Source organism: Gossypium arboreum, chromosome 11 (assembly GCF_025698485.1).
Source record: "Gossypium arboreum isolate Shixiya-1 chromosome 11, ASM2569848v2, whole genome shotgun sequence".
Taxonomy (NCBI): domain Eukaryota; kingdom Viridiplantae; phylum Streptophyta; class Magnoliopsida; order Malvales; family Malvaceae; genus Gossypium; species Gossypium arboreum.
This window is the reverse complement of record NC_069080.1, coordinates 117,131,860-117,276,038: the sequence shown is the minus strand read 5'-3', so window position 1 is coordinate 117,276,038 and position 144,179 is coordinate 117,131,860. Positions and strand designations below refer to the sequence as shown.

The window sequence follows — 144,179 nt, the reverse complement described above, 5'->3', positions numbered from 1 at the left end:
GCTTTTCAAAGATGTTAAGGTTAATAGAAATGGCCACAAGTATCCCACCTCTTATTCGTTGATGATTGCATTTTATTTAGGGAGGCAACAAGCAGGGGAGCAAATCTATTCAATAACATCTTACGCGAATACAGATCTTGTTTGGGTCAATGTGTAAATTTTGATAAATCAACAGTATTTTTTAACAAAAACACAACAGAGGCAGACAAAAGGTTAGTTGTCAACTTACTGGGGATCTGTAGCTCAAATGAGCTAGAACGCTACCTAGGTTTGCCGAATATGGTGGGTTAGAGAAAAAAAGAATCGTTTTAAAATCTAAAGGACCAACTCAAAAAACGTATTGATAATTGGAGTAATAGGTTTTTATCTCAGGGCGGAAAAGAAATATTTATAAAGGCCTTTCTTTAGGCTAGACCAACTTACACGATGGCTTGTTTTTTATTACCTAAAGTTCTATGTGATAAACTCGAAAGTATCGTTGCGAAGTTCTGGTGCCAGAAGGGACATGGAAAAAAGGGAATTCATTAGTGCACTTGGAAAAATATTTGTTTTTTAAAAGAAAATGGTGGATTAGTTTTTCGAAATTTTGGCCAATTTAATATTGCGTTATTAGCCAAGCAAGGTTGGCGTCTTATTAATTATCCAGATTCTTTATTGGCCAGATTTTAGAAAGCAAAATACTATCCGCGTTCAAATTTTCTAAATGCAGAGCTGGGGAATTTACCTTCACTCACATGGAAGAGTATTTGGGCAGCAAAGGGACTTCTCAAAAAAGGGTAGTGCTGAAGAGTGGGCAGAGGGGATAATATTTTAATCTGGGACGATAGTTGGATTCAGGGGATCGACAAAGTTGAAGGGCACAACAGACCAAACAATAAGGAGTTAAAGTTAGTTTCCAATCTCATTGATATTCCAAACAAAAAATGGAGGATGAACTTGATTGAAAATACCTTTCAAGCGAAAACTGGGTAAAAAATTATACAGATCCCTCTTGTAGAGACTGGTCATGAGGATATTCAAGTTTAGAAAGGAGAGCCGTCCGGAGAATTTTCAGTACAATGTGCCTATAAACTATTAGAAGAGGCTTAATTCGGATCTTAGTAATTATTTAATACAAGTCAAAATTAAAGAATTTTACAGGAAACTATAGGGCCTACAGCTACCTTCAAAAATTACAATAACTATTTGGCGAATTCCTTGGGATTTCATTCCTAATCTAGCTAATCTCAGATACAGAAAAGTCATTACAAACGATAGATGCCCCCGCTATTGTTCCTGGGTAGAAGACAGTCCTCACATCTTACGTCAATGTCATAATAACAGAAGTTTGGTAGTTTTTACATCTATCTTGGGTCATAAATAATATGAATCAAAATATATGGGAGTGGCTAACCTGGGTTTTCAAGGGAGGAATTGATGAACATTGTTGTATTTTCTGTTGTGCCTTATAGCTAATCTGTTTTTCCAAAAACTAGTTCATACATGAGAGGAAAGATATGACAGGAAGAGACCTTGCTCTAAGAAAACAAACGTATATGGCAGAATATGAAAGAGGGAGAGCAACGCAGATCCTTTTAACATGAATAAAAATCACAGAAATCAGGAGGTCATACTAAGAATGACGATTCAGTTCGACGCGGCGTTCGACAATAGCAACTTCAAATCAGCGACAGGTCTGGTGGTTTGGGGTCTGATGGGGGAACTCTTGGTCTTAAAGTCGACCCTCCACAATAATGTCTCTTCCCCGTTTGCAACAGAAGCATATGCATGTTTGGAAGGCATAAAATTAGGGATATCAATGGGTATACAATCGGTTAAAATTATAGAGGATTCCAGGATAATAATAAAAAAAACGTCAAACGTCTTCAACAGATAAATCAGTGATCGGAGCAATTATCAGAGATATTCAGAATAAGAAGCCTTGCTTTCAAGAGATTATCTTTCAGCATATTTATAGATTAGGGAACTCACAAGCTCATAGAATTGCAAAGAACACTCTAGATAGAGGAGAGATCTCTTACCTGATGGGAGAATAGTTGAATCGCCATTCTTTCGGCTCGGAGGGAAGATGGGCAAGAAGTCCAGATTGAAGGAGAAGTTGAGGGAATCTGATTTCAAAACAAGATAACAAGTAAAGTTTTTTCATTGGAAATAGCTATCGTCGACAAATCGAGAAAGGTAATGGAGTCCAGCCATTTGAGTTGATTGGGGTAGATATTTAGGTTCCTGTTTTTCAGATTCATTTATTGCTTACCGTTTCATTTTAAGTTATGTTTTTAATGTCTGTTAGGAGGTTTTCACTATTAAACAATATAGTGAGGCTAGATCTGTGCTTAGAATTGGTGTAATAGGCCTGGGCCCATTGGTCTTTGTTGGGCTTCATTTGTTTTTTCTTTTTTCTTGTTTTCTAATAATATACCTAGTCAGTTTATTTCAATATATATATATATATATATTAAACCCTTGTTTGGCAATCAAGATTTGGATAAAAAATTTTGGAATTTGAATTCCAAATCCAAATCTTTTGTTTGGATATCCAATAAAAACTGGATTTAGGTTTGAGCTAATCCAAGTTTTATTGGCTAATCCGTCCGTTTAGAACTTAAAAATTAATTATAAATTTGGAATTTTCAAAATCAAAATTTGATAATAGAGCAAGACAAATTTCTTTCCAAGTACTATAGTAATAAGTGTATTATTTGTGGGAGATAAAAATAAATTTATGAGAAACTAACAAAGGTTTTAAGACGTGTATCATTGCCATTTTCTCTAAGATTTTATTTGTTTCCTCTTATATTATGATGTGAAAAAGGGTTACTTGCAAATAAACTTCGAAGATACAACGAAGCATGATGACTGTTTACGTTTTGCAATAGCGAATACTGATTTATTGAATATTAAGCGAAACATAACAATGATATTAATTTCTACAAGAAAAAATTCAATAATTATTTATAGAACAATCTAATAATATAAAAGATGGTGAAAAATAAAAGGAAACTTTGTGTATATATATATATAGTGTGTGTGTGTCATACAGATAAAAGTTCATTCATAAGAGGTCTCATGTCTTTTCATAGGGACATAATCATAAAAATAGATAGTTATATTTTTAATAATAAACATAATTATTCAATAGATTTATCATTGAATAATCATGATTCATTATTAATAATAAAGTGATAATTTTTAAATTTAAGAAATATAACTTATTGTTATAAATAGCAACAAATTGTTCTAAAAATAGCATCTTAATCATTGCTCTTAACAAACATATTTATAGTAAACTGACTTGCTTCTTTATTTGATTTTATTTTTGGTAATGATGAACTGACTTCGGGTTTCAATGAACCCTCTATTTATACTTCTAATCCTTCAATAGCTTCAGTGGCTGGAGAGTCCATGGGCTATAAGCATCATAATATTCTGCTGCAGGTTGCGCAATCATTGTTACTTTTAACTTTCAAATCTTCTTCTCCTTTGTGGGTGTATTAGCGAATTTCCATGTTAGGTGACTCAATCTATCTGGTGTCCTGGACCCAGCTATCTCATTTAAAGGAATCACGGCAGTAATCTCTTTTAAGTCTTCTTCTGTGAGCTTCAGTCGTAGAGCATCGATGTTGCTTTCGAGATTTGTGATCTTGGTTGTTCCTACAAGAAGGGTCAAAAATCATATTTCTAAAGCAACATCAAAGAAAACAAGGGTCATACAGGATGTGTATTTATACAATATTTGCAGGCAAATCATTCTACTGTGATGTACTTGAAAGATCTGTATTATCTGATATCAAAGAAGCAAATTGGATGTTGAAAATAGGGAAAGTGACTCACCGGGAATGGGTGCTACATCATCCCCTTGATGAAGAACCCAAGCAAGTGCAAGTTGTGAAGGAGTACATCCATGCTTTTGAGCCAACTTCTCTATTTGCAAATACAATTTCTTGTTCCTCTCCAAGTTTTCTCCTTGAAACCTGGGGTGAAATGTCTTGAAGAGGTCGGAAACAAGTGCAAAAAAAAAAGCTACCAATTAGAAGAATTGTTTGTATGCAAATCGAGTATAAATTAAAGAAATAAACAATTGAGTTACGATACCAGATAACTATTTGCAGGAACACTTTCCGCAACAATCCTGCCACCGAAGAAACCACGACCGAGAGGGCTATATGGAACTATCCCAATCCCAAGTTCCCTACATATGGGGACACATTAAACTACTTAAGCATTCCTTTTTGCTTGAATTTGAGAAGTAAAAAGGAAATAAAATTCTAAACAACAGGTAACAGAGGATATAGTTCACCTTCAATACAATAAGAAATAGGATGGACAGAACATCAAAAACCAAAGTTCAAATTCCAGGCAACTTATACTTTTAATGATTCAGTATACTACTTTTCAACGAAACCAGTATGGGGTTTTTGAGGAAACCTGCACAGGGGGATTATTTCGTTCTCGATATCACGACTCCAAAGGGACCACTCCATTTGTAGGGCAGTGACGGGATGAACAACATGTGCCCTCCTTATGGTTTCAGGGCTAGCTTCTGATAAACCTATGTACTTTATCTTCCCCTCTTCTACCAACTTCTTCAGTTCTCCCATCTAAGATTGAATAAAGAAAAGCAGCTTAACACCATATTTCCTCCATATATTGACCATTTAAACCACGAAAAATAACGGATGTGTTAAATTACAGCACTTACAGTATCCTCTATTGGTGTTTTAGTGTCGACCCTGTGCTGGTAGTAGAGATCAATGTAATCGACATCAAGGCGCTTCAGGCTAGCCTGGATCGAGGCGCGGACATATTCAGGGGTACCATTTATTACAATACCAGCTGCAGGATCCATCTTGACAACACCAAATTTTGTGGCCAATTGTACCTTCTCTCGTGGTAGTTGCTTCAATGCCTGAAAAGAGATTGGTTTTTTCTCATGGAATCATTATAAAATATGTTGTTGCAACTTGCAATTAAACTCAAAAGCTACACACTAAACTATATTGGAATTTTGGTAAATATGCTACCTTTCCAACCAATATTTCATTAGTTTGGGGTCCATAGATATCTGATGTATCAAAGAATGTGATTCCTCTGGCGAATGCATGCTTGATGATGGAGATGCCAACCTCATCAGGGACTGGATCATTGTAATTTCCGCTAAGCCCCATACAGCCAAACCCCAACTTGGAAACCTACGAAATAATAGATTTTACAGCAGAAATGAAATGAGACAGGAAGATATTTTTTGAACAAGAAATTGGCTTGAGTTCAGATGGAGTTAATAAGGAGTTCAAGCATGGTTTGAAGTGAACAAGAAGTCGAAAAGAACAGAAGGACAAACATCATACCTCAAGTCCTTGAGATCCAAGTTTCACTCTAGGAATCTCAACACCCTGATGCTGCTCAGCCATCTTTTCGCTTTTATTGTTGGATCAATGCTTTCTCTCGGCATAGAGCTGAGAAAACAAGTAGATGTATGTGTAGTATTTATAGTAGTCCAGAATCTTGGATAGAATTGATATATATGTTGTATTTCTATCAGTCCAGAATCTTAGATGGAGTTTGACTGTCAACATTGTGACTTCACTATGTATGTCAGCTCAGATGCATGCATCACCCCTTATGCAATTATAAGTATATGGAACGAAATTATGGGTGTAATTTCTTGAGAAAAGTCCCATATAACGTCAAGGACGGAACTATTTTCAAAATTGCAAATAATGAATGCCTTTGATAACTTTAAATTTTAACTATTCAAAATATTGAAACTCTTATTTGAAACTAAACGTTTTTCAATTTTTATTATTGCTGCCTTTAAAAAACAAAAATATATGTTTTAGATTAGGCTTGAAATCGTTGCTTTGTTTCTCATTTTTTATTTTAAATATTATTTTAATTAAAACTTGGATTTTAAAAATTTTAATACTATTTAATTTGAATTTGGTGTTTTATCTAAATTATTTTTCCAAATATTAAATATTAAAAATTACTTTTTTATCAAATCCTAAAGGGTTTATCTAATTTTCATTATAATTCTATTCAAAATCTAAAAATAAAAAATAAAATCGACTTTCATTATAATTTTGAAGGAAAAAACTTACAAATCAAGGTTTGATTCCTATGCCCATTATTTATTTTCATTATCGGTAGTTTGAATTTCAATTTGTTGAATCGAATCACATCCATAATTTTGGAGAAAAAATGTCGACAAATAAAGATCCAATTCCTATATATATAATTGACTCAATTGTCGAGTCCAAGTTACAGGATGTCATATTTATTATCAAAGCAATTACGATAAAAAAATATTCAATTTATACTATTATACATTTAAATATGAGCAATGCATGCATATGATATGATATACAATCATTTCTGAATCTTACACGAGCTTGAAAAAGCTCTATTACTAACCCAAGATCAAATTAAGACCAAGTCGTAAAGATTTTAAAATCTCGAGTTGACATTGCAACTTCGAGATTCCTCATTGCAACAACAAGAGTTCGATGTGGCGACGTGAACGTCTATTTTTAAATGATCTAAATTAGTACCTATTCCATTCATTCAATCAAGCCAAAATATCATAATTCCATATTCTTTCCTAAGCAATTAACACCACCATTTCATTCAAATACATAACTAAATATTATGTTGTAATCCATTTAACCCTTTGTGACATACTTACATATACAAATGATCACAATTTTGCATCATCTCATGCATTTCAACTATACCAAACTCATATATTCAACTATTCATTTTGCCCTTACCAAATTACCAATTCTAGCATCTAAAGTTAACAAATTCATACAAATACAAAAACTGACTCAACCTAGGTACATGTCATATAATGAATAAAAAGAGACTATACAAACATTCCTGAGTCGAGGATCACTAGCTAGAAGCTAGATTGGGCCTTGAATTTCGAAATTTACCTATCCCTGCGCACGGAGGAAAAAAATCATACTTTGAGTGATAAAGCTCAGTGATACTTTTATGAATCAAGTCACAAAATGAATGTGACAGCCCAAAATTGACCCTAGTCGGAATGTGGTTTCGGGACCACAAAACCGAGGCATAAAAATAATTTAAAATTTATTTTAATGCCTATAATATGTGTATGCTCATGTGTGACATTTTTTGATGATTGATTTAGTGTTATAAAGGTGAATTTCACTAGAAGGGACTTAGTAGTGAACTTTGAAAGTACGATAGGGAAATGTGTGATGACTAATTAAAGCATGCATGCAAAACAATGGACTTGCATGTCAAATTCCCTTTTATAGCTAGTGGCGGCCATGACAAGGAATTATGGGCAAAAATCATGTCATGAAACATGTTTGGTAAGTGGGTTATGTTTGAATGAATAGAATAAGGAGTATGGAATAAAAAAAAAGTGTGTGTGAAGGCTCCTTTCCCCCATTGCCGTGTAACTAAGAAAGAAAAACAAAAAAAATTGTTCATCTTTTCCTCCTTCTTTTGGCGAAAATTCTAAGAGGAAGAAGAGATTTTTGCTTCATTTTCTTTGTTTAGAAGAGATCTAGAAGGAGATTTGGCTAAATTTGCATCAAGATTAAGGTATGTATGAGGTTGTGTTACGAGTTTCATGCATGTTTTAGTTGCTAACTTGATGTTCATGTTAGCCATGGTTCAAATCCTTGTTATGCCATGGAAATGGTATTTGGCCAAAGTTGTTATTGTGTTAAAGCCATTGCATGCTAAATGTGAAGCTTGCTAATGATGCATGCAATGATGGATTGTCTACTCTTGAAATTTCTTTGTAGCAATCTTGAGTAAGACATTGAGTTTTCTTTTTGTTTAACCATGACCGAAGTTGAAAGGGGCATGATTGTGATGTATTCGGCCATGAAGCATTCATGAGCATGGTTTATGCTTCTTGCATGTTAGTTAAAATTTGTGTTTTGGATGGTTATGGATACCTTAAAATTCGGCCTTACACCTATATGTGTATATATGTTTGCACATGATGTTTTGGTTATGAAGAAAGTGATAAATATGTTTCTTTAAAGGAGAAATTTGTTGAAGAATGGTTGTGAAATTTGCATGTACATTCGGCCTAGTGCATGTATAGTATGAAAAACCTTGAAATTATTGTTGATTTGGTGCAAGTATGGCTAAGTATAATCAGCCATATGAGTGCTTGATGCTATGCTATAATTAATGAGCTCAAGTGTGTGAATATAATTGTGTGCGGCCTTATAAGGGCTAAGTACCTTGGATTCCCCTTTGATATTCAAACGACTAAATCAATTTACTTGTTAACATAAAGCTCGAGAGCTTAGAGGGCCACAATTGGATAAGGGGAAGGAAAAAGTGATCGAATAGCCGTTGAAGCCGTTCGACAACATCCGAGGTAAGTCCTCAAGAAATGACCCTACTCGAATTATGTGAAATGAAATATGGATGTGTAATGATTATTGATTTATGTGTGTATGAGTATTTGAATGATACCCGGGCTAAGTCCCGAAGGTGATTATGCTAGTGATATGTTTGTGTTTGAGCCTTAGTAACGAAAATGAAATATGGATGTGTAATGATTATTGATGTATATGTGTGCATGAGCAATTGAATGATATCCGGCTAAGTCCCAAGACATTTATGCTAGTAATTATATCCGGTTAAGACCGAAGGCAATTGTGCTAGTGACTACATCCAGGCTAAGACCCGAAGGCATTCGTGCAAGTTGTTAAATCCGGGCTAATACCCGAAGGCATTTGTGCAAGTCGTTCTATCCGGGCTAAGACCCGAAGGCATTCGTGCAAGTTGTTAAATCCGGGCTAATACCCGAAGGCATTTGTGCAAGTCATTCTATCCGGGCTAAGACCCGAAGGCATTCGAGCATGTGGTCATATCCGGTTGTATTCCGAAGAAGCTTGGGCTGAAGGTGAGCGTTGGTTGCTGTAATAAATTTAATTAGTACGCTCGAAAAGCCCAAAGGATAAGGTATGTTTATATGTGCATTGGAAAAGTCGATATGTTTGAGTAACATTCGTTCAATCGACTAACGAATTTTCAGCTATTGAATTGGTTGATATCTTGTGAAAGTATACAATGATGAAGTGTGAAGTAAGTATGATTATGTGAATGTGTATTAATGAAATGATTCATTTGGCTATGTGAATGTAATGCTTTAGTTAAAGCTGATTTTATTGCTTGAGACTTACTAAGCATAAAAATGCTTACCCGTTGCTTTGGCTCTCTGTTTTATAGATTTTGTTAGTTAGCGATCGGATACGGGATCATTGAAGTCAAAGTCATCCACACTATCAAAGCCTCCATTTTGGTATAATTTTGGTTGAACTTTGAAATGGCATGTATAGGACTACCCCTTGTTGGTTCAAATGTGTTGTGATGTACATGTGTACGGCCATGCGAAAATGGCTCGTAAAAGTAAAGTACGAACTTAGACCATTTGTGATTTGTATATATATATATGGTTTCATGATGTGATTATGGATTGGAAATGGGAGTGTTGGTCACATGATCAGCCATTGGAATGGCTAAAAATGGTCATAGGTGAACCTATGTATGGCAAGACTAGTTGGTTCATGGAGACTACAAAATAGGTAAGACCTACCTTAAAAACAGGTGCTGCCAGCTGCAGTGACAGGAATGTGAAAAATCACAAAAAATTGTAGGGATGGTATTAAATAGTGAAGGAATTATGTAAATGAACCTTGATGAGTCTACTTTCATATGGAAGAAACGAAACGGTCATAGGAGTTATGTGTTAAGAGATATTAAAGTTATCGTGAGACAGGGCCAGAACGGTTTCTGTGTCCCCTGTCGCGACTTTGAAAATTTACCATAAATTATCCAGAATTAATTAGAAGTCATACCTAATATGTGCAGATTCCTTTTTTAGTCTAGTTTCATTAGAAAGAAACGGCATCAGTATTGAAACCCTGTACAGAGAGATATTCAAGTTGTAATGCGCGAAGGTCAGTGTAGTCGACCCTTGTAACATGGGTGAATTTAACTAATAAACTGTACCAATTGGCCCGACCAAAAATTCTAGAAATAAATCCATGGATGGATATATGAGTATAAATTCAGGGAAAATTTACGGAATCAGTTTCCGAGTTGTGAAACTCGAGATATGCTTTTAAGGCGACAACAACGCAGTTTTCCAGCTTGCCGGAATGTCAAATTGGTCGGTGCCATAAGTGGTTTTGGCTTGTTAACCTCGTGTCCGACAACGCAACGGTCTCGGGTTCGGGTGTTACAATTTATTGGTATCGAGCTACGGTTTAGTCGATTCTAGGACTACCGTGATATGTTTGGGGTCTAGCTATACATGCCATTAAATGATGAATCGATAGTGTGGTGATTTCGACAATTTGACTTTGTGTTTATTTATAGCAATGGATCCCGATCCCAACCGAACAATAGGCGATGATGTGGAGAGTGTGGCGCTGCTCCGCGCAAGGGACAGCGCGGCGGACTCTCAACCTATGGCCAACAATCCGAATGATGAGGCTAGGCAAGCCTTTTATAGTGTGATGAATGATTGGTTTAACCAATACATTCGAACTAACACTACTGTTCCACAACATCCATTCCCGACAAATGCAACCCCGCACCTACAATACCTCCGTGAATCGACCAAATAAGGTCAAGTAAGCCCCGATCGATGAGGATTCGAAAACATGGGGCCACTGAATTTAAAGCTACGGATGATGACGATGCCGAGCAAGCTGAATTTTGGTTGGACAACACTATCCGGTGCTCGATGAGCTATCTTGTACACCGATGAGTGCTTAAAGTGTACCATCTCCTTGCTACGCGATTCCGCCTACTATTGGTGGAGTACTCGACTTACGTGGTGCCTAGAGAGCAAGTGACTTGGGAGTTCTTTCAAACCGAGTTCAAAGAAGTATATCGATCGAGATTCATGGACCAAAAGCGAAGGAATTTCTTGACCTTAAGCAAGGCTCTATGTCGATTACGACTCTGACGAAAATTTGTGAGGCTTAGCATGACGCTCGAGAATGCATTTCGTCCGAATCTATTATGTAAGCAACGAGGATGGGCTGAATGATGATATAAGGATGTTCGTTGGCATTCTCGAAATACGAGAGTTCGTAGTACTTGTTGAGCGAGCTTGTAAAGTCGAAGAGCTTAGAAAGGAGAAACAAAAGTTGATGTTGGGCTGGAGAATTTGAAAAGGTCCTCGGAAAGTCTCTTCAATAGGCATCGAAGAGATTTCGAGATGATGTGAGCCGGTCTAGAGGCGCCGGGCTTTCTAGAGCGAGATCGCGGTCGACCCCTGTGACCACACGAGTCACTTGATCGCCGATGGTGGAAATGATCGCCGAGAGAGAGCGGAGTGTCTGCATTGTGGTAAATGGCATTCGGGGAGCTGTAGGTTCTGTGATCACTCCTGCTATAAGTGTGGATCGGCCGACCACATTGTCAAGGACTGCCCGAGGTTGTTTGAACAAAATGTAAGTCAAAGTGGAAACCCGAGTGCTACCACTGCTCGAGGTAGGCCATCCAGAAATGCGGGCAATGCTAGTGACGGTCAGAGAGGGTCGAGAGATGCTACAACAAGACCCGAGGCTCGTGCTCCTGCTAGGACTTATGCCATCTGCGACGCGAGGATCTTGCCTCACCGGATGTTATTACCGGTACTTTCACTCTTTTCGATACTAATGTGATTGCTTTGATTGACCTGGTTCTACTCATTCTTATATATGTGAAACCTTAGCATCCGATAAAACTTTGCCTATTGAGTTTCTTGAGTTTGTAATTCGGTGTCAAACCCTTGGGTCATTACGTGCTTGTCAACAAAGTGTGCAAGAAAAGTCCCTAGTATTCCGAGGTTCTTGTTTTCCGCGGACTTGATGCTTTTGCCATTCGATGAATTCGACGTTATTCTTGGTTTGGATTGGTTGACCATGCGATGCGGTTGTAAATTGCAAAAGCAAGACCATCGATTTGAGGTCTTGCGAATAACGAGATAATTCGGGTTGAGTCTACGGACTTAAAGGGTTGCCCGGTGTAATATCGCAATGTTGGCCCGAAATATGTAAGAAAAGGGTGCGGCGTACCTTGCATATGTGCTCGATGACAAGGAGTCGGAAAAGAAACCCGAATCTGTACGGTGGTTTGTGAATACCGGATGTTTTCCCTAAAGAATTGCGGGTTTACCACCTATTCGGAAATAGAATTTGGCATCGAATTGGTACTGGTACCACTCCAATTTCGATAGCTCCGTATCGTATGGCACCAATGAAATTAAAGGAGTTGAAAGCTCGGTTGCAAGAATTGATGGATAGAGGTTTTGCTCGCTTGAGTTTTTCGCCTTTGGGTGCGCCGGTGTTGTTTGTGAAAAAGAAGGATGGAACCATGAGGCTGTGCATCGACTATAGTCAGCTTAATAAAGCAACGATAAAGAACAAATATCCGTTACCACGTATCGATGACTTGTTCGATCAACTGAAGGGAGCCTCAGTGTTCTCGAAAATAGATTTGAGATCGGGCTATTATCAATTGCGAATTCGAGATTCGGACGTACCCAAGACTGCCTTCAAAACAAGATATGGTCACTATGAGTTCCTAGTGATGCCGTTTGGGCTTACTAATGCCCATGCGGTATTTATGGATTTAATGAATCGGATCTTCAGACCATATTTGGATCGGTTCGTAGTCGTGTTCATTGATGACATCTTGGTCTATTCAAGAAATGAGACCGAACATCTTTGAACACCGAGGTTAGTCTTTGCAAATTTTACGGGATAAGCAATTATATGCTAAGTTCAGCAAGTGTGAGTTACGGTTAGAGAGGTTAGCTTCTTGGGGCATGTGATATCTGCATCGGGTATTCGAGTCGACCGAACAAAATTTCAGCCATACTTAATTGGAAGCCTCAGAAATATTACCGAGGTTCGGAGCTTTTTGGGGCTTGCGGTTATTACAAACGATTTGTAAAGGTTTCTCAACGATAGCCACGCCAATGACGGCTACTCCAAAAGGATGTTAAGTTCGAATGGACGGAGAAATGTCGAAAAGTTTCGATCAACTGAAAACTTATTTGGTGAAGCCCCAATTCTAGTGCAACCGAATCGGCAAAGAGTTTGTCATCTATAGTGGCGCCTCCTACTTGGGTTAGGTTGTGTATTGATGCAAGAAGGTCGAGTTGTGGCCTATCGTCGAGGCAATTAAAGCCACATGAGAAAAATTATCCGACCCATGATCTCGAATTGGTCGCCATCGTATTCGCCTTAAAGATTTGGCGACATTACTTATTTGGTGAGAGGTGCCATGTGTACTCGGATCACAAAAGTCTCAAATATTTGATGACCCAAAGAGACTTAAATCTGCGACAAAGACGTTGGCTCGAGTATTAAAGGATTATGAGTGGTCATTGACTATCACCGGGAAAGGCGAATGTGGTTGCGGATGCCTTGAGTCGTAAATCATTATTCGCTTTCGAGTGATGAATGTGCACTTGTCCGTTTGATCCGACAACGTGTTAGTAGCTGAATTGAAAGCCAAACCATTATTGATACATCAAATTTGTGAAGCTCGGAAGGTCGACGATGAGTTGGTTGCAAAACGGGCGAGTGTGTTCGAACAAGGAATCGGAGTTTGGATCGATGATGACGATTGTTTGAGGTTGAAGTCGTCTGTGTGTTCCAAGGAATTGAACTTATTTCGATAATTCGAACGAAGCCCATTGTAGCCGAATGGCAATCCACCCGGGAGTCTGAAGATGTACAACGATTTGAAACGTCTGTTTTGGTGGCATGGTATGAAGCGAGACATCTCCGACTTTGTTTGAGATGTTTAATATGTCAACAAGTGAAAGCGGAACATCAAGTGCCTTGAGATTACTTCACCGATCACGATACCGAGTGGAAATGGGATCGAGTCACAATGGACTTTGTATCCGGACCGCCATTGTCGACAAGTAAGAAGGATGCGATTTGGGTCGTGGTAGATAGACCGACTAAGTCACTCACTTTGTCCCCGTCACGTCACGGATTTTCAATGGACAAATTAGCCGAATTGTACGTTTCTCAGTTGTGAGATTACGGGGTGCCTAATTCTATCGTGTCGGATAGAGATCCGAGATTTACCTCGCGATTTTGGAAGAAGTTGCAAGAAGCTTTGGGTACCAAGTTGCACTTCAAGACCGCCTTTCACCCCCAAACCGATGGTCAATCCGAGTGGATAATTCGAGATACTTGAGGATATGTTGAGATGTTGCATCCTCGAGTTCGGTGGTTCATGGGAGCGGTATTTGCCTTTGATTGAATTCGCTTATAACAATAGTTTTCAATCAAGTATTAGGATGGCACCTTACGAGGCTTTGTACGGTCGTAAATGCCGTACACCATTGTTTTGGGTGAGCTCGGTGAAAGCAAAATTTTCGGGTGGATTTGATTAGAGATCTTTGCGCGAAAGTGAAAGTAATCCGTGAAAGTCGAAGATAGCCTCCGATCGTCGAAGTCGTGACGCGGATCTGAGCGTAAGGACATCGAGTATCGGTGGGAGATAAAGTGTTCTCAAAGTTTCGCCTTGGAAAAAGATACTCAGATTCGGTAGTAAGGGCAAGTTGAGCCCGAGGTTCATTGGGCCATATGAGATATCCGAGCGAGTCGATCCGGTGGCATATCGTTTGATTTTGCCCCGAACTTGAAAAGATTCACGATGTCTTTCATGTTTCGATGCTTGACGCTATAGATCTGATCCATCACACGTGATTAGTCCATCAGAAGTTGAAATTCAAGCCAATATGAGTTATGAGGAAGAACCGATTCGTATCCTGGCACGTGAAGTGAAAGAGTTGCGAAACAAGCGGGCTCCACTAGTGAAAGTGTTATGGCTCAAACACGGGATAGAAGAAGCTACTTGGGAAGCGAGAACTCTATGAAAGAGCGATACCCAACCCTATTTACGGTAAGATTTTGGGACGAAAATTTCTTAAGTGGGGAGAGTTGTGACACCCAAAATTGACCCTAGTCGGAATGTGGTTTGGGACCACAAAACCGAGGCATAAAAATAATTTAAAATTTATTTTGATGCCTATAATATGTGTATGCTCATGTGTGACATTTTTGATGATTGATTTAGTGTTATAAAGGTGAATTTCACTAGAAGGGACTTAGTAGTGAACTTTGAAAGTACGATAGGAAATGTGTGATGACTAATTAAAGTATGCATGCAAAACAATGGACTTGCATGTCAAATTCCCTTTTATAGCTAGTGGCGGCCATGACAAGGAATTATGGGCAAAAATCATGTCATGAAACATGTTTGGTAAGTGGGTTATGTTTGAATGAATAGAATAAGGAGTATGGAATAAAAAAAAAAGTGTGTGTGAAGGCTCCTTTCCCCCATTGCCGTGTAACTAAGAAAGAAAAACAAAAAAATTGTTCATTTTCCCTCCTTCTTTTGGCGAAAATTCTAAGAGGAAGAAGAGATTTTTGCTTCATTTTCTTTGTTTAGAAGAGATCTAGAAGGAGATTTGGCTAAATTTGCATCAAGATTAAGGTATGTATGAGGTTGTGTTATGAGTTTCATGCATGTTTTAGTTGCTAACTTGATGTTCATGTTAGCCATGGTTCAAATCCTTGTTATGCCATGGAAATGGTATTTGGCCAAAGTTGTTATTGTGTTAAAGCCATTGCATGCTAAATGTGAAGCTTGCTAATGATGCATGCAATGATGGATTGTCTACTCTTGAAATTTCTTTGTAGCAATCTTGAGTAAGACATTGAGTTTTCTTTTTGTTTAACCATGACCGAAGTTGAAAGGGGCATGATTGTGATGTATTCGACCATGAAGCATTCATGAGCATGGTTTATGCTTCTTGCATGTTAGTTAAAATTTGTGTTTTGGATGGTTATGGATACCTTAAAATTGACCTTACACCTATATGTGTATATATGTTTGCACATGATGTTTTGGTTATGAAGAAAGTGATAAATATGTTTCTTTAAAGGAGAAATTTGTTGAAGAATGGTTGTGAAATTTGCATGTACATTCGGCCTAGTGCATGTATAGTATGAAAAACCTTGAAATTATTGTTGATTTGGTGCAAGTATGACTAAGTATAATCAGCCATATGAGTGCTTGATGCTATGCTATAATTAATGAGCTCAAGTGTGTGAATATAATTGTGTGCTGACCTTATAAGGGCTAAGTACCTTGGATTCCCTTTGATATTCAAACGACTAAATCAATTTACTTGTTAACATAAAGCTCGAGAGCTTAGAGGGCTACAATTGGATAAGGGGAAGGAAAAAGTGATCGAATAGCCGTTGAAGCCGTTCGACAACATCCGAGGTAAGTCCTCAAGAAATGACCCTACTCGAATTATGTGAAATGAAATATGGATGTGTAATGATTATTGATTTATGTGTGTATGAGTATTTGAATGATACCCAGGCTAAGTCCCGAAGGCGATTATGCTAGTGATATGTTTGTGTTTGAGCCTTAGTAACGAAAATGAAATATGGATGTGTAATGATTATTGATGTATATGTGTGCATGAGCAATTGAATGATATCCGGGCTAAGTCCCGAAGACATTTATGCTAGTAATTATATCCGGGTTAAGACCCGAAGGCAATTGTGCTAGTGACTACATCCGGGCTAAGACCCGAAGGCATTCGTGCATGTTGTTAAATCCGGGCTAATACCCGAAGGCATTTGTGCAAGTCGTTCTATCCGGGCTAAGACCCGAAGGCATTCATGCAAGTTGTTAAAACCGGGCTAATACCCGAAGGCATTTGTGCAAGTCATTCTATCCGGGCTAAGACTCGAAGGCATTCGAACATGTGGTCATATCCGGTTGTATTCCGAAGAAGCTTGGGCTGAAGGTGAGCGTTGGTTGCTGTAATAAATTTAATTAGTACGCTCGAAAAGCCCAAAGGATAAGGTATGTTTATATGTGCATTGGAAAAGTCGATATGTTTGAGTAACATTCGTTCAATCGACTAACGAATTTTCAGCTATTGAATTGGTTGATATCTTGTGAAAGTATACAATGATGAAGTGTGAAGTAAGTATGATTATGTGAATGTGTATTAATGAAATGATTCATTTGGCTATGTGAATGTAATGCTTTAGTTAAAGCTGATTTTATTACTTGAGACTTACTAAGCATAAAAATGCTTACCCGTTGCTTTGGCTCTCTGTTTTATAGATTTTGTTAGTTAGCGATCGGATACGGGATCATTGAAGTCGAAGTCATCCACACTATCAAAGCCTCCATTTTGGTATAATTTTGGTTGAACTTTGAAATGGCATGTATAGGACTACCCTTGTTGGTTCAAATGTGTTGTGATGTACATGTGTACGGCCATGCGAAAATGGCTCGTAGAAGTAAAGTACTGAACTTAGACCATTTGTGATTTGTATATATATATATGGTTTCATGATGTGATTATGGATTGGAAATGGGAGTGTTGGTCACATGATCAGCCATTGGAATGGCTAAAATGGTCATAGGTGAACCTATGTATGGCAAGACTAGTTGGTTCATGGAGACTACAAAATAGGTAAGACCTACCTTAAAACAGGTGCTGCCAGCTGCAGTGACAGGAATGTGAAAATCACAAAAATTGTAGGGATGGTATTAAATAGTGAAAGAATTATGTAAATGAACCTTGATGAGTCTACTTTCATATGGAAGAAACGAAACGGTCATAGGAGTTACGTGTTAAGAGATATTAAAGTTATCGTGAGACAGGGCCAGAACGGTTTCTGGGTCCCCTGTCACGACTTTGAAAATTTACCATAAATTATCCAGAATGAATTAGAAGTCATGCCTAATATGTGCAGATTTATTTTTGAGTCTAGTTTCATTAGAAACAAACGGCATCAGTATTGAAACCCTGTACAGAGAGATATTCAAGTTGTAACGCGCAAAGGTCAGTGTAGTCGACCCCTGTAACATGGGTGACTTTAACTAATAAACTGTACCAATTGGCCCGACCAAAAATTCTAGAAATAAAGCCATGGATGGATATATGAGTCTAAATTCAGGAAAAATTTACGGAATCAGTTTCCGAGTTGTGAAACTCGAGATATGCTTTTTAAGGCGACAGCAACGCAGTTTTCCAGCTTGCCTGGAATGTCAAATTGGTCGGTGCCATAAGTGGTTTTGGCTTGTTAACCCCTCGTGTCTGACACCGGCAACGGTCTCGGGTTCGGGGTGTTACAATGAATCTATTCAATATAAGAATTCAACCCAAAATATGCTACAATTCAACTAAATCAATTTGCAAAATCAATACTCAATTGTCATTCTTATACACCATTCCAATTAATAATCAAACTAAACATGTGATATCATGCATTCTATAACAAAATGCCACCATATCCATTTTTCTTTACATATACTCATATAAGCATTAATATGACATTCAATCTCAATTTTCATCTCATGTTATTTAGTCATTCATTTTACAATTCAATTATCTTTCTTGAGTCTATTGACTCGTTCAATTTAAATTCAGCCACCAAGGCTCGTATAAACTGATTCGCACAATCTTTCATGTTGTATATCACATTTCATATGAATTCGAATATACCAAATCCAATCACAATTCATATGAATTACGATATAGCCAATACGTTTTCTTTAATAACACCAAGTTGTATTATCAATTCAATTTCAATATCATTCTTCAAATTCATACTTTATATTCCCTATTAATTGGACTCAGATTTAAGACAGATACATGGATTGACTAACCAACACACCAACCTAGCACCACAATGCATCATCAGATAAACCAAAGGAAATATAGTGGCACACATAGTGCATCATTGGACAAGTCGAAGCAATTATATTGGCACACATAGTGCATCATCAAACAAGCCGAAACAATTATACTGGCACACATAGTGCATCATCAAATGAACTAAAGCAATTATATTGGCACACGTAGTGCATCATCGAATAAACCGAAGCAAATATACTTGCACATAAGTGCATCATCGCCTATAAAGAAATATAAACTCATACACAATCTAATTCTATGGCATGTCAACTATATCCAAATCTACCTGAATAGTTAATAGGGTAACCATTTTCTAATTTCATCACATAATTCAATTCACATTCCATCATTCTCAATTCACCATTCCAACACATCATAAAAAATGTTTCAACTCAATTTCATACCAAATATTATATATCTATTAAATTAAGTTATTTTCTATTTTATTCAATTTAGTCCTCTATCTCGATATACCATATCAATCACCACAATTTAATTCATACAACCATTATATACTTGCCTCATTACTAAATCATGAAATTTAACATGAATAAGCAATAATTAGATTGATCTCGAATCATAGAAATACAGATTGAAATCTCGCATCACTCGTCGTAGCTCTCACTTTTCTTTTCCTTCTCAACTATCAGATGTTGTCTTTTGGTAATTTATGGTAAAATGAAAAAGTTGAAAACTTTGGTTTTTCTTCTTCAATGGTTACGGTTGACTTTAGGAAGATGATGACAATATGTTATCTTAGGCTTGTATTTGTGCGGATGTCAACCGCTTTACTATTGAGTTGATTATTTTTATTAAATTAATTATAGATAGACATATACTTATATTAAGGGTAAACTATCAAAATAGTCAATTTTATTTTTCTCAGGTTATATTTTAGTCACTTATGTTTGAAATGTTATGTTTTAGTCACTTATGTTAACATGTTGCAGCATTTTAGTCATTGAGCCTTTAATTGTCGTTAACGATGTAACAGTAAGCTGACATGGCACGTTAAATAATCATTTCAAACAAAAATTTTAGATTAAATTATATAATTGGTCCCCATACTTTTTCGTTTTGAGTAGTTTAGTTTTTCTTTTATATTCTTTTAACTTTCCTTTCTTTTATTTATTTTCCATTCTCTTTTGCTTCTCCCTCTATTTTCCTCCCTTCTCCATCTCTTTTAACGTAAAAGAAAAAAAATTAAATTGCTCAAAATGAAAAATATATAGAGACTAATTGTATAATTTAACCTAAAATTTTCATTTAAAACGATGATTTAACATGCCACATAAGCTTACCGTTACACCGTTAACGATAGCGCTTAGTGACTAAAATATTACAACACAATAACGTAAGTGACTAAAATGTAACATTTCAAACATAAGTGACTAAAATGTAACTTGAGGCAAACAAAAGTGGCTATTTTTGTAGTTTACCCTTATATTAATGTATAAATAAATTGTAATATAATGAAACAAAATAAATTTATAAGTTTTTTAATAAAATTTTGTTATAAATCACTAATGATTATTCCTTAATATAATAATAATTAATATTAATTTAATATATTAGAGAAATATAATATCAATTATTTAATTTAAAATTAAGTATTTATCTAGAACTAAACGTTTGAGTAAATTGAACTCGAATAAAAAAATGATTTTAAGCATTTTAATAAAAGATTATGATTAAAATAAAAGAATATGTCATTACCATACTTAACAAATTTTGATATATTTTATATATGTATATGGTGTGTCATTGAAACCACAAAAATTAACCTATCCCTAAGAAATAACGAAAAGAATAGTATAAGGGAAGTAGGGCCAAATCCTTAGGGACTAGATCGTTACAGCTTCTTGTTTCTCGAAATCTTGGGTGTAATCGTGCCCAAGAAAAACAGCTGACCTAGGAAAAAAATAAAACATAATTAAAAATGTGGATGAGTCAAAATTAAATAAATTGAAATCGTAATTGTGAAAAGAAACATAACTGAGAAAAAAGGGTTTTCTGATTAAGGGATTCTAGCCTTTAGTTATCTCAATCCTCATTTGATTCAATCATTGACTTTTAGGTGATCCTTCTCATGATCGAATAAGCTAGTTATAGTGGAAGAGGACGCCTATGACCACCAGTTCCACTTAGGTTATAACCTTACGATCTAAAAGAACTTGACTCTAGCCAACTGTCACTTCTGTGGGACGTCTTGCACTAGATCATCGTTTTTCAATGGCAAATGTCATTCCATTTCATCTCTTGGGCTTACAACCTCTGATGCAGTAAGCTAACGAACCGACTGTACAATTTTCCCAAAACATACAAAGCAATTGTTCCTTGCACAAGATGAAAAGATTGCTTTTGGAAGGACATAGACGGAAGCATCAGTCTCGTAATGCGGAGAAATGATGAATACTCGTTGAAAAGGCTAAATACGGATTCTAAGCCTCACAAACTCTTTTGGAGGAGTCTTGATAACCTTTGGCTAGATGAGTTTAGTGGCTCATACTTTTCAGGAAAAAAACACAAGTGTAATGGAATGAAATTTTATTGAAAAAGAAACAAAAAGGCTAGAGCCTTAGGGGGAAGGATTTTTTCATAGAGGTGATGAGTTAATATTCATGTCACTCCATCCCTATTTATAGTATATAAAAAACCTAGTTTATTCCTATTTAGACTCTAGCTGATAATGTTTAAAGGATATAATTTAAAATTAAATCTAAATAATATCATAATAATCCTAAAAATAAAATTCAAATTTAAATAAATTTTTATGTTCATAAATCTCTTCTTTGAAAATTTTCCCTAAGTCTTCTACACTTTGTATTTTCAGTACGATTTCTTCCCTATTTTACATGTTGACTCATTTTGTCTTTAAATTCACACTTTTTGCAACCAAATTTCCTTTTGCCGTCAATTTAGTCCCTACAAGATAAAAAATCATAAACAACCCAAATTAGTAAGATCATACTCAAAATATATATTTAATTAACACATAAAAGTATGTCATTTTAGAGTATTATCATATTCCCCCTATTTAGCCCATGCTTGCCCTCAAGTATGATTCATATCCCACTGTATAATTTAGATTTTATCATGAAAGAAGTATCACTCCAAAGTTTTATAAAAAATTGGGCATAATGCATATAAAAATAAAGAGAACATTTAGTTTGCTTTAAGTAAAATCGAAAAGTACTCCAACTTAAACACACAAAAATTAAATTGACTTAGATTATTTCATGAAAGTTAGGTAATTTACTAAACTTACTAAGACATCCTATTTGATCCACCCTTAGTCCCAAAATGTAATGCTCTTTTTTCCTTTGTTTTATTTTTTTATTTTTTAATGCTTAAAAATGTATTGGACCTTTTAACGCGAAGTGGAATGACAACCAAGCACCCCACCTCAATTACTCAGCCCAATATACTCCTAGTTTATTATATTATATATATTTTTGGTTTAAGAATGTTTTGGCTCTTTTGACACGAAGTGGAATAACAACCACCCTACCCCAGTTACTTAGCCCAACATACTCTTAATTTTTTTGTTTAATTCTGGTTAGTAGAGTTTTACCTAACACGTCACACAAATTTTTTACGCGAAGTGGGATGACAACCCAAGCACCCTACGCCGGTTACTTAGTCAGTCACGTTGTAAGCTTGTGCTCATAACCACAGAATCATCATATTTTTTTTGTTTAGAAATGAAAATTTAATTTTGGAGGACTATAAAAAACAATCAAGTGTCAAAAATAAGTTTTGGCAACTACCTAACAGTTATGAAAATAAATTTAGCATACATTCGTATTAAGTGTCCTCTTTGCATTTAGAATTAATTGATTTTACTATAAGCAAGATAGGATTAATTTCATTAATCATAATTATTTTAGCCTAATAGAAATAAAAAAGTGGAGATGAAATCAAGATAGCAAAATCATAACTAACTCAGTAGACAAGAATCATGCTCGGAGGTCAAATAGTGAGTAATTCTTAGTCAAAATCTTGGGCATGAAAAGGAACAAGAAATACTAAAAAATAAATGTGGGCAAAAACAAGCACAAGGCAACAGCAACAGTAACACAACTGCAAAAACGACAGATAAAACAATAGAATTAATGAAGAATGCCTCCTCTCTACTTAAATCACATTGCCCTAAATATGAAAAATAATATTAACAACTATGATGAAAAAAAGGGTTTAGAATACTCCCCATTTCATTTTCATTATTATTTTCGACACCCGTTTCCAATTTTAAATTTTCGTTTCCTCAATTCTCTTGGATATAAGAAGAGAGAATATAATTTATTAACATGAAAGAAAATAAATAAAATAAATAAGAAAATAAGTATAAATATAAATAAAATTGGGTTGCCTCCCAACAAGCGCTTGTTTAACGCCGTTAGCTTGATGACCCAACTAGTATTGGGGCTGTTCTAGCTGAATTTTTTTCGATTCTATGGGCTTGGAAATTCTCATTTTTTACCACATCCAACATATTTGGGTTTAATCGTCTTTGCGCCTCTTGCTTTGGTTTCTTATTTTCCTCCAAGAAAATCTTATGTGTGCATGTCAATGGGCTTATCCCTTTTGAGTTGGCAATAGTCCAGCCAATTGCCTCCTTACGGTCCTTTTGTATCAAATTTTCTTTTTCGAACTTGGAAATTTTATTTGAAACTATAATCGGCAAGGTCTCATCATTCTCCAAAAATGCGCACTTGAGATGCTCAGAAAGGGGTTTTAAATCCAAATCTGTTGTATGAAGTGACTCAAAAGTTTCTTTTACTAAGGAGTAAATTATGTTAACACTGTTTACGTTCAAGATTTTTGTAACAACCCTTACCCGTATTCAATGCCGGAATAAGATATGAGGCATTACTGGACTTATACACAAGCAATCATACAAAATCGAGACGTAAATTTCCATTCAAATTTAAAACTTTTCATATGCATTCATATCGTCCCTAAAACGAGCCTACGAGGCCCAAAATATGCTTTGGAGATAGTTCGGGACTAAACCGAGAACTCAGGAAAATTTTACGAAACTTAGAAAATTTTATCATGAAAAAGGACCACACACACCCATGTGGGTTAAGGGACACGCCTGTGTGGCATATCACACGCCTGTACTTCAGGTCGTGTCCATCTAAGGGTGCTTACTGACTTTCACACACGGCCAGGGCACACGCTCGTATCCAAGGCCGTGTCCTCCACACAGTTGAGACACATGCCCGTGTCTTTGCCCGTGTATTGGATACTGGACATTCTATTTTGCAATTATTTAGGGTGCAGGGGACACACGGCCGAAACACATGCCCGTGGGGCAGACCGTGTGTCACACACGACCTAGACACACGTCCGCGTGTCTACCTGTGTAAACAAAATAAAGGCTATTTACCAAGCCTTTTGCCACCCTCATTGGCACCTACACTTACACCAATTCAAAGGCACAAAACATAATATATTTGGGCAACCAAACATCCACAATTATGACCACCACATGCCAATACAATATCAACATCTATCATACTCACAACATTTATTTAAGCAACAATTGCCTACTTTCAAGATACCTAATTTATCATTTCATCAATAGACCACATTGCCAAACATTTCACATTCATGCCATAATTCACATTCCCATCATTCATCATGCATACGATGAGAATATCACCAAAGACATTAATACATGAATGAATATACAAAGGCTTACAACCATGTAGCCTAAAAATAAGCCAAGTTACATGGCCAAAGGTCATATCAAATCCTTGACAATTATAAGCCAATACATATGGCCAAATTAATCATGACACATATAGCAAATTGAGTTAGTCCCTATATATGCCATAGACTCAAAATGCTTGAATTCATTTATACCTAAATGATAGTTTGATAGTGTGATAGGATCTCTGACAATCTCCAACCCGAGTTAGCTTAATAACCCTACAAGACATGGGAAAGGAAGGAGGGTAAGCTATATAGCTTAGTAAGTTCATATGCAAATAATAAGCAACCTCAACCATACATATATCATACAATTAACATAATGTAAATCTACACGAATTCATTTAAGTCACATAAATATAACTTAATTATAGCTTACCAATTGTTTGTCATGTTCAATAATATGGACACAAGTTATTATAATCCACCATAGTCTCATGGTTACAATTTTATTCAGTCACAAAGTTGGCTCTATCAACTTATAAGCATAATTTAACATTTATTAGCATTAGCCAAACATTCATTAACAAATTACAACAAATAAAAAATCATTTCAAACCTCATAGTAAACATGCACATTAATTATGAGTATTTACATTTCGAGAATATACTTTGACATCTTTCAATTGTTCAAAGCTCATATCATCCCATAATCATTTTAATAGGCAATTATGGCAATCTTTCCTCTTTCACATATCCGTTGAATCACAATTAGCATGGATATAACATGATATATCTTAACTCACTTTAGCCCAAAAGCCAATCACATAATCAACAATAGCATTTATCATGTATTTCATACATCCTAAGTATAGGCCAGTAATCACAAGGTTTTCACAAAATCATTCTCGTGGAAATCGTGAAATCATAATTTCATGAAGTCAATGCTTATAAACTTTACGTACATTCCTGTACCAATTTGCAACTTACCATAATCTTTCATAACATATCATAGTCTTTCCAAACTTTAACATGGTCGTTAAGTTTCCCGTTGAACCACTCGGAATACTAAAGGATACTCGAGAAATCTCGTACACATAGTACCATACCAATACCATACCTAGATATTTTCTTGCATGAGATCTCATATCGATGCCAATTGTAACACTCCTTACCCGAGACTATTGCCAGAATCGAGCACGAGGCATTACTAAACTTATTCTATCCCTTAAATAGGTTTAAATTGTTTATTTAAGCATTTCGGAATGTGCTGCCATTCTGCGTCGTAGTCGCCTAAAAATTCATATCTTGAGTTCCGAAACTCGAAATTAAGATCCGTAAATTTTTCCTGAAACTAGACTCATATATCTATCTACTAATTTTTTTCATAGATTTTTGACTTGGCCAATTAGTACAGTTTATTAGTTAAAGTTTCCCCTGTTTCAAAACTCGACTGCACTAACCTCTTGTTACTACAAACCATGTTTCTTCCTGTACAAAATTCATATCACTAAGACGTTTGTTTCTCTTAAAACTAGACTAAACAAGGATTGTAACCATATAAAGTATACCTTCTAATTAGTTTTTTACTATTTATGGTGAATTTCCAAAGTTGAAACAGGGGTTCCAGAAATTGCTCTGACCCTGTTTCACTAAAACTCAGATATATCATGAAATATAATACCTTTACCTATTTTTCTTATTCCATAAGAAAATAGACATAATAAGCTTTAATTTCATATATTATTCATCTTCAAACTATGTTTATACAATTTTTAATGATTTTTCAAAGTTACATCATTGCTGTTACTTGAATCTGTTTTTAGGTTACTTTCACATTTTTCATAATTTTCATGTGATAATCACCATTCAATCATACATATTAATAAACATGCATATCATCGCCATTTTTATTAGCTTATCACTAGCAAGTATTTACACATCATTCATTGCTCATATTATACCAAAAGTGGCTAAGTTTCTATACATGCCATACACAAAACAAAACGTCTAATTATACCGAGTTATTTCTTTGATAGTGTGATCGGCCTCCGACGTTTCCTTCGATCCCCGAGTGGCTAGATAAGTACTATAAGAAGAAGAAAATAAAGAGATTAAGCACTAGGCTTAGTAAGCTTACAAGCAAATAAATCACAACATTCAACATAATGGATAATTATGCATAATATCATCTAACATCATAAATTTCTTTACTTCTTAATTTCTATCTTCTTCTTTATTCCTTACCTTCTTTCTTACGACCTTTCCTTTTCATAAGTATAATCTACTTTTCCTTTGCTGTTAATTCACTGTAATTTAACTCGTATCCTGACCCGTTGAACCACTCGGAATACTAAGGATACTAGGGTCGTTCTGTCTATCAATATCTCGCCAATGCCATGTCTTTGACATGGACTTACATGAATTATTCTGTCTCCAATGCCATATATAATATGGACTTACATGGCTCAATCCTGTCTCCAAAGCCATATTTCTAATATGGACTTACATGGTTCATTTACATTACATCTCTGTCAACCCTAATATCCTAACATTCCTAGGGTTCAACCGGCTTTCTAACACTTTTCCTCTGTCACTTCACCTTAAATTCGACTTTAAATATTTTCATAACATAAATATATAAATGCTGAAATTGACAATAATAATGTAAAATAAAAGAATATTGCATTTATTTCATCGTAAACTTACCTCGATACAAAATGTGACTAAACTTTACAATTTAGTCCTTTACTTTTTCTTTTCCCGATCTACTCTCGAATTTCACTCTTCTTGATCTATAATAGCAAATTTAGCTTATTTAATATCAACATTTATCAAAACAACCCTTTACTCAAACTTTGGAAAAATTACATTTTGCCCTAAACTTTCACATATTTGCACTTTTCCCCAAGGCTCAGTAAATTAAACTTCATCCTATTTTCTTATGTTTTATGACATGCTGATCATCTTTCCTTCTATGGCAACATCAAATTCACACACTAACATGTACTTATGACTATTAGGTATTTTTACCGATTAAGCCTTTTACTCGTTTTCACTTAAAACCAAGTAGCACAAGTTGTCTAACATAATTTAAAACCTCATATTCCATCATAAAACATCAAAATACACAAATTTCACCTATGGGTATTTTTCCAAATTTGATTCCTAACTTAAATTATTGCTAGCATAAGCTTTATCGAGCTAGGGACTTCAAAACGTAAAGATCATTAAAAAGCGGGCTTGGAATCACTTACTATGAAGCTTGAAAGTTGAAGAAACCCCAGCTATGGAGAGAGGTAAGGTTCTACTGGTAACTTGAAGAAGATGATACAATTTTATCATCTTTTCACCTTTTATTAATGTTAATAACCAAATGACCAAAATGCCCTCCTTACTAAACTTTCAAAAATTCCTTCCATGTCCTAATTTTGTCCATGAACTTAAAATTGGTCAAATTACCATTTAAGATCTCCTAATTAATATTCCAAAATAATTTCATACTAAAAACTTCTAGAATGCAAGTTTTGCAAATTATTCGATTTAGTCCCTAACCTCAATTTAAGCACTTTATGCATAGAATTTTATCACGAAATTTTCACACAATCATGTAATCATACCATGAGCCTCAAAATAATAATAATATATATATATATATTTTTTACCCTGAATTTGTGGTTTCGCAACCACTGTTCAGTTTAGGCCCTATTTCTGAATGTTACATTTCTCCCCCTTTAGGGATTTTCGTCCAAAATCTTACCGTGAAGAGATATGGGTACTGTTTTCGCATAGCCTCTTGGGTTCCCATGTAGCCTCGTCTACCCCATGTCTATTCCATAGTACTTTCACAAGTACAATACTTTTGTTCCTTAATTGCTTTACCTCTCGAGCTAGAATCTTTACCGGTTCTTCACCGTAAGTCATGTCTGGCTGAATCTCAACCTCTGTTTGAGAAATCACATGTGACGGATCTGAACGATAACGACGTAGTATAGACACATGAAATACATATGAATCTTCTCTAACTCAATCGGTAAAGCTAACCGATATGCTAATGGTCCGACTCTCTCAATCACTTCAAACGGTCCAATAAAACGTGGACTTAGTTTGCCTTTCTTGCCAAATCTGAGAACTTTCTTCCACGGGGATACTTTCAAAAAAACTTTGTCACCAACTTGATATTCGATCTCTTTTCTTTTAAATCGCATACGACTTACGCTGTCTCAAGTCGCTTTTAAACAATTTCGATAACTTTCACTTTTCTTCCGTTTCTTTAACTAGATCAACCCAGTAAATCGGCTTTCTTTAATCTCATCCAATATAAAGGTGTGCGGCATTTACGTCCATACAAAGCTTCATAAGGTGCCATCTTCAAACTTGATGATAACTATTATTGTCGGCAAACTCTACCAATGGTAAGTATTTTCCCAACTACCTTGAAATTCTAATACACAACATCTAAGCATATCTTCAAGTACCTGAATAACTCTCTCTGACTGACCATCGGTCGAGGGTGAAAAGCCGTACTAAAACTCAACTTCGTACCTAAAGCCTCTTGTAACTTCTTCCAGAACCGTGAAGTAAATCTTGGATCTCTGTTTGAAATGATCGATAATGGCACTCCATGTAGTCTAACTATCTCTGAAATGTATAACTCGACCAACTTGTCAAGTGAATAATCCATACAGATTGGGATAAAATGAGCCGACTTAGTTAGCTTATCAATCACAACCCATATTGCATCTTTCTTTTTCAGTGTTAACGGCAATCCTGTCACAAAATCCATAGTAACTCTGTCCCATTTCCATTTCGGAACTAGCACAGGTTGCAATAATCCTGAGGGTACCGATGTTCGGCCTTTACCGTTGACAAATCAAGCATCTAGAAACAAACTCGAAATATCTCTTTTCATTCCTACCCACCAATACAATTTCTTCAAATCATTATACATTTTGTACCTGCTGGATGAATAGATAAAGAAGCGCTATGTGCTTCCTGTAAAATCTTTCGAATAAGCTCATCATTCTTTGGTACACAAATTCTGTCTCTAAACATCAAACAACCATCAGAACCAATCCAGAAATCTGATTCTATGCCTGACTCACATTGAACTCTTTTAGCTTGTAACTCATTATCATCTTTCTGAGCTTCACAAATCTCTTTAAGAAATACCGGTTTAGCTCTAAATTCAGCTAAAATAGAACCATCATCTGACATGGCTAAATTGGTATTCAAAGCTCGCAATGTAAATAAAAGTTTCCTGCTTAAAGTGTCAGCAACTACATTTGCCTTACCTGGGTGATAATCAATCACTAACTCATAATCTTTAAGCAATTCCAACCATCTTCTTTGCCTCAAATTCAAATCTTTTTGAGTCATCAAGTATTTCAAGCTTTTATGATCGGTAAATATCCAAGCACCTTTCACCATACAAATAATGTCTCCAAATCTTCAATGCAAATACAATAGCAGCTAGCTCTAAATCATGTGTCGGATAATTTTTCTCATGTGGCTTCAATTGTCTAGAGGCATAAGCAATTACCTTTCCTTCCGCATGAGTACACAACCGAGCCCATTCAAGGATGCATCATCAGTAAATCACAAATTCTTTACCGGTTAAAATTTGTACTAAGATAGGAGCTTCCGTCAACAATGCCTTTAACTTGTCAAAACTTTGTTGGCACTTCTCATCCATTCAAACTTAACATCCTTCCGTAGTAGTCTAAATCAATCGGGTAGCTATCATGGAAAATCCCTCCACAAATCGTCTATAATATCCGCAAGACCAAGAAAACTTCTAACCGATACATTTCTAGGAGGCTTCCAATCAACAATGGTTGAAATCTTACTCGTATCAACCTCAATACCTTCACACGAGACAATATGTCCAAGAAAACCAACTTCGTAACTGAACTCACTTTTCTTTGAACTTGGCATACAACCGATTATCTCTCGAATTTGTAAACTGTTCTCAAATGCTCGCATGCTCAAGTGTCATCATGAGAATAAATCAAAATATCATCAATGAACACAACTACAAACTTATCTAAGTATGGTCTAAAATTTCGGTTCATTAAGTCCATAAAAATGGCAGGAGCATTAGTCAAGCCAAATGGCATCACAAGGAACTCATAATGACCATACCTAGTCCGGAAAGCGATCTTGGGACATCGACTCTTTAACTCATAGAATCGATAGTATCCGGATCTCAAATCTATCTTGGAAAACACAGTAGCTCCCTTCAATTGATCAAACAAATCATCAATTCTAGGCAATGGATACTTGTTCTTTACTGTTACCTTGTTAAGTTGCCGATAATCTATGCACAATCTCATCGATCCGTCTTTTTTTTCACAAATAGCACTGGTGCACCCCATGGTGAACTACTGGGTCTTACAAAGCCTTTATCTGTTAATTCCTGCAACTGAGCTTTCAATTCTTTCAATTCCAATAGAGCCATTCTATAAGGAGCAATAGAAATGGGCGTGGTACCGGAATCAACTCAATACCAAACTCAACTTCTCTAATAGGAGGCAAACCCGTAGTTCTTAGGAAACACATCGGAAACTCACATACCACGAGCAATCGATTCAATTTTCAATTCGGATCTTTAGTGTTCAACACAAAAGCAAGATAAGCTTCATACCCTTTTCTCAAGTATTTACGAGCAGACATAACAGAAATTATAGGAAATGAACTATCTGACTCTTCTGAATTAACCCGAAGAATTTCACCATTTTCACACTTCAACTCAATAAATTTCTTTCCACAATTCACTATCACATCATGTGTAGTCAACCAATCCATACCAAGAATCACATCAAACTCATCAAATGGCAATAGCATGAGATCGGTAGGAAAACAAGAGCCTCTAATCATTAAAGGACAATTTCTACATACCTTATCTACTAATACATGCTTGCCTAATGGATTCGATACTTTAATCACAAATTCTGTAGATTCTATAGGCATACTTATACTAGGCATCAATTTCATACAAACATAAGAATGAGTTGAACCCGGATCAATCGAGCAATGACATTAATATCATGTAGAGAAAATGTACCCGTAATCACATCGGGGAGGATGCCTCTTGGCGTACCGAATAGCATAAGTCCTGCAGGGCTCTAACATCTGGTCTCACAGTAGAATCTCTAGAGGTACCTCACATTTGCTCCTACTCCGGTTGCCTCGGTGATCCGCCTCTAGTAGGAGCATTTCGGATCTAGCACTCTGTGTTACCTCTCGGCTAGCCACTTCGGACATTCTCGTACAAAATGATCTGGAGCACCACATTTATAGCAAACATTTTCGCCTGTCCGACAAGGACCATAATGAAGTCTACCACACCGTGAACACCCTGATCTACCCTGTCTGACATTACCTACACTCGTAGTCGAGGTAGTCTGAGCCTTCAGATCCTTAAATCTGCTACCTCTATTATGACTAGATTGCCCTGCCGAAAAGCTAGATCTGGTAGAAAACTCTCTGGGCCTCTTGGATGTAGCCTGAAATGATCTGCTCATCTGTCTCTTCTTTGTATCTTGTGTCTCTGTCTCAACTTTGCCTTTTCTTTTTAATAGCTCCTCGCCTTTACGTGCTCTCTCAACTAAAATAACGAACTCTTTTATTTCTAGGACACCCACCGACAATGGATATCATCATTTAACCCATCCTCAAACCTTTTACAGGATAGCCTCTGTGGACACACATTCTTGAGCATATTTATCGAGCACGACAAATTCACGCTCATAATCGGTCACCATCATATTGCCTTGTTTCAATTCCAGGAATTCCTTTCTCTTCTGGTCAATAAACCTCTGATGATGTACTTTTTACGAAATTCTTCTGAAAGAAATCCCAAGTGACCCTCTCTTTGGTACAACTGATACAAGTGTCTTCCACCAGTAGTAGGTGAGTCTCTAAGAAGTGATACTACACATTTCATACATTCCTCGGTGTACAAGATAATTCGTCAAAGACTCGATAGTATTTTCTAACCAAAATTCGCTCTTCTCGCATCATCATCTTTTGTTGCTCGGAACTCTTCGCCCTTGTTTCCTAATTCTATTAACTGGTGGTTTTCTCTTACCACTGTATTCGTGGATCGGGGAAGCTTGAGCTACATGGGTAGCCCGAGAATCATGAAGGGTGGAGGTCTAAGCCGGATTTGTACGAACGAACTCGGCAAACAAATCATTCAAAGCTCGGAAGAGAGCTTCGAGTCACTCCTCCCCGATCAACTATTCTGGCCTATTCTCAGATGGCGCGCCCTTACGTGGAAGCAGCATTACTTTCTACATCATCATCACCGGCTGCCCGGATCCATTACTATAAAACAAAATATTTAAAAAAATCGCTTGAGTCGTCACACTATCAAAATACAAGTATGGTATGTATAGCTAGACTTTTCTCACACTAACTATTCGAGAACCTGACTAAACCTGCTCGATACCAATAAATGTAACAATCCTTACCCGACATTGTTGCGAGAATCGAGCACGAGGCATTACTAAACTTATTCTATCCCTTAAATAGGTTTAAATTGTTTATTTAAGCATTTCGGAATGTGCTGCCATTCTGCGTCGTAGTCGCCTAAAATTCATATCTTGAGTTCAAACTCGAAATTAAGATCCGTAAATTTTCCTGAAACTAGACTCATATGTCTATCTACTAATTTTTTCATAGATTTTGACTTGGCCAATTAGTACAGTTTATTAGTTAAAGTTTCCCTGTTTCAAAACTCGACTGCACTAACCTCTTGTTACTACGAACCATGTTTCTTCCTGTAAAAATTCATATCACTAAGAAGTTTGTTTCTATTAAAACTAGACTCAACAAGGATTATAACCATATAAAGTATACCTTCTAATTAGTTTTGTACAATTTATGGTGAATTTCCAAAGTTGAAACAGGGTTCCAGAAATCGCTCTGACCCTGTTTCACTAAAACTCAGATATATCATGAAATATAATACCTTTACCTATTTTTCTTATTCCATAAGAAAATAGACATAATAAGATTTAATTTCATATATTATTCATCTTCAAACTATGTTTATAAAATTTTTAGTGATTTTTCAAAGTTACATCATTGCTGTTACTTGAATCTGTTTTAGGTTACTTTCACATTTTCATAATTTTCATGTGATAATCACCATTCAATCATACATATTAATAAACATGCATATCATCGGCCATTTTATTAGCTTATCACTAGCAAGTATTTACACATCATTCATTGTTCATATTATACCAAAAGTGGCTAAGTTTCTATACATGCCATACACAAAACAAAACGTCTAATTATACCGAGTTATTTCTTTGATAGTGTGATCGGCCTCCGACGCTTCCTTCGATCCCGAGTGGCTAGATAAGTACTATAAGAAGAAGAAAATAAAGAGATTAAGCACTAGGCTTAGTAAGATTACAAGCAAATAAATCACAACATTCAACATAATGGATAATTATGCATAATATCATCTAACATCATAAATTTCTTTACTTCTTAATTTCTATCTTCTTCTTTATTCCCTTACCTTCTTTCTTACCTGACCTTTCCTTTTTCATAAGTATAATCTACTTTTCCTTTGCTGTTAATTCACTATAATTTAACTCGTATCCTGACCCGTTGAACCACTCGGAATACTAAGGATACTAGGTCGTTCTGTCTCATCAATATCTCGCCAATGCCATGTCTTTGACATGGACTTACATGAATTATTCCTGTCTCCAATGCCATATATAATATGGACTTACATGGCTCAATCCTGTCTCCAAAGCCATATTTCTAATATGGACTTACATGGCTCATTTCTGTTCTGTCCTGTCAACCCTAATATCCTAACATTCCTAGGGTTCAACCGGGGCTTTCTAACACTTTTCCTCTGTCACTTCACCTTAAATTCGACTTTAAATATTTTCATAACATAAATATATAAATGCTGGAAATTGACAATAATAATGTAAAATAAAAGAATATTGCATTTATTTACTGTAAACTTACCTCGATACAAAATGTGACTAAACTTTACAATTTAGTCCTTTACTTTTTCTTTTCCCCGATCTACTCTCGAATTTCGCTCTTCTTGATCTATAATAGCAAATTTAGCTTATTTAATATCAACATTTATCAAAACAACCCTTTACTCAAACTTTGGAAAAATTACATTTTGCCCTAAACTTTCACATATTTGCACTTTTTCCCAAGGCTCGTAAATTAAACTTCATCCTATTTTCTTATGTTTTATGACATGCTGATCATTTTCCTTCTATGGCAACATCAAATTCACACACTAACATGTACTTATGACTATTAGGTATTTTACCGATTAAGCCTTTTTACTCGTTTTCACTTAAAACCAAGTAGCACAAGTTGTCTAACATAATTTAAAACCTCATATTCCATCATAAAACATCAAAATACACAAATTTCACCTATGGGTATTTTTCCAAATTTGATTCCTAACTTAAATTATTGCTAGCATAAGCTTTATCGAGCTACCGGACTTCAAAACGTAAAGATCATTAAAAGCGGGCTTGGAATCACTTACTATGAAGCTTGAAAGTTGAAGAAACCCCAACTATGGAGAGAGGTAAGGTTCTGCTGGTAACTTGAAGAAGATGATACAATTTTATCATCTTTTTCACCTTTTATTAATGTTAATAACCAAATGACCAAAATGCCCTCCTTACTAAACTTTCAAAATTCCTTCCATGTCCTAATTTTGTCCATGAACTTAAAATTGGTCAAATTACCATTTAAGATCTCCTAATTAATATTCCAAAATAATTTCATACTAAAAACTTCTAGAATGCAAGTTTTGCAAATTATTCGATTTAGTCCCTAACCTCAATTTAAGCACTTTATGCATAGAATTTTATCACGAAATTTTCACACAATCATGTAATCATACCATGAACCTCAAAATAATAATAAAATATATATATATTTTTTTACCTTGAATTTGTGGTTTCGCAACCACTGTTCCGTTTAGGCCCTATTTCGGAATGTTACACCAATAGCCCAGCTATGGTCTTACACGAAATCTCATATCGATGCCATATCCCAGATATGGTCTTACATGAAATCTCATATCGATGCCATATCCCAGATATGGTCTTATATGAAATCTCATATTGATACCACATCCTAGATATGGTCTTACACGAAATCTTATATCTATGTCATATCTCAGATATGGTCTTACACGTATCTCAACTAACCCTAATGTCATGACATTTGTATCCTAACTATTCCTAAGGTTCAACCGGAATTTTCTCGCTTGTCGAACTTTGTCGAATTCATTCAAAGAGTAATCACAATTCATACAATAATAAAACAATTAAAGCATAAATAATAATGCATTATTTACATACGAACTTACCTTGGCATAGAAACAGTAAAAAGGGACTAAATCGTCAAATACTCATTTTTCCCTCATTCTAGGTCTGAACCTCATTTTTCTTGATCTATAATATCACACTTAACTAATTTAATCATTATAATATTCAAATCCGCTCAAAATCACATTTTTGCAAAAATTACATTTTTGCCCCTAAAATTTCACATTTTTACATTTTAGTCCCTAGGCTCGTAAAATGAAATGTACTCAATTTCTTCAATACCCATGCCTAGCTGAATCTTATACATTCTTATAGCAGCTTTAATCACATTTTTACTACTCATTTTATAACTTTTTCAAATTAGTCCTTTTTGACATTTTCACCAAAAATCACTTAGCAAAAGTCATTTAACAAACAACTAACATGCATTTTCTACCATCAAACATCAAAATACACAAATATTCAACATGATTAAAAATTTAAACTTTCACATCTCTTCAAATTAGTGGTAGAAATAGGTAGATCATGTTACAAGGATTTCAAAAACGTAAAAATCATTAAAAACGGGGCTAGAACAGACTTACAATCGAGCTCGGAAGCTTGAAAAACTCTAGCCATGGTTTCTTCATGTAAATTTCGGCAATGGAGGAAGATGGAGAAATTTTGGCTTTAATTTTAGCTTTTTAATTTTAGCTTTTACTAAATGACCAAAATGCCCCTAACTTAGAAACATTCCATTTCTCCTAATTCATGTCCATTTTTGTCCAAAAAATTATACAATGGTCCAATTACCGTATAAGGACCTCTAATTTAAAAAAGTCATAGCAATTAGACACCTTTAGCTTTTAGAACTCAAGTTTTGCACTTTTTATAATTTAGTCCTTTTGACTAAATTGAGTGCCCAAACGTCAAAATTTTCAAACGAAATTTTTATGGAATCATTCCGTAAAAATGTAGGTCATAAAAAATATAATAAAAATAAAATTTTTCGTGTCAAATTTGTGGTCCCAAAACCACTGATTCGACTAGACCCAAAATCGGGCTGTTACAATTTCACTCGAATAACTAATAGTGTCGTAAACATTAAACTTCATGACCTCCCCGTCAAAATTTATTGTGAGGGTTCTGCTACGCATGTTAATCTTAGTACTTATGGTACTAAGGAAAGGTCGCCCCAACAAGATGTCTAAAAACCCAAGAGCGTTATCCTCTTCTATTTTTACACATAAAGTCCGTAGGAAATATAAGTCCGTTGACTTTTACCAATACGTCTTCAAGGACTCCTTCAGAATGCACAATAGACTTGTCCACTAATTGAATGATAACACATGTTCTTCAAAAAACCTACGTTAAGTGATTCATAAAAAAAAAAAAAAGAATCACACATAGCTTTTTTAATTTCTAAGTGGCCTATTTTGCATGGTATTGTAAACATGCCACTATCTTTACATTTTACTAGCATCCTCCATTGCAACACCACAGATACATTTTCACCAACATTTACTCTTTCATTTCTAGTCAATTTTCTCTTGTTGGTGCAAAGTTCTTTAAAGAACTTGGTATATCGTCGAATTTTTTTGATGGCATCCAATAATGGTATGTTGATTTTAATGTTTCTGAATGTTTCGATGATCTCTTTTTCCTCCTTACCTTTCTAATGTTGGTTCAACCGTCCTAGAAATAGAGGTTGAATTATGGGCAATGGAGGTTTCACTCGGACCTGTTTATCGTTCTCCTACTTTTTCTGGGCGGAATCTTGATCAAGATTCCTGCTAGGATTTGGTTCAGTACTTTTCCACTTTGCAACATCACTGCATTTGCGTGTTGTCTTGGGTTAGGTTCCGTTTGTGACAACAACTTTCTCTGTGAGTTTATTTTCTTAATTGACATGGTCAATTCTTTTAAAATGCCTCTATTTACTGTTGAAAATCCACTGTTCTCTTTTGAAAATCCTCTGTTTTCTTTTAAAAATAACAGTTTGTCGTTGTATTTGCTGTTGGAATTCAAGTACATTAGCTGCTAATTTATTTACCATGGTTTCTAGGGAGATATCTGAATCTTGCGTTTGTTGTGGAAACAAGTTTTGGTATGGTTGGTTATACCGTGGGTTAACCTCATAACTCAAGTTAGGATGGTCTTTCCATCTTGGGTTATATGTATTAGTATAAGGGTCATACCGCATTTGGAGAAGTTCTCTAAAACATCCAAATAGGCCATAGTATCATCACACAAACTAAGGCATACATTAGTTGTATGTTCAAGTGCTGTACAAATTCCGCACAGTCGAGTTGGTCATGTTTTTACTGCAAAAAGAGAATTCATGATATTAGTAAGTTTTTCGACTTTATCTTCTAAAGTTGAAATACTTAGTTGGTGAACCCTTCTAGTGGGTTCAAGATTGGCTCAAAATTGCTAAGTATTTGCAACCATCATAGATATCAAGTCCCTTGCCTGTTATTGGGTCATGTTGACCAATGCCGTTCTATTGTCGGCATCTATCATATTCATTTCCATGTGCTTCAAGCCCTCATAGAAGTATTGAAGAAGAGACTATTCTGTTATCCCATGTTGTGGGCAACTTGCACACAACTTCTTTAAATCACTTCCAATAGTTGTAAACAGACTCCACATCCTTTTGCCTTATCCTAACAATTTCCCTCCTTAGCTTGGCTGTGTACGATGTTGGGAAAACTCTGCTGGAAAATAAACGGGAAAGATCAGTCCAGGTTGTGATAGATTCAGGAGGTAGATAAAATAATCATTCCCTAGTAGAGTCTGCTAGGGAAAAAAGGAAAGCACGTAATTTATTTGATCCTTAGTTATGCCATGAGGTTTCATACTAAGACAAACCATACTAAATTCTTTTAGATGTTTGTGTGGATTTTCATTTTGTAATCCATGAAAAGTCGACAGTAACTAGATTAATCCTAACTTAAGTTCAAAATTAGTATCCATAGTAGGACACGTAATGCATAACGGCATTGTTTTGCAGGAGCTTTAGCTATTTTCCAAATTGTTTGAGCCATAGGTTGTTGTGTTGGATTTGGGTTTACGTTAACCTTAACGTTAGACACTTCTTTCGGGGGATTGACTCTTATTCTTTTGTTTTCCAATGTTTGAGGTAGGGTTTTTCTTAACCCTAGACACAACTTCATCGCCTGCTTCTATTTCTGGCAGCGGGTTCCTATGAGTTCCTACCACCTTTGACTGCTTTTTTTGTAGATTTGTTTGCTTGTGATTAGCTCTCGCAATCTTTTCTATTTCTGAATCAAAAGTAATAATTCTTGGAGCAGATCTTGTTATAAGAAAAAGAAACAAGATTAGTATGTTGCCAATCCCTAACAAAGGCACAAAAATTTGGTGTGCCGTTGAAAGCACCAAAAATAACCTATCTCTAAGAAATAACGAAAAGAATAGTATAAGGAATGTAGGGTCAAATCCTCAGGGACTGAATCAATATAGCTTCTTGTTTCTCGAAATACTGCGCCCAAGAAAAATAGCTAACCTGGGGAAAAAAATAAAATAAAACAGAATTAAAAATATGGATGAGTCGAAACTAAATAAATTGAAATCGTAATTGTGAAAAGAAATAAAATTGAGAAAAAGGGGTTTTCAGATTGAGAGATTCTATCCTCTGGTTATCTCAATCCTACTTTAGTTCAATTATCAGCTTTTAGGTGATCCTTCTCATGATCGAATAAGCTAGTTATAGTGGAAGAGGATGACTATAACCACCAGCTCCTTTTAGGTTATAACCTTACGATCTAGAGGAACCTGACTCTAGCCAATTGTCACTTTTGTAGGACCTTCTTACACTAGATCATCGTTTCTCAATGGTGAGTGCCACGCCATTTCGTCTCTTGGGCTAGACAACCTTTGACGCAGAAAGTTAACGAACTGACTGTGCAATTTTACCAAAACATACAAAGCGGCTGTTCCTTGCACAGGATGAAAATATTGCTTTTGGAAGGACATGGATGGAACCGTCAGTCCTGTAATGCGAATAAATGATGAATACTCGTTGAAAAGGCTAAGTGCAGATCCTAAGCTTCATGAACCCTTTTGGAGGAGTCTTGAAAACCTTTGGCTAGATGAGTTTAGTGGCTCATGCTTTTCGAGAAAAAAAAATAAGTGTAATGGAATGAAATTTTATTGAAAAATAAACAAAAAGGCTATAGCCTTAAGGGGAAGAACTTTTTTATAGTACATAAAAAAACGGGTTTATTTTTATTTAAACTCTAGATGATAATGTTTAAAAGATATAATTTGGAATTAAATCTAAACAATATCATAATAATCCTAACAATAATCCTAAAAATAAAATTTAAATTTAAATAAAGTTTTATGTTCATAAATCTCTTCTTTGAAAATTTTTCCCAAGTCTACACTTTGTATTTTTAGCAAGATTTCTTCCCTATTTTGCATGCTGACCCATTTTGTCTTTAAATTCACGCTTTTTGCAATCAAATTCCCTTTTGCCGTCAATTTAGCCCCTACAAGATAAAAAACCATAAACAACTCAAATTAGTATGATCGTACTCAAAATATATATGTAAACATATAAAAATATGTCATTTTAGAATATTATCAGTATCTTTCAATAATTAGAATTTATTATTAACAATAAATGCTATAACTTTTAATTTCAGAGACATAACTCATCACTATAAATAAGAACAACTTTTGGTTAATAATTAAGTGACATAATTTTTGTTATATAACTTTTCATTTGAAAATATTGGAACATTATATATTTTGAAAATATTCCAATATACTGAATATCAGTGTATTTTGATGTACTGTTTCAGGTTTATGAAATGACCTGATATGTGTAGATACAATAACTATATAGTTTCAATAAGTTGTTCTTAAAATAGCATCTTAATCATTGCTCTTAGCAAACATATTCTTAAAAGAACCATACAGTTGCAACCATTCAACGGTAACTAGCTTGCTTATTTGATTTTATTTTTGGTAATGCTGAACTGACTTCGGGTTCAATGAACCCTCTACTTATACTTCTAATCCTTCAATAGCTTCAGTGGCTGGAGAGCCCATGGGCTATGAGCATCATAATATTCTGCTGCGGATTTCGCAATCAGTGGTACTTTTAACTTCCAGTCTTCTTCTCCTTTGTGAGTGTATTAGCAAATTTCCATGTTAGGTGACTCAATCTATCTAGTGTCCTGGACCCAGCTATCTCATTTAAAGGAACGACGGCAGTAATCTCTTTTAAATCTTCTTCTGTGAGCTTCAGTCGTAGAGCATTGATGTTGCTATCGAGATTTTTTATCTTGGTTGTTCCCACAAGAAGGGTCAAAAATCATATTTCTAATGCAACATCAGAAAAACAAGGCTCATACAAGATGTGTATTTATACAATATTATAGGCAAATCATTCTGCTGTGATGTACTTGAAAGATCTGTATTATCTGATATCAAAGAAGCAAATTGGATGTTGAAAATAGGGAAAGTGACTCACCGGGAATGGGTGCTACATCATCCCCTTGATGAAGAACCCAAGCAAGTGCTAGTTGTGAAGGAGTACATCAATGCTTTTGAGCCAACTTCTCTATTTGCAAATACAATTTCTTGTTCCTCTCCAAGTTTTCTCCTTGAAACCTTGGGTGAAATGTCTTGAAGAGGTTGGAAACAAGTACAAAAAGAAAAAAAAAAAAAAGCTACCAATTAGAAGGATTGTTTCTATGCAAATCAAGTATAGATTAAAGCAATAAACAATTGAGTTTCCATACCAGATAACTATTTGCAGGCACACTTTCCGCAACGATCCTGCCACCGAAGAAACCACGACCGAGAGGGCTATATGGAACTATTCCAATCCCAAGTTCCCTACATATGGGGACACATTAAACTACTTAAGCATTCCCTTTTGCTTTAATTTGAGAAGTAAAAGAAAGAAAACAATTCTAAACAACAGGTAACATAGGATATAGTCACCTTCACTACAATAAGAAATAGGATGGACAGAACATCAAAAACCAAAGTTCAAATTCCAGGCAACTTATACTTTTAATGATTCAGTATACTACTTTTCAACGAAACCAGTATGGGGTTTTTGAGGAAACCTGCACAGGGGGATTATTTCGTTCTCGATATCACGACTCCAAAGCGACCATTCCATTTGTAGGGCACTGACGGGATGAACAACATGTGCCCTCCTTATAGTTTCAGGGCTAGCTTCTGACAAACCTATGTACTTTATCTTCCCCTCTTCTACCAACTTCTTCAGTTCTCCCATCTACGATTGAATTAAGAAAAGCTGCTTAACATCATATTTCCTACATATATTGAGCATTTAAACCATAAAAAAATAAAGGATGCTTGTGTTGAATTACAGCACTTACAGTATCCTCTATTGGTGTTTTAGTGTCGACCCTGTGCTGGTAGTAGAGATCAATGTAATCGACATCAAGGCGCTTCAGGCTAGCCTCGACCGAGGGGCGGACATATCCAGCGGTACCATTTATTACAGCACCAGCTGCAGGATCCGTCTTGACAATACCAAATTTTGTGGCCAATTGTACCTTCTCTCGTGGTAGTTGCTTCAATGCCTGAAAAGAGATTGGTTTTTACTCATGGGATCATTATAAAATATGTTGTTGCAACTTGCAATTAAACTAAAAAGCTACAGAATAAACTATATTGGAATTTTTGCAAATGTGCTACCTTTCCAACCAATATTTCATTAGTTTGGGGTCCATAGATATCTGATGTATCAAAGAATGTGATTCCTCTGGCGAATGCATGCTTGATGATGGAGATGCCAACCTCATCAGGCACTGGATCATTGTAAAATGCGCTAAGCCCCAGACAGCCAAACCCCAAACTTGGAAACCTACGAAATAATAGATTTTACAGCAGAAATGAAATGAGACAGCAAAATACTTTTTGAACAAGAAATTGATCTTGAGTTCGGATGGAGTTAATAAGGAGTTCAAGCATGGTTTGAAGTGAACAAGAAGTTGAAAAGAACATAAGCTAGTCTGAGAGAAGGAAAAACATCATACCTCAAGTCCTCGAGTTCCAAGTTTCACTCTAGGAATCTCAACACCCTGATGCTGCTCAGCCATCTTTCCTCTAAAAAGAAATGCTTCCTCTTGCTGTAGACATGAAAAAGCAGTAATAAATAGCTATAGGGAACAGATTTAAGTCCAATATGTCATATTTATATTATATAGCAAATTCAATATCCAGACACTTATATTAGAGTTGACCGTCAACTTGATGTCTCCATCATATCCAATTATAATTATCTTGAAAGAACCTATTGGCTGGAATTCCTTGTGAGAATCTATCATATTTATCTATCTATTTATTATATATAAAAGTACCTATTTTAAAATTACAAATATGCCTCTTATAAAATTTTAAATTTAACTATTTTGAAATATTAAAACTCTTATTTAATTAAACACTAGATAAATTATTTGAAACTAAACGTTTTCAATTTTATTATTGCTGCGTTTAAAAACAAAATATATGTTTTAGATTTGGCTTGAAATCGTTGCTCTCTTTTTTCATCTTTTATTTTAAATATTATTTTTGTTAAAACTTGTATTTTTAAAAGTTTTAATATTATTTAGTTTGAAATTGGTGTTTTGTCTAAATAATTTTTAAAAATGTTAAATATTAGAAATTATTTTTTATCAGATTCTAAATGGGTTTATCTAATTTTCACTATAATTCTACTCAAAATCTAAAAAAATTACTTTCATTATTCATTTAATTTATACACGGACACAAGTATGATAATCGTCATACATGTTTTACATTTTATATACTCATTATTTATTTTTATTATCTATAGTTTAAGTTTCAATTTATTCAACCAGAATCACTTCTATAAATTTTTGTAAAATATGTTGACAAATCAGATTCCTATTCATATATTATTTATTTAATACATAATATATACTCATTATTTATTTTCGTTGTTTGTAGTTTAAGTTTATTTTTTTTTAGATAAAATCAAAATGCGTTTAAAGAGGAGATGTGGTACACTTATAAAAAATATATACTCAACTGCTGTCCTAATAACTGTCATGAAAGTACTGGTAAAATCCTAAGCAAGCAAAATCTAAAAGAAAAACTGAAGAAATAAAAAACCTATCGTCTATCAAAAATCACATTTCCTCTTCTTTGCATCTTTACACATTTTAATGGAGTATATATACTGACTATTCCTTTCCATCACTGTAAATAATCCTATTGAAGCGCCATACCAGATTTCTCCTAAATCTGAGTTCATCAGGGGCAGTAAGGACGGTCATTTTTGTAGTGCATCCCTGGACTCAGACAGAAATGACCCTTTTCTACCGGTTCAAAAATCTACTTTGGTCATTGACCATGGTGGGTTCAACCTCCGGTACCTCTTTGATCCAATAACTTTAAATAATTGTCATGTGTTTCCTTAAATATTTATTTTTTTAATATTTTATTGTATTATATTTGTCAACTTTCTAATTCTATTTCAAGTCTAAAAACTCCACTAGCAGTATATTAAATATTATTCTTAATTTTTATTAAAACTTAGAATTTTTAAAATTTTAATATTATTTAACTTTGAAATCAATGTTTTGTCTAAACGTTTTTTTATTTAAATATTAAAAAATATTTTTATATCAAATTCTAGAAAAACTTATCTATTTGTCTCTATAATTCTACTCAAAATCTAAATACCAATTTAATTTATACGAAGTGGAAAACACCACAAAAATTATAATTGTCACGGTTGGTCGTAGAGCTCATTGGAGGAGGTCAGACAGTGGCCTAGCAGCGGCGTATAAATGCAGGGCAGCTAGGATAGGAAAAAGAAAAAAAGAAAAAGAGGGAAAATAAAAAAGAAAAGGATCTTCAAAAGCAGTCCATGTGGCATCACATGAGTGGCCAGTACTGCCAAATAGGATGCCACATGGTAGTGTGTGATTGGTCAGTACTGCCACGTCAGCAAAAAATTAACGTCGTTAATCTCAGTTACCAAATTAGTAGATGAAAAAAGTTCGAGTACTAAATTGGGACAAAAAAAAATTATAAATACCAAGAAGAAGTGAACAAATTCAGATATTAATTTTATATTTAATCCTATTTTTAACTAACGAGATAAGTTAAGAAGATGAAGAAAGTTCGACCCTTTATTTAATATTATTTGTATTTATGATTTTATTTATTTATTTAAAATTTAGGATTAATACATTCTCCACTTCATTAAAAATTTAAGAGCATTTTGATTAAAATGGTTATAATTTTACAAAGAAAATCCTCCTAAAATTAATGACAGTGGGTGAGAAATAATTCTAGTTTTTGGGTTCATTCGGGAGAAACCTAATTGTAAAGTTTTGTCTGGAAAGTACATCTTTAGAGTTTAGACAAACAACCAAATGATTGGGGTGGTGTTTTATTTTTTATTTTATTTTATTTTTTATGGGCCAACCGTGAATTGGATCAACTATATGTGAGATTCCATGCCTTGTCTTGCCCCCAATCTTGTCTTACATCTTAAACAAGATAAAAGCAACTTAATAAATCTTGTCCTTTGCTTTCTTTTTCAAATCCAACTACCTTTTACCATATTGGGATTAGGGGTGAAATTAGTTCGGTCTTTTAATTGAATCAGAATATTCAGTTTTTTTATTTTTCAAATTGAAATTAAATTGGTGGACATAGAAATCGGTTATAATCAATTTGTACTTTGAGCTTTTGGACTTTATTTAGACAAAACTATCTTTAGATTTAGATTTTTCAACTTTAATTAGATAAAATTATCTTTGTTTTATGTTTCTTAAACAGTATTTGACAATTTAAAAAAATTAATTATACATAAAATCTCAATTAATATATTTATCTAAAAATAATTTGTAAAATCTAAAATTATAAATGTTTATTAAAATCTAATTAAACACTCTAAATCTTCACTAAACATAATCAAATGTTAAATTACTTGTATTTTATAACTCTTTTAAATAATCATCAATCAAATTATTAATTTAGTGATAAAAGATTTTCGTTAGTTTGAAATCTTGATTGGCGATTAAATTTACAATTCAAATATCAACTACTCAATTCTTCCACTCTTTTTAAGAAGGAAAGTGTTACTAAATTATTAATAACTTTATAGTTATTCAATTTTAAAAGTTACAAAATAGTTATCAAACTACTTAAAAGTTTTTATATAAGTCACCAAGTTATTAAAATCATTGCTATATGACCTTCTTTATTTGCACCGCTTGCACAAATCGAAAGTTCTCATTCCCATTATCTTTTATAGTTCAGTTTTTTTTTATAAAATATCATTAAATATTACAAATCTACGAACTAAAATCTAAACATTTTTCTTCTCTAATCTCCTACACTAATTTTCAGATCAACTAAAATTTAAGAAATGTTCTTCTACTTATTGATAAGTATTTATTTATCATACAAATCATCGAATCGTCGTTTAGAACTTACTAATCAATTTTAAAAAGAAAATTTTAACATTTCAACTAATTAAATAAAAATTTTAAATAATTAAATAACTATTTTAACCTTTTAAAATTGATTAACCAAAATATAATTTTTCTAATAATTTAATCATCTTATATGTAGTTTATCCGATAAAACCATTAAGCACCTCACATGCTAATGAAAAAATGAACTGAGGCGGCTAATCTCTTTGGCCTTTCTTCATTAGCATTTATTTGTAGCCGCCGCCCACACATGCCTTGACAAAACACTCCCCCAACAATCACCATTCCATGATGTTATCTTAATATATATATATATATATATTTAAAATATGACGTCTGCTAATCTGAGTTCTAAGGTCATTTTGGTAATAATAACACGAACATAACTTAGTATAAAACCCTGACAAAATTATAAGCAGAGTATACTAAATCCACCCCTTCAAAAAAAGAAGAAAAGAAATGGATAAAGTAAAGTTTGTGATGCTGTTTGTATTTTTGGTTAGCTTACTAGGAGCAACAATGGGCGAGCAATGCGGTCGGCAAGCTGGTGGGGCCTTATGCCCCAACAACTTATGTTGCAGTCAGTATGGATGGTGTGGGAACACCGATGATTACTGTTCACCGGAAAAAAATTGCCAGAGCAATTGCAGAAGTGGCCCCCCTCCCCCTACAGGAGAAGGAGCGACTGTGAGATCTACTTACCATTTCTATAATCCAGAGCAAAATGGATGGGATTTGATGGCAGTGAGTGCCTATTGCTCTACATGGGATGCTAACAAGCCATATTCATGGAGGAGTAAGTATGGTTGGACTGCCTTTTGTGGCCCCGTTGGTCCTTCTTTCCCGGCTGTTTGTGGGAGGTGCCTGAGGGTAAGAAACACAAGGACTGGAGCTCAAGAAATAGTGAGGATTGTAGACAGATGCAGCAATGGAGGGTTAGATTTGGATGTGGGAGTTTTCAACCGATTGGACACTGATGGAGTAGGTCATGCTCAAGGCCACCTTACTATTAGATATGATTTTGTTGACTGCGGCAATGGCTTCAATCCCTTACTTGCTTCAGTTATTGATAGTTAGCACTAAAACAGTTCTTGCTGTTGAATTATGTGCTACAAATGCCGAATAATGTGAGAGCAAATGCTGCTGTTAATTTTGATGGCTGTCTTAATAAAATTTCTGGTGTTTGTTTGTTCTTAACGTATAAGTAATTAAATTTCTGGTTTCTGTAATGTTGAAAAACAAAATATTTTGCATATAAAAGAAATTAATATCTAAGTTTGAATCATACTCATCCTTTGAATTTTCGCGAGGTAGGTGAGATTAATGAAAATCTCGCAAACTGGCAGCCATGATTTTTATTGATCTCAACTACCTTACGAAAATTCTAAGGATGTGTATAAACGAAACTTAGCTTTTTCACATTAATAAAGTTTTGAACATACGCTATCATTAAAATTGTATATTTTCCGATGCATCAAACATAAATCTTTTATAATAAATAAATAAAAGAATAAGTGGATTCAAGAGAGGCGGAAATTCTTTTTCACTTTTAGGCTCCGTTTATTTACCAGTAAAATATTTTCTGAAAAATAATTTTTGGAAAATGATTTGCTTTTCTGAAAATGATTTACTTTTCTGGTGTAAAATATTTTCTGTTGTTTGACAGATTTCTTGAAAATAATTTCTAGAAAAACTGTTTTAAATTAAAAAAATATGTATTTAAGAATTTATTATTTTTCATTGTTTAATTGAGTTTATTATATATATTAATAAATTTATATTTAATATCAAGAATGTACAAGTTGCCAAATTCTTATATTACTCTAAAAAAGTTAGACAAAAATTTTAAACCATTATATAGGAACCATTGCCATGTTTTGAGATTTAACTTGGACAAAACAAAAATTCAAGCCTTAAAACAAAAATAATTGCGTAGTTCAAGCTCGAATGTAAGAACAATTGTTTAACTTAGTGGATCAATAATAAATTCAAGCCCCAATGTAGTATCAGTTACCAAATTCAAGTCCCAAAAAATGATACACCATCAAATTTATTAGAAAACTTGTGAAATAAAACTAGCAATTTCTTTTACTAAAACGTCCAAGTTGCCTTTGAGAAACAAAAACCCTAGACAATAAAGTTCAAACATTGCAAACCAGCTACTTGGTTTTGGACAATAAATTTCTTTCACCTTATTTGCATAATTAAAAATTAAACTTCATTCTACTTGGTTTTGTTTGATAAAGCCAGCCCAACATGAAGGTCGTTAAAGTGTTTTGGAGAATTATGCAAAAACTAATAATGCATTGTTAGTAGTTCTACAGGCAAAATAGCTGCCAAAGAGTCTTGCTAACTATCTTCCAACTCAGCTACAAGTACAGTACCTAGTCAACAAGCTAAGAAGATATTTTAATCTAAAAACGGCACAAATATTTGATTGATCAGTACACAGAGAAAGGTAGCCACAACGTTAAAAGTTGCACCATGTCGACAAGAAAGTAAAATCAAGGTCTTACTGATGGTATGGTTACTATAATTGTGGAATTGGAATCCCGGAAAAGGTCTCGCACTTTTGGTCATCCTCTCCCTCAGTTGCTGTAGTTTGTCAGGCTACATACTCCAAAAGATAAAGGTTAGGACTTAAATGCATACCAAAACCGTCCAAGGAGACATTTGTGCTTACCACATCCTACTGTTCTGCTGCTTTCCCAAGAACAGATTTGAAGGCTGAAGCTGCTGAAGCTTTCTGCTTGAACTGAGTTTCACAAAATAGATCAGAAGCTGATTATATCTACTAGGTTTCGAGCAAAGTGAACAGATAAGTTGATCTGATCGGTGGGATCCATACAGTAATGACTCGAGAGTAACAGTACTGAAGCTTCCAATTCAAGCATAAGTGTCATTTTATTATACCTTCATAATAAAATCGATGCTCCCGAAAGCAAGGACTTTCCCCCTTCCACTGCACACGAGAACAAGAGAAAACATGTGAGGTTGATTCTCAATATTAATGATTTACGTGTCTTTTCTCTGGTGAAAAAACATCAACACATAAATTCAATAAAAAGTATCTTCTTTTGGCCATTGATTAAGAACTTTTCAGACCTGATTCAGGCTTAAATCTTCATAAATGTTCTTAGAAAAGACCAAGCGAGCCATAATTTGCTTCAAGCAATCATATGAAAAGAAACTTCAAAAACTAATTAAATCAGCCAGCTATTGTCTTTTGATCTGTTTCTTTCTGAAAGTCATTACTTATCACCCAATCTAGAACTTTAGCGACTTTAGGAAATCTCTTCATCGAACCATTTGAAACTGCTTGGCTAAGGATCCCTAGAGTTACCTCATCAGGTTGAAAGCCTTGCACTACCATTTGAACCATTTGAAAATATAAAGCTTCATGTCTTCATACCTCATATGATACAAGATCCTTTGGATTATTGCAGAGTTTCCTAGCCTGCATGCAGTAGAAAAAATTGAATTGAAAGTGACCGCATCAGACCCATTCACATCCCACTCAAAATAGTACAAAAGCTCCACGGCTTCATTAATATTTTTTTCTTTACAAAAACCACTCAAGATAGTATTATACGACACATTGTTTGGCTTAAAGCCAACTTTCATCTTGCGCTTCAACTGAGACAATGCTTCTCTTGATTTATTCTCTTGACATAAACATTGGAAGTAAATATTATAGACAGCAACATCCGCAGTTCTATTGGAAAATATATCAAGCAATAGTTCAAATGCATCCCCTACTTTTCCTATTTTGAGCAGGCCTCCACACAAAGCAGCATATGAATATGAATCCGGAGAAAGACCTCTTTGATCCATCACCTGAATTAACTCAGAAATGTCATCTAGTCTATCTCTATGGCAAAGCTCACGAAGAATGACATTATAAGTAAGAGGATCAGGGTTACAATGATATTATAAGTAAGTAGATCAGGGTTACAACCCTCCCTTTCCATCTTACTGACGAAGTCCATAGCCTCCTCAAACTTCCCATTATCAAAAAGAAACTTAACAATTATGGTGTACGTAATCACATTAGGCTTACAACCATTACTTGGCACGAAATCCAGCCATTGAAAAACATTATCTTACAGGCCTTCTCTACAGAACCCATAAATCAAAGCAGTATAGGAACACACATTATGAACAAACCCTTTCTTCTTCCTCAAATAAAATAATTGCAAAGCAGTATAACTTCGACCAGTCTTGAATAAAGCCCATAGAATAGGATTGTAACAACATACACTATAAACATAACTCTTTCTCAAAAGAACAGAGAACAGAAAACATGCATCAGAAACCATCCCAGCATCACAAAGCATTAAAATAAATTTATTCAAAGTTGGTTTTGTTGGTTGATAATCGTACCTCAACATGAGCTCAGAAACAAGAAGACCATCAAGTAAATTCCCTACTTTGACAGCCATTTTCAAAGTTTTTGATAAAGAAGTAAAGGATGGCACAAAATGATTTCTATACATCTCTTCAACAATAAAAATTGCATGTTTCAGATCACCAAGAAGTAACATTCCATTAAGAAGGGTATTAAAAGTGGATGCAACTGGTGGAGGACCAAATCTCTTCATCCCGGTATACATTTCTACCAACTCTTGCCAACACGCGTTCTTAGACTTCAAGTAAAAGTACATCAAAGCATTACAATCATACACAGTTGGTTTCCCATCAATGTTTTTCATCAAATTTAGAGTAGAGAAAGCATTGCTAAAGTCACCTGAGATAGCATAACTCTGCATCCTCCGTCGTAATTCAGGATAGTTGGAAACATGGGTATCGATTTCTTTGAAGTAATCTACTGTATTTAGAGCACATGAAGTAGAAAAACGAGCTAGAACACGAAACTTTCTGCAAACTCTACATGGATAAGTAACTACAGAAGATAAACAAAAAGGCATGGAAGTTTGAATAAAAAATTTGAACTTGGGAGATACAATTGCATTTAATAAATATTTGAAGGTACCCTTTCGCAGCGGAAACAAAGAAGAAAGAAGAAAGGGGAATAGAAGAGAAGAGAAGAAATGGTCATTTTTAATGGTGGAACTGAAACAAAAGAAAATCTGTGCTCTTCTAATTTTCCTGAAACGGTAAGACATTTTTCAAAATTAAGGGTTCTTTTTCCCGTCTTTTGTAATTGATTTTCCTTTGGGAAAATATTTTCAATCAAACAAACAACGAAAAAACCTGAAAACCTTTTCCAGAAAATATTTTCCTTCCAAACAAATAGACCCTTATTTTTCTTTAGTTAAACTACACGCATGCATTATGCATTATTTAGAAGAAAAATATTTATCTCAAGTGAAGAAATAAAAGAAATTTAAATTTATTATACGATTTGTATTTGAGGCATTCAGAATTTATAATTCAATATAAATTAATGAATTTTAGAAACACGTCATAAATTAATGAACAACTTTTAAAATAATTAAAAATATAATTATTATTATAATTTTAAGAGGTGAGGAATGGTGCTCTAAAAAACCATTGAACTATTTTTAGCGACATATTATTCCATAAAAAAATATTCTTTTATCATGTAATTTGGTAGGCTAATTTTCTTTTTTCGCATTAAGAATATTTGTGACAAGAAATGTTTGTCGAGAAAATCACAAAGAAAAAATATCATAACTCTAAATCTCTCATATAAAATTTAATAAATTAAGATCTATCACATTAGATCATCAAGAATAAATTAAGAAAAAAAACTAAATGTAGAAGCGTGCTTGAACCCATTGTTGAAGATTGCCTAAAAGATTTTGATCTTTTAAGAAAATAGTTTTTTTATAACTCTCTGATGAGGATAGAAAAGAAATACGAGATATATCTATTTCTTTAGGACCACTACCTCTTTTAAAAATAACTATCATTAAATTAATTTTGGGCATTTTTAATTTGGCCTCTCATCAAATTATAAATACTACTTATGATATCTACACATTCTTTCCATGATAATTTAATACCTATGATAGTTATAACATAATTAGTCACTTAATTTTGTGTCACAATTTTGTAACACTTAATTTTGTATCACAATTTTGTAACACATTTTTAATGTGCCAATAATTCAGGATTTTAATCCAACAATCTCCCACTTGGGTAATATATGTTTCCTGATAAATGTACAACCTTATGAGCTCAAAATTTGATATTATGGAATAAGTATTCTATAACAATCTCGTCCATCAACTATATCCATATAGGACCGAAGCAATTTTTGTCATATTAATTATGACTAAACTCATTAATGGTCACATACAAAAATATAGTCAAATGAAATAGATCAACCATGGATGCGTAGCATGAAAATTACATGAAATGTGAACCAAACATGCCTATTTCCAACTGGTTCTCCTTAACTTAAGTGATGGTAGTATCAAAATAAAAAAAAAGAGTGAATAAATTGAATTCTTTATTTCTGATAAAAAATAATTAAATACATAAATGTCTAAAATCAAACATAAAGCAAATAAAATACAAACTCCCACTAAACCATGATGTCATCAAATAATATAACACCTACTTAGCAGTGTGCTCATGAAAGACCTTGGGTCGTAAACCTTTTATGAGCGGATCCGTTATCATGGAGCTTGTCCCAATATGCTCTATGGATGTTTTTTCACTTTGCACTCTCTCTTTCACAACTAGGAACTTTATGTCTATATGCTTTGACTTAGATGAGCTCCTGTTGTTGTTGGAATACATTACCGCTGAGTTATTGTCACAAAATAATTTGAGTGATCTTTCTACATTCTCCAAAATGCGTAACCTAGTGATAAAGCTCCGCAACCATATTCAATTGTTTGATGCCTTTTAGTATGCTACAAACTCTACTTCCATAGTGGAAGAAGCTATAAGTGTCTGTTTGACACTTTTCTAGGATATAGCTCCTCCAGCCAATAGATAAATATAGTCTGATGTAGATTTCCTACTATCTTGGCACCCAACGAAATCAGAATTAGAATACCCTACAACTTCCAAATAATTTGATCTCTTATAAGTGAGCATGTAATCTTTTTTTCTCTAAAGATACCTCATAAACCTCTTGACTACTATCCAATGGTCCATACTAGGGTGCTTAAACATTTGCTTAACATCTCAACAATGTACGCAAATCTAGACGCATACATACTTGAGCATGCATTAGACTCCCAATAGTTGATGCAGAGGGAATCTTTTGCATTTCCTGAATTTCAAGGTTACTTTTAGGTTATTGAGTTAGATTAAATTTATCTCCTTTAGCAAAAAGGGGTGTCACCTGGTCTACAACCTTGTATGTCAAACATTTTAAGTACTTTATCGATATAGCTCTTTTATGACAATCCAAGAATACCCTAAGATCGGTCTCAATGTATCTAAATTCCTAAAATAAGAAGAGGCGTCCCCAAGATCTTTCATCTCAAAATGCTTAAACAAAAACCCCTTGGTTTCATGCAATAAGCCTATACCATTAGTGGCAAGCAAAATGTCATCGACATAGAGAACCGAGAATATATACTTACTCCCACTGAATTAGTGATACACACAATCATCAACAATATTCATCTCAAAATCGAACGAGATAATTACTTGATGAAACTTGTGGTACTATTGACTAGAAGCTTGTTTGAGTCTATAGATGCATTTTGTTAATTTGCACACCATATTCTTTGGGTCTCTTGACTCAAAGTTTACAGGTTGCACTATATAAATTGTTTCTTCCATGTCACCATTCAGAAACACAGTCTTAACAACCATCTGATGTAACTTAAGATCAAGATGAGCAATAAGCTCTATGATTGCTCTAAAAGAGTCTTTTAATGAAACTAGAGAGAAAATCTTTGTAAAATTAATTTTTTTTAGTGTATCTTCTTGCTACAAGACACACCTTATACCTCTCTACATTACCATTTGTATATCTCTTGATTTTAAATATCCATGTATAACCAATTGGTTTTGCATTTTCAGGTAATGGGACAAGTTCCCAAACTTCATTGTCTTGTATAAACTATTAATCTTCTTGCATGACATTAATCCATTTTTGAGAATTAGAACTTTTCACAGCATGAAGAAAGTTGGTTAGATCATCTTCCATCATTCCATTTTCATCCTCATGTTCTTGGAGAAATATAACATAATCACTTAAAATAACATTCTCCTCTCTCTCGTGGACCTCCTTAATGGCATTTGTTCTTGAGATTGTTGAGTTTGTTCTTTGGGAAAAATTACCTCATCTTGAATAGGGAGTTATTCAACATTATCTTGTTGAGGTTCTAAATTAATTTCTTGATCAATGATAGGTATGAGAACCTGAACATAGTCAAAAGTGATAGCAGAAACTGAGTTAGAATCTAATACCTCCTCAAAAGCAATGTCTCTAACCTTATTTCTCCCTCCAAACTCAACATCCTCAAAAAATGTTGCAGTTTTCATCTCAAAAATATTCCTTATTGTGGGATCATAAAACCTATAGCCCCTCAATTGCTCAAAATAACCAATAAAGTAGTTTCTCACTATTTTGGAGTCCAATTTCTTTTCATATAGCCTATAAAGCCTTATCTTAATTGGACATCCCCAAATGTGAAAGCGTTTTAGACTAGACTTTCGATCTATCCAATGCTCATAAGGTGTTTTTGCAGCTACTTTAGTGGGTACTCTATTCAGAATGTAAGCCACTATCTTTAATGCTTCTTTCTAGAGAGACTAAGGTAAGGTAGAATAAGCAATTATGCTCTTTACCATATCCTTAAAAGTCCTATTTCGTCTTTCAACTACATCATTCATACTAGGTGATCTTGACATGGTGTACTATGGGACAATATTGCATTCCTCTAAGAATTTTGTAAATGGTCTTGGACATTGTTCACCTGAGCCATCATATCTACCATAGTAATCACCAACACGATCAAATCGGATATTCTTAATCCTTTTGTTGAGTTTATTCTCAATTTCAGCTTTATAAGCTTTGAACATGTCCAGTGATTGAGATTTTCATGAATGAGATATAGGTACCCATAACGTGAGTAGTCGTCTATGAATGTTAAGAAATATTGTTGAACATTTCAGGATGTCATAGAGAATGACCCACAAACATTAGTATGAATTAATTCTAAGACATATAAAGATCTGTTGGCACCCAATTTATTGGTTTTGGTCTATTTTCCCTTAATGCAGCCGACACAAACATCAAAGCCTGTGAAGTCAAAAGACTCTAAAACACCATCAGGCACAAAGTGTTCAACTTTACCTTTTTAGATATGACTTAAGTGTTTATGCCATAATGATGCTGAATTTTCCTTATTTAATTTGTGTTTAATACCACAGTATTTCGCATACAATGTTTCATTATAGGATGCAACTGTTTTTAGCAAATAAATCTTGTCGTAAGCATTTAAATTACTAGTTCCAATAACTTTAGAACTTAAAGAAAAACTAAATTGATTATTTCTAAATGAACAACAATATTTAAATTTGTCCAACAAAGAAGCAAAAAACTAAATTCTTTCTAAAAGATGGTACTACAAGAGTGTCCTTTAAATCCAAATAAAAACCAATTCCTAATAACAACCTAAAATGCCCAATTGCTTCCACTTCCATCAATTTTCTGTTACAATGGAAATGTGTCTTTCACCATCATATGGCTTTTGATAGTTTAGACAATGCTACATAGATACCCTTATTTAAGTAGTAGCATCAGAATCAATCCACCAAGTGTTTCTAGGTACTAAAGTTAAATTAACCTCATAATAAACCAAATTAAGAATTATAACTTTCTTTTTACGCTAGGCGTGATACTTGGTACGTTATTTCTTCATGTGTCTAGACTTGTTACAAAAGAAACAACCCTCTATAACTTACTATTGTTTCTTTTGAGCTGGACACTTAGCAACTTCATTATGATATTTTCTTTTCTTACCCTTTTCTTTAGAGGCATTAGGGCCAAATGAGCACTTTAAGACTTATCATGCTTCAACATTTCTTCCTCTTGTAATGAGAAATGAGCTCATTTAGAGTCTATTTCCCCTTTTGACAGTTGTAACTAATTTTGAATTGATTAAACTATGTAAGAAACGATACCAAAACCATAAGAATAAGCGATTCCTCAAAAAGCTCAATCTTAAGTACCTTAAGTCTTGAAGCAACATGAAACATCTCAATAATGTACTCCCTCAAATTTCCTTGATCCTTCTACTTCATAGACATTAAAGAAGTGGTAATGTTATCTCAACTATTTTTGGAAAAATGTTTCTCAATTTCGTTAAGGAAACCCTTGGCTTGAGTAATCTTTTCAAACTTTATGCTCTTAAAGGCTTTTAAAATGTTATGCTTCTTGTTATTAGACTCATGTGATTTGAATGATCTCACCTCTCAAAATCCCTTATAGCATCATAAGTGCTTACCGAAGCGAGAGGTGCAAGTTGTTCTTCCCTTAGTGCATGTTCAATAGAAATCATAAAAGAAATTCAACCAAATTGGTATATAAAGGCACTATGAACATGTTTTAATTAACCTATTTTTAACTCAACAAGATCCAAAGTTGTATAATCAATATCAATTTGTAGCGCCCCAATTTTCGGGAATTCTGTGAATTTTGACATAGGTTTAATTATGTTAGTGGGCCTCTAGAAGGCCCAAGCTTAAGATAGAACCCGGCAATTTTAGTTAATTTTTGTTCCATAAGAAAAAGGGGGTGAATTTATGAAATAGAACCTATGTGAAAATGTTTGAAAATGCTATAGGCTAAATTGAAGTGGCCAAATAAATAGGAGTGCAAAACAGGAGGATTTCATGACAAACCTCCCATTTTACATGAAGTGGCCAGCCATCATGTTGTTGTAGACAAAATGTACACTTGATATCCATAATTTATGGTACAAATTGATACAAATTGATAATAGGTTAGGTAAATGTTCAATGATAATAGGTTAGGTAAATGTTCCATGATAATTGGGTTAGGTAAATGTTTCATGATAATGGGTTAGGTAAATGTTTCATGATAAGAATTTCATGTCTTTTGTATTAAAGAATTAAATGGATGAAATATGAAGTTTTATTAAAAGAAAAGGGTGAAAAGAACAAAGTTTTTCCATCTTTGTTCATCATAGCTGAAAGTTAGAGAAGAGAAAGGAGAGGAGAAAGCTCTTGAGTATTTGGTCATTAGGAGGAGGAAAATTGAAGGTAAGTTCTTGGTACCTTGCTTCTATTTTGAGGTTCATGAGTTCTTCTTGATTCTACCTTAACTCTTGAAGTATATTTTGATTTTTAGTTGTGTTGTGAGCATTTAGTCATGAATTAAAATGAAGGAAATGGTTGTTGTTTCATGTTCTTTTGATGAAAAATAGAAGATAGGTGAAGTTGAGCCAAACAAATGAGCATGCATGTGCCTTAGATGTTAAAGGAAAAATCAGCTAACATGTTGTGCTTTAAAATGATGAAATGGAGATTATACTTAAGTAAAATCATAGATATGTGATGATTGATTGGTGATATACATGTTTAAATAACAAGCATGCAAGTTAGGTGTGAAAGAGTGATTTGGTAATAAATCTGCTTGGGACAGCAGCAGTAACGTGACTTTGGAAAATCACCATAAATTGTGGGAGATGAGTTAGAAGCTGCATAAATTATGTAATTAAAGATTAACGAGTCTAGTTTCAAATGGAATAAACTAGAACATATTTTGAATTCTGTAAAATGAGAAATTTGATTCGTAATGAAGAGTGGTCAGATTAGTCAAACAGTGAAACATGGGAAAATTTAAGAAAAATCTGGTATTGATTGGCCATACCAAAAATTCTGAAAATTTTATGGATAGAAGATATATGAGTTTATTTTCAGGGAAAATTAACGGTACTTGATTTGGAGTTTCGTACCTCCAGTTATAAATGATTTAGTGACTGTTGTTCAGGAAGACAGCTTGCAGTGAAATTATGATTATGTGGTAAACATTGACAAAAATTTGTTAATGAGTTGCTTATTGATTTCTTATAAGCTTACTATGATCTGTAGGTGTGGTTGGCCGAATATTGTAAGGGGTTAATACGTAGCTTGTATTTGAATAGTTAGATTAACGTGTTAGTAATCCAATTGTAGGCGGTTAGGTATGCGGATCTCGTCAAGATATCGTCGCAAAGTGTGTGTAACTAACACCCTCTTTCTTAGTCTAGATCGGCAAAAGTCGAAAAGTCGAAATGCCGAAAATCGGTATTTTGTAGATTTGCGAGTGTGCGAATGCTCGTGAGATAAATCGATTAATGTTTTTGGTAAGTTGCAATGTTTGGACTGCAAAGTGCATGATTTCTGCCCTCGATATTTTTGGGCCTAATGGGCCAAAATTGGAATGATGGGCCAACGGGCCCAATTCGGTAAGAACCCTCGGTATGTCATTCTATAGTACGTGAAAGGTAGGAATATGCATGAAAAACCCTAAAATAGATAAATTACTGAAATACCTTTAAAAGTGAAAAATTTACGATTTTACCCTAGGAGATAAGTTATCAAATACCCTAGGGTTAAATTGACTTAAATGCATGTTTGATTGTTGTTATTTATCGCATGCCATGTTGTTATTATCGATGCATGGATTTGGGATATTGACGGAGGAAGTACTGAAAGTTGCTTGTCCACGTCTTGGAGGCTTTGCCTCAATTTATCGATAATCGAAAGCAATCTTTGCAATCTGTGGAGTGTTAAATTTGGGTGGGTTGAGCTATCCCACATGGAGTGTATGGCTGGTACGGGTGGAGTGTAGTGGTTGGTGGGTTGAGTAGTCTCCCAAATGGGCTTGCATATGTTATTGATGTTGCATGTATTTTGAAATGGGCCTATGGGCCGCATCATCATCTGAATAAGGGCTAAGGCCCGGTTTATTGTAATCTGAAAGGGCTCGCTCAAGACCATCATTACTGAATGGGCTTAGGCCCAATAGGCTTGAGTGACTTGGGCTTTGAATGGGTTTTCCTAACACACTGAGTTTCCCCAAACTCACCCTTTTATTTTCATCCACGCAGAAATCCCCAACCATAGTGGGCTTGGAGTCATGAGGGAATTCGGAGTGGCCACCCGCTCGAAAGTTTGATTTTCTTCCGTGAACTGGACATCCTTTTATTTACGTTTGAAGTTTTGGGCTTTTAAATGTAATAAGGCCACTTAATTATTTTTTATGGTTTTAATATGTGTTACTAAGATAGGTAATACTTATTTTAACTGTTAAAATTGGATAGCTTTAGGGCGCGATTTCAAAAACAACAGTTGATTTCAAAATAACACGACAACAAGCAAAGCTTCCGTAATGAAAGTATTTTCTAAAATTAATCACTTTTCCTAAAATGACTTAATCAAATCGGTTTCTAGAAATATCCATGACGTTAAGGTGTGGCAATGGCGATATGCATGTCTAGGATTGGATCCGAAGGAGCTTGGTACTTAAGTCGTCCGATGGACTCACCACCTCTTTCCGGTTTCCTACCGGTGCATGACTTCCATTCACCTTAACCCTTAATGAATTAATCTTTTGAACATCAAGTACGATTTTCTGGACTTAGAATGAATTTTTTTTTTACTTTTTTGATGTGGCATGCCGGATCCGGCCATAACTTCTGGGTCAGGTTTAGGGTGTTACATTTAGTGGTATCAGAGCCTAGGTTGAACAACTCGGCTGTGGAATGGGTTTACAAAAATAAAGATTTTTGAAAATGAAAATTTTATAAAGAATGCAAAAAACTTGATTTTCAAAATTTAGATCTTTAGAAGGTGGCATTCCGAATCTCCGGCTCAAGTCTGTAAGTATTACTCTGAACTCTTCTGAATATTTTCTTGAATTATCTGTCCGTACTAAAATCCTGCTATGATACTCTAGATAGGATGATACTGAAACTATAGAAAAATCTGATGAGAGACTGAAACTGTAGCTAGACTTCGATTCTGCGAAAACAAACTTTGAATTACTATCTGATTCATAAAATATCTGTGATAAACACTGGAATATTAATTGATTTATAATCAAGATAATACGATATGAGTACAAGAGGCCGTGGACGGAGCCAAAGAAGTGCTCGAGCGAGATCTTCATCTTCGAGACATATGCCGGCGGTGGATGCACCGGTACCACTGACAACAGAGGTAGAGTCTCATGACCGTGGTACTGGGGATGATGCCTTGTCACAGGCAATGCTTCGTGTTCTGAAAAGGGTTACCGGGGTAAGTGCGGACAATGGAGTTCGGGGATCTATTTCTGAACGACTTCGGGCTAATGGAGCGGAGATCTTTAGGGGCCTATCTGGTATAGCCCCGAATGTGGCAGAATATTGGTTGGAGGCCACAGAACGGATTATGGACGACTTGGACTGCTCTGAGGAGATTGTGAGTGGGGTATCTATACTAAGTCCCTTGGGTCACTCGGTTAGGGTAGACAAACTGTATAGAAATGTACCCTTAGAAACTCAAGGCAAGGTTTTTCCTGGAGATCTGATGGAGTTACCGTTCGGAGAGTTTGACCTCATTCTGGGAATTGATTAGCTTGTTAAGCATAAGGCGACTCTAGATTGTGCTGCTAAACGAATGGTGTTAAGGACCACAAAGGATGAGGAGGTTATGGTGATAGGTGAGCCAAGGGATTATTTGTCCAATGTGGTGTCGGCTTTAAGAGCCGAAAAGTGGAGTCAGAAAGGTTGTGAGGCCTATTTGGCATTTTTAAGTCAGTCAGAAGAGGAGGGATTGACAGTGGATAAGGTTAGGACCGTAAAGGAGTTCCAAAATGTTTTTCCGGAGGAGCTTCCAGGATTGCCTCCTAACCGAGAAGTTGAGTTTGGAATAGATTTGTTGCCTGGAACGGCGCTCGTGTCTATCGCACCGTATAGGATGACACCGAAGGAGTTAGTGGAGTTAAAGGCTCAAATTCAAGAGTTGTTGGATAGGGGCTTCATTAGGCCAAGCGTGTCTCAATGGGGAGTACCGGTGCTATTCGTGAAAAAGAAGGATAGTACGATGCGGATGTGCATTGATTATTGCCAGTTGAACAAATTGACGATTAAAAATAAGTATCCACTACCGAGGATTGACGATCTGTTTGACCAACTTAGAGGAGCTTTTGTATTTTCCAAGATCAACCTTCGATCTGGATATCATCAGTTAAGGGTCAATGAGGCAGATATCCATAAAACAGCATTCAAGACTCGGTATGGTCATTACGAGTTTCTGGTTATGCCATTTGGACTGACGAACGCTCCTGCAGCATTTATGGATTTGATGAATCGTGTGTTCCAACCATTTTTTTGATCAGTTCGTAGTCGTCTTTATTGACGATATCCTGGTATATTCTGAAACTGAAGCGAAACATGATGAGCATCTTTGTATAGTGTTGCGAGTGTTAAGGGAGAAGGAACTCTTTGCGAAGTTCAGCAAGTGTGAATTTTGGTTGAGGGAGGTAACCTTCTTAGGACATGTAGTCTCTGCCGAAGGGATTAAGGTGGACCCTCGGAAAATTGAAGTGATTTTGGAGTGGAAGCCGCCTAGGTCAGTGTCGAAAATACGGACTTTCCTAGGACTGGCAGGATACTACAGAAGGTTTGTAGAAGGTTTTTCTGTGATGGCAGCACCTCTGACAAAACTCATAAGGAAAGGAGTACCGTTTGTATGGACTAAGAAGCAGCAAGAAGCTTTTGAGAAGTTGAAGAAAGTTCTGACTGAAGCACTTGTGTTAATTTAGCCGGAGTCTAGGAATGATTTTACTGTGTACAGTGACGCATCACACGTGGGTTTGGGCTGCGTGTTAATGCAAGAGGGTAAGGTGGTTGCATATGCATCACGATAGCTTAAGCCTCATAAGGGAAACTATTTGACTCATGATTTAGAGTTGGCGCAGATGATATTTGCACTTAAGATTTGGAGACATTACTTGTACGGAGAAAGGTGTATTATATACACCGACCATAAGAGTCTTAAGTATTTGTTGACTCGAAGGAGCTGAACCTTAGGCAAAGGAGATGGATTGAGTTGCTTAAGGATTATGACTGGTCGATCGAGTATCACCCAAGCAAGGCTAATGTGGTAGCCGATACTCTAAGTCGTAGAGTCAGATTCGATCCGAGAGCAATGTTTGCTCGCCTAAGTCTCATATGATGATGGAAGTCTGTTGGTGAGTTGCAAGTGAGGCCAACTGGATGGATCAGATTAAGGAAAAACAGTTGAACGATGAGTCTTTGGCGCTCGTTTTCAACAAGTTAAGAAAGGGAAACTTCGAGTTTGGGAGCGAAGAGACGATGCAACAAAGAATACCCTCATCTGTTTGATTAGGTAAATTTCGAGGACGAAATTTCTTTAAGGAGGGTAGAGTTGTAACGCCTCAATTTTAGGGAATTCTGTGAATGTTGACATAGGTTTAATTATGTTAGTGGGCCTCTAGAAGGCCCAAGCTTAAGATAGAACCCGGCAATTTTAGTTAATTTTTGTTCCATAAGAAAAAGGGGCTGAATTTATGAAATAGAACCTATGTGAAAATGTTTGAAAATGCTATAGGCTAAATTGAAGTGGCCAAATAAATAGGAGTGCAAAATAGGAGGATTTCATGACAAACCTCCCATTTTACATGAAGTGGCCAGCCATCATGTTGTTGTAGACAAAATGTACACTTGATATCCATAATTTATGGTACAAATTGATACAAATTGATAATAGGTTAGGTAAATGTTCAATGATAATAGGTTAGGTAAATGTTCCATGATAATGGGTTAGGTAAATGTTTCATGATAATGGGTTAGGTAAATGTTTCATGATAAGAATTTCATGTTTTTTGCATTAAAGAATTAAATGGAAGAAATATGAAGTTTTATTAAAAGAAAAAGGGGTGAAAAGAACAAAGTTTTTTCCATCTTTGTTCATCATAGCTGAAAGTTAGAGAAGAGAAAGGAGAGGAGAAAGCTCTTGAGTATTTGGTCACTAGGAGGAGGAAAATTGAAGGTAAGTTCTTGGTACCTTGCTTCTATTTTGAGGTTCATGAGTTCTTCTTGATTCTACCTTAACTCTTGAAGTATATTTTGATTTTTAGTTGTGTTGTGAGCATTTAGTCATGAATTAAAATGAAGGAAATGGTTGTTGTTTCATGTTCTTTTGATGAAAAATAGAAGATAGGTGAAGTTGAGCCAAACAAATGAGCATGCATGTGCCTTAGATGTTAAAGGAAAAATCAGCTAACATGTTGTGCTTTAAAATGATGAAATGGAGATTATACTTAAGTAAAATCATAGATATGTGATGATTGATTGGTGATATACATGTTTAAATAACAAGCATGCAAGTTAGGTGTGAAAGAGTGATTTGGTAATAAATCTGCTTGGGACAGCAGCAGTAACGTGACTTTGGAAAATCACCATAAATTGTGGGAGATGAGTTAGAAGCTGCATAAATTATGTAATTAAAGATTAACGAGTCTAGTTTCAAATGGAATAAACTAGAACATATTTTGAATTCTGTACAATGAGAAATTTGATTCGTAATGAAGAGTGGTCAGATTAGTCAAACAGTGAAACATGGGAAACTTTAAGAAAAATCTGGTATTGATTGGCCATACCAAAAATTCTGAAAATTTTATGGATAGAAGATATATGAGTCTATTTTCAGGGAAAATTAACAGTAATTGATTTGGAGTTTTGTACCTCCAGTTATAAATGATTTAGTGACTGTTGTTCAGGAAGACAGCTTGCAGTGAAATTATGATTATGTGGTAAACATTGACAAAAATTTGTTAATGAGTTGCTTATTGATTTCTTATAAGCTTACTATGATCTGTAGGTGTGGTTGGCCGAATATTGTAAGGGGTTAATACGTAGCTTGTATTTGAATAGTTAGATTAACGTGTTAGTAATCCAATTGTAGGCGGTTCGTGTGTGGATCTCGTCAGCATATCGTCGCAAACAGGTGTGTAACTAACACCCTCTTTCTTAGTCTAGATCGGCAAAAGTCGAAAAGTCGAAATGCCGAAAACCGGTATTTTGTAAATTTGCGAGTGTGCGAATGCTCGTGAGATAAATCGATTAATTTTTTTGGTAAGTTACAATGTTTGGACTGCAAAGTGCATGATTTCTGTGCCCTCGATATTTTTGGGCCTAATGGGCCAAAATTGGAATGATGGGCCAACGGGCCCAATTCGGTAAGAACCCTCGGTACGTCATTCTATAGTACGTGAAAGGTAGGAATATGCATGAAAAACCCTAAAATAGATAAATTACTGAAATACCTTTAAAAGTGAAAAATTTACAGTTTTACCCCTAGGAGATAAGTTACCGAAATACCCTAGGGTTAAATTGACTTAAATGCATGTTTGACTGTTGTTATTTACTGCATGTCATGTTGTTATTATCTGATGCATGGGACTGGGATATTGACGGAGGAAGTACTGAAAGTGGCTTGTCCACGTACTGGAGGCTTTGCCTCAATTTATTGTTAACTGAGCAACAATGCTGCAACTGTGGAGTGTTGGGCTGGGTGGGTTGAGCTATCCCCACATGGAGTGTATGGGTGGTACGGGTGGAGTGTAGTGGTTGGTGGGTTAAGTAGTCTCCCCAAATGGGCTTGCATATGTTATTGATGTTGCATGTATTTTGAAATGGGCCTATGGGCCGATCATTCATCTGAATAAGGGCTAAGGCCCGCTTTATTGTAATCTGAAAAGGGCTCGCCCAGCACCACTGCATTACTGAATGGGCTTAGGCTCAATAGGCTTGAGCTGACTTGGGCTTTGAATGGGTTTTCCTTACACACTGAGTTTCCTCAAACTCACCTTTTATTTTCATCCACACAGAAATCCCCAACCATAGTGGGCTTGGAGTCGTGAGGGAATTGGAGTGGCCACCGCTCGAAAGTTTGATTTTCTTCCGTGAACTGGACATCCTTTTATTTACGTTTGAAGTTTTTGGACTTTTAAATGTAATAAGGCCACTTAATTATTTTTGATGGTTTTAATATGTGTTACTAAGATAGGTAATACTTATTTTAACTGTTGAAATTGAATAGCTTTAGGGCGCGATTTCAAAAACAACAGTTGATTTCAAAATAACACGACAACAAGCAAAGCTTCCATAATGAAAGTATTTTCTAAAATTAATCACTTTTCCTAAAATGACTTAATCAAATCGGTTTCCTAGAAATATCCATGACGTTAAGGTGTGGCAATGGCGGTATGCATGTCTAGGATTGGATTGAAGGAGCTTGGTACTTAAGCAATCCGATGGACTCACCACCTCTTTTCCGATTTCCTACCGGTGCATGACTTCCATTCACCTTAACCCTTAATGAATTAATCTTTTGAACATCAAGTACGATTTTCTGGACTTAGAATGAATTTTTTTTTTTACGTTTTTGATGTGGCATGCCGGATCCGGCCATAACTTCTGGGTCAGGTTTGGGGTGTTACACAATTCGTAAGTTTCAATCGATATTTATAAACCCAAAATTTTAATAAAAATAACCAAACCTAAAAAATTCAATATGAATTTCAAACACCAATAAATATAACCGAAATATCAAATCAAAATATCAAACCCATGAAATTTCATGGACCAATCATTCCAAAAGAATAGAAACTTAATCATTCCCAATTACTGGACATAACGAGGCTCGAATACCATTTGTTAGAACAGTAAAAATCTGATATAAAACTTAATAAACCAAGATCTGTCATGTTAGATCATCAAGAAAAAAAAACTAAATACCGAAGCATATCTAAATCCATTGTTGGAGATTGCCTAGAAGGTTTTGATCTTCCAAGAAAATGCTTTTTCTCCTAAGAAAAAAATATGAGATATGTGTATTTTTTGGGGACCACTACCTCTTTTAAAAATAACTGATTATTAAATCAGTTTTGGGTATTTTAATTTGGCCCGTCATCAAATTATAAATATTACTTATGGTATCTATACATCATTTCCATGATACTTTAATACCTATGACACTTGTAACATAATTGGTTACTTAATTTTGTATCACACTTTATAATAGCATTATACATTATATATATGTGCCCATAATTGAGGATTTTAATCCAACAAAAAATTACATATGACTAAATATATAATTTTAAGAACAATAAAGTTAAGTGTAATTTGTATAAAAAAAATAAAGTTGAGAGTAATCCTACAAAGTTGTGAGGAAACTTTGCTATAAATATGAGGATCCTATTAAGAGTTTTGTTGATATAAAATGTGCTATTAAAGGTTAGAATTGGTTTACCTAGAACTCTAATAGTCATTAGTAAACGTTTGTGAGTATTTTAAAGATATTTGAAAGTGTTTTGATTAAGAGAGTTGAGTGTTTGAAGTCAATCATGAAGATAAAAGGAGTTAATATAAGATAGCTTAGAGTATGTTCGTCTAGACAGGTTTCTTATGTTGTAAGGTTAGTGGTAAGATCATTGAATGCTAATAGTAGGATCATGAAGTGTACTACTAGAACGTAATCTAATTACACATGTAAAGTTAACACAGATGTTAGAGTTGTGTAACCCAAATTCTAAGAGATTGCTTGCAAGTTAAGTTAAACAAAATATATTTTCTTTTTAGAATATTTAGTAGTATAATATATTTAGCATTTATTAGCATAATATATTTTACATTAATTAGAATTAGGCTTTTTTAGCCTATAAATAGATGTATTTAAAACTTCTCTTGTATCATTAGAATTTGACATTAGTGAATTTTCTTCTCCCCTATCCGTGGTTTTTCCCGAAAGGGTTTCTACATAAAATCTGTGTGTTCTATTTTTTTTCTTTGCGATCTTTTTACATTGTCATTATCGATGTTTAGTTTTTAACAAATTGGTATTAGAGCTTTTTCAAGTTGCTTGTTTCGATCACAATAATGACGATAATGAAGTATGATATTCCGTTGTTGGATTGTAACACGAGATTCTTATTATGTCAGATAAAGATGTAGGCATTTCTTGCGTAAATGGATTTGGAGGATGCCATGCTAGGGTTAGATAAGATACTTTCGACATTGACAGAGGAAGAGAAGAAATATAAAGATCGAAAGGCTTTAACACAATTATTTATGCATCTGTCAAATGAAATTCTACAAGACGTGGTGAAGGGGAAGATTGTCGCTGCATTATGGGCAAAGCTGCAACAGCTATGTATGTCAAAAACCCTAACTAGCAAGTTGCATATGAAGTAGCACCTTTATGCTCATTGTTTGGAGGAAGGTTCGTCTATGCATGAACACTTAACTATGTTTAAAAAAATTCTCTTAGACCTAGAGGCCATGGAGGTTTAATACGATAAAGAAGCTTTAGGGTTAATTTCACTTTGTTTATTGCCCTCATCTTATTCAACCTTTAGAGATACGATTTTGTATAGCCGTGAATCTCTCACAGTTGATGAAGTCTATACTTATTTAACATCGTATCACAAGATGAATCATCTTGTGTCTAGATTCGACTCTCAGGAAGAGAGTCTCATTGTTTGTAGGAGATAAGATTTAAGGGTAGATCAAGATCTTCAAACACTGTAACTTCTGCAACAAGAAAGGGCACACTAAATCTAAGTCCTATAAGTTGCAAAATAAGATCAAAAGAGATGCGATGAATCAAAAGGGTAAACAACCAGAATAATTCGATGAAGCTAATGTTGTAGAAGAATACAGCGATGGTGAACTCTTAGTTGCTTCTGCCAACAACTCTAAAATGAGCGATAAGTGGATCCTTGATTTTGGATGCACTTTTCATATGAGTCCCAATCGGGATTGGTTTACAACTTATGAAACAATGTTTGAAGATGTTATTTTGATGGAAAATAATGCTTCATGTAAAATCATAGGTGTTGGAATGATTAAAGTTAATATGTTTGACAGACTTGTCAGAACACTTAATAATGTTCTACATGTCCCAGATTTGAAGGGAATTTTGATTTCGTTGAGTACTCTACTCTTGATTTAAAAGGGTACAAATAAATAGTTGAAAGTGGGGTTCTGAATATTTTCAAAGGTTCCTTTATTGTGATGAAAAGGTAGAGAAAAACTGCCAAGTTATATATTTTACAAGGTTCTACTGTTACTGGTGATGTAGTTATTGCTTCCTCTTCCATGTCAAATAATGATGTTACTAGACTTTGGCATATGCATCTAGGGTATATGAGTGAGAACAACATGGTAAAATTGAGCAAAAGAGGATTTCTTAATGGGCAAGGCAATAGTAAACTGACATTCTATGAGCACTACGTTTTTTGGAAGCAAAAGAGAGTTCGATTCACCAGAGGAATCCATAACATGAAAGGAATGCTGGATTATATTCATTCTCTGATCTTTGGGGACTATCCAAAATGCCTTTAAGGGGTGGCGCTAACTATATGCTGACATTTATTGATGACTTTTCCAAAAAAGTTTTGGTGTTCTTCCTAAAGCAGAAAAGTGATGTATTTTCTGCATTTAAGGTTTGAAAAACTATGATAAAAAAGCAGATAGGAAAATAGATAAAACACCTTCACACAGATAATGGCTTAGAGTTTTGTTCTGATAAGTTTAATAACTTGTGCAAATTAGAAGGGATCGTAAGACACTTGACAGTTCGTCATACTCCACACCAAAACTGTATTGCAGAACGGATCAATAGAACTATCATAGAAGAGGTTCGATGTATGTTATCGATTGCTAGTTTGAAGAAGTCATTTTGGACTGAAGCAGCCTCTACTAAAATTTTTTATTAACCGGCTTCTGTCAATTGCCTTTGAGAAAAAAAACTCTACAAGAGGTATGGTCTGGTAATCCTGCTGATTATTCTAATTTGAATATTTTTGGGTGTCCTACATATGTTAATGTTGATAATGAAAAATTGAAACCTAAATCCATTAAATGTCTTTTTTTTTGGTTATAAGGCTGGTGTTAAAGGATATAAGTTATGGTGTCCTTAAAATAGAAAAGTTGTGATTAGTAAAGATGTTATTTTTTATGAAACTGTTATGATGCCTAACTTATCTCTTAAAGACTCTTCCAATAAAGACTAGCAAAGTCCAGGCACACATATGAAGCAGGTGGAGCTATAGATTGATCCAGAATCTACAACAAATTTGACTCCTCATGTTAATACAAAAACTCATGATAGAGTTGCTTCTTCACCACAATATTCTATTGTCAAGAACAAACCTAGAAATGAAATTAAATCTCCAAAGAGGTACGCCGAGGCTAATCTAGTTGCTTATTCTTTAAATGTGTTGAAGAAATAGATGCAAATCAAGAGTCAACTACTTATTCTTAGGCAATTAGCTGTGAAGATTCAGGAAAGTGGATGTTTGTTATGCAATAAGAGATGAAACCGTTCCATAAGAATAGAACATGGGATCTAGTGAAGCTTCCTAAGGGTATAAAGGCTGTTTGTTGTAAATGGATGTTCAAAAAGAAAGAAGGGACCCTAGGAATTGAAAAACCCAGATATAAAACAAGGTTAGTTGCAAAAAGGTTACAGTCAAATTCTAAGTGAAGACTTGACAGATGTATTTTCTCTAATTAGGAAGCATAGTTCGATTCGATCCTTTCTTGGTGTCGTGGCCATGTATGATTTAGAGTTTGAGCAATTAGATGTAAAAATAACATTTTTACATAGAGAACTTGAGGAAGATATTTACATGCAACAACCAGAGGGTTTTATAGTCTTAGAAAAGGAGGACTATGTTTGCTTGTTGAAAAAGTCCCTTTTTATGGCTTGAAACGGTCGCCAAGACAGTGGTACAAGAGGTTTAATTCTTTTATGACTACTTATGATTTCAAAACAAGTAGCTTTAATAGTTGTTTTTATTTTAAGAAAAACAGTGATGGTTCTTTTGTGTTTCTAGTCCTATATGTTAATGATATGTTGATAGCAACCAAAGATGAATGAGAGATAAGAAAGGTCAAAGCCCAGTTTAGTAAAGAATTTGACATGAAGGATTTAGTAGCAACAAAGTAGATATTTGGGATGGAGATCTTTAGAGATAGAAAAGCATGTAAATTGTACCTAATTCAGAAAGGGTACATTGAGAAAGTTCTTTACAGGTTCAATATGTAGAATGCCAAGCCTGTTAGTACTCCATTAGCAGCCCACTTCAAACTGTCATCGACCTTGTCTCCACAATTAGATGAAGAGATTGACTACATGTCACATGCTTCATATTCCAATGCAGTGAGATCTCTCATGTATGTTATGGTTTGCTCACGTCCATATTTATCATAAGCAGTTAGTGCAGTTAGTTGATACATGGCGAATCCCAGTAAAGAACACTGGAAAACAGTTCAATAGATTTTCAGATACTTACGAGGTATTGCTGATGTTTGCTTACAGTTTGGAAGAACTAGAGATGGAGTCATTGGGTATGTTGATTATGATTTTGCTGAAGACCTTGATAAAAGAAGATCTCTCACCGAGTATGTCTTTATTATAGGAGGTTGCGCAATCAGTTGGAAAGCCACTTTACAAACTACAGTTGCTTTGTCTACTACTGAAGCTGAGTACATGGCAATTACAAAGGCTTGTAAAGAAGCTATTTGGTTAAAGGGACTCTTTGGTGAACTTTATAAAGACCTTCAGGTCAGTACAATGTTTTGTGATAGTTAGAGTGCCATCTTCCTTATAGAGGATCAAATGTTTAATGAGAGAATAAAGCACATTGACGTTCGGTATCATTTTGTGTGTGATATTATTATGGCCAAAGTTAGTACTCATGATAATCCTGCAGATATGATGAATAAGTCACTTCCTATAACCAAGTTCGAGCATTGCTTGGACTTGGTTGGTGTTCATTGTTGAAGATAAATCCTTAAGGGTTTAATGGAAGAGGTGGAGAACTTGTTCGTTGAAAATTCGTGACAAGGTGGAGATTTTAGAGTTTTGTGACCCAAATTATAAGAAATTGCTTGCAAGCCAAGTTAAATAAAATATATTTTCTTTCTAGAAAATTTAGTAGTATAATATATTTAGCATTTATTAGCATAATATATTTTACATTGATTAGAATTAGGTTTTTTTCAACCTATAAATAAATGTAGTCGAAACTCCTCTTGATTCATTCGAATTCGACATTAGTGAATTTTCTTCTCTACTGAACGTGGTTTTTCTCATAAGGGTTTTCACATAAAATCTGTGTTCCATTTTTTTTCTTTGCAATCTTTCTATATTACCATTATCGATATTCAGATTTTAACAATAGACTTATGAAATAATTTATTAAATGTGATAAGAGAAATCCATGTGTAGACCTTGATGTGATTTAATGACAGCCCATGTGGTAAGCATATAAGACTTTATTTTTTTCATAATTGGTTTCTGCCGATGCGTAGGTAGTAAATATGCTGACAGTAGCTTTTATAAAATTATTTGAAGTCCTTGATAGTGATAAAAACTAATGGTGTTTTTTATATTATAAGTTTAGCTTAAGTATTTTCTTTTTTTGGTTTTTCCTTAAAAAAAAGTCTCCAAGTAAAAGAAAAAGCGAGAAGGAAGAAAAAAAATTAAAAATTTTAAAGTATTTAGGTTTGATGCGCTGGAAATATATAATTTTAAACATTATTAGTGAATTAAAAATAACACATTATTAATAAAAGTTTTACATCACTATTAAACAATTAGATTAAAATAAATAAATGGCTGAGATCAAAGAATTTTCTTCTTACAATAAAACCTTACTTTTCTTTCACAATTTCCACGACAAACATTAGAAAAATCCCCCTTTCCTTTTCCAGTTTCAACTCCATAGCAAAATAATAATTTTTTCTACAATAAAACTTTCATCCTCTCTTTCAGTTTATCAAATTCTGATTTCATTACCCATTGCCTTTGACTAATCAAATTTCTTTTTACTTTTATTTTCTCTTTTGCGTTGACTAATCAATAAAATTTACTGCCAAAAAAAATCATGCATGACACATTTGGACTACTGCTAAAATTGAGGTTAGTTCATGACGACTAATCGCATAATTTGTTCTGATATGACCAAAGTTTATTATCAATTGCTATGCCTTTGTTTTGTTTGAAGGTCGATAGTTTGTCGTTCCCCCTTTGTATTATCAAATAAAGGCTGCAAGTCACTTACCAAAAGGATATTAGGCACAAAAATTAGATTAAGAAAGAAAACTGTCAAAAAAGATATTCAGCAAAACACAAATAAATTGAAGAGCCAAAGCTAAGAAATAACAAGTTTACACTGAAACAATAAAACCTAGGTCCACCACACATTGAACCGAAAAATTTAGAACATTTTTATATCTATTTATATTTATATTAATTGTTTTACTAATTTAGTGTCATATTGTATCAACCATGCACCATACAATTATAAAATTATTAAAACATTCTTTCTTATACAAATTTTTATGAGGATTTTTTTCTTTTTCTATATAATAAATCAATAAAATTTGACTATAATAAAATTTGGACTCAAAACACCATGTACAATAAAATTTTAATTTTATCATTATAATTAAACCATCACTCAAAGGGAAAAATTAGAATGTTTAAAACTATGGTCTTCTAATAGCACATTTTTAGTTTGCTTCTAATAACATGTTTTTAGTCTACTTCTAATAGCACATTTTTTTAGTAAAAGTCGGTTTCTTTGGTTATGGTTTTCCTCCTCAAAGTGAGGTGTGAATGACACGATCTACGGCGACAGAAGCGATATGAAGGGTGAGATGACGGCTTTGTCTATTGATGTTGGGAAGGATAGGGCTTGGCAGGTTGATTTGGATGAGGAAGCGAATGAAAGGGGAATCTATGTGTTGTGGGTAGTTTCCTAACTGCAAGTGTAATTCAGTTCCAAGCTATGCGCACTACCCTAGCCAATCTATGGCATCCTCTTAGTGGAGTGATGACTAAAGATCTAGGGAAAAAGTGGTTTCTCTTCATGTTTTAATATGAGATTGACATGGACAGATTCTTGAAGGGGAGTCTTTGGACTTTTAGTAATCATTTGTTGATCTTCCATAGATTAAAGGTAGGGGGAGATCCGTTGCTGGTACCATTGTTTTGGGCGAATTTTTGGATCCAAGTTAATGATCTTGTAGCGAGTTTGATGTTTGAAAGGATGGCAAAGCAGGTTGGGCAATTTTTAGATTATGATGCTAAACCTATTAGTTTGGGTTATTGTAGCTATATGAGATTCAGAGTACGGATTCATGTGAGGAGCCTACTAAACAGAAGGAAGAAGATTGTTTTGGTTAACAAAACTGGTGTATATGCTCGGTTCCAATATGAAAGACTATCAGTATTTTGTTTTTTGTGTGGTCAATTGGGACATTTGAGAGATTTTTCCTAACCAAAATTAATTGGCATTTGAATGGGATCTCTCAGTTAAAACAGTTCCAAGATGAACAATAATGGCGTCAAGTTGTTGGTTATGTGAAGATTGGGAGGGTCTGTGGCTTGGTGATATAGAAAATCGATCAGTGGTGATAAGGAGGATGGGCAAAAAAACATACAAGGTGTTGAGTATGCCATGTATTTCAGTTAAATTTGAAAGATAATCTCCCAGTTAAATTTTTTTTGTTTCAGTCGAACTCTGATTAGTCTAGATTATTTTATTATTTGACCTACGAATTTAGCCTATAAATAAGCTTTTTACAACCTTAGAAAATACATTCCTTAAAAGACTATAACTCATAACACTTTCGGAGAATTTTGTGTTTATGTTTTCAGGGTTATTTTTATTCGAGTTTTGTGGTTTAGTTTTTATCTCCATGTTTTGTAAAATCATCTTTGGCTGTGATTTTCTATCCTCTTTAGAGGGGTTTTTCCACTTTAAATTTGTTTGCTCAATTTCTCAATTTATTCCTCTATTTTTTACTTATTTGTTACTTAATCAGGTCGATCCCCAACAAGTTGTATCAGAACTAGTTCAATTTTCATAGATCAGCCCATTCAGAGATGGTAGCAATAAGGTTTGACATTGAGAAGTTCAATGAGGTCACAAATTTCAATCTGTGGCAAGTTCAAATCATGGCAATCCTAGTCCAGACCAGCCTGAAAAAGGTCATTACCGGGAAAAATCCTAAGAATTTAGATCAGAAAGAATGGGAAGAGCTTGATGAAAAGACTCTGTCTACAATCTAGTTGTACCTTGCGAATAGTGTAATATCCTATTTTTCAGTGGTATCGAAAATAGTAGTTTTTGGACCACAATTTTGATATGAGAGGTCGTGTTTATTAATTAAGTAATGGTTATATAGTACATTAGGATTGTATTAAAATTTGGTTAAGAAATTTTAACGTTTAGATAGCTAATTAGTAAAAAGGATTAAATTGTAAGCATTAAGAAAGTTAGTTGCTATTAGTAAATTGGGTTAAATAGCTTTAGAAATTTAATTTGGTGGCCTTCAATGGTAATTAGACCATCACTATCTATGATGGACGGTAATGGGTATTAATTTAGCTTAAATGAATGTTTTATTAAAGGACAAAAGGTAAATTAATAAATAAAACTTAAGAAAAATGATAAAAAATGCTATCATCTTCCTTAGTGCAATGTTTCACTGAAAATTAAAGGAGGAACCACCATTTTTATCAAGCTTGGGGTTCATTTATAATCATAGCTTGCATGTAAGTAATTTCCAACCATTTTTTTTGTGATTTTTATGTTTTTGGAATCGTTGCAACTAGGTCCAACTAACCCATAGCTTCGTTTTTGAAACTGCCAAAGAATTTTTATGTTACCATTGATGAGTTCTTGATGTTCATGATGTTAAATAATAGATTTGAACTGTTAGTTGTTAATTATGAGTAATTTATAAAGTGTTTTTGTTAGCTTTTGAGTAAAGGATTAAATTGATTAAATACTTAAAATTTCATGAAAATTACGTAATTGGTGAATAATGGTGGATTGCTCTAGTTTAGAATGAAATTTTTTTGCCTTGGGAAGTTGTAAAATTGGTTAATTTGGAAATTTTGAGTATAGGGACTAAATTGTGATAAATGTAAAAGTTTGAGAAAAATGTGTAATTAATGAAAAGTTAGAGGTCATATGAATTAAATTGAGTGCGAAATATATGTGAATTTAATAGATTGTATTTAATTATTATTTTAGATCAAGATTTGAATAAAAAAGACAATAATCATGGAAAAGGAAAATTTGCGGAGTAGTCCCTGGTGAAATCAGAAGTGGATCGTAGGTAAGTTCATAGTATAAAAGAATTATATTATATAAAATTTAGTATTTTTTTGTGTTAATTTATTTTGAAGATGAAATTGAAATGGTTATTGATGAGTATGTTTAAGTATTACATTGGTTGAGAAAATGGATGAATTTACAAATGATGAAACCTTAAGGTGAACATATTTAAGTTATTGGTTATGTATAGTTATTATGGAAATGCATATAAAGTGAAAGTGATAAGTTCAATAAATTGCTCGGTTGGATGTAGCAATCGCTAGGATACAGTTGGTATGCCAATACGGTTAGTTTGCGCGCTTGTACGGGTTTGCACTTCGGTGCCTCTGTTTGCACTTCAATGTCTCTGATCGCACTACGGTGCCTCTACTTGCACATTCGTGCCTCTTTTCGCGCTTCGGTGCCTCTATTATGCATATTTGATGCTTCTAGTGTGGTGTAGTTACCCGTGTATCTGAGTCAAGTTACTAATTCATCGGGCCATGTGACAATTGAATTATAATCTATCTATGTGTTAATATGTATTACATATTCATAGAATTTTTATGCAAGAAATAATGCTATGAAATGCTTGGTTACATGTGTGAATTGTTAATTGGAATAAATGTGGTTTATGGAATGTACAAGTCCTTTGAGGTGGAAGTCATTTGATATGTATGAATATATGAAAGTTACTAATATGATTGGTGAACTTGGATTTGGTGATTAGGATACTAATTTGTCTCTTAAATTGTTTATTTTATATTAATGTAAGTTAATTTGATGTCAATGCTATGAACTTACTAAGCTTCTTTAGCTTACTTGTTCTTTGTATGTTATTTGTAGTTGTCAAATTGCAAACTGACTGAACAGATCGATTTGGGAGCTCACACTACCTAGCTGACGTGGTAGCTTTTGTATTTATTTTTAGGTTGTGGCATGTATATAGGCTCTTTATTGTTCATATGTCAAATTTTGTGTTGTGATGTTATATCTAGTTCAATTGTTAATCTTGAATGTGAATATAAGTTAGCTTTTGGTTAGATGAATCTTTAAGGTTAATGTTTTGTAATGGTGTTTTGTTTTTGGTAAGCTTTTATGCATGTTTTTATTATGGCCAAAATGTTTGATGAATGAAAAATGAATAGATGGTTAATGCTATGAGAAATTTGGATTAGATTATTTGAATGAGTGAACTTGGTTTAAGGTGCCTTTGACCGGCATATTAGTTAGTTTTAGGATGGATAAAGCTTTTGGCATGAATTGAATTTGCTAAGACGAGATTTTTTTACCATTATTAAGATAAGTATCAATACTTTGGCATTTGGTATCGATACTTGACCAAATGAACAATATTCAAATAAAAATAATGCCAAAATGGTATTGATTTTCAGCTGAGTATCGATACTTTTTAATAAAATATTGATACCATCAACTAATTATCGATACCGCGGTTTTACAAAGAAAACATAATTGAATTTTGGTATCGATTTTCCTTAAAGGTGTCGATTGGGTATCATACCAACTGCGAAATTTTCTTTCTAAATTTTAAATCTTAATGATTTTGAGACTTAATCCTATTATATGCTGAGGTTCACAAATAGGTCCTCTTAGAGTTCTAGAATTAAATTATATATATTAGTTTACACGTGATTGATGTTTTAAATACTAGAATTTTGTGTATAATAAAGTGATTATCAATTATCTAGCTTTGTCGTAACATTGTTTACTCGAGCCCGGTAGACGGGTCAGGTAAGGGGTGTTACAGATAGGGTATTGTAGGAGGTATTGATGGACTCATCTGCCTTGTGGAAAAGGTCACAAACTCTTTATGTGACTAAGTCTCTGGCTAACTGTTTAGTGTTGAAACAACGTCTATTTACGTTCCGCATGAATGAAGGTGAGCTTCTTAGAGATCACATTAGTCAATTTATTACTCTTTTAATTGATTTAGAAAATGCTAAGGTTAAGATTGACGATGAAGATCAGGCTATGCTATTATTGTGCTCTTTACCCTCTTCATACAAGTCTTTTAGGGAGACCCTGATTTATGGTAGAGACAAACTCTCATGCGAGGATGTGAAGGGACATTCGTTAAGTAAAAACAAACTTGACAATAAGTTTGCTTTTAAATAGCAAGGCAGATAGGCAAGTTCTGTTTTGGTAGCATCAAAGAATCGAGAAAGAGATGTTGCTATTGTAAGAAGGTAGGTCACGTCAAAGTATATTGTTATAAACTATGAAATTAAAGGGCTGTTGAGAGTAACAAGGAAGATGTAGCTGGGGCTAATTTGGCCGATAAAAGCAGTGATGAATTCTTGTTAGTGTCAACGAGCAGTAACTCCAAGCCTATTTCTGAGTGGATTCAAGATTCGGGATGTTCTTTCCATATGTGTCCCAACAGAGAATGGTTCTCCACATACAGTTTGGTTGAAGGTGGAGCTGTGCGCATGGGAAATGATTCATCTAGTAAGGTAATCAATATTGGTACTGTTAAAATTAGGTTGCATGATGGGAAGATTAGAACACTTTCAGATGTCAAGTATGTACCTGATTTACGAGAGAATCCTATGTACCTGATTTACGAGAGAGTCCTATCTCCTTGAGTATTTTAGACTCGAAAAGTTGTAGAATCAACATCGAGTAAAGCGATATTAAGGTGTCTCGTGGGGCTCTCATTTTGTTAAAATGTAAGTAGACCGATAGTCTTTATATTCTGGAAGTTTTTACGGTGACTGGTGAAACCAAACATCCCTTGTTTGCTATGGAGTCAAAGTCAACTTGTTTAGAGCGGAGGCAACTTAGTCATAGGAGGGGAAAAGGTATGACCGTTTTGTTGAAAAGAGGTTCTCTATTGGATACAGGTTTTGAAAAGTTAAGGCACTGTGTTTGTGAAAATCAAACCCGGGTTAGCTTTGATTTGGCAGTGTACAAGTCAAAGGCTAGAAGTCTTCTAGCTTTTAAGCACATATTCAACTTAGTTAATTCCCTACATAGTTCAAGATAGGTCCGTGCGAAGGCTTTGGCAAAGATGGCATTGTGGAAATACAAGTCAATGTGGAGATTTGTTGAGTATGCCATGTATTTCAGTCAAATTTGAAAAATGATGTAACACCCCTAACCTATATCCGTCGTCGGAATAGGGTTACGAAGTATTATCGGTGTTTACAATTCAAACAAACATAATTTCCAATACTCTTCAAGTTATATCAATAATCATTTTAAAACCAATCCAAATCATACATATTGTTCCTTATACGGGCTCTCGAGGCCTTAAAAACACATTGGAAACAAGTTGGGACTAAATCAGAAACTCAGAGAATTTTTCAAGAAACTAGAAAAATTTTCAAAATTGCAGGGGTCACACGATCGTGTGGCCAAGCCGTGTGGGCATTTGAAATAGGGACACACAGCCGTGTCACAGCCCACGTCTATGCTTTTGTAACTCACTGACTTGGGTCACATGGCCAAGCCACACACCTGTGTGCCAGGTCATGTACCCTTTGAAATAACCCCACACGCCCATGCACCAGGCTGTGTGCTAGGTCGTGTAACAGCTTGACTTGCAACCCTTTAAAAGCTATAGGGGATAGACGGCCGTGTCACCTGACCATGTGTCACACACGTCCGTGTCTCTACCCATGTGGGCGAAAATAGGTTATTTTATAAGCCATTTTTCTCACCCATTTTGGCATGCACCTACAACCAAAATTTCACATATATACAAGCTATAATAAGGCATTAAAATCATGCATATTCTAACTAATCAATCATGGTATAAGAGCATAAAACCAATATGCCCTTAGGCACCTCAAATGACAACATGTAATATGCATAATCATGTACTAAATTTGGACAAAATATTCAACTAACTTCTAAACATTTTTGCATTATACATATCATTGAGTTTACTTACCAACATATACCAAATGGTGCAAAAATATGTCATTCGTATACTAGCTTTAACAATTATATATGTCATTCTCAACAAAGTACCATTTCACCATATTTCCAAACATACCAAACACTTAACAAAAATTAAGCATCATAACAACTTATAACTAAGCTAATTCACATAGCATTCTTGAAGTATTCAATCATCATCATTTGATACCACAAGATTTATACAACTTCTACTTATATATATGTTCCAAAAGGTTTACCTAACTAAGCACACAAGTTTAACTATTTTTACTAGAAACAAGCATAATAAGTTACAATATTTACATCCATACAAAATATTCAAGTACTATAGACCCTTTCCTAATACGTGCCACTCAAACCAACTAGTAAGAACCAAAATGACTACCGAGATGTTGATGATAGTGTGGGAGCTTCCGAGTTGATCCAATCAAAGCAACGATTCCAAAGGTCCTACAAGAATAAATCAAACTATTAAGCATTAAAAAGCTTAGTAAGTTCAATATTAATTTAATTTATAATTAACGGGAAACTACTAAATTAATGCAAATTTTCAATACACCGACACATAGCCTACTAAGCACATAGCCCAAATAATCATCGGGATAAAGCCTGCTAGGCACATAGCCCGAATAATCACCGGCACAAAGCCTGCTAGGCACATAGCCCCAAATAATCACCGGCACACAACCTACTAGGCACATAGCTCGTATAATCACCGGCACACAGCCTGCTAGGCACATAGCCTGAATAATCATAGGCACACAACCTGCTAGGTACATAGCCCGAATAATCACCGGTACACAGCCTGCTAGGCACATAGCCCGAATAATCACCGGCAAACAACCCGCTAGGCACATAGCCCAAATAATCACCGTATTTCTATTTTGGTAAGCATAACTCAATAAAATCCATAATTAAACCAATAATGAATAGTATATAATATTCAATAAAATTAATAGTAACCATGTAACGAACTTATTTGGACTGAATCGTAGAAATTACAAGAGTTCAGGGACTACTCCATTAATTTTCTTTTTCCCCGAATATTTACGGATTCTTGATCTATAATGTAAAATTCCTTAATTATTAGCATATATTTCATTTCAAATCCATTTTACAATTAATAGCCTTTTATTTTTAAAATTTACACAATTATCCCAAACTTTTACAATTATTACAATTTAGTCCTTTAACTTGAAATTCATCAAATTAACTAATTTTCTCAAGTCAATAATTTATCCAAATATACTAAGCCCTCAAACAGCCCCTAATAAACTTCAAATTCACAATCCAACCCTAATATTTTGACTTATTCACAATTTAAACCAAAAATCAAAATTTAACAAAAATCTCTTTAACAAAGGCTCCAAATACATAATATTCATAAAAAAAAATCAATATTCATCAATGGAAACTTTCAAAAACTTTAGAAAAATCAAAAATGAAAGTACGAGCTAGTTGGACCTAGTTGCAATGATTTCAAAAACGTAAAAATTACAAGAAATGGTTAAGAATTGAACTCACATACAAGGCCTAGATGCTTAGTCAATTCTCCCAAGTTCTTTCTATGGTTTCGGCAATGGAGAATTGAAAATGAAGAAAAAAGCCTTTTGTTTTACTAAATTTTATTTTAATTTAATTTTAATTACAATTTTGCCATTCAAAACACTTTAATTTATTAATTTCCTTTACTTAGTCGTCCTACCTTAGCTACTAGGGTCTAATTGCTATATTAGTCCCTCTTAATGTGGTTAATAAGCTAATTAGTCATTTACTTAACTAATTCTAACTTTTGTACCTTTTTCAATTTAATCCTTTTTCTTTAATTATCTATCTAAATGTTAATATTTCTAAACCAAATTTTAATACAACTCTAATGACTCTATAAATATTCTAAAATAATATTTATGAGCTGACATGATGGAAATTTGTGGTCCGAAGACCACTGTTCCATCACCACTGAAAATTGGGTTGTTACAGATAATCTCCCAGTTAAACACTATTTATTTATTTCAGTCGAACACCAATTAGTCTAGATTATTTTATTATTTTTTAACCTACGAGTTTAGCCTATTAATAGATATTTTACAACCTTAGAAAGTACACTCATTAAAAGATTAGAACTCATAACACTTCTGGATAATTTTGTGTTTTCGGGTTTCAAGGTTTAGTTTTTATCTCCATCTTTTGTATTCTTCATTCTTTTGTCATTATAGTAAAATTATATTGCCGTGTGGTTTTTTATCCTCTTTGGAGGGTTTTTCCACGTTAAATTTGTTTCTTCAATTTATCAATTTCTTTTGCTATTTTTTACTTATTCGTTGCTTAATCGGGTTGATCCCCAACACAGGGTCTTTTTAGAAATGTTGATTTTATTAGGCAAGTTGGCACAAACTTAGGACTGAATATGGGAGGAAAGAAAATTATTGTCCTTGGAGAGGAGGAGAATATAGATCCTAATCGAGATTTGGTGGAGGAGGAGTGCCCGACGGAGGTTGGGAAATAAAAGAAACGACCTCGTAGTTCATTATTTTCTCAAGTTTCTGATGAGTTGGATATGGGGAAGACTTCTAATGGACATTATCATGTTCATATATTTGAGACGTCAGTTGGCTCTAGAAGGCAAGGCGGCTAGTTGCAATGAAGCTATTAAGTTGAAATGTTTGATGGATGGGGAGCTCCAAGACAATTCGTTGAATTCAACACATGCTGAAGGAGACTAATCCCGAGATGGCTTTCTTCATGGAAATAAAGTTGCAAAGTTCGAGGATGGAGAAAGTTTGGATGATTTGGGACTTTATGGAAGGAATTGAGGTGATTAGTGATGATACAAGGGGTGGTTTGTCATTATGTTGGAAACAAGGGTACAAAGTTTTATTACGTAGTTTCTCTTTGTATCATATTGATGTAATGGTAGAAAATAATACAAAGAATGATAGATGGCACTTTTTTGGTTTCTATGGGCATCTGATGGAAAATTTAAGGCATCAATCATGGGAATTACTATGTAGATAGTGGCAGCAGTTCGCTAATGCAAATGCATCAAAAGAAAATGATATGCCTGATCTTTTTTATAAAAAAAATTAGTATATAGTTGGTTAAGATGTTAGTAAATATTTCCTTGATATTTTGAATGGAAGGTCTTTGGAAAAGGTCAATTATACTAATATAGTTCTTATTGCAAAGCAAAAAAATCCTATTAGTATGACGCACTTTCAATCAGTTAGTCTTTGTAACATCTTGTTTAAAATAATTTACAAGACAATTGTTAATAGGATACAGATGATTATGCCGCACTGTATTGACGAAGCGCAAAGTGCTTTTGTACTAGGGAGGTTGATCACGGATAATATAATAGTGGCTTATGAGTTATTGCATTCTTTCAAGAAGAAAAGAGGTAGGCGAAAGGGCTCTTTTGCGTTGAAACTAGATATAAGCAAGGTGTACAATAGAGAGTAGTGACATTTGGTAGAGGAGGTAATGCTTAGATAGGCTTCGTTAAGTCATGGGTGAATTTGGTGATGCATTGTGTAAAGACTGTTACGTATTCAGTGGTTTTGAACGGTCTACCAAAAGGGCAAATCTCTCCTTCCAGAGGACTTCGATAAGGTTATTCGTTAAACCCTTTCCTTTTTGTTTTCTATAGTGAGGGACTTTTAACACTAGCTTGTCAAGAAGGTTTGGTGAAGGGAGTAAAACTAAGTCATTCAGGTCCCATAATTCGCATTTGTTCTTTACAGATGATAGTTTGATCTTTGGGGATGCATCTGTAGTAGGGTAGTAAATTTGAGAAAAATGTCTTGAAGGAATATGAGAGTTGTTATAGGCAGCTAATTAACTTCAGTAAATCTCTTGTTTATTTTAGGTCTAATGTTAATGAAGGTGAACGAGCCTTAATAGAAAGGAAGCTAGGCATAAGAAGTTCTATGGATCCTAATAAGTATTTAGGCTTGATAATGGAAGCGGGTCACAACAGAAAATTAGCTTTTTGAAACATTAATGATTGAATCCAAGGAAAAATAAATGGCTGGTGTAATCGGTGGTTATCACAAGGCGGTAAAGCAATTTTATTAAATTAGTGTTATAGCCGATTCCTATATATGTTATGTCATGTTTTTTATTACCAAATTCTTTCTGTGAGGAAATAAAAGCTTTATTATGTCATTACTGGTGGCAGAAATAATAGTCTATGCGTGGAATTCATTGATGCTCTTGGGAGGGATTGTGAGACTTAAAAGAGGTTGAGGTTTGGGCTCCGAAAATTAGCAAAATTCAATAATACACTTTTGGCCAAGCAGGGGTGGTGATTAATTAGTAATTCTTCCTCTTTGCTAGCACGTGTATTGAAAGAAAAATACTATGGAAATAGTTACTTCTTAAAAGCTGAGTTAGGAAGCCAATATTCGATTATATGGGGAAGTATTTGGCAACAAAATGGCTCCTATTGAAGGGTAGTAGCTGGCAAATTGGGGATGGAAAGTCGACGCTAGTTTGAGATGTAGCCTGGTTACCTGGAGATAGACCCTACATTATAAATTCACCACGGGTTACTAAGGTGACTTTTTGTGGCTAACCTTGATGGTTGAAATTGAAAATGGAAGGAGAATATAGTAAGCACTATTTTTTTCGGACTAGGAAGCAAGGAGAATTTTGAGCATCCCTTTGGTGCAGTACGGACTGGAGAATAGGTTGAGATGGTGTCCGAAGAGTTTTGGAGAGTATACGGTATGTAGTGTGTATAGAATCCTATTGCGAGGTCTCCCAAGAGATGAGAATGATTATAGAAAGACATCAGCTTGGATACAATGTAACAGCCCATTTTTAGTAATGTCAAAAACAGTAATTTCGGGACCACAATTCTGACGAGTAAATTATTATTTTATTATTTATTTAATGCCTACAAGAATATATTAAGGTCATAGTAAAAATTCATTAAGAAATTTTTATGTTTAAGTAGTTAATATAGTAAAAAGGACTAAATTATAAAAGGTCTAAAAGTTAAGTTCTATTAGTTAAAGATGTCAAATGGCTATAAAAATGAAAACTAAAGGATTTTCTTGGTAAATAGACCATTTAAGGTGATAATGGATGTGCATGGACATGGTTTAAATGAAATTATGGTGGTTTTTAAAGAATAAAATGGTAAATGGTCAATTAAACTTAAATTAAATAAAACAAAATTGGTTCATCTTCTTCAAACTTCTTCTCCACCAATTTTTGAAGAGAAAAATAGTCATTTTTACACTTTGGAGGTTTAGTCAAGCTTTCTTCTTGCATGTAAGTGATTCTAAGTCTCGTTTTTAATGAATTTTATGTTTTTGAATTCGTTCTATCTTAATATAACTAGCCTAGGGTTATTTTGCAAAATTTTTAAAGGCTGAGGGGCTTGCCATGAATTTTTTTGTTAGGTTTTGATGATAGTTTATAGATTATGAGCCTTAGTTGAAAAATAAACAAGTTTTGTTAAGTGATTTTTGATGAATTTTGGAATTAGGGATTAAATTGTTAAAGGTATAAATTTATAGTTTTTTTTTTGTGAGATGATGGTAAATATGGGTTGTATCAAGGTCTCTTTCATCTATGGTTAACATGAATTTAGGTTTAAATGGCTAGACTTTAAGTTATGAGCTTAAGGACTAAATTGTGAAAAGTTACAATGTTAAGGGTAAATTGGCAATTTTGCATTAATATGAACTATGGATTAAATTGAATTCTAGAATTACTTAATTGATTAAAATTATTTATTTAAATCAAGATAAACCACGTTTGGACTTAGATTGAGAAAGAGCTAAAGCTTTAGATTAGTTCGATCTACCTACTACGCCCCTAATTATCGAGGTAAGCTCGTATGAACAGTAAATTTTGTTTAAATTAAATGTTTATTATTGTGACAGCCCTAATTTGACCCTAGTCGAAAAGTGGTTTTGGGACCACAAAATTATTTTAAATGCTCTTTTCTATGTTTATTATATGTGAAGTTTCATGTGTGAAAGTATCGTGTCTTAATTTTGTCATTTGAATGTGGAATTAGCTAAAAAGGACTTGTTTGAGAATCTTTGAAAATGTGGTAGGTGAATGTCCAAGTGATTAATTTTGTAAATTATTAAAGTAGAGGATTTGCATGTCTATTTTACCACTTTATTTAAGTGTACGGTAGTGGGGTTGGTTTAATGCATCATGTGCTTTATATAATAATAAATTATAAAATTAAATTATGGTATAAAATAATATATGTTATTTTATAACATAAAATGAGGTGATAAAAACAAAGTTGAGCGTTATTTTTATCACTTAGCCAAAACTAAAGAAAAAAAAAAGAAGAAGAGAAGCTCTTGTGTAACGCCCTAATTTTCGGGAATCCTGTGAATGTTGGCATAGGTTTAATTATGTTAGTGGGCCTCTAGAAAGCCTAAGCTTAAGATAGAACCCGACAATTTTAGTTAATTTTTGTTCCATAAGAAAAAAAGGGGTGAAATTATGAAATAGGACCTACGTGAAAATGTTTGAAAATGCTATAGGCTAAATTGAAATGGCCAAATAAATAGGAGTGCAAAAGGAGGATTTGCATGACAAACCTCCCATTTTACATGAAGTGGCTAACCATCATGTTGTTGTAGACAAAATGTACACTTGATATCCATAATTTATGGTACAAATTGATACAAATTGATAATAGGTTAGGTAAATGTTTCATGATAATAGGTTAGGTAAATGTTCCATGATAATAGGTTAGGTAAATGTTCCATGATAATGGGTTAGGTAAATGTTTCATGATAATGGGTTAGGTAAATGTTTCATGATAAGAATATCATGTCTTTTGTATTAAAGAATTAAATGGATGAAATATGAAGTTTTATTAAAAGAAAAGGGGTGAAAAGAACAAAGTTTTGTCCATCTTTGTTCATCATAGCTGAAAGTTAGAGAAGAGAAAGGAGGGAGAAAGCTCTTGAGTATTCGGTCATTAGGAGGAGGAAAATTGAAGGTAAGTTCTTGGTACCTTGCTTCTATTTTGAGGTTCATGAGTTCTTCTTGATTCTACCTTAACTCTTGAAGTATATTTTGATTTTTAGTTGTGTTGTGAGCATTTAGTCATGAATTAAAATGAAGGAAATGGTTGTTGTTTCATGTTCTTTTGATGAAAATGGAAGATAGGTGAAGTTGAGCCAAACAAATGAGCATGCATGTGCCTTAGATGTTAAAGGAAAAATCAGCTAACATGTTGTGCTTTAAAATGATGAAATGGAGATTATACTTAAGTAAAATCATAGATATGTGATGATTGATTGGTGATATACATGTTTAAATAACATGCATGCAAGATAGGTGTATGAAAGAGTGATTTGGTAATAAATCTGCTTGGGACAGCAGCAGTAACGTGATTTTGGAAAATCACCATAAATTGTGGGAGATGAATTAGAAGCTGAATAAATTATGTAATTAAAGCTTAATGAGTCTAGTTTCAAATGAAATAAACGACAACATATTTTGAGTTCTGTACAATGAGAAATTTGATTCGTAATGAAGAGTGGTCAGATTAGTCAAACAGTGAAACATGGGAAACTTTGAGAAAAATCTGGTATTGATTGGCTAGACCAAAATTCTGAAAATTTTATGGATAGAAGATATATGAGTCTATTTTAGGGAAAATTAACGGAAGTTGATTTGGAGTTTCGTAGCTCAGTTATAAATAATTTAGTGACTGTTGCTCAGGAAGACAGATTGCAGTGAAATTATGATTATGTGGTAAACATTGACAAAAATTTGTTAATGAGTTGCTTATTGATTTCTTATAAGCTTACTATGATCTGTAGGTGTGGTTGACCGAATATTGTAAGGGGTTAATCGTAGTTTGTATTTGAATAGTTAGATTAACGTGTTAGTAATCCAATTGTAGGCGGTTCGTATGTGGATCTCACAAGATATATCGCAAAAGCAGTGTGTAACTAACACCCTCTTTCTTAGTCTAGATCGGCAAAAGTCGAAAAGCGAAATGCGAAAACCGGTATTTTGTAGATTTTCGAGTGTGTGCGAATGCTCGTGAGGTAAATCTATTAATGTTTTTGGTAAGCTGCAATGTTTGGACCGCAAAGTGCATGATTTACGTGCCCTCGATATTTTTGGGCTTAATGGGCCAAAATTGGAATGATGGGCCATGGGCCCAATTAGGTAAGAACCCTCGGTATGTGATTACGTTAGTACGTGAAAAGTAGGAATATGATTGAAAAACCCTAAAATAGATAAATTACTGAAATACCTTTAAAAGTGAAAATTTACGCTTTTACCCCTAAGAGATAAATTAGAAATACCCCTAAGGTTAAATTGACCTAAATGCATGTTTGATCGTTGTTATTTATTGCATGCCATGATGTTATTATCGATGCATGGGACTGGGATATTGACGGAGGAAGTACTGAAAGTGGCTTGTCCACGTCTTGGAGGCTTTGCCTCAATTCTTTGATAATCGAGAGCAAAGGTAGCAAGCTGTGGAGTGTTAAATTTGGGTGGGTTGAGCTATTCCCACATGGAGTGTATGGCTGGTACGGGTGGAGTGTAGTGGTTGGTGGGTTGAGTAGTCTCCCCAAATGGGCTTGCATATGTTTCTTGATGTTGCATGTATTTTGAAATGGGCCTATGGGCCCCTCATTATCTGAATAAGGGCTAAGGCCTAGTTTATTGTAATCTGAAAAGGGCTCTCGCCCACCACCATATTACTGAATGGGCTTAGGCCCAATGGGCTTGAGTGACTTGGACTTTGAATGGGTTTTCCTTACACTGAGTTTCCCCAAACTCACCCTTTTATTTTCATCCACGCAGGAAATCCCCAACTATAGTGGGCTTGGAGCTGTGAGAGAATTTGAAGTGGCCACCCGTTCTGAAAGTTTGATTTTCTTCTCGTGAACTGGACATCCTTTTAATTACGTTTGAGGTTTTGGGCTTTTAAATGTAATAAGGCCGCTTATTTATTTTGATGGTTTTATATGTTTTATTAAGATAGGTAATATTTATATTTGATTTGTTGAAATTGGATAGCTTTAAGTAGCGTTTTCAAAAACAAGAATTGTTTTCAAAATAACACAAAACAAGCAAAGCTTCCATAATGAAGATATTTTCCAAAGTTAATCACTTTTCCTAAAAAGGACTTAATCAAATCGGTTTCCTAGAAATATACATGACGTTAAGGTATGGCAATGGTGGTTTGCATGTCTAGGATTGGATCCGAAGGGAGTTTGGTACTTAAGCAGTCCGATGGACTCACCTCCTCTTTTTCGGTTTCCTACGGTGCATGACTTCCATTCACTTTAACCCTTAATGAATTAATCTTTTGAACATCAAGTACGATTTTCTGGACTTAGAATGAATTTTTTTTTTATGTTTTTGATGTGGCATGCCGGATCCGGCCATAACTTCTGGGCCGGGTTTGGGGTGATACATTTAGTGGTATCAGAGCCTAAGTTGCAACAACTCGGCTATGGAATGGGTTACAAAAACAAAGATTTTCGAAAGCAAAAATTTTATAAAGAATGTGAAAAACTCGATTTTCAAAATTTAGATCTTTAGAAGGTGGCATTCCGAATCTCCGGCTCAAGTCTGTAAGTATTCGAATTTTTTCAATATTTTCCTGAATTATCTGTCTGCATGAAACCCTACTAGGACACTCTAGATAGGATGATACTGAAACCATAGGAAAATCGATAAGAGATTGAAAGCGTAGCTAGACTTGATTCTGTGAAAACAAACTCTGAACTACTGTCTGATTCATAAAACATCTGAAATAAACACTGGAATATTAATTGATGCATAAAAATTCGTAATCAAGATAATACGATATGAGTACAAGAGTCCATAGACGGAGCCGAGGAAGTGCTCGAGTGGATCTTCGTCTTCGAACACATACCCTTTGGAGTAGCACGACCACCACCGACGGATGAGAATGGGCCGTATGATAGGGCCGCCGAGGATGATGCCTTGTCACAGGCAATGCTTCATGTTCTGGAAAGGGTTGCCGGAGTAAGTTCGGGCAACGAAATTCAGGGATCAATTTCTGAATGACTTCGGGACTAACGAAACGGAAATCTTTAAGGGCGTGTCTGGTATAGCCCCGAATATGGCGGAATATTGGTTGGAGGCCACAGAATGGATTATGGACGACTTGGACCGCTGCTCGAGGAGATTGTGAGTGGGGTATCTGTACTAAGTCCCTTGGGTCATTCAGTTAGGGTAGACAAACTGTATAGGGATGTACCCTTAGAAACTCAAGGTAGGATTTTCCCTGGAGATCTGATGGAGTTACCGTTCGGAGAGTTTGATCTCATTTTGGGAATGGGCTAGCTTGTTAAGCATAAGGCGACTCTGGATTGTGCTTCTAAACGAATGGTGTTAAGAACTACAAATGATGAGGAGGTTATGGTGATAGGTGAGAGAAGGGATTATTTGTTCAATGTGGTGTCGGCATTAAGAGCCGAAAAGTGGATTAAAAAAGGTTGTGAGGCCTAATTGGTATTTGTAAGTCAGTCGGAAAAGGAGGGACTGACAGTGGATAAGGTTAGGACCGTAAAGGAGTTCCAAGATGTTTTTCCGGAGGAGCTTCCAGGATTGCCTTCGAACCGAGAAGTTGAGTTTGGAATAGATTTGTTGCCTGGAACGGCGCCTGTGTCCATCGCACCGTATAGGATGGCACCAAAGGAGTTAGTGGAGTTAAAGGCTCAAATTCAAGAGTTGTTGGATAGGGGCTTCATTAGGCCAAGCGTGTCTCCATGGAGAGCACCAGTGCTATTCGTGAAAAAGAAGGATGGTACGATGCGGATGAGCATTGATTATCGCCAGTTTAACAAACTGACGATTAAAAATAAGTATCCACTGCCAAGGATTGACGATCTGTTCGTCCAGCTTAGAGGAGCTTCTGTATTTTCCAAGATCGACCTTCGATCTGGATATCATCAGTTAAGATTCAAGGAGACAGATATCCATAAGACGGCATTCAGAACTCGGTATGGTCATTACGAGTATGCCATTTAGACTGACGAACGCCCCTGCAGCGTTTATGGATCTGATGAATCGTGTGTTCCAACCATTTTTGGATCAGTTCGTAGTCGTCTTTATTGACGATATCCTGGTATATTCTGAAACTGAAACGAAACATGATGAGCATCTCCGTATAGTGCTGCGAGTGTTAAGGGAGAAGGAACTCTTTGCGAAGTTCAGCAAGTGTGAATTTTGGTTAAGGGAGGTAACTTTCTTAGGACATGTGGTCTCTGTTGAGGGGATTAAGGTGGACCCTCGGAAAATTGAAGTGATTTTGGAGTGGAAGCCGCCTAGGTCAGTGTTAGAAATACGGAGTTTTCTAGGACTGGCAGGATACTACAGAAGGTTTGTGGAAGGTTTTTCTGTGATGGCAGCACCTCTGACAAAACTCATAAGGAAAGGAGTACCATTTGTATAGACTAAGAAGTAGCAAGAAGCTTTTGAGAAGTTGAAGAAAGTTCTGACTGAAGCACCTGTGTTAATTCAACCGGAGTCTGGGAAGGATTTTACTATGTACAGTGACGCATCACACGTACGTTTAGGCTGCGTGTTAATGCAAGAGGGTAAGGTGGTTGCATATGCATCACGATAGCTTAAGCCTCATGAGGGAAACTATTTGACTCATGATTTAGAGTTGGCAGCAGTGATATTTGCACTTAAGATTTGAAGACATTACTTGTACGGAGAAAGGTGTATTATATACACTGACCATAAGAGTCTTAAGTATTTGTTGACTCAGAAGGAGCTGAACCTTAGGCAAAGGAGATGGATTGAGTTCCTTAAGGATTATGACTGTTCGATCGAGTATCACCTAGGTAAGGCTAATGTGGTAGCCGATGCTTTAAGTCGTAGAGTCAGGCGATCCGAGAGCAATGTTTGCTCGTCGAGAGTCATATGATGATGGAAGTCTCTTGGCTGAGTTGCAAGTGAGGCCAACCTGGGTGGATCAGATTAAGGAAAAATAGTTGAACGATGAGTCTTTGGTCGCTCGTTTTTAACAAGTTAAGGAAGGGGAAAACTTCTGAGTTTGGGAGCCAGAAGAGACGATACAACAACAATACCCTTATCTGTTTGGATTAGGTAAATTTCGAGGACGAAATTTCTTTAAGGAGGGTAGAGTTGTAACGCCCCAATTTTCGGGAATCTTGTGAATGTTGGCATAGGTTTAATTATGTTAGTGGGCCTCTAGAAAGCCTAAGCTTAAGATAGAACCCGACAATTTTAGTTAATTTTTGTTCCATAAGAAAAAAAGGGGTGAAATTATGAAATAGGACCTACGTGAAAATGTTTGAAAATGCTATAGGCTAAATTGAAATGGCCAAATAAATAGGAGTGCAAAATAGGAGGATTTGCATGACAAACCTCCCATTTTACATGAAGTGGCTAACCATCATGTTGTTGTAGACAAAATGTACACTTGATATCCATAATTTATGGTACAAATTGATACAAATTGATAATAGGTTAGGTAAATGTTTCATGATAATAGGTTAGGTAAATGTTCCATGATAATAGGTTAGGTAAATGTTCCATGATAATGGGTTAGGTAAATGTTTCATGATAATGGGTTAGGTAAATGTTTCATGATAAGAATATCATGTCTTTTGTATTAAAGAATTAAATGGATGAAATATGAAGTTTTATTAAAAGAAAAAGGGTGAAAAGAACAAAGTTTTGTCCATCTTTGTTCATCATAGCTGAAAGTTAGAGAAGAGAAAGGAGGGAGAAAGCTCTTGAGTATTCGGTCATTAGGAGGAGGAAAATTGAAGGTAAGTTCTTGGTACCTTGCTTCTATTTTGAGGTTCATGAGTTCTTCTTGATTCTACCTTAACTCTTGAAGTATATTTTGATTTTTAGTTGTGTTGTGAGCATTTAGTCATGAATTAAAATGAAGGAAATGGTTGTTGTTTCATGTTCTTTTGATGAAAAATAGAAGATAGGTGAAGTTGAGCCAAACAAATGAGCATGCATGTGCCTTAGATGTTAAAGGAAAAATCAGCTAACATGTTGTGCTTTAAAATGATGAAATGGAGATTATACTTAAGTAAAATCATAGATATGTGATGATTGATTGGTGATATACATGTTTAAATAACATGCATGCAAGATAGGTGTATGAAAGAGTGATTTGGTAATAAATCTGCTTGGGACAGCAGCAGTAACGTGATTTTGGAAAATCACCATAAATTGTGGGAGATGAATTAGAAGCTGAATAAATTATGTAATTAAAGCTTAATGAGTCTAGTTTCAAATGAAATAAACGACAACATATTTTGAGTTCTGTACAATGAGAAATTTGATTCGTAATGAAGAGTGGTCAGATTAGTCAAACAGTGAAACATGGGAAACTTTGAGAAAAATCTGGTATTGATTGGCTAGACCAAAAATTCTGAAAATTTTATGGATAGAAGATATATGAGTCTATTTTTAGGGAAAATTAACGGAAGTTGATTTGGAGTTTCGTAGCTCCAGTTATAAATAATTTAGTGACTGTTGCTCAGGAAGACAGATTGCAGTGAAATTATGATTATGTGGTAAACATTGACAAAAATTTGTTAATGAGTTGCTTATTGATTTCTTATAAGCTTACTATGATCTGTAGGTGTGGTTGACCGAATATTGTAAGGGGTTAATACGTAGTTTGTATTTGAATAGTTAGATTAACGTGTTAGTAATCCAATTGTAGGCGGTTCGTATGTGGATCTCGTCAGCATATCGTCGCAAACAGGTGTGTAACTAACACCCTCTTTCTTAGTCTAGATCGGCAAAAGTCGAAAAGCCGAAATGCCGAAAACCGGTATTTTGTAGATTTTCGAGTGTGCGAATGCTCGTGAGGTAAATCTATTAATGTTTTTGGTAAGCTGCAATGTTTGGACCGCAAAGTGCATGATTTACGTGCCCTCGATATTTTTGGGCTTAATGGGCCAAAATTGGAATGATGGGCCAACAGGCCCAATTAGATAAGAACCCTCGGTATGTGATTACGTTAGTACGTGAAAAGTAGGAATATGATTGAAAACCCTAAAATAGATAAATTCTGAAATACCTTTAAAAGTGAAAAATTTACGTTTTACCCCTAAGAGATAAATTACCAAATACCCCTAAGGTTAAATTGACCTAAATGCATGTTTGATTGTTGTTATTTATTGCATGCCATGATGTTATTATCGATGCATGGGACTGGGATATTGACGGAGGAAGTCTGAAAGTGGCTTGTCCACGTCTTGGAGGCTTTGCCTCAATTTCTTTGATAATCGAGCAAGCAAGGCAAGCAATCGTGGAGTGTTAAATTTGGGTGGGTTGAGCTATTCCCCACATGGAGTGTATGGCTGGTACGGGTGGAGTGTAGTGGTTGGTGGGTTGAGTAGTCTCCCCAAATGGGCTTGCATATGTTTACTGATGTTGCATGTATTTTGAAATGGGCCTATGGGCCCTACTGTTATCTGAATAAGGGGTTAAGGCCTAGTTTATTGTAATCTGAAAAGGGCTCTGGCCCAGTACCACTGTTACCTGAATGGGCTTAGGCCCAATGGGCTTGAGCTGACTTGGACTTTGAATGGGTTTTCCTTACACTCTGAGTTTCCCCAAACTCACCCCTTTTATTTTCATCCACGCAGGAAATCCCCAACTATAGTGGGCTTGGAGCTGTAAGAGAATTTGAAGTGGCCACCCGTTCTGAAAGTTTGATTTTCTTCTGGTGAACTGGACATCCTTTTAATTACGTTTGAGGTTTTGGGCTTTTAAATGTAATAAGGCCGCTTATTTATTTTGATGGTTTTATATGTTTTATTAAGATAGGTAATATTTATATTTATTTGTTGAAATTGGATAGCTTTAAGCGCGTTTTCAAAAACAGTAATTGTTTTCAAAATAACACAAAAACAAGCAAAGCTTCCGCAATGAAGATATTTTCCAAAGTTAATCACTTTTCCTAAAAAGGACTTAATCAAATCGGTTTCCTAGAAATATACATGACGTTAAGGTATGGCAATGGTGGTTTGCATGTCTAGGATTGGATCCGAAGGGAGTTTGGTACTTAAGCAGTCCGATGGACTCACCTCCTCTTTTCCGGTTTCCTACCTGGTGCACAGCTTCCATTCACTTTAACCCTTAATGAATTAATCTTTTGAACATCAAGTACGATTTTCTGGACTTAGAATGAATTTTTTTTTTATGTTTTTGATGTGGCATGCCGGATCCGGCCATAACTTCTGGGCCGGGTTTGGGGTGCTACATCTTGAATATTCAGTTATTTGGGGAGATAAATTCAAGGTAAGTTCATGGTAGTTTGGTTGAAAATTCATGTTTTTGAGTTTCTCTCTTGGTTCTACTTTAAACCCATGAATTAATTTGTTAAATGTTGGTTAATTGTGCATTCGGTCATGATAGGAAATTGCAAAAAAAAAAAATTGTATTTGATGATAGAAATTGATGAATGAAAGTTTGATGGACTATAATGTTAAAATCCATGTGATTGTAAGTTTATAAGTTTAAATTTTGAAATTTGAACTATGTGTAGCTCAATTGCTTGGAATGGGCATTCGACTATAGTATGAAATGCAAAGAAAATTTGGTGTTGGATGTTTTAAATGATTTAGATAGTTATAAATTAAATTTAAGGATTGGTACTTATGTATAGATGGTCTATTTAGATAACTTGGCATGGAAGTTGAGTAAATTATGTTTTGAGAACTTTGTGAATATTCAGCCTAGGGGTATAGTTGTGAAGTATATTAGGCCAAATGTATATGTATGAGAGTTTTAATAGGAATTTCGTGTATTATGAAAGGTGATGTATATATTCAATCATAGGATAGTCTTGGTAACCTTAGAAAAGAATGCATGAAAATTAAATAGGTTGCTCTAATGACCGAATATGCTAAAAGCTAATACATAGACTAGTTGATAAATATGTGTTAAAGAAATGTGAACAAATATCTACTTGATTGGTATTCGGCTATGGTTAATTGTATAATTAATTGACCGATTGTGGAGTAGTGAATCTATTTAAATTGTGAGTGCATGAATTGATTTTAAGGTGGCCAAAATTGTTTAAATGAAATATTTGTAAAGATGCATAGTGCCGAATGTGTTCATGAATGAATGAGTTATGTAGGTTGTTTAAATGAAAGAAATGGATAAGTTAAGGTATAATTGAGTGTTCGAATGTGAATTACAAAGTACATGAATTTGAAAATGAAATGGTGATAGACTTAAGTGGACAAATGATGCGAATGAATTAGCTTTTGAAATGTATATGGTTGCCGTACATATGTGTTTGATTGAGAAGTTAAATTTGTTGATTTTAGCTCAAGAGCATAGAGGGGCAAATTTAGATAAGGGAAAAGCTAAAGTAACTGAATAGCCGATCCGCGACTGTTGAAAATATTCGAGGTAAGTTTTGAGTAATCAAACATAGTTTATAATCGAATGTAATATGAAAAATGTATAATAAGAGAATTATGACATGATGATAAGGTGTGTGATATGTGCATTTATTCGAATGGAAGAAATAAACTATTAGTGTGTTTGTGCTATGTGAAATCAAGTAACATATGATTTGATATGCATGAAACTTGGTGAAATAATATCGGGCTTCAAGCCTAGCAGGCTATAATGCCTGTGAAATAATATCGGGCTTCGAGCCGAGCAGGCTATAATGCCAGTGAAATAATATCGGGCCTCGAGCCTAGCAGGCTATAATGCCGGTGAAATAATATTGGGCTTCGAGCCTAGCAGGCGAAATGCAGGTGAATGAATTCAAACTTAAAGTCTAGCAGGCTTCGTGAAGGTGATGAATTCGGGTTTAAAACCTAGTAGGCTAATTGCCGGTGATTTGATAACAGTCTAAGACTATGATGCTTCGTGATAGAATGACAATTGAATACATTCATTACATTAAGTTGCCCAGGTACGTATCATGCACTTATATGTGAGTTTGATTTGAAATGAACCATAAGTGTATACTGTGATGCATATGTGAATAAGAGTTATGACTATATATATGATCATGATACGTCCGGTCAAGATGTGAAATTATGTGATGGTATTTGATTTACCTATGTTATATGAGTTCAGATTCAAGTAAAATAAAAAATGCTAAATGTACAATATGTACTGGTGTATATTCGGCCACATGGAAATATACTTAGAAAATGTTATTTGATAAATTGAATGATCGATTTATAATTGAGTATATTTGTTTGCATTGCTTAAAACTTACTAAGCTTATAAAAGCTTACTCCGTTTGTTATGTTTCTTTGTTTTATAGATCATTGACTCCAGCCACTTGCTCGGGGATCATCAGCAACTCATCACACTATCTATCGTTTTGGTACTATTATGTTTTGGAATTCGTATGGCATGTATAGAATAGACTTAAGTGAATGATATTTTGAGATGTTGTTGTATATAAGCCATGTGAATATGGTAACTTTTGAATGTCGGTATAAGTCTAAATTTCGATCTTTGATTGTGTTTGGCTATGCATATAATTGCTAATGAACTTATGTAAATGTAAATGTACAAATGTAGTGTTTTGGATTGGTAACTCTTCATAACCCACTCCGGCGACGGATACGGGTTATAGGGGTGTTACAATTATATTGTTTTGCTTAAATGTTGTTTAAATTAAATGTTTATTATGTTGTTTAAATTAAATGTTTATTATGTTGTTTTGATGTAAATGAATCAATATATAACAATGTATGATGAATTGAAGGATATCGAGTCCCGATTGAACCTTAGGAATTCTTAGTATACAAATGACATGTCATTAGGGATTTCATGTTTCGGGTGCTAGTCTTGAATGTCCTACCAATGGCTGAGGTCCTACATTTGTTGCGAATTCTCTATAGCTCGTGTGAGCAGCATTGTATAGCTTACATTTCGACCCACAGCTCGTGTGAGCAAACCCATTTCACAGCTCGTGTGAGCATTGATTTAAAAGAACGGTTACGTTATATGTAAAGGTACACTTCGGGTGAGCTTTCCCGAGTATCTGATGTAATTCTAATGGTTCAACGGACAAGAAAAGGAAATGAAATGGTAAGTATGTAAATGGATCAAATCATGACTTAATGAAAGGATTTATGAACTAAATGATGTTGTACTTATGGAAATTTACATATCTTATGCAGGGGTGAAGCCAGAACAATCTTTTAGGGGGGTTGAATGAAATTTTAATTTTTTATAGTCTATATCTTTATAATTTTTAAAGGATTAAATCGAATTTTTATAATTTTAGGAGGGTCAAAGTACAATTTTACCTTTACTAATTTAAAATTTTTAAAAAAATTTAAGAGCTTAAATAACAATTTTAAATTTTAGGGGGGGCCGATGCCAACCCCTTCTAGATTCGCCATTGATCTTAAGGTTCATTTTATTTATGTTATGGATAGACATACTAACTTGTGAATTGGTGATGTTGTATAGACTCATACTAAACTTATGGCATTGGTTTGGTTTATACTTATTCTATGAATTGTATTATAGAAGTGGTAAGTTATGTTTAAGGTTTATACGAGCTTACTAAACACTCGTTGCTTACATAGTTTCTTTCCTTTGTTTTATAGATTATCGAAAGCTCGAACGTTTTGAAAACTCATCGGAGATCTATCACACTATCCAGAAGTCTTTTCAGTAGTTTTTAAGCATTTTGGCCAAGGTTTATAATGGTATGTATAGGATATTTTGTAATGGTATTTTTGGTGAAGGTGTTAATGGTGTTTTGGCATGTATAAGTTTTGAAAGTTATTTTGGTTTGGTACCATTTGATGCCTTATCAAATTATGTCATTTTGGTTACCTTATTGTGCATTTTTATAATGCTCTTTATGGTATGTTTAGAATGGTTTGATAATGGTCAATTTGTGGTATATTTTGGTAAGTAATTGAACTAAGTTATAATGATTGAAAAAAGGTAATGTTGAATTATGTTAGCATGTTATGTTTTGGTATATTTGTGGTGCCTTTGGATGACATATTGGTTAGGTAAATTAGGATGCTTGAAATGGTATGTTTATGCAAGTTTGAATGGTCTTTGAACCCTTGAATGTGTGCACAAATTGTTTAAATAGTTATGCATGAAATGATTTTGAAATGGTTTGATTTTAGGTAAAATTTAGGTTCACACGGCCTGGGACACAGGCTGTCACACGGCCGTGTGTCATTTGAGAATTTCTTAGGGTTCAAATTAGTGAGTTACACAGCTTAGCACACGGTCTGACACACAGGCGTGTGGGGCAACTTAGAGAGTTACATGGCTATGTGGGCCTATTCAGTGAGTTACACGAGTGAGGACTCGAGCTAGGATACGGCCATGTGTCCCTTGTTCAAAAGTTACAAGGCCTGGGGCTATGTCACACGACCTGGCACATGGTCATGTGACCCTTGTTTCTAATTTTTGTTACTTTTTCCTAAACTTTTTGTTTTGCTTCAATATAGTCTCGAACTGCTTAAAAGATATTTTTAGGACCTCAATGGCTCAATTTAGGGACAAAATGTATGTGATTGAATGGTTTATGATATATTTAAATTATTGAATGTTATGATGTTTAAATATTTTTGATGTATGGTAATACTCTGTAACCCTAAAAAGACGACGGAGACGAGTTAGGGGTGTTACATACAAGGACTTTTTACAAACAACTATGGCAAGCAAAAGTGCCAAATAAAATGAAAATTACTACTTGATGATTTGTACAGAACTATTTGTCGAAACTTTTTTCGGAAATCGACTTTTTATTTTAAAAAACGAAAATGAAGTCGCCACCGATCCTTTTTATTAGGTATGATCAAATCACCTTGAAAGTTAATCATTTCAATAAAAATTTTATTAAAACGGTAATTTTCGATTTACAAAATCCAATAAGTGGGTTCGAGAGTCGGTTACATATGAGGAAGGATTAGCACCGTCATAACGCCCAAATTTGGTACCTAGTTGATTACTTGATGTCTTAGTGTCGTAAATTGAAAATTTAAAGAGAATTTAAAATATGATCCCTCTTTGCATGATGTTATTCGATTAAAATATAGCTATCTAAATTAAATTTTGTGAAAATGGCTTTATTTTGAGTTAATCGAAAAGAAAAGATCATGCCCAGCAAGTTAGGGCACGATATCTCGAATTTCCGAAAGCAAGAATGCTCGTCGTTTGATTATTACCTAAATCCTATGCATCTTGAATTTTAAAAAGGATATTCGATTATTTAGGTTCAAAGAGAAAATTGAACCCCGTAAGTTAGGGCACAACTTCTCGAATCCCTAAATCTCAGTTTTAATTATTTCCTATGCGTCGGGTAAAAACTAATATAACATTGAAAGTGATATGAAATTAATTTATTTGGGCATAGTATGAAAGTGGATGAATATATTTAAACATGATACATGGTATGGTGATAGCAAAATAAAATACAATAACCATGTGGGTAAAAAAAATGAAATGATGATATTAGAAGAATAAATAAAAATAAAAAAATATCATGCTAGTAAATAATAATAATGCAACTATAATAGTAATAAGAACATCAATTCATAATAATAATAGCAATAGTCATGTTATAGTTACTACCATAATACCAATATAAATAATAATAAAAATAATAACAAGGATAAAAATAAAAATGCATGGTAAAAAAGAAATATAAATAACATAAATTTCAAGTGCTAAAATAAATGAAATAGTAAGTAAAGAGGCGAAATAAAATAAACGGGGGACTGAACTGAAAGTGCAATAAAATTTAAAGTATAAATTAAAAAAAAAACAAAAGCAGAACATAAAAGATCAAATTAAAATAAAATAGACAAATACAGGGACTCAAAGTGAAATTATCCCAGCCCTATGTCATTTCCTTAGCTCAACAGTGGGTCAAAGGACCGATTTGCAAGGAAATTAAAATTATGGGATAAAAATTTAAAAAAATAAAAGGAATAGGACAAAATTAAAAAGGGACAAAAAATCGAAAAGACCAAAAAAGAAATTAGACTCTCCCCTTGAAAACACGCGGATCTTGGATAGATCTGAATCAGGTCATCAGGTTGGTCCTTAAAACGACGTCGTTTTGGGCTTTTGAAGCCAAGCACAAAGCGACACCGTTTTGGGGGGTTATATAAGTAAAAAAGGATTGTTAAAAAATTCATTTGCATCAGTTTTTTTTTTTAAAAAACCACTCCCTCTCTCTTTTTTTTCTTTGAGGTCTCTCCCTATTCGACCTTGGAGCCGGCGAGTCTCCACCGTGGCCACCGATCATCGGCAACGGAGACCGTCGCCTCCAGTGGCTGGAGTTTAAAAAAAATCCCATTTTGAACCCTTTTTCGTGTAGAACACGGATCTGGGGTCGAAATCCCTAAAAATCCGATTAAACTCAACAAAATAAACCAAAAACTCTTCTGTTTCATTCCCTTTTGACGAAACCTTGAATGAATCCCAAGGAACTCGAAGGCCCTTTCAACGCCAGAGGAGGCCACTTACGACAACGACGAAGCAAAGTAAAACGAAAGTTTAAATTTTTATTTCTTTTCTTTGTAGAAATTAAAAAAAAAATACATTTTCTCTTTTTTGGTTCTTTCCCTTTTTTTTTTCTATTTCAACCTCTGAATCGAAAGTTACAAAGTATTCGGGCTTTATAGCCGAATATTACAAATATTTTTGTTTTTTTACTTTTTGTTTTCTATTTCTCTATTTCCTCTATTCCTGCTTCTGCTCTCTGTGTCTTGTCCTTTTTTTTACAAGTGGCATGGTGGTGGTGGCAAAAGGGCCAAAGTCAACGATAATGGGGAGACACGCCCCTTACCATTTTGGTGCAATGGTGGCAGAGAAGGTGTCAGGCCTCAGATGATATGCCTGCTGATATGGCGTGGGGAGCGGTGGTTGGAGACTTTAGGGGAGCTAGGGTTTCCTATTAGTTTAAGATAGTGGGCCATTGGGCTTTTATATTTGTAAATGGACTTTCATATTAATGGACTTTTTATTTATTTTTCATTTATTTGTTTATTTTTTATTGGGCCGAATAAAATTAGATCTCTACACTATTTACCTACTAAATCTAATTTGCATATTAAAAGGCTAGTTAGTGATGCAGTCTGTTTGTAATGTGGAGAGGTGGTAGAGACTAGTTCTCATGCTTGTCGAGACTGTCCCTATGCCATACAAGTGTGGAAGCAACTGGATATCAATTGGAATCCAAGTCAGACAAGAGAGTCGTTACTTCAATGGCTTAAACATCTATTTACCAAGAATACCCAACAATAGGTACTTATTATTATTGCAATTTGGGCATTATGGCTATCGAGAAATAAACTGTTGCATGAAGGCAAAAGACATTCAACGAGTGAGTTATGTACCTTTTTTATGGGGTATATTAGAGAATTGGAAGCATTGGAGGCCACTCAACCGAGAACTGTGACTACTGAAACAGAGATGTGACAACCTCCGATCCATGGTTCAAACTGAACTTCGATGAGATTTTTACAAAGATCTGGAGGCATCAAGTTCAGGCATAATTATTAGAAACAACAATCGCTTGATAATGGGTGTGGTATGTAATTGGAACAGGAATAGATCGTCTGTGGAGGCGGCGGAAGCCGTGGCAGCAGTACAGGCCGTTCGATTCGCCTCAAGAGATGGGTTTTCGGAAAGTTGAGGTTGAAGGAGACTCACTGGTAATTATTTCAAAGCTTAGAATGCCATGCATAGGCAGATCATAGGTTAGTAATTACATTTGGGAAGCTAAATAGGTTTTAATGGGTTTTAAGAGCTTTAAATTTCAACATATTAAAAGGGAAGGTAATCGGGTGGCTCACTTACTGCGAATGAGGGCTTCATTCAAAAGCGTGATGTTCGGTTGGCGAAGGAAGGAGCTTCGGCGATACAAGGGGCTGTGGTGGCTGAAGAACCGGATTCGTGCAGAACCACCTAACGGACCTGGAGGTACTGGTAAGAGTGCTAGAAAAAGAAGACGATTCAAATTGGAGCTTATGACTGAAACTACGGTGAGAAATGAAGGGTTTGTCTGGTATGCGTGGGAGTTGTGAGCGAAGAAGACAATTCTTTCTTGTTTTTGTGATACGCTCCGGAATTTTAAGTAGAAGAAATGTGAGAGAGAAGGGAAAAGGCAGAGAAGTTGAGAAAAAGAGAGAGACACAGAGAAGAAGAAGAACTCTGAATTTTCATTCAGTAAAAATGCATAACCGTTTTCCTCCATCGATCGTGCTTTTAAAACGAAAAATAACAAGAAGCTGACGTGGTCATTTTATGTTATACAAAACTCCCCGTTTAACTAATATGCTACGCACCGTTTTATCAGTTTATTCTTAAGACTAAAACGTACCGTTTAATTTTAAACTCAACTAATTTCTATTTAATTTTCTCGTCCACAACATTTTGCTTGTGGAAAAAGCAATAAAAGCACGCCATATCTTTTATTTAAAAAAATCACTCAAATTTTAAATAAATCTTCCATAAATATATTTATTACATATTTTTTCCATCTGAGTTATTGAATTTAAGGATTTAGGGTTAGCTCTCTTTTAGCTTTTAGTCACCTGCTCACAGCCACCAGTTTCACTTTTATACCTTCATTTGTTGTTCTTTTCTTTTTCCTGAAATTTGACATATTTTTTACTAGTGTGATAGGATTATAATTCAGTTCAATGGCTTTGTTAAGTTTAGTTGATTTGTATCCAGTCTAAATGATAATTAGAGATAAAAGTAGGTTATTTGTATTCAATTCTGTAACTATTGGATATGTTTTCTTTTTTTACAAAGAATGTGTTTAGATATACATTTTTAGTAGTTATATGGATTTTCATAATTTCAAAAAATGATTTTAAAACCTATTTTAGAACAAAAATTATATATTTTTCTACTTTTCTCAGATTTTTTTTGAATTTTTATTTTATTTTAGAATTTCTCCTTGAATTTTATAGTTTTATAAAAAAATTTAAATAATGCTTATTATGCTTTCTAATTTGAGGTTGCCTATTGGATTATTTTAATTAAAATATTGAGAGAACATACTTTCTTAAATATAAAGGAAAGTTAAAAAAAATTAAATGTGATAATGCTAGATACAGCTGCCATAGCAATTATTGGTTAATGCTTGAGTAAAATATGAAGTTACAATTAACATAGTAGCAACTGAAAATGAGAATGAAGACATTTCGAACATCATGATATTTTATCAATTTTTGTGGAAAAGATCCTTATTATTCTATGAGTTACGACTCCTGTATACAACACTGTAAAAGAGTTAGCATCCATCACACTCCCTATTGAAATATCTTATTGAGGGAGCGTATAGTGATGTTCCTAATGAGCGAGAGTTCTCTTTTTGCATGTTGAATGTTGTTAGTTGTTCTATCTATCATGATGCCTCACACTTTTATTACTTTGTTTTATTATAAATGAAATTTCAACTTATGAGGATGTTTCTCCAGTTGAAACTATCCTGAGTCTATTTTAGACTTCTGCCCAAAAAAGGGAGAGAATAAGTTGAGTTTGAAGGGAAGCTGGAACTTGATGGTGTTGGTATTGCTAGTTTACTTCTTGTTGTTTTTTTTTTTTTTGCACTGGATCTCTGGATCTTTGGTTTACTAAATTTGCTTTCTATGATGCATGATGTTGGATGACATTAATCATTGCCGGTAATATTTACGGAGTTAACATTTATTTCAAGTTTCTTACTGACCTTACTTGAGAAAGTTTGCTACAAGGTTTTTGGTAAAAAAAAAAATGTCAGAGAGAGAAATTATTAGTGCCAATTATAAGTGGCAACTACAATTCTACTTGCAACTTGAGGAAAAACTAGCATGGCATTATAACTTGCCTTATTCGTTAGTATATTTGACTAACATATCTTAATTATTTACTTATATTTTTTTTTAAGATTTTAAGGAACAAATCTCGAGATTATAATTGGAAAAGAGATTGAATCAAGCAATGATAGTTTTTCAAGAGCTTGCCTTATTTAAAAATACACTGATTTTGAAGAAGTCAATGTAACACCCCTTACTTGATCCGATAGCATATCCAAACGAGAGATATTACATTTAAGCACATATTTCAATCATTTTAGAACCTCAAACATACTCAAAGACCTAGGTGAATATTTAGGTATGTGAGACCGAGAGGAGAGCCTATCGAGAACCAATTTGGTTGTTCCAAGTTAGTTCAGTGAGGTCAAGAGAAAAACCAGATTAAATTGTCTAATTTGGTAAAATGGTGACCGGGAGGTAAAATTGGACCAATTAGAAATTTAAACTTTTTAGATCCCTAAACCAAACACTAATCAACAACATAGAAGTCAACCAACTACTTGTGTCCATTGAATTGTTAGTTGTGCAATTTTTACTATTTTGCAATTTAGTCCTTCTTAGCGTTAGATAGTTAATTAGTGTAATTATTGTTTGAATATGATTTGTCGTAATATGATCTTAGCGAGCAGTTAGTTAGATTTCCAATTTGTATACTTGTTCCACATTTATCACTGTATCCAAACTCTTTTAGTTCAATCCTTGGAATACTTGAAGTGTTCCACTGTAACATTTAAAAATATTATAACTTACCTATCACACTTGTAATATACCACTAGATTATTAATAATCATATAAATTTATACATCATTAATATATCATATGTGAATTTATACATTATGTTATACAAATAATATAGAGCATGCCACATATCTAACTCATCTAACCCAAGAGCACGTCAAACATCTATTTGACCCGATATCCCATCCAGCTTGTCCAGCATGTGTGCTCACCACTCATGAGGTATAGTCTAGCTAGTCAGGGTCTTGCTCGCCACTAGCTCGTCCATATCCTTATGGTTTTGCTTGCCCTCTGCTCATCCTTATCTTTTGGAGAGTATTTGAGGACACTTAAAACTCCTAGAGGATAACATGTCACCACACATGGCTCCTAATTACTCCTAGCGCGTCACATCAGTAAACTATGCCTTATATATATACGAAGATAAACCACCCTAAAAAGGATAGAGAAACAAACACTCAACACATTACATCATATATGAATCCTTTCATAAATAATTGTAATTTTTTCCTCTTTTCTCACTTTTTCATACTTGGAGATTACTTTTTATTCTTCCAAAAAAATGCCATTGTTAGAAAGAAAAAAAAAACAGTGATGGATTGGTTTTCCTTCTTCTTTGAAATTATGAAATAAAATTATTATATTTTTTACTTATTATTTTTTAACAAATAATTTATATATTTTTTAATTATTTGTAGAGGAGGAAGGAACCCATTCACTACACCAAAATAGGGTTTTAGCGCGTTTTTAGTGGCGTTTGAAAAGAAAACGCCACAAAAATCGAATAGATCGAGTATTAGCGGCGTTTCTGGAAAAGCGCCGCTAAAGATCGAGAATTAGCGACGTTTTTAGGGAAGCGCCGCTAAAGATTGACCTATAGCGGCGCTTTTTTAAAAACGCCGCTAAAAGATTCAAGAGAACGACAAGCTTCAGTGGCATTAGCGGCGCTACCAAAAAAACGCCGCAATAGATCCAACATTAGCGGCGTTTTTAAGAAAGCGCCGCTAAAAGATTAAACGGAACGACACCGTTTATTTTCAGCTTCAGTAGCATTAGCGGAGCTTCCTCAGAAAACGCCGCAATAGTTTGGGTTTTAGCGGCGCTTTTTGAAAAACGCCGCTATAGATCTAAACTATTTTAAGGTTAATGGATAATGAGTTTAAGGGTTGGGGTTTAGGCTTAATGGTTAATGTTTCGGAGATTGTAGTTAAGGATTTAGGGTTTAGATTAATTATTACTTTTTAATTTATATATGAAATTAAATAATCTCTTATATAATTGTAAAAGAGATAATATATTAAAATTGTAACAAATTATTTATTGAAAAATAAATAAATAAAAGTAATGATTGATATGGATATATAGGTAACTATCTATTTTGGATAGGACCAAATTATAACAAATTAAATAAGTTCTTATTTTTATTTTGAATTTGATTTTATTTTGATCATATCTAAAAGCGACTTTATAAACAATAAAATTAACTACACCATTCACTTAGCTATGGGAAAGTTAATTTCATTTTAGTTACTTAACTATGAAAAGTTACACTTTGATAAATAAACTATTTGATTAGAAGTTTTTATTTAATTAAGTTACGAAGCTGTTAAAATCAATGTTATATGGCTTTCTCTAAACCCTAACCCTTTAAATCAATAACCTTTTAAATCTCAAACCCTAAATCTACGGTCGTAAATCATAAACTTTAAACCTTAAACCTTAAATATTAAACCTTGGACCCTAAACCATAAAACCCTAAACTATAAATAGTACTAAACCCTTAAACCCTTAAATATAGATTCCTAAATCATAAAAATGTAAATTAACCTAAATCACTTGACCTTAAATTATAAAACGTCTTAAAACTATAAACCCTAAATCTTAAACCATAAACCCTAAATCCAAAACCATAAAACCTTAAACTATAGACAGTACTAAACCCTTAAATACTACTTAAATACTAAATCCTAAACCTGTAAGAATAAATTTCATATGGATATACATTGATATATATATATTAATGTGAAAGAACGACAAAAACATATAAAAATGGAAACCACATTTCAATCTCTATTCTCTAAATTTTCAAATTTTATATTATTTAGTCTAAATTTTCAAATTTTCAAATTTTTAATATCATTTAGTCTTTCTAATTTATTTGCATATATAGACTAAATGATATTAAAAATTAAAGTATATGCAAATAAATGAAATTTAAATATATTAGAAAGACCAAATTAAAATTTAACCATGTATTAAATAGTAAATAATAATAATAATAATAATAATAATAATAATAATAATAATAATAATAATAGTAATAATAATAAAAGAAAAAAAGGATTTATATTGCATACTTAATGGCGTTTTAGAACAAAAGCGCCGCAAACATGTAGTAATACTTTAAACTATGTCGTTTTGAAGCTTTGTTATTAGTGGCGCTTCTAAAAAGCATACAAAACATTTATTAAGAGAATGTAAAGCGGCATCGTTTGCATCTTTCTTATTAGTGGCGCTTCTATAAGCGCATAAAAGATGTGATTTACGGCGTTTTTGCTAAAAGCATACAAACATCCGTTTGTATAATGCAAAAGCAGCGTCGTTTGTTACCAAGTTATTAGTGGCGCTTTGGAAAAAGCATACAAAACATGTAAAGAGATTTCAAAGCGTCAACTTTTATAGCCTTTTATTAGTGGCGCTTTTATAAGCATACAAAAGATGTGAAATGCTGCGTTTTAGCTAGAAATGCCACAAAAATCTATTAATAGAGTGCAGAAACTATGTCGTTTTATAGCCTTTCTAATAGTGGCGCTTTTAAAAAACGCCACAAATGTTTTTCACCAGATTGAAAACGTTGTCATTTTTTTGAACCCCATTTGCCCTTTACTTTCCCCAGTTCAGTTTACCCGATTACTTCCTTCTTCATCTGTTTCAGAAATCCCTAAAATTTCCCATTACTCCCTAACCCTAATTTTAGAAATCCCTATAATTTCCCTCAAATAGTTATACAGAAATCGTTTTCCCCGAAGTCCTTTTGATTTGCTCAACTATTAGTATTTATCCTATAACCCCAAATCAAAATTTTTTATTTTGAACCCTAACTGGTCTTCTTGTTCCCCAACCTAAACTAGATCTCATTCCCCCATTTACCCAATTTCTTCTCTCATTTTACCTAATTGAGTCTGCGTCTGCGTCTGCCTCTTCTCAACACTGCTGCAGCTGGAATTTCGAGTCCTATTCTATAGGTATTGTGTTCATGTTGTTCATATACAACAGTTACTGGTTGCCCATTGATGCCACATTGTTTATATATATTTAATATATTACTAATTCATGTTTTAATCATTTCATTGATGCCACATTGTTTATTATGAGTGTTGACATGTATTTAAATTATATGCAGGATAAATGACATGAGAGCTGAAGTTGTGTTAATTACGCTTGTTGATTAAACTTGGTATTCTAGAAGCTTTCATGAGAAATTTCACTTTTGGGCTTTGACTGCTTGATTTGCCTTGCCTTATCTCTTGCTTTGCTGTTGTTGCTGATTTATTTTGAAAATAACAATCGAGCAAGCAGAAAATTTGTTTTTCCAATAATATTTGAATATGGTTTGAAGTACACATCCATATCGTGTCACCTGTTTAAAATTCTTAAATTGGCTGAATCGAACTACTTAATATGTTGGTTGAGAAAATGTAATCTTTGTTGGCTGTTGTATTTCATCTTCATAGTTTGATTCCATTTTGTTTTTAAAAGTAGCTTGACCAAACCAAATTATGTTTACTAGTTTATCATTTTCTATTCGTTGACTTGGGCTATAATCATTTTCATTTATTATTCCTCGTATTATTTTTTTCATCTCCACAAATTCTTTATATGGAATGCTTTGTTTATTACCCTTTTAAAGTGAATAATTGATAATTGCTCATGATAGTTTATGCATGCATCGATTATAATTTTAACATACGTTTTTAGGAAAATATGGAGCTTTGGAAAGATGGTTATCGGGGTGATGTTATCGGGAGTACACAGCAGATGTTCTTGTCCTTTGAATTTGTATGTTTCTTGTTGTCTAATCTTTTCTGTTCTTTTTTTCTTACTTTTTTCCACCTTAGAAAGGGTTATCAAATCCTAAAATCATAACTGTTGGGAGGGTTATCAAATCTTAAAATCATCACACACTAATTATGTCAATTATCTTAGTGTAATTTCATTTGCATATGTTTCAAGGACTAGTCTAGGGACTAGGGAGTATTCATTTTCTTGGTAATTTGATACTAGCCTGCTAGATGTAAGCATCAAAACCATGTGTTGTCTTAAAAAAAATCAAAATCATGTAATCCAACCAAAAATCCATTTCATTATAGCAGTTAATTAGATTGTTTTTGGTTTAAAAACAATTACATTTTGAATTACATTTTATTGGTTCAAAATCATGTAATTGTATTGAAAAAAGGTAAAATTACCAACAGTCCATATATTATATCTAGGATTACATTTTGGAAACAAATTAACAAACCGATCCCTACATATTAGATCAAATAAGTCTTTCGCTAAAATTAAGTGAATTAAATTTTTTTCTTCAATAAAAGGATCAAAATGCAATTTGAAGTATAAAGTAAGGAACCCATCCTTATTTTCTTCTAGTTTTTCTTCCAATTGCTTATGAATATATGTATATAAGTTACCATATTAAGCAAATACATATAATTTGAATTTCCATTTTAGTCTATAAATTTTCAAGTTTATTACTGTTCATTTTTTTAATGTAAAAACTGAAATTTCTATTCTTGTTTATCCTCGGATTATTTTTTAATTTCATGGCCGTTCATTGTTTGCAGGTGTAATTTAATTTGCTGGAATTGACTCTACCATCCAATTTACAATTTGTAAGAGGTATGCATATTTAATTTGCTAAATCTTTATTTGATGTCTCTCCATTGAAATCTGCCATGTATTCCGTTAGCTAAGTGAATTTTTGCTCAACTTGCAACCTTTTAATTTTTGCTAAATAACCTTGTATGAAGCACCTAGCAATCTCAGGTCATTCAATTTTTGTTCAATAATTTTTTCCTCAAAATTAATGTCTAATATCGGGACTATTATACACTTTTACCAAAAAAAACCATTGTTTTTCGCCAACCTGTGGATACATGATCCAAAACTTTTAATTTCACACATTTCTGGGTGAAATTTGCAACAAATTTAGCTCCAAATATATTGAGACCAAGTGCCACATCATATCTACATGAAAAAATAAGAATAAAAACATCAAATATAATTTACATTATAATTAAAAATAATTTTCTAATATTTAATATTTATTACCATGTAGCTTGCTTGTCCATTAAAATTACAACAATAGTTGACCTTCTCTCAACCTTTTTTAAATATTTTAATGATTCAAAGTATATAAATTTGGAAACACGACGAGTTGCCTTATATCGAGTTGTAAGATATAATGGATCCTCCTAGGTGTAACAACGCCACGTATGATGAATCTTAAAAATTCAAAAGACTTGAAAAAAGTTCTATCGAGCTCATTTACTATTGAATATTTATATAACCTTAATTTATTTCCAATTTACTTAGAAAAATTAAACTATGATTCTTTTTGATATTATTATATTCAAATTACTATTTTTTATATTAATAATGTTTGATTTTAATATTTAATATTTTTAAAGGTATTTCTATAAAAAAAAGATTTCAAAAAACTTCTATGGAGCTTATAAATAATTCTATCGACCTTACAAAAGATTTAAAATTTTAAATGTCTTTAAAAGTTATAACTAATTTTATCAAAATAGTATTAATATTGATCCTACTTAAATAAATTACATAACTTACATAACTCATATAACTTACATAATTTACATAACAACATACATAACTCACATAACTTACATAATTTACATAACTCACATAACGTACATAACAACTTACATAACTTAACTAATACATGTAGTTTAATCTAATAATTTCCTTAAAAGCATATAGTTTAAAGTTCAAATTTCATAACTTACATAATCTACATAACTTACATAAAACATAAAAATATATCATATCAAGACTTACATAAACAACTTATCTATGTAACTTATTGCCAACTTTAGACTTCAACAACTACGAAATGGATAGGACTTGGATGAATTTCTCAAGGGCAAGCAACGAGTATCAAAATGGAGTGCAATCTTTTTTAGATTTTGCATTTCACAATTCAAGCCAAGAGAATATGATTCTTTGCCCGTGTAAGAAGTGTGGCAATATCTATTGGCATTATCGTGAAGTTGTCTCTGAACATCTAATTGTTGATGGCTTCATTCGGGGTATAAAAATGGATTTTCCATGGAGAGTGTACACCTAGTGGAGCCTCTTGACGATTAATCCGGGTTATCCTTATAGTGGTTACCGTCGGTATGTTAGAAGATGACTTAGAAGGTATGATGCGGGATGCATTTAATATGCGAGTGAAGGTTTCAATCATTTCCACCAAACTATGTTGCATCCGATGATTATAATATCGGTGGGAATACTTTTATAGAAACGAGAAAAAGTGTACCGGATGAACAACCGAATGAAGAAGCGGCGAAGTTCTACACGTTACTTGGTGAAATGAATGAAGAAATTTATAAGGGATCAAAATTTTCGAAAATGTCATTTTGTATGCGCCTTTTCCACTTAAAATGTTTGGGAGGGTGGACCGAAAACTCTTTGACAATGCTATTAGAGCTTTTGAGAGAAATGTTCCCGTTTGCAAAAATCCCTCAATCATGTAAAGAAATGAAGAAAGTGATAAAAGATTTGGGCCTTGGGTACAACAAAATTCATAGTTGCCCAAATGATTGCATGTTGTATTGGGGTGATAGGAGAAATCAACATTCTTGTCATGTTTGCGATAAATCTCGTTAGATGAATAGAGATGCAGAAGATGTTAATGAAGATGAATATGGGCCACAGTTAATAAGGAAGCCGAACAAGATTTTGCGATATTTCCCGCTAATCCCAAGGCTTCAAAGGCTATTCATGTCGTCAAAGACAGCCGAGTTTATGACGTGGCATCATGATCAACGAACGGATGATGGATTATTAAGGCATCCTGCAGATTCTTTAGTATGGAAATCATTTGACAATAAATTTCCAAGCTTTGCAAGTGATCCTCGGAGTGTAAGGCTTGGGTTAGCATCTGACGGATTTAATCCTTTTAAAATCATGAGCACCTCGTACAGTACTTAGCCTGTGGTCCTTGTTTCTTATAATTTGCCTCCATGGCTCCGCATGAAGCAATCTTCTTTGATTTATCTATGATTATCCCCAGAGAGAAAGGTCCCGAAAATGATATTGACATATATCTGCAGCCACTTATTGAAGAGTTAAAACAATTATGGGCGGGTGTTGAGACGTATGATGTATTGAGAAAGGAGAACTTTTACCTACGTCTGCTTTCTTTGTGGACAATTAATGATTTCCGGCATATCTGAATTTATCTGGTTGGAGTACCGGAGGACGTTATGCTTGTCCTTGTTGTCTTTGCTCAAGCGTGTTCACAGTGGTTATATAATGGGAAGAAGTTACGCTATATGGGGCATCGTCGGTGGTTAGATGAAAATCATAGCTATAGATTTGAGAGGGCTTTATTTGTGATCTTGAATAGTTGAAAAAGCTCTGAAGCGGACCATTGGATCTGAAATCTTATTCATGTTAAAAGATATGGATTTCAGTTACGGGAAGCTGAATCAATCATTTAACAGGCAAACAAATAGACGATCGAGGGATGAATCAGAGAGGAGGATGACCCTAATGAGGCAGACTTGTGGAAGAAAGAAGTATTTTTTTTTAGTTGCCTTATTGGGAGCATCACATATTACGCCACAATCTTGATGTGATGCATATTGAGAAGAATGTCTGTGAGAACATCATCTAGACAATTTTGAACGTCGATGGTAAATTAAAAGATAACCTTCAGAGTTGACTTGATTTAGTTAGCATGGGAATTAGGCGTGATCTTCATCCCCAAGTACGCCCTAATGGAAAATATTGGTTGCCGCCTACAATTTTTGGAATGTCAAAGGAAGAGAAAGAAATGTTCTGCACGGTGTTGAAGGATATAAAGGTTCTGGATGCATATGCATCAAATATATCTCGATGTATAGGTCTTAAAGATCGAAGACTATATTCATTAAAATCACATGACTATCACATCTTGATGCAAGATCTACTTCCAGTTGCTTTACGGTGCTGTATGTCAAAGAAGGTAACGTCCTGTATAATTGAACTGTCCAATATAATGAAAGCAATTTTTCACAAAGTTCTGAATGTTGAAGAACTTGAAAAAGTACAAGATTGATCCGCTTTGACATTATGCAATTTGGAGAAGATCTTTCCACCTTCCTTCTTCACAATTATGGTGCACCTTGTCATTCATCTCCCTCGTGAAGCAATAATTGGTGGGCCGGTTTTCTATCGTTGGATGTATCCAATTGAAAGGTGCTAATTTATTTCAAAGGCATTCACCTTTATACCTATAGTTACCAGTTTTGATAATGTTGTATATGGTGTTTAGGTTCCTAAGCAAATTGAAGTCTTATTGCCGTAACAAGCGTTATCCGAAAGGATCAATTGCTGAAGACACTTGGCAGAAGAGTGTATGACATTCTGTTCTAGATATTTAGAAGATGTTAAAACAAGATTGAATAGACCAAGTAGAAATGCCGGACTCAATGATCCTAGCTTGGTCGAAACTTATTTTTTTCAAAGTTATGGAGAACCAATCGGAAAAGTTGAAATTATAGAATTAAATGACCGATCTTGGATACAAGCACATAGATATGTTCTTTTCCACCACAATGCACTTGAACAATTACGCAAGTAAGTTCTAGAATATGATAAATATTCATCTTTTTTTGATTTGTTTATTTTTTAACGAATTAAACATGTTTTTAACATAGTGAGTACAAACAAGTCTTAAGATCTCGTTCACGCTCACGAAGATTACAACATCGCGAGATTAATAGGTTATTCGCAGAATCTTTTCATGAATGGTTAAGCCAAACGGTATGCAACTCAACATTTTATTGACAATTGACAAATAATAATGTTTTCTCATAACATTTACAATTACTCAATTTACTTTTGATTCAATAGGTTTGGAGTGGGAATGTCGTTAATGCGAAGTTAAATGGCTTTCCCAAGGTCGAATCGAGTAGTAAAAGATATAGTGGCTTCATCATGAATGGATTGATTTCATACCAAATATCGCGAGAGATTGAGGAGAACTCAAAATTGTGGAGTAGTTGTTAATTCTTTAATTACAAGTTACGCTAGTGCTAGGGATAGTAATCCTGTTGAGGGAAATGTGGAGTATTACGGACTTCTAACCGATATTATTGAGTTGGATTACTATGGAAAATGGAAAGTTGTCTTATTTCGATGTGATTGGGTGATGCTAATCTTGCTCATGAAATTAAAATGATTAGTTTGGTTTTACAATGGTTAATTTCTCTTGATTAATTCACTTTGGAGAACATTTGATAGATGAGTTTGTATGTATTTTCTTCTCAAGTTAAACAAGTTTTTACTCGAAAGATCCAATTGATGAGGGTTGGTACGTTGTACTCAAAACACCCTAGAGACTTGTTTGACATGGGGAATGGAAGTAGAGATGACATCGTTGAAAGATCGAAACTTTGCCTTTTCGAACAAAACTTAAATGAAAATATCCTAGTACTAGTACACAATTTCAATGGGTTCGTCGGGATGTGGACGAAGATATTTACGATTTATGATGTAGTAAGATTTTATGATTTTTTTTATATGTAATGTTATAATTTTAACATTGGTCATGTTATATAATTTAACTATTTTATATTTACTATTGTTGTTATTTCTTACTAAAATTTTAACTATTTTATGTGTTGCGGGAAAAATGCCTAGAAGAAGATTAAGAGATCTTAGTATTTTCGAGAATACTACAAATTCGGAAGAAGTAAGTACTAACAATGACAGGTTGTTGGATCTTCAAGCGTCTTAGGAGACACTTGGCGAGTCGTGGATTTTCAAAGTAATGTTAAGTTTATTTTACAAATTGAATTAAATTTTATTCTGATTTATTTTTAAATTTCAATATAGTAATAATATATTATTTTTCAGCTGAAAATGGTAGGACGTGCAGAGGTCGAGGACGTACGCTCCTAACAGATTTATATAACTTAAATTCTGTCGAGCGTGTCAAAGTAATTAGAAACAACCATGGTCAGCCTGTTGGACAAGAAGCTCAACTTTGAACAGGCTATTTGGGCATTATAGCACGAAATGCCAATATGTTGCCCATTAATTACGAATCATGGCATAACATGCCTGATAGCAATTAAAATCAAGCTCTCTCTAATATTAAGGTAACGAAACGTTAATGTAATTTATAATACTTTGGTTTAAGTTTCATTTATATTTAATTCCTAAACTTGTGTTTTTTAGGAGAGGTTTGCTTTAGAGGTCTCTGATGCCTATATCAAGAAGGCATTGGGTAAAAAATGGAGAAACCATAAAAGCGGTTTGAAAAAGAATATTTTAAAAACCCATAAGCCTCGAAGAAAATTGCAAAATGTCCCACCGGAATCTTTGAGTACCAATGGGAAGATCGGCTCGATTTTGGAATTGAAGAAAGGAGAGGTATTATGTACTTGCAAACTCTTATAAATTTTTCGACTTATAGTATTTACTATATACGTAATAATAATTTCATTATGTAGGACCGTGAGCAAGTTGGAACAAGCGTGAGCAAAAACAAAAATTTACGCTGCAGCGAGAATTAGAAGTTTTGCTTGTGTAGCTCGAAGCATGCAGTACTATAGATTTATTAATTCTATCAAGTATTAATAACTTTTACTATTAAATAATATTTTTACTACTATATTGTAGGAAGCCTCATCTGGTCAAAAGTTAGACGCCTTGACTTTTTGACATTACGCATGAGAAAAAAGATGGAACTCCGATTACATCGAGGCTTGAAATTATGGTATATTTACTTAATAAAATTTGATTTCATTATAAATATTTATAATATTTAATTATAATGTTTTAATTAAATCGTTTTATTAGTTTAATTTAAATAATGTTATGTTGTATTCCTTTTATTGTATATTTCGTTTCTAACTCTTTGGTGATTTATTAGGAGAAACTAAAAGATAAGAAGGCGAGTATGAAGCGATTGCTTGATCGATAGTTCTGTTAATTTTGAGGATATTGATAATGAATTATTAATGAAGTTTTGGGTCTGAAAGGTATGGTCGGGTTAGATTTCAAGCATCTGGTGTTAACTTGACCCAATATTTTGGATCCACCTCGCACCAATACATGCCTTAGGAGTCAAAGTCAAGTGAAGTTCAGAGGCTAAAAGATCGAGATAGTTCAGATACAAGCTACCACAGATGAGCAAATTTCTCAACTTAGAGCGAGGCGGCAGGCTGGGAGGCGGAGGCAAGCGAGGAGGCGGAGCGAGCAGAAAATACAATGAACTCCAGCTCTGACTTGGTCTATGATGACTATGTTCCATCAATTTCAAAATCCGCCATCTTAGACATTTGTTTTCTTGTAACTTTTAATATTATTGTAAGAATATTTTAAATATTCATTTACAATTTATATAATATATTTTTCGTATAATTTTGTATTATTTAAATTTGAGGGTTTTGGTTGGATTTCATGGTATATTTGCTGTTTTTGGTTGAATTTCTTGCAGGAGGGTTGGATATAGGTGCAAAAATACATATTGCAAAACTGGACAAATTAGCGGCGTTTTTTATAAAAGCGCTGCTAAAGGTCCCTGTCTTTAGCGGCCTTTTTATAAAAAGCGCCGCTAAAGGTCCTGGTCTTTAGCAGCGTTTTTTAAACAGCGCCGCTAAAAGACCATGACTTTTAGCGGCGCTTTTTTAAGAAACGCTGCTAAAAGTTTATTTTCATGTGGTGATTTAATCTAAAAGCTTATAAAACTTTAACCAATTTTGCAAACAAATTTTAACATAAATAATTTATATTTGGTGCACTAAACATAAATAGTTTCACATATTATCGCTGAATTAAATAATGATATATCTTAAATTTTACCAACATTATAAAAACCAGAAATTAATTAATCATACACTAAAGTTTTCAACAGGACAAACAAAGACCAGAAAATTTATTAATCTAGCAATCAAAATCAACTGCTGCATTATTCGGCAATTGTAGCACATAATTAAATAGCAAGAACTGTTTTAGTGCTAATTATCAACAACTGAAGCAAAGTAAAGGATTGAAGCCATTGCCACAATCAACAAAATCATATCTAATAGTAAGGTGGCCTTGATCATGACCTACTCCATCAGTGTCCAATCGGTTAAAAACTCCCACATCCAAATCTAACCCTCCATTGCTGCATCTGTCCACAATCCTCACTATTTCTTGAGCTCCAGTCCTTGTGTGTTTCTTACTCTCAAGTAACTCCCACAATCAGCCGGGAAAGAAGGACCAACGGGGCCACAAAAGGCAGTCCAACCGTACTTACTCCTCCAAGAATATGGCTTGTTAGCATCCCATGTAGAGCAATAGGACTCCCTTCCATCAAACCCCATCCATTTTGCTTTGGATTGTAGAAATGGTAAGTAGACCTCACAGTCACTCCTTTTCCTGTAGGGGGAGGAGGGCCACTTCTGCAATTGCTCTGACAATTTTTTGCCGGTGAACAGTAATATCGGTGTTCCCACACCATCCATATTGGCTGCAACATAAGTTATTAGGGCATAAGGCTCCACCAGCTTGCCGACCACATTGCTCGGCCATTGTTGCTCCCACTAAGCTAACCAAAAACACAAACAACATCACAAACTTAGCTGTAGGAACTTAGAAAACAAATTAAGAATTTTCTGCAGATGCTTGTGCTTTAAGCCACAATATCTTGCTGAACAAACAAAGGAATCGAGCTCAAGCAAATAAGAACAGAAATCTTAAATAAGAACCAAAAACAAGAAGTGAATTTTCTGAATGATTCATAGATTATATTTCTTAAAACATCACATTACATATATCAAGTATACAACTTGACTGAAAATCAAAAAAGTTATCTAAACACACCTAACTCCACTATCAAGGTCTTATAAAACCTTGTTTGCACACTTGGTTAAACTGATTTATCACATCCATCAGCACCAAATTACAACAAATACATCACTAACTTAGTTCAAATGTACCCAAGTAACAAAATGTTAACTAATCAACAAAACAGCTGCATGTTCTTCAGCTGCAATCCGCATGGCTCGAGTTGAATGGCTGCATGAAAGCCATCTTTTAACATTAGCTTTATCCATTTCTTTTCTTCTTCTTCCGAAGGGGTGGATTTAGTATACTATGATGTCTATAATTTGTAAAGGTTTTATACTAAGATATGTTCATGTTATTATGACTAAAATGACGTTAGAACTTAGATTAGCTGACTTCATATTATATTTATGTATATATATTAAGATAACATCATAAGAGTTAGGAGTTAAGGGTTTGAATCAGTATAAGAAGTGAAAAAAAGCTAGAGAGTTTTAAGGAGCTTTTGTTTTCCTTTTTAGTTATCAATTTATTTCATTATTTCAATCTAACTAAAACTGGCATATTTTTTTTTAGGCTTGTTTTCCAAACGGTTAATTTGTGCTTAGACTTGGAAATAAATCTTTGTTCACAATCCTTAAAGATTAAAAATAGAAAAAAAAAAGTTATCTATATCTATGTTCATATTTACTTCTATAAAATCTTTATGATTGAATCTGATATTCAGAACTAATTTGACACCCAATACATTAAAACTTATTAATAAAATTCCTGATTCACCTAACACAAAACAAGCATAAGACCACCCACACCCCACATCATCTCCCATTCATTTTCTGAATAAATCTAGCTACTTCTTTTAAAGCTGATAAGTCATGCCAACTTTAAGCATCCGCTCGTGAGGAATATCAAACACCTTCTCTCTTTTCCTTACATTTCTCTTCAAGAAATTATATGCATGATCAATCACCATCCTCTTCATTATATTGGCTTCTTTCTTTGCAATCACCTCGCTTTCACCAATCATGTGAACTATACCAGCCTCTTCCCATTCTTTCTGCACTTGTTCTATTTCTTGTTGCATGATCTCTTCTTCCAATTGCTTCGCATTCGCAACATCATTGTTCCTTTCAATGATTTCCCCTTCCGATTCTGTGCCCTTTTCAGTATTGTTTCCAATGGTAGATAGCATTTGATTTTGCAGCAATATTTCTTCTTGGATGAATTCTTTCAGTTTTGTCACTAATGTTTCCTCAAAGGCCACTTCCCGCACATCTTTGTATCCGTATCGAACAACACATCGAAAGGTAAAAAGCTCTCTCGGTTCGACTCTTCGGAAAAAGTGCCTTTCTTCCGGTGGAACTTTGTTAATGTGTAGTGATTTCATGGAAACAAAGACAATGATGGAATGCAATGCTGGTACATTTGAGACATAATGCTCGAATGTGGGTGGGATACCATGAACCAGCTCTGAATAGAACATGGCAAGTCCTGGAATTCTAGACATGTTTTTGTTGGCAGATATCTCCTTTAATCTTGCAGGGGAAATCTTATGGTCAAGCTCGTAATGGTACTTTCTTCGATACACATCATTCCAAACATACATTATAATCATTAAAACTGCTGATAATGCCAGCGGCAAGTACCCTCCGGAGGTAAATTTATAGAGAACTGAACTCAGATAAAGTAGTTCCACGAATCCAATGGTAAGAATGTATAAGATTATTAAAAATATGTTAGTTTTCCATATCATGATCATGACCAGAACCAGCAAGGATGATGTAAGAGTCATTACAAACACTACAGCAGTTCCTGTAATAACATTGAAAAGGAATAATGGAAATTCATTAGCATTGTAAACTGAGAAGAGACTAAAGCATAAAATGCAGAGATGTTGAAATGATTACCATATGCATTGCCAATCTTTACTGTGGATTTGAAACCCGCAGTGACACCGATACAAGCCAACATCAAAATGTAATTGATTGCTGGTATATAAACTTGTCCTTCATGATTTGCAGATGTATAGACAACTTTGACAGGAGGGAAACAACCTAGAGAGAGTGATTGATGGACTATTGAGAATGTCCCCGAGATCATTGCTTGACTTGCTATAGCTGCAGCCAATATGGACACTATAAACATTGGCCAATACAATGGACCTGCACATTCATAAATAATTATCATAAGAAGCCACTTATACATGATTAACACTACTAGAAAAGGAACCATGGACATTTATTCACGACCTGGAACTGATTTATAAAACGCATCAGAAACCTCATCTCGATACTGGCGAAGATAAGAGGATTGTCAAGTATATGCCAATATTAAAGCAGGGTTGACCATGGAGCACATACTGACTTGAATGGCTCGAACCGAGAAATGACCAAGATCAGCAAATAGGGCTTCGGCTCCTGTTGTGCAAAGAACAACTCCACCAAGAGAAATCCATGCATCTTTTTTGTTCCTGATGAAGTACTCAACAATGTACATTGGATTGATGGCTTTAAGAACTGTTGTATCGTGTTTTATGATGTTGTAGAAACCGATTACACCAATGAGTACAAACCAAACACAAAGAACGGGAGTAAAGGTGTAACTCACTCTGTGAGTTCCAAATCTTTGAATCATGAAGAGGAAGATCAATATTACTACTGATATCCCAGCAATCATATCTGTGTACAACACTAAATCTTGTTTAAGCCACATAGATAAGTCAATAAGGAATGATAACAAACATATATATATATACCGTCTGTGAGGGCAGATGTTACTTCCTTGACACCAGCCACGGCAGAAAAAGCTACAATACACCAAGTCATATACTTTTTTTTCTATTTTTTTGAATTACCATGAAACATTAATAAATTAATAACAAGAGAAAGTAATTAGAGAATTACCAGAGATGGAAGGAGTGAAGATACTGTCGCCAATGACCATAGAAGTACCAAGCATGGTGACAAGCAATAAGAAAATTTTGGCGAACTGGCTCTTTTCTAAGCTAGACTTTAGTACCGAAGCTAGTTTCAATCGCTTGCTTGGCAATTCCAGTTTGTAGTTGGATACTTCACGGTCTTCAGCTTGTTGACTAGGGATCAAACTCACTCTTGCATAGCGACATATCAATGAGTAGAGTGCAAACGTTCCTCCTGATTTTGATTTTGATAAAATATATCAAAAAACATAAAATTATACATTCTGGCATCAAATTTTCATTTTTGGTCGGATTTTATTAATTATTGTGACTTTACAAAGTAAACCTAATTGAAAATCCTATCATAGGTTTGACGTACCTTCACCATTATCCTTGGCTCGTAAGACAACGAAAACATACTTAACCAGAGGAAGAAAGGTAAGGGTATAAAAGACCAAAGAAAGAGCCCCCAATATATCATCTCTATGCTTTATTCCATTACTGAAGATGCTGGGGTAAACGTAGAGTGGCGATGTTCCAAGATCCCCATAAACGATGCCTATACTCTGAAATGCCAGATTCAACACCACCCACCAGTTCGAATCCTTCAGTCCAATACATAACACTTATATTTAGTACGTATAAATGGTAGTTTTCGAAATAAAATTGTAAACATGTAGAGAAGGTAGAGGATGGAGCAGGACCTTGGAGTGGGAACCATGGTTGGCTGGGGCCTTGACGAAGACAAGATCCATGGAACCATATGGTTTATGCAATATTGGACGAATGTTTCGTTTGAGTTGGTCATCGGACATTGGAATGTCGACTCGTATATCCTCTTCTTCGGCAGTAGCGTTGGACATTGCTTCAAAGCACTGTGATCAAAGCAATGTGATTAAAGACTTGTTTAGAAAACGAGGAGGTTAGATTAGGGTCAGTGCGTATAATTTATAGTAGGAGAAAACACACCACATGGCTGAAACACGCTTTGTAAATTCTCAAAATTTTTCTTTTCCAATTAAGTATTTGGTTTATATGGTAAGAAGATGAGATACCATCCATCTTTTAATTTCTTTTTGTTATAGTATCTAATACGTGTGCATGTGCTTAATATGTAGTCTAGCTTTGTGGTTAGGCAGTCAGTTACAAAAGTTAGTAATCTGTTATATTACATTGATGTAGCTTTTAGTCTTCATCTTTCTATATAAGCATACGTTGTAAACAGATTAAGCAGAGTATGATAATTCATTACCTTGTGAGTATTATTTCTTCTTGTGTATTCTTTCATGGTATCAGTCGCTCAGTGATCTTTGGGCATGGCTAACACGCATTCTACCGGATCCAATTCTGTTGAGCCTAGTGGCTCGGTGTTTCTTGGTGACCGAGTGGTCACCTCTTTTCCTCGACACGAGGTTGTTAAACTAGATGAAGGCACGTTTGTTCAATGGCAACAGCAGGTCTGGCTTATTCTTCGTGGCTACGGATTGTTTGGGCTTCTTGATGGCTCATTGACGGCTCCGGCGCGATTTATTCACTCTCCCGACGGTGATCTTGTTGTGAATCCGGTTGTTTCGGTCTTTGATCAATAAGACAGTTTACTTACATCTTGGCTGTTATCCACCATCAGCGCTTCATTTTTGTCCTCTTTTACTGATGTTCGCACTGCTAGTGATGTTTGGAACGTGGCGAACAATTTGTTTGCAGCCGATTCTAGTACGAAGCAATCACAGTTGCGCCACGAACTCCATTCTCTCCGGAAAGGTACTCTTTCTATTCGTTCCTATGTGAATAAGATCACCGGCTTATGCGCTCTTCTTGCGACATCTGGATCTCGGATCTCGGAGGCGAGCAGACGGCGGTTCTCCTTCTTTGGACTCTCCTCTGAGTTTGATGCTGTCGTTTCCTCTGTGTCTCTCTCTACCGGACCATTGACGTTTCATGCATAGTCGATACTTTGATTGAGTGTGAAGCCCGCCAAGTTCGGTCCGCTCAGGAGGTGTTAGTTGCTGCGAATACAGTTGAAGGGCCACCTCTTCAGTCGACGGATGGTTCATTTCGGGGAGGAGGTCGTTCTTTTGTTCGTGGTCGAGGACGTTCGTTTCGACCGAGAGTCCAGTGCCAAATTTGTAGCCGATATGGACATCTTGCGCAGCAATGTTATTATCGGTATAGTCGTGATGAGCAATCGCCGGTTGATGTACCAGTGGTTCGACGGGAAGGCTTTGCATCTGGTTTTGGGCGAGATGATGATCGAGTAAGAGAGAATGGCTTCGGTCAAAATTATGGAAATTCCGGTCAAAATTAGAGGCCTTTTGTTTGGCCAAATTATGAATTGGCAAATGGTGTCCCACGTGGGTCACATGCATGGACTAGAAATAATGGATTAAATCCATTTGTTAAATATGGAAATGGGCCGCGCATTAGTGATGATCCAAATCCATATGATAGTGGGCGTGACTTTGGTGATATGGGGTTTCAATTGTATAATGATTCATTGGGCAATGCGTATGGTAAAGAGGGTTTAAGGTCACGTGGGCCTAGTAGGTCGGTTCGATCCCGTACACCTGATGGTCAATTTATACATGAGCCCTCTGCAAATTGTGTTGGTGTTGGTCGATCTTGGCAGACTGTTCATGAGGCTCCATGGCGAACAAAACCACGTGCTCGTGTGTTCAGTGTTGCCTCATCTCCGTATGACTCGTCTCAGTTTGTTGGGCTTCCTCCTCAACTTCCTGAGTTGCATGCCTCGGATTATTCTGATGTTTCTGCATATGACTCGAATTTTAATTCTACAGACTCCTATGTTCCGTTACCGGTCGGGAGCACATCCTGGTGCCCAGACTCGGGGGCTAACCATCACGTCTGTAAGAATGCTTCCGATTTACATGACTCCACTCCTTATACAGGTACTTCTTCTCTCTTAATGGGTAATGGGGTCTCGTCCAAAATATCATCCATTGGGAATACACATTTCTCTACAGAAAAGAAATTGTTACATCTTACGAATGTGCTATGTGTGCCTAGTATTGGAAAAATTTATTATCGGTGTCTAAGTTTGCTCACGACAACAATGTGTTTTTGAGTTTCACCCTTCATATTGTGTGATTAAGGACATCCGGACCGGAAATCTTAATGTGGGGCCAAGTTCGTGAAGGGCTCTATCGGTTCTCGGTCGGTTCCGGTGTTTTGTCTCCATCTCATTAACAACATCGTTGTTCAACGATCTTCTGGTGATGATATCTTTGCTTTGTGGCATAAAAGGTGGGACATCCTGCTCCTAATATTGTAAAAGTTGTTCTAGATAAGCTGTCGTATTTCTATAACTAAAATCGTGCGGATAATGTTTGTGTTGCTGTCAAAAGGAAAATCGCATAAGTTGCCCTTTGCTCATTCTAATACTAAGTATGTTGATCTGTTTGAATTGGTTGTTTCGATTTGTGGGGCCCATTTTTGTTCCTGTGAAGGAAATCAGTATTATGTTTCGTTCAACGACATGACTAGTCGGTTTACACAGGTATATTTGATCGATCGCAAATCTCAAGCCGTAGAGTGTTTTGGTCAATTTCAAAAATGGTTCTCACTCGGTTCGGAAGTGTATTAAAAATTTCAAAGTGATTGGGGTGGTGAGTTTCGTGCTTTCTCGTCATTCTTGCTAGTCGGGGATACTTCATCGAGTCTTACGTCCTTATACTTGAGCAAAATGGTGTCATGAACGTAAGCATAGACATATTGTGGAGATGGTCTTACTCTTTTGGCTCAAGCCAATTTACCAATGAACTATTGGGGCTATGCCTTTTGCGGTCAGATTCATCTTATTAATCGGTTGCCCACCCTGTGTTGGACCAGACGATCCCGTATCAAAGTTTATTTAATCATGAACCAACTTATGATCATCTGAGAGTGTTTGGTTGTTGTTGTTTTCCATATTTACGTCCGTTTGTTAAACACAAGCTTGAGTTTCGCTCCCAACCGTCTACATTTCTAGGGTATAGTGCGCATCATAAAGGGTATTTTTGTCTGACACCCGATGGTAAGGTTGTTGTTTCTCGACATGTTGTGTTTGATGAAAATCGTTTTCTGTTTCCAGTTTCTTCTTCTGCTAGTGACCAGACGTCTTCAGGTACTACTACATATGTTCCTGTAGTTCGATCGTTTTCCACTACGGAACCTGGATTGTCGTCTGCTTCTACAACTGGGGTTCCTCTGGGAAGTCATAATTGTGACTCCGTTCTGCGTGATTCGTCTGCTACTTGCGGTGTTTCTTGTCATTGTTCTGACGATTTGCCAGATGTCTCAAGAACTATTGTCCGAGAAGAGGCCATATCTACTCCAGTTATTCCTAGTGAACCTGTCTCTACAACTAATACTCATGGTATGATTACTCAATCTAAGGCTGGTATTTTTAAACCCAAAGCTCTATGTCCAGCTAATGTTGAACTTGAGCCGAGTTCGATTGAGGAGGCGCTTGCTCATCCCGATTGGCGGTTAGCTGTTCAAGCTAAATATGATGCTTTGATAGCTAACTCTACATGGGAGCTTTGTTCTCTTCCTCCCGGTCGAAAAGCGATTGGTTGCAAATGGTTGTTTAAAATAAAGAAGAATCCTGATGGAACAATTAATCGTCATGAAGGCACGGTTAGTGGCCAAAACATTCACAGTACCGGATGTGATTTTACGGAGACGTTGATCCGGTGGTCAAACCTGCTACCATTCGTGTTATTCTCTCATTCTTTGTGACCAAAGGCTGGCCACTTGACAAGTTGATGTCAATAATGCATTCTGAATGGTGATCTCACCGATGGCGTGTTTATGCGGTGACCTCCGGTTTTGTGCAACATGGCTCTAATGGTGAGAAGCTGGTGTGTCATCTAACTAAAGCTTTATATGGCTTAAGGCAAGCTCCTCGTGCTGGTTTGACAAGTTAAAGCAGTTCCTTGTTTCTACTGGTTTTATAATATCAAAGTCAGATGCGTCGTTGTTTGTTCATTCTTCCTCCGATTAGACTCTGTATATGCTTGTCTATGTGGATGATATTGTTATTACTGGCAGTTCAATTGATGGAATAGATTGTTTTGTTCAACAGTTACACAAAAAGTTCGCTCTAAAGGATATAGGTGATCTTCATTATTTCTTGGGGATTGAGGTCAATCGGTTTTCCTCTGGTTGTCTTCACTTGAGTCAGTGCAAATACGTTCGGGAGCTTCTTGCACGGGCTTCTATGTCTACTGCCAAAAGTGTTCATACACCGATGGTAAGCCCTTCCATGTTATCTAAAGATGAAGGTAAGTATCTTGCTGATCCAACTGAATACCGTAGTCTTGCTGGTGCTCTTCAGTATATTGTGTTAACTTGACCGATATTGCATATCTTTGTTAATAGGGTGTGCCAATTTATGCATGCTCCTACTAATCTACATATGGTAGCGTTAAAACGCATTCTTAGGTATTTACGTGGAACTCTTTCTTATGGCTTGCTTTTCCGGCCATCTGAGGGCTTTCGTTGGTCGGTTATGCCGATGCTAATTGGGGGCTTGATTTTGATGATCGTCGGTCCACTACGGGGTTCTGTGTGTATTATGGTCATACACCTATATCTTGGTGTTCCAAGAAACAGCAAGTTGTCTCTCGGTCAACGGCCGAGGCTGAATACCGTAGTCTTGCTGCTGCCACTAGTGATGTCGCTTGGCTGACCTCTTTATTGGCAGAGTTAAAATTAAGCTCAGTAGATTCTCCTACAGTGTGGTGTGATAATTCTGGTGCCGTCGCTGTTGCAGCTAATCCAGTTCTGCACTCCAAGTTTAAACATGTTGAACTTGATCATTTTTTGTTCGGGAAAAGGTGGCGGTGGAGAGTTGGTTGTTGGGAAGTTCTGCTTTGTGACCAAGTGGCGATATTCTCACTAAACCATTATCTGTGTCCATTTTTACTCGGTTTCGTAATTCTCTTCGTGTCGTTCCACTTGAGGAAGTTGGATGAATGTTATAGTATCTAATCGTGTGCATGTGCTTAATATGTAGTCTAGCTTTGTGGTTAGGCGATCGATTACAAAAGTTAGTGTCTGTTATATTACATTGATGCAGTTTTAGTCTTCATCTTTCTATATAAGCATCGTTGTAAGCAGTTAAGCAGAGTATGATAATTCATTACCTTGTGAGTATTATTTCTTCTTGTGTATTCTTTCACTTTTCCAAATAAGTTTTAATTATTTTAATTTATTTTTCTTTAAATCCTCGTTCATATTATCATCTACATATTACAACAAAACGAAATTGTTAGTAATGATAAGAAAAATAACTGAGCTTAAATAAATAAAATAGTCATTATGTCGTGGAAGAATCACTGCCTTAGAAGTAACGAGTTTAAAGAAGATGAAACACAATTGGTATTACTTTTACCAAATGTAACTGAAAAACTGAATTAAAAAACAGGCCAACTAAGGAAAGAAGGAGGAGAGAAAATGTTATTGTTTGCTTGTTGTGAGAAATGAGAAGAACTGCTATTTAAACCGTTTTCTGAAAGGGAAAATGGTAAAACAGACAAATGAAAATATTCTGAAAATATTTTCTGCAATAATAAGATTTTTTTAACTGAAAATATTCTAAAAATATTAACTATAAATCATATATAAGTGCGTACGACTAAGTTAGTACTCCCCCTCCTATATACATTATGTTTTAAGATGCAAACATTCCACGTGATATATATACACTGGGCAATATTAACTCTCTCGTGTCTTAAAATTTGGTTGGAGCTTTGACCTCTAGTGGAGTAAACACAGGTCAAAATGAAGGGTTAATCTTTTATTTTTAACATAAATATAATCAAAATTATTATTTAATCTCAGTTTTTTAATGGATTTAAATGTAGTGTTTTTATTCCTTAGAAAATGTATAATATTGTATTATGAATATCTTATTAAGTGGATGTAAGATAAAGTTTCGATATACTTTAAATTCTAATAGTTATTAGAATTAGATACTCGATGAAGTATTGTAATAATCTCTTTGATCAATAAAATACATTGTCTGTTGCTTTCATATTTTCTTTATTTTTATTCTCTCTATCTCTCTTTATTTTATAATATAATGTTTTTATTTGTTAAAATAATATTCGAATTGTTATAAAATTATTAACTTTAAAAATAATTAAAATTATTTACCATGTAATATAAAAATAATTTTAAATGATTATAAAACAATTAATTAAAATATTTATAAAAATAGTGTGATACATATTATTTTATTAAATAAAATCACAATTTCATATTTTTTAATAATTTTATAAAAATAAAATATTTTAAAACTTCTATGTATATATAAATTTTAATGTGATGCGCTTAATAGTCATTTTATTTTTCACATCATCGCTACAGTTGAATCTAAACACACACCTAATCATTGATTTTAATTTATATACCGTTATTTTTAATCTTATAGAAGACAAAGATATTATCCATCCAAAATAAGCAAAATAATCCACTTTGTTACCCACAAGTTTTCATAACAAGAGAGCAGCATCTTTCACATCTTATATCATTCGAAAAAAAGTCTAATTAAAGAAAAAAAATGCAACTCAACATCTCTCTATGCCGAACCATCGATCCCATCTTCCACTATCAAACAACGTTACTCGACAACAACTTTCTAAAGATCGCCAAAAAAGCATCCCATAAAGTTTGACACCTTTCTAAAGAAAAATCAAACCCAAATAATGGATAAACCTATTGATTTTGATCTTATATTGATGTTGTATCTATAGGTCAATGATCACAATATAATAAACTAATAATATAAGTGATTAATTGATAAATTTATAAAATTTAATAATTAAAATGTAATTTAAATAATACATAAATAACTAAATCTATTATCCCAACTATAGCTTAAAAATATAGAGAAAACAAATTATACGTATACAATATTCATCGATCCCAACGTACAAGCGAAGACCACTTATTACTATTTATATAGTACATGCATGCCTATTGAAATAATTCATCTCCTTCGCCTTCTTGTAGGAAATATGGAGAAAGCCTTGGCAAACAAATGGGTTTCCTTTTGATCACAACATACCCAATCACCGCTCCAAATAAGAATCCACATCCATAATCTAACACCACTACTTTCCAATCCAATCCAATCCATTCTCTTATGAAAAAGCTGATGATGGAAGTGGCAGGCCTCCAGAAATGTTGCTACATTCTTTTAGCAAGGGTTTTCCACACAACCCTGGATTTCCATCAAGGGAGTTACTTTGAAAAATCTCAAATTGGTTGCCTCGCGGTATGAACCCTGTGAGACGATTATTAGAGACGTTGAGGAAAGCAAGGAAACTGAGTTGAGTACTCAACTCCTCTGGAATTCTACCCTCTAGCTTGTTCTGAGAAAGGTCCAAAGATTAAAGATTTGTGAGCTTCGCTATGGCTACTGAGATTCTTCCAGCGAGATTGTTATTCGAAAAGTTGAGCAGCTGAAGCTCTTTTAGCTTCCTAATCGATTCTGGAATTTCTCCATCAAATCTGTTACCGGAGAAATCAATGGCTGCAAGAGTCTGAATGATATTTGGGCACTCCATCTCCATGCCTTTGTTTGTAATTGTCATTGAGTAATCATAATCCCTGGGAACTTGCATAACATTTATCCTCATCATATCTAAACTTTCAAGCATGTATTTAGGAGTTGGCGAGTTTTTCCCATCTAGACTTGATATGTTTGAGAAAGATCAATGATTCGCATCTTGGGAAAGACAACAAGATTCAACTTTGGATTCCCTCTCCTACCATAAAGTGCATTAGAAGATAAAATAAGAATATTCAACTCTGGAAGAGTCCTCAACCAGGAAGGGAATGTTGGAAGCGCGGGGACAATTAATAGTTGAAAATACACACAAATGTTACCCAATAAAAATGCAATTTTTTTTTCTTTCTCTTTATTGCTCAAGCATACTATTGTTGGCGAAGTAACCAACACTAATACCTGACTTATTGACATGAAAATATTTTAAAAAATTAAAAAAACCTAAAAATAAATAATTTTTTTAAAATTATTTAAAATTTTATATCCAGAATGAACCTGGACAAATGAATGTCCTAGTTCATTTTATCTTGAACATGGATTTTCAAAAATTATAAAACATTAGCAACTTTAAAACTCGTAGCTAATATCTACTCCTTAATGAGCCAACAGAATGCGGATGATTAGTTATTGGGCTCGCTCCAGAGACACCTTGAGAAATAAAAAAATTATAAGAACATTAAGAATTATAAAATTTAAAAAATAAAATTTATTAAAAACAAAGTCTCGAATGATCTTAAACAAATTGTTGTCCAAGCTCAAATGAACGAGAATACAAGATTGTCCAGTTAATTTTAGAGTGGTTTCTTAGATAATTATAAAATTTATTTAAAATTATTAAGAATTATAAATAATGATTAAATTTTTAAAAACTTTATATACACATATAGCATATTTAAAGAATTCAAATATATGCATATATACATACACATATGTATCTTCTTTTTCGAGTTTATATTTTAATTAATCAAGTTAATGAGTACTAATTTATTAATTTCTTATAATTCTTAATAACTTTTAAATAATTTTCAACATTTTTATAATTAGTTAATAATTATATAAAGAACAATTCTAGAATGAACCTAGACAACCTGTTGTCTAGGCTCATTTGAACATGGACAACAATTTGACCAAGCTCATTTTGGACTGATCTATTTTAATAATTTTAATAATTTCAAAAGAAGCATAATTTCTTGTAAATTTAAATGATTTTTAAACATTTTTAATTATTAAAAATACATTCAGGATTAACTTAAACAATCATTTGTCCTAGTTCATTTAAGAATGGACAACCATTTATCTAGGTTTAACTTGGACTTTATTTTTTAAATAATTATTAAAAAATATTTAATTTTTGATGTGATAAAGTGTGCCACATTAGCATATAGTACACGTGGCACACCATGGGCCACTATCTTGTTGTTTTATTAGTCACATCATCATTCAAAAATAGAAATAGTTAGAACTTTTAACAAAAAAATTAGTTTACTCTTTTATCTAATATATAATGACTAAATTGTTTATTTTTTGAGTAGAGGAAGTAAAATACAATCTGACTCTTACCATAGAGGCCCCCATAGTACTTTTACTTAATTCTAGTCATCCTTTAATTCTATATCACTTGCATAAAAAAATTTGAAAAATCCATGTAATCACTTAGAATGCACATTGATGAAATTTTAAATGAAATGATCACTTTGCACTTTTTTCTAATATATAAAAATTATTTGTTATTTTTTTTTGATAGATAACAAAATGTAATCCATCAATATAGGAGTTTCTATCTTAGTTTTACCCATCTAACATCCCCAAAAAAATATTTTATCATAACTAAATGCATGGCCAAAAAGCACCATTGAAGCATAAAAAGACAGAATTAAGCTATTAAATTATTAAGGAGAAATTATTTAGTTGGTCACCCAATTTTATAGGCGTTTTTATTTTGATCACCTAATTTTTTAGGTACTTTTATTTTGATCACTCAAAATAAAACTCTTACAATTTCATCCTTAAACTTTTAGTGCTTTAATCGTACTCATCCAAGCATTAAATTTCTAATGACAGTTAAATGTACACGTCATATCATGTTCAGACTTTCATTTTGGTTACCCAACTTTTAAGTTGTTTTTATTTTGATCACCCAAAAAAAAAATTCTTTTAAGTATTGATCTGGTAAAAAAAAATAAGGGTTAAAGGAAAATGTGGTAAAACTAAAAAAATATATTATCAAATTCTACTTGCTTATCTCATTGCCAAATATTCCAAATTTCTTTTTAATATTAAAATTTTAAATTTTAAAATATCAAAAATAAATAAATAATTTATTGAATGTTATGAATATCTTATTAGTAGATGTTCATCAAGATCAAGATAAGTTTTGATATACTTTAAATTCTAATAATTATTAGAAGTAGATCTCTACTTCATTTATAGTTCTATGCTTATAAATAGAGACTTTGGAGAAACTTTGTAAATATCCCCATTGATCAATAAAATACGTTCTGTATTGCTTCCCATATTTTCTTTGTTCAGTACTTTTGTCTATTTATTTTATAACACGTTATCAGCACGGTTCTGTTTTGATTGTTTTTCTCCATAAGTCACAAATTTTTTTCCCTTTCACCAAGCCTTACCCCTTTCAAGCAACAACCAATGCAAAAGCCGATCACTAAAATTTGCTACTCAAGCTGTTGTCGATTGCCTTCTAGAGCTACTACTATTTTAATCTTCAATTGAGGCCTGCCTATTATGGGTAATCATTATGTAAAGAAATTTATATAATCCTTACGTAGTATATTTTTTCTCCTTTGTTGATTGATTTTTGGTAAAATTATTTTATGAAAAATATTATTACTTTAAGGTTTCTTTTAAACTAAGATTCTTTTATTAAATTATAGTATGTATGATATTTGGATGATTAAAATTTTGATGATTAAATTATTGTTATTAAAAATGCTTGAAATTATTGTATCATATCTTTTAAGTTGAATTTATAAATATTTGATTAGAGCATCATAAGATTTTATAACATATATGTGGTATTGAAATTTGGTACAATGTGTATCGGATAACTTTCAAGTATCTACATGAAAATTTTGATTTTGTTTATTAAATGACTTTTTACTATTAGATTATAAATGCTATTACAAAAACAAAGTTGTTTTACTACTTGTAATAGTGGTCGTGATAATAGCGAGGTGATAACAATGATGTTAAAGAATCTCATGTATATTTTACTATGATTTGTTTATTATATCATATTTATTATAATTGAAGACTAATCATGACAACATGAATAGATAGATTTTGATTTAAAATCCATGCATGTTTTGCGATGGTGATTATGAAATAAAGAATCAATGGAGGCGTTTAGAAGTCCGTCTTGCTAGATTTGTTGCATTCCCTAAAGTGAACGCAAACATAAAGAAAATAAAATTTATAATCATGAATCACTAAAAATGGGAACATAGTAATAAATAAGATAATAATGAGAGTTCTTAAGATAACTTTTCAAAGGGTAAAGAAACCTATGTTATCAATATGATATGAAAGATTATTGGTCACATATGTGGCGTATACCCAAATATTGTGTTTCATTAATATTCTTTGAGGAAGGATATGATAATGTAGTAATAAATTCTATCATTATAGATAAAAATATTTATCTTATTTGGTACTAAAATAAAAAATATTATTTCAATATTTGATAGTACAAAATTAGTTGAAAGCTCTAGAAGAGCTAATATATCAATATCTAAAATGCACAAAATTTGTTATGGCTAATGCATTAGTTTTAAAAGATATTACAATGGATATCATATTGGGATTGTGAATGAAGAAAAGATTACATTTCATATGAATCAAAAAGGGATTGGTTTATTGGTTTATATTTATTACTCTTGTTATAAACTGAATTGATCGTGACTATCTTTGTGATCTTTTTTTTGTCATCATCCCTGTTAAGGGGTTGAAAGTGAAATATTGGAATGTGAAAAATCTACTTATGAGCAATAAAATATGGTAAATTTATCTAAAGCTCATTATAGTTGGATGCACTTAAAGTTGCAAATTTTTAAAACTGTGAGTATAACCCTACAGTATTCAAAACAAATTCTCAATTAAAATTATGTTAAAAATATTACTGATGAGAACCGTGTAAGAGAGAACTTATTCAACTTTTCATGATTCAAATGTGCTCTTACGGTAGCAATATCATGAAAAGAATTTTACTTATGATTGAACAAAATTTTTTAACTATGGAACCTAATTATTCCTTGAAGAGAATGTAACAATATGTAATAAATTCGAAATATATAATCTTTAACTTAGGTGTAGTAAATTGGACTATAATAATCATGGGGGATTGTCGTAATAAATTTTCTCACCACCAAAAGTGGAAAAATGAAGAAAGTAAGAAAAGAACAAGAATTTCTAAGAACTTTCTAAGAAGAGAAACAATTTATTTATGAAGAGTCATTGGTTATGTACCTATTGTATACTTGGAAAATAAGATCCACTCTCAAAGTTTACTATTAATATATTTTGATTGGATTCAAAGTCTACTACTGAAGTTTAATTTGTGTACTTCTTATTGTCAAGACTCAATGTATGACTCAATGTAGAAAAAAAGGCACGTCTTTAAATATTAAATCAACTTGATATATGATTTAAATATTTTGAGATGGTCTTCCTTTTAAGTCTTGATTACATGTGTCGAATATTATTTTAAGCATCTCATTTGTTCATGAAAATGAATATTAATTTATTTATTTATTTATGTCACTATAGTAGGTTTTACAATTAAATAATATATTAGATTAAAACATATTTAGTATGCAAATTTATCTTAGCAAACCAATGAACTTTATGGTTATTCAGATTTGATTTAGTTCAAAGAATGGTTATAGGTAATAGTTCATACGTTTTATATTATTCCGTTTGTTAATTATTTAGAGAAATGACATGAGCAATTGTAAATAAAAAGTTCTATGCGCTTGAATGGTTGGATTTTTAATTAAATTTCATGCATGTTTATGATTATGGTTATGAAAAAAATTGCTAATTTTTCATTATCTCATATTTTTATGTTTGAGATGTGATATTTATTGATATATTTAGTATAGGCCTTTTTCTATAGATGACCTAGGCTGTTATTCTTGGTAGTTAATTGATTATGCAAAACTCTTGTTAAAAGGGTTTTAAAAGTATTTTAAATCGAACTCGGGACTTCTCGCATCCGAAGCGAGAATCATTCCACTAGACCAAATGTCCTGCATTTGAAGATTTTGGCATATTCCCTTAAGCGAATATTGTATATAATTATTTAGAAAATTATATTTATTGACTTAGTGACATTATAGACTTCACATTGATTTAGACATTTCCAGTAGTTTATGTCACAATAGTACTTATATGTGGATACAAAGTAAAATGAATGATAGTAAACTTATCAAATTGTTACAATTTAGTACAATTGAAACGCATGTTAAAGTAAACTAGAAGACTAGAAGTTTAATGATACAAATGCATTTACTACTTGGAGTGACCATTTAAACTATCCTAGATCATATATGAGGCGAAAATTGATTGAGAATTCATATGGACATTCATTAAAGAACTAAAAGATTCTTCAATTTAAAGAATACTAATTTGTTGTTTGTTCTCAATGAAAATTGAGAACAAGCAACAAATGCATTTACTACTTGGCGTGACCATTTAAACTATCCTAGATCATATATGATGCGAAAATTAATTGAGAATTAATATGGACATTCATTAAAGAACTAAAAGATTCTTTAATTTAAAGAATACTAATTTGTTGCTTGTTCTCAATGAAAATTGATTGTTAAGACTCACTAGCTAAAGTTGAGATTTAATGTCTTGCATTTCTGAAATGAATATTGCCTCATTCATCCACCATGTGGATGGTTTTGATATTATATGATTTTGGTAGATGCATCTACAAAATAATCACATATGTGTTATCAACTTGCAACCTTTCGTTTACAAGATTGCTTGTTTAAATAATTAATTTTAAATCATGCAATTATGACAATTCATCTTGCTAATACTGATGAGTTTATATCGCAGTCTTTTATTGATTGAGTTTGAAATTTTTTTGTAAAAGTTTGTTATATATGCGCATAATGATTTAGAGAAATTATTGATTAAACGCCTTTGGTTAATGTCTAAACCATTACTTATAAGAACTAAAGTTCCTATTTCAATATAAGATTATGTTGATTTACGTGTTGTACGCATCAAGCTAATAAATTATAAAGACTCTCATTACAATTGGTTTTTGATCAAGAGCTAAATATTTCTCATCTTTGAATTTTTCTATGTGCGTATATGTTCTAATTGCTCAACCACTGAAACGCCCCAAATTTTTTAATTTCGGCATTTTTGAATTTTAACACAAATCTGTATCTACTTCAGTGGTTAAATGTTCTAGGAGTGTTTAAGAGGTCCCAAGTTCAAGCCATATCTTTGGCAAAATTTTGTTTTTCTTCTAAATCAAAGTCTTATCTCTTGTTAATAGGCTTTTAAGTAATTCTTTGTAAATACTTAACAGAATGGGCCTGCTGAGCTGGTGGATAAGTGGAGTGTTAGTGTGGAAGGGGTCCTGTGTTCGAATCTTGGCGTGGGAATTATTTTTGCTTATTCGTCCAGGAGAGTTTGAGTTGGACTTAAAATCTGAATAGTGGATAGAATGGAGAGTTTGGTGGAGAGAATTAAGGGGAAAGATTTTGGGGTTATCAGATTTTGTTCAGTATTGTTTTCTTTTTGCAAATTCGGCTATTCATTTTTTTCCATTTTTTTCACTTCTATTGTTCCTTTTGTTGCCAAAATTTCATCGATTTCTCCTTTTTCCGTTTCCTTCTTTCTTTCAGTCGTTTCTGTTATTCATCTTTGGGACGCGCATTAGATAAGTTATGGTCGATTAATCTTAACTGTTCCTCATGAATGCTTAGTAAAGAAGAGTTTTTTTTTGGTGTCTAGGAGTTAACCAAGGGTCTAAAAATCGTTCCTAATCAATGAGTAGAGTGCGTGGAGTTCTCGTTTTGATTAAATGTAAGAGTTTCGATAGCTAATGCATGAACGTTTGGTTACAATCTTGTTAAGTCTCGGTTTGTCACTAAAATTTGGGCTTTGAATGGTTGATTCTATGTACTGGACTGCTCGAGAGTGTTTAGCCAGCAAAAAAATACCAGGTGTGTACACGATTGCACAGAAAATGAGGTTTTGGTGAAAGCCCAAAACCTCATTGTCAACGCCACATGGGCGTGTGGTCGTCCGTGTGGTAGGCCGTATGAAGGAAACGGGCGTGTGTTCAATGGGGCAAGGCCGTAGGCGCATGACACGACCGTGTGATGGCCAAACAAGCTGTGTACGACACACGGGCTAGCCTGATTTGGGCCGTGTGGGCCATACAGGCATGTAGGCCTACACAGGTAAACCACACATGCGTGTGGGATTTTGGGCCAAGCCGTGTGATCCACACAACCAAGGCAAATTTGTGTCGTATGGGCCACATGGGTGTGTGGGCCTACACGAATAGGCCACATAGGCGTGTGAGCCAATTTCACTAAATTGATTGCTAAAGGTTGCACGGGTCGCCCAAGTCGACTGTGAACCTACTGTATGGTCAGTAAGCATCACTTAGACCTCTTATTGTATGAACTGACTGATGATTTATATATGTTGAACATGATGATAGTACGCATGAATTCCGGACTGGTTAGATGCACTGATATCATGAGTTAGCACGTCATGGTTTATATGTTGCATTGAATGGGGTTGGGTTGATTATATTTGGAGGAAGTGTACTGAAAGGCTCTTAAGCCTAATATATTGGCAGCTCAGCTGAAAATTACTGATTTGTACCGCATTCGATACTATTTGGAGTGTAGGGATGGGTAGGTTGATTTAATTCCCACATGGAGTGTAGGGTTGGACGGAGATGGTATGTAGATACTAGTTGGGTAAGACTTTGTTACTGGATACTACATGACTGTTACTGATACTGTGATGGGCTAAGGCCCTAATGTGTACTTATACTATACTAGGCTAAGGTCCTACTGCATATTTGATTCTGTATTGAGATGTGCTAAGGTCCAAACTGATCCTGATATTGAAAAGGGCTTAGGCCCAAGACTGATTTAACTGTGCACTATAATTTGTTATTGTATGTTTTCTGTGGGATTACACACTGAGTTTACGTAAACTCACCCTTTTGTTTAAATGTGCATAGGTAATCCCCAGACCTAGATAGATCGGTACGGCGGAGGACTCGATGGTAACCACGATTCTGGACTGTCATGGTTTTAATTTATGATTATGGGTTTTATTCTTATTTTTATTGGTTAAATCTTTGGGTTGAAATTGGACTTTCAGACTTTGGTTTGGTTATGGGTTTTAAATATCTTTACTTTATAGATTACAACTGCTAGTAGTAGGAAACCTCGGTTTTCAAAAGAAACAAATGATTTCCGAAAACGCACAATTGTTTTAACTATTTTAAAAATCTTTCGCATCGAATAAACGTTTGAAACTATCGACTAAGTGAAAAACATGATTTTGGAACTAATAAGACATTAAGGTAAGTAATTCAAAAGAAATGGTTTTATCGCAACGGCACAGTTTTTAAACACCCTATCATGTGATATCTCCAGATCCGGCCATAATGTCTAGGCCGGGTTTAGGGTGTTACATTTAGTGGTATCAGAGTCAAGTTGTAAAACTCAGCTATGGATTATGGGTTTTAAAATTTGGTTTTGAAGAATTAATTACAAAGTGATTTGAAATGTTTTACTAAGTAAGTGGTATATCGAGTCTCCGGTGTGGATATTGTAAGTATTCTGAACTGTGAATTGTTTTCAACTGAAATTGTTATTGATAGTATATTCTGAAAATACTATAGGTAGTATACTGTACTGAAAACACTTTAGTTAGTTTATACTGAAAACTGTAGTAAAACTGCGAAATACGAAAACAAACTCTAAATTTTCGATAATGTTTTACATAAAACATCTGTTAATAAATATTGAACTGTAACTGATTCATAAAATTTCTAAATGCATATAATTTGCTTAGATATGAGTACACGAGGTATCCATAGACCGGGTATTAGGGGCCGTGGTAGAGGCCTTAGAGGGGCTCGAGCTGGGTCCTCATCTTCTGGCAACTTACCTAAGTTGGATACTAGTGAGACACCGGTTTCACCTGCGACTGAGATTGGGTCTTAAGACCGCATGGCAGAGGACGGCGCACTATCCCAGTGTAACACCCCCTACCCGTATCCGTCGCCAGAATAGAGTACGAGGCATTACCGAGGAGTACAAAACACTTACAGATAATTTAAATATATTTTCATAACAACTTGTATCAATTTCATACTATTTCATATTTAAGCTTTACTCACCAAAGTATTTGAAATATCATCTTTATGCAAATAGCACACATGAGGTACATAATTCCATAGTTAAGAATGAACACATTTATCAAACATATTCCACATTCATATTTCAATGTCTTACATTTCCATATATCAATAACCGTCATTTTTCTTGTTTTTCAGATAATTTTGTGTAACCATTGACAGGCATGTGTAGCGACGTAAAAAATTTGTTTCGCTTTGGCTTAGCTTTCGGTTGGTCGCTAATTGTGATGATTCATTAAACATTTGAAAACCAACTTTCGATTTTATTTATAAAGGGAGTCGCCACCGATCCTTTTTATAGGTGTGATCGGACACCTAATAAATTTATTTTTAAAACGAAAGAAGGCCGAGTTTAGGTCTACGTTAAAGTCTGAGAGAAAAATTTGAGTTCGGAGTCGATTCTACGCGAGGAAGGTATTAGCACCCACGACGCCCAAAATTGGTATCTTATAAACAAGTGTTGTCTTAATTTTTAAAATTGCTAGTCCAAAGTAACATTGAATCGTGATCCGATCAAAACACGAGAAATTTCAAGTTTCGTTTTCTATTGAGAAGGATATACCGTTTTAACACAAGTCGATTGATATTCACCCAACATAGCGATGAAATCGATGGCATAGTGTTTAAAATCGATGCGTTGCCTTACTTATTGAATTAAATAAAACACAAATAAATATTTTAAAATAGTGAACAAAGGGTAATATATAAAAATAGGCGGAAAGCGAAAAATAATAGTTGGAAATACATCAAGGCACATAATACATACGACAATAATATTAAACAATGACAATGCACGCGATATTAAATGTAACAATAGTATGAAATACGAGAACACAATGAGAACACGATGAATATACATATAAAGATAATTAAGAGTATATATGTAAAATATATATATATATATATATGTATATATAAATAGTAATAGTGTTAGAAATATACTATATATAGTGTTTGAAGTATATACATAAGATAGTAAATAGGTATATGTAACTTGTATTATTAAAATATGTACATAGGGTAATATATACAAAATTTAACTAATAATATTGAAAATACATATTCATAATATATATAAAGCATATATATAATATAATATTAAAACATTTTACATAATATATACACATATAATTATGATGTTAAAACATATTAATATTAATAATAATACTAATATTACATAAAGATATACTTATATATATATATATATATTAAAGATATGTACATATATGATATAATACATGAATAGTACGATATTTAATATATACGTAATATGTATAATAAAAATAATAATATACATAATATATAAAATATATACGTATATAACAAAACATATACTACGGTTAATGATTATAATAGTAATGGTATTAAAATACAAAAAAAACAACAATGTAACATAACAAAAATACTATATATATAAATCTATGTACTTAAATAGAAATATACACTATTATAATGATAATAATAATAAATATAATAACAATATTGAAACACAAAAACAAAAACAATAAAGATATTGAAGTAAAGTAAAAAATAAGCCTATACGTAAATATATATATACATATATACGTAAAACATATATAAACATTGGTGATAATAATAATAATAATAATAATGTTGAAATATAAAGGCAAGTATAGCATTAAAATATTAAAATAAATAAAAAACCTAATACAAATACATATATATACGCATATAACAAAAGCACATAATAATAATAATAATAATAATAATAATAATAATAATAATAATAATAATAATAATAATAATAATAATAATAATACTAATAAATAATAATAATAATAATAATAATAATAATAATATCAATAATATGAAAATAACAAGGATATTTAGATAAAAAACGAAAAAAAAACGAAAACAGGACTAAAATTAAACTAAAAACAAAGTTATGGGGCAGATTTGAAAAGAAAATAAGGAGGAGAGGGCAGATTGCAATATCGCGCAACATGGGAGGACCGAAAGCAGAAATATCCCCAATCATTAAGACGCAAGACTTGGTGCGGGGCTAAATTGAAAACCTCGAGAATTAGGTGGCCAAATTGCAAAATCATAGGAAAAAGGTAACTAAAGCACTAAATTGCAGCGCCTTGGAGAGGTTGAGGGACTAGGGAACAAATATCCTAAAAGCGAAACATAAAAATGTTAGTGGCGCCGTTTCCTTTTGACTTTTCAATTATTTAAAACCATTTTAACCTTTATATATTTTTTCTAGAAAGCGCTCTCAAACCCCCTTTTTTATCTCTTCCTTATTTCTTGACTAAGGTTTCAACACCCATCATCGTGGCAGTTCACCGTGCGAACGGAGAGGGAGCTGCCCGGGTAGATCCGTAAGACTCTTTTCTTCCTTGATTCTTTTTGTTTTAAAGTAAGTTAATGAAATAAAAAATAAAACAAAGCAAAGATAAATAGAAAGATTGAGATAACAGAGGAAAAAAATTGAAGTTCACCTTCTAAGCTTTTCTTTTTTCTTTTGTTTTTGATACAAAATTTTTTTTTGTACATCCTTCCCCCCCTTTTACGTTTGTTATTTGGATGGCTTTATATAGGCTAATTTTTACATACTTTATTATTATTTTCTATTCTTGCTTCATTTTGCTTGTTTGCGGGGCATGGGCATGGACGGTGGGGTGTGTGATGGTGTGGTGGCGGACAACATAGGAGAGTGGGAGTGGTCTTGGTGGCGCGACGGCATGGGAGAGTGTTGGCCAAGGTTGAGGGGTGTGCTGGTTTTTTTTTTTCTTTGCTGGAAAATGTTTGGTGATGGTGGGCTAGGGTTAGTGGGTTAGTTTAGGTGGGCTGTTGGTTTAGATTGGGTTTGATGATGTTGGGCTGATGAAATTGGGGTGGGTATTTGGTTGTATTTGGGCCAAAATTAGCCTACAACAGCTGCCCCTCTTTGCTCATTATCGTGTAACGGGAATAGAGCAAAGACATAATGAAAGGCCAATTTTGCCCGGTCTTGCCAATTGTTGACTTCTTTGGCGCTCTTCTTTTCCGGGCAGTCTCTTACTAGTCCATCGCATCTTGTAGCTTTGGTTCAGTTCATTGCATCTTCTGATATGGCCCTTGTAGCTTCAATCTACTTCAATGTAGTTTCAAGGATATGAGATTTGTGGCTTCCATCTGCTTCACTGTAACTTTAGAAGGATAAGATCTACAGCTTCAATCCTCTCTTCTATTGCTTCCGTGAGATAAGGTTTTGGTCTTCTCTTCTGCCACTTCAGAAAGGTAAGATCTGATGTCCTCGACCAGCTCCACTACAACTTCAGGGAGACAAAATCTGGTGCCTTCAATCGGCTCCAATCTTTATTCTTTACTCGGTGTGTGATCCTGAGCTCAACTCATTTCTCGCAATATGAATCGACTTTTAAAAACTCAGCATGTGACTCGAGGCTCACTCACCTCTCGTAATATGAGTTGATTCTTGAAAAGTATAAATTGAAAAAACATTAATTGAAAATACCTCGGCGTGTGATCCTGAGGCTCAATTCACCTCTAGCAATATGAATTAATTTTTGGAAAAACATAAACTAAGAAACGAAAGTTGACAATACCTCAGCGTGTCCCGAGGCTCAATTCACCTCTAGCAATATGAATTAATTTTGGAAAAACATAAATCAAGAAACGAAGTTGACAATACCTCGGCGTGTCACGAGGCTCAACTCACCTTTCGCGATATGAGTTTTTTTTTTTTTTGAAAGGCAGAAATTGGAAAGCAAAAATTGAAAATACCTCAGCGTGCCCTGAGGCTCAACTCACCTCTCGCAATACGAGTTGATTTTTTGAAGAGCGAAATTGAAAGCGAATCGAAAATACCTCAGCGTGCCCTGAGGCTCAACTCACTTCTCGCAATATGAGCTAATTTTTGAAAAACATAAATTGGAGAAAACAGAAATTGAAATTACCTCAGCATGTCCTGAGGCTCAACTCACCTCTCGCAATATGAGTTGATTTTTGAAAAACGGAAATTAAAAATACCTCATCGTGACCTGAGGTTCAACTCACCTCTCGCAATATGAGCTGATTTTTTGAAACATGGAAATTAAAACAGAAATTGAAAATACCTCAACGTGCCCTGAGGCTCAACTCACCTCTCGCAATATGAGTTGATTTTTGACAAACAGCAATTGAAAATACCTCAGCGTGCCCCGAGGCTCAACTCATTTCTCGCAATATGAGTTGATTTTTTGAAAGACAGAAATTGAAAGGCTTAATTGAAAATACCTCGGCGTGTGACCTGAGGTTCAACTCACCTCTCGCAATATGAGTTGAAATTAAAACACAAAAATTGAAAATACCTCAGTGTGCCCCGAGGCTCAACTCACCTCTCGCAATATGAGCTGATTTTGAAAAAGTAGAAATTAAAAGGTTCAACCCACCTCTCGCAATATGAGTTGATTCTTGACAAACAGAAATTGAAATTACCTCAGCGTGTCCTGAGGCTCAACTCACCTCTCGCAATATGAGTTGATTTTTTTGAAGAGCAGAAATTGAAAATACCTCAGCGTGCCCCGAGGCTCAACTCACCTCCCGCAATATGAGTTGAATTTTTGAAACAGAAATAAAAGCATTAGAATACCAAAACATGTTATCTGGTGGAACTCAGGTGTCTTTTCCTTTAATTTAATACAACTATCATCACATCTTCTTATTCTACTAGAGTACCTGTGCATGATGTTATCATGATATGCACATGTTTGTCTTAAATGCCTTTATGCCTACATGATTATGCTATACGCCTTAGGCATGTTTGTCGTATGTCCCTTTCCGTCATGATTTTTAATGATCTGTGTTCATTGCTTTGACCCTTGACTTTCTCTTCAGGCCCTGTACCCGTCCTCTAGCTTCACGAATAATCTGCGTTTCTCAGTTATCGCTCTCTTACCCCTGGTTGAGCTTTGTCCTTACGTTGAGGCTCTTGTACTTATCAAATTCTCATCCGGGTAATGCTCAACATTTCTTTTGTTTGGAGCATGTCATTTCAAAATACTCTAGATCTTCAACGCATGAATTCTTCCACATTTCTTAATCAAGAATCTTTTTGAGTATGTCATCTTGCGTATAAATTTTCGAGCTGCTGAAAATCCTTCAAATACTGTAGTCTTGCTGCTTGACTCACTTCTTGAATCTTTTTACTCCTTGGGCCCAAACCTGCTTCATTAGGACGTCCTTTCGGGTTTTCATCCTAATTTTTGTTTATCAAGATGCCCTTTTCAGGTTTTCATCTCGATCTTCTTCTTCTTTTTTTAAAGCGTCATCACTCATTGCCCATCAGGGCTCTATTATCGACGTAATCGCTGCCCTAATGCTCGGTTGGTATTTTGACCCAAA

The 144,179-nt window shown here is 34.3% G+C and overlaps 3 protein-coding genes, 2 long non-coding RNA genes and 4 pseudogenes across 7 annotated transcripts; 2 read left to right on the top strand and 7 right to left on the bottom strand.

The window, feature by feature from the left end:
- Window positions 1–2,292, bottom strand: part of LOC108473380 (perakine reductase-like) — an 8,259-nt pseudogene extending 5,967 nt beyond the window's left edge.
- Window positions 2,293–3,186: 894 nt separating this feature from the next.
- LOC108473381 (perakine reductase-like) lies at window positions 3,187–5,498 on the bottom strand. Its single transcript, XM_017774906.2, has 7 exons — window positions 5,346–5,498; window positions 5,022–5,189; window positions 4,700–4,906; window positions 4,426–4,598; window positions 4,093–4,189; window positions 3,832–3,985; window positions 3,187–3,651 (listed from the first exon to the last, which is right to left on the bottom strand). The coding sequence occupies exons 1-7, from the start codon at window positions 5,406–5,408 to the stop codon at window positions 3,464–3,466; spliced, it is 1,050 nt and encodes a 349-aa protein (XP_017630395.1). The 5' UTR covers window positions 5,409–5,498; the 3' UTR covers window positions 3,187–3,463.
- A 34,972-nt stretch (window positions 5,499–40,470) lies between these two features.
- Window positions 40,471–42,977, bottom strand: LOC108472591 (probable aldo-keto reductase 1; annotated as a pseudogene).
- A 3,650-nt stretch (window positions 42,978–46,627) lies between these two features.
- Window positions 46,628–47,426, top strand: LOC108470667 (pathogenesis-related protein PR-4-like). The gene has a single exon (XM_017772069.2). The coding sequence runs from the start codon at window positions 46,689–46,691 to the stop codon at window positions 47,304–47,306; it is 618 nt and encodes a 205-aa protein (XP_017627558.1). The 5' UTR covers window positions 46,628–46,688; the 3' UTR covers window positions 47,307–47,426.
- A 1,087-nt stretch (window positions 47,427–48,513) lies between these two features.
- On the bottom strand, window positions 48,514–51,596 carry LOC108470666 (uncharacterized). 3 transcript variants are annotated; one of them, XR_008274772.1, is made up of 4 exons: window positions 50,977–51,596; window positions 49,143–49,191; window positions 48,913–48,984; window positions 48,514–48,839 (listed from the first exon to the last, which is right to left on the bottom strand). XR_008274772.1 is itself a non-coding variant. In XM_017772068.2 (4 exons), the coding sequence occupies exons 1-3, from the start codon at window positions 51,353–51,355 to the stop codon at window positions 48,919–48,921; spliced, it is 858 nt and encodes a 285-aa protein (XP_017627557.2). In that variant the 5' UTR covers window positions 51,356–51,596; the 3' UTR covers window positions 48,514–48,839; window positions 48,913–48,918. The 3 variants fall into 3 exon arrangements, 1 of the variants encoding a protein (XP_017627557.2); XR_001869359.2 differs by lacking the exon at window positions 50,977–51,596 and adding an exon at window positions 49,335–49,546; XM_017772068.2 differs by having other exon boundaries at window positions 50,613–51,596.
- Window positions 51,597–57,314: 5,718 nt separating this feature from the next.
- Window positions 57,315–94,033, top strand: LOC128284317 (uncharacterized). Its single transcript, XR_008274727.1, has 3 exons — window positions 57,315–57,413; window positions 92,960–93,001; window positions 93,891–94,033. It is a non-coding gene; the product is annotated as an uncharacterized LOC128284317 (long non-coding RNA).
- A 7,466-nt stretch (window positions 94,034–101,499) lies between these two features.
- LOC128284306 (uncharacterized) lies at window positions 101,500–102,487 on the bottom strand. The gene is made up of 2 exons (XR_008274698.1): window positions 102,079–102,487; window positions 101,500–101,948 (listed from the first exon to the last, which is right to left on the bottom strand). It is a non-coding gene; the product is annotated as an uncharacterized LOC128284306 (long non-coding RNA).
- A 14,605-nt stretch (window positions 102,488–117,092) lies between these two features.
- Window positions 117,093–117,644, bottom strand: LOC108471376 (pro-hevein-like; annotated as a pseudogene).
- A 1,114-nt stretch (window positions 117,645–118,758) lies between these two features.
- Window positions 118,759–121,679, bottom strand: LOC108471375 (potassium transporter 5-like; annotated as a pseudogene).
- Between the last annotated feature and the right edge of the window lie 22,500 nt (window positions 121,680–144,179).

What these genes read in the sequence shown, in the direction of transcription:
- LOC108473381 (XM_017774906.2), bottom strand. Translation starts at nt 5,408, where the DNA reads ATGGCTGAGCAGCATCAGGGTGTTGAGATTCCTAGAGTGAAACTTGGA. An exon ending in TTCCTGCAAATAGTTATCTG is followed by an intron (nt 3,986 to 4,092) that starts GTATCGTAACTC and finishes GACCTCTTCAAG; the next exon opens with ACATTTCACCCCAGGTTTCA. An exon ending in TGATGTAGCACCCATTCCCG is followed by an intron (nt 3,652 to 3,831) that starts GTGAGTCACTTT and finishes CCCTTCTTGTAG; the next exon opens with GAACAACCAAGATCACAAAT.
- LOC108470667 (XM_017772069.2), top strand. Translation starts at nt 46,689, where the DNA reads ATGGATAAAGTAAAGTTTGTGATGCTGTTTGTATTTTTGGTTAGCTTA.
- LOC108470666 (XM_017772068.2), bottom strand. Translation starts at nt 51,355, where the DNA reads ATGTCTTACCGTTTCAGGAAAATTAGAAGAGCACAGATTTTCTTTTGT. An exon ending in GTTTCTGAGCTCATGTTGAG is followed by an intron (nt 49,192 to 50,612) that starts GTACGATTATCA and finishes TCTCGTGTGCAG; the next exon opens with TGGAAGGGGGAAAGTCCTTG. An exon ending in GCATCGATTTTATTATGAAG is followed by an intron (nt 48,985 to 49,142) that starts GTATAATAAAAT and finishes TGTGAAACTCAG; the next exon opens with TTCAAGCAGAAAGCTTCAGC.